The sequence below is a fragment of the Ostrea edulis genome, chromosome 6, assembly GCF_947568905.1.
Source record: "Ostrea edulis chromosome 6, xbOstEdul1.1, whole genome shotgun sequence".
Taxonomy (NCBI): Eukaryota; Metazoa; Mollusca; class Bivalvia; order Ostreida; family Ostreidae; genus Ostrea; species Ostrea edulis.
The window spans coordinates 17,848,810-17,992,988 of record NC_079169.1 but is presented as its reverse complement, the minus strand read 5'-3'; the positions used below and the strand labels follow the sequence as shown (position 1 = coordinate 17,992,988).

At 35.7% G+C, this 144,179-nt stretch overlaps 6 protein-coding genes and 2 long non-coding RNA genes across 12 annotated transcripts; 6 read left to right on the top strand and 2 right to left on the bottom strand.

Annotated features, from left to right (window-relative positions):
* Nucleotides 1–15,523: 15,523 nt before the first annotated feature.
* LOC125645816 (perlucin-like protein) lies at nucleotides 15,524–22,937 on the top strand. Its single transcript, XM_048871667.2, has 5 exons — nucleotides 15,524–15,625; nucleotides 16,592–16,695; nucleotides 17,849–17,945; nucleotides 18,234–18,444; nucleotides 22,851–22,937. Exons 1-5 carry the CDS (start codon nucleotides 15,586–15,588, stop codon nucleotides 22,879–22,881), a joined length of 483 nt encoding a protein of 160 aa, XP_048727624.2. The 5' UTR covers nucleotides 15,524–15,585; the 3' UTR covers nucleotides 22,882–22,937.
* Nucleotides 22,938–26,903: 3,966 nt separating this feature from the next.
* LOC125645827 (uncharacterized) lies at nucleotides 26,904–28,295 on the top strand. The gene is made up of 2 exons (XR_007359457.2): nucleotides 26,904–27,524; nucleotides 27,721–28,295. It is a non-coding gene; the product is annotated as an uncharacterized LOC125645827 (long non-coding RNA).
* A 320-nt stretch (nucleotides 28,296–28,615) lies between these two features.
* LOC130047172 (ladderlectin-like) lies at nucleotides 28,616–33,898 on the top strand. The gene is made up of 5 exons (XM_056141745.1): nucleotides 28,616–28,714; nucleotides 30,544–30,647; nucleotides 31,587–31,683; nucleotides 31,927–32,135; nucleotides 33,826–33,898. The coding sequence occupies exons 1-4, from the start codon at nucleotides 28,675–28,677 to the stop codon at nucleotides 32,091–32,093; spliced, it is 408 nt and encodes a 135-aa protein (XP_055997720.1). The 5' UTR covers nucleotides 28,616–28,674; the 3' UTR covers nucleotides 32,094–32,135; nucleotides 33,826–33,898.
* A 14,944-nt stretch (nucleotides 33,899–48,842) lies between these two features.
* LOC125645815 (perlucin-like protein) lies at nucleotides 48,843–53,133 on the bottom strand. The gene is made up of 5 exons (XM_048871666.2): nucleotides 53,000–53,133; nucleotides 52,673–52,776; nucleotides 50,825–50,921; nucleotides 50,350–50,566; nucleotides 48,843–49,000 (listed from the first exon to the last, which is right to left on the bottom strand). Exons 1-5 carry the CDS (start codon nucleotides 53,037–53,039, stop codon nucleotides 48,973–48,975), a joined length of 486 nt encoding a protein of 161 aa, XP_048727623.1. The 5' UTR covers nucleotides 53,040–53,133; the 3' UTR covers nucleotides 48,843–48,972.
* Nucleotides 53,134–55,788: 2,655 nt separating this feature from the next.
* LOC125645817 (perlucin-like) lies at nucleotides 55,789–68,534 on the top strand. Its single transcript, XM_048871669.2, has 5 exons — nucleotides 55,789–55,937; nucleotides 56,229–56,332; nucleotides 63,160–63,256; nucleotides 67,966–68,176; nucleotides 68,438–68,534. The coding sequence occupies exons 1-5, from the start codon at nucleotides 55,898–55,900 to the stop codon at nucleotides 68,466–68,468; spliced, it is 483 nt and encodes a 160-aa protein (XP_048727626.1). The 5' UTR covers nucleotides 55,789–55,897; the 3' UTR covers nucleotides 68,469–68,534.
* A 1,463-nt stretch (nucleotides 68,535–69,997) lies between these two features.
* LOC125645804 (kinetochore protein NDC80 homolog) lies at nucleotides 69,998–141,470 on the top strand. Of its 5 annotated transcripts, XM_056141741.1 has the most exons (17): nucleotides 70,062–70,077; nucleotides 71,839–71,929; nucleotides 75,524–75,791; nucleotides 84,604–84,715; nucleotides 84,952–85,038; nucleotides 85,253–85,438; nucleotides 85,993–86,076; nucleotides 99,898–99,991; nucleotides 103,667–103,773; nucleotides 107,138–107,282; nucleotides 114,921–115,126; nucleotides 116,380–116,520; nucleotides 121,745–121,834; nucleotides 125,615–125,707; nucleotides 125,929–126,059; nucleotides 132,554–132,656; nucleotides 135,286–141,470. In XM_056141741.1, the coding sequence occupies exons 3-17, from the start codon at nucleotides 75,526–75,528 to the stop codon at nucleotides 135,346–135,348; spliced, it is 1,908 nt and encodes a 635-aa protein (XP_055997716.1). In that variant the 5' UTR covers nucleotides 70,062–70,077; nucleotides 71,839–71,929; nucleotides 75,524–75,525; the 3' UTR covers nucleotides 135,349–141,470. The 5 variants fall into 5 exon arrangements, with proteins under 5 accessions (XP_048727599.2, XP_048727601.2, XP_048727602.2 ...); XM_048871642.2 differs by lacking the exon at nucleotides 71,839–71,929 and having other exon boundaries at nucleotides 69,998–70,077; nucleotides 75,521–75,791; XM_048871644.2 differs by lacking the exon at nucleotides 71,839–71,929 and having other exon boundaries at nucleotides 70,009–70,063; nucleotides 75,521–75,791.
* On the bottom strand, nucleotides 88,336–89,309 carry LOC130047171 (uncharacterized). Its single transcript, XR_008796222.1, has 2 exons — nucleotides 88,728–89,309; nucleotides 88,336–88,405 (listed from the first exon to the last, which is right to left on the bottom strand). It is a non-coding gene; the product is annotated as an uncharacterized LOC130047171 (long non-coding RNA).
* On the top strand, nucleotides 89,627–91,053 carry LOC130047170 (uncharacterized). The gene is made up of 2 exons (XM_056141743.1): nucleotides 89,627–90,169; nucleotides 90,404–91,053. The coding sequence occupies exons 1-2, from the start codon at nucleotides 89,731–89,733 to the stop codon at nucleotides 90,463–90,465; spliced, it is 501 nt and encodes a 166-aa protein (XP_055997718.1). The 5' UTR covers nucleotides 89,627–89,730; the 3' UTR covers nucleotides 90,466–91,053.
* Nucleotides 141,471–144,179: the final 2,709 nt, after the last annotated feature.

Genomic DNA, 144,179 nt, shown 5'->3' with positions numbered 1-144,179 from the left:
AAATCAGGTCATGTCAAAAACGTTTCTTTTTTCTTTTTCCTTTTTACAGTAAAGAGAACACAATTGTAGGAAGAAAAAAAGAGACAGAGAATATGCGAAGACAAATTTTGTGCTATTCATTATCTACACTGTTTTGTTTTTGTTTTTTGTTTGTTTGTTTGTTTGTTGTTTTTTGTTTTTTGGTTGTTTTGTTGTTGTTGTTGTTGTTGTTGTTGGTTGTTTGTTTTGGTTTTTTTGGTTTTTTTTTTGTATTAAGAAATGAAACGCGTAGCGCATCAGTGAAAAAAATTCCGTCCAATTTTTCGTGTGATACATACATCAAATCAAAAATTATAAGTTTTATTTGTTATCATTTAATTATATTTCTAACATAGAAAAACAAATAGTTTCTCTCATCAAAAAGCTTGAATGAACGTTTTTGAAATGGCGCATAGGAATACCTACACGTAACAATGAAAAGAACAGGTGCAATAATAGATATAAAGGAAGAGAACAAGTGATGACTGGGTGTATGCTGCGGATGTATTCGAGACGTTGAACGCTGGTTATATCGTAGGAGCGCGGTGGAATGCGACTCAGCTCAGCTCCATTTCAATATCAAGGGAAAAGCTCAACACCTCCTCATCTAAATTGCCCTTGTTGACTGAGCCCTGTATAACCCAGTTCAATTTCATTAATAATTTCCAAATCAAAAGTGGCTGCTTGCTCCGGCATGCTATCGAACTCGTAACGCAGAAGATACATAGCCCACCGTAATCTACTTCTACCAGTCAGTGCCCTACGTCATCAAGTTGACTACTCTGACACGTCATCACTAGGCCTATGTATGTTGTTTCTTTATATTAATTTGTATTTTATTCACATCTTTGGTTGTGTTGATTTTTGGTAGCATTAAACGAATACATTTCGTTTACAATGCATGTGTGGAAATTCCCATTCTATAATTAGCACTGAAAATAAAACGACCGTTAATGAGGAAGACGCATTCCAGATTAAAGTAGTCCCGCGTGCTAAGTGCAGATGAACTCCGAATGATTTGTTTGGACACAGAAATGAAACAAAATTTTTATCAATTCAGCATCGTTGTTAAGTCGTCACTTTAAAATTTATTAAATGATTAATTTATAATATGAATTAGAGCATCCAAAAAGTTGAATATTTATATACATATCTTCACCTTTCATCGTCAATTTGAAGATTTAAAGATTATAGATATGTATGCTGACTTTTTCCTATTGACAATACATAAATTATAGACCCGTCTTGGCACTAGCTGAAGGCCGTTAAAATGACAATATCGTCTCTTGATTCGTATAAAGAAATATTTTATCATTTGTAACATTTTAATTATTGATTCTAATATACGAAGACTGTCCCAAAGTCCGTAACTTTTATAGTATCGATTTAATTTCATAAAAACTATTATATGAAAGGTGAAGATAACGAACAGCTCAAGAGCTAACTTCCTTAATTCCAATGACGAAACATTTTATCATTGATGAGCATTACTGAAGAGACATTATTTATCGAAATGCGCATCTAGTGCATCAAAATTGGTATCGTATAAGTTTTACATTAAGACCCCTGGGTTGAGGCCTCTGTTGGTGGACTGTTAGTCCCCGAGGGTCTCTACAGCCTAGTAGCTAAGTACTTCTTTACCAGCTTGAAAATACGGATATATAAAATTGTTGTGATAAAATTTAGAAATTCATTTCAAAATTAAGGATTATCTCCTTCATGCATACACGTAGCTCTTATCCTTAGACGAGTTTGATTCTAGTTTTTGACAGTCTGTTTTCCCCTAAAATAGCTCTTACAAGTTTATTATTTCGGATTTCAAATATTTCGGTTGAGCATCACTGAGAAGACATTATTTGTCGAAATGCGCATCTGGTGCATCAGTAATGGTACCGTATAAGTTTTACATTATGACCCCTGATTCGAGGCCTTTGCTGGTAGACTGTTAGGGAACGAGAAACATCCCTGTACGATTTTGTAAATTCTAACTTTTTGTGAGTCTCCGTTGGATGCAAACCGAGTTCCGTGCAAAATTTGATGAGTTCTCGGTTTGACGCTGACGTCGCCATTTCGCTGAATACAGTATTTGCACCTCCTAACTATACATGTATCACAATATATCATAATTCATTTAAATATTCCGTCCTAATGATAAAATTTTCAATGAACATTTAAACAAAATTCCTCTAAAAATATACTATCAAAAATGAAACGAACAATGTTTTTCCAGCGATTGTAATTTTGTTTCAATTATTTCAAATCACTATTTTTACACTACGCCGCTTTTTGTTTCTCTATATAATGAAAAACCTGAATTTTTCCTATTCAATGTCAATTAATATTGAAACACTTTCCATCTTTTTATTGAAAACTGTTTGCTCATCATGTTGTAAAATTTAATTTCTCAGCGACGTTAGAGAATTGAAAAGGCCGTTTGTCCACGGAAGTTTGGGACACCCCTCGTATCATGGATTGTGAACATAGAAAAATCATTCAGTTTGTTTCTGTATTGATTGAAGGATATTCTGTGTTTTGGTAACCTCAGAAGATTTCCAATTATTGTGCAGACCATGTTAAATAACGTAAAAATATCAATCACGAGAAAGAAATATTTTAAACTACCACCAGGTATTGCAATATGTATATTATGTATAATTATACATCTGTGTATTTCAGTCATGTAATCAGCATGTGAACCCTGGTGTATATAATCAACCTTAAATATTTGGATCCGCCCTTTCGTCACGTGTCCTACCTGTATAAATTTAAATTATTAGTACATGTTACTTGGTATTGCACAATATCTGTTACGAGTTATCTTCCCGTTCATTGAGAGTTTCGCAATATATACATATAGCTATTTACGCACGACAGATATTGGGTGAGCCGTGGCTTGGTGGGTTTACACTGATTCTTCTACTGAGACTAAAGCAGCTAGATCTACTTCATGTTCATGGGCTTCTGTTCATGGATGTGTGGTAACCACCCGGCCAACTCGATACTCACCTTTTTACAGTTTGAAAACTACTGCGCATTGTCGTATTTCAAGTTTTACAAGTTTTGAACCAAACCTTGTTTCATGTTGATACACTTAGGTAATCGGGTAACATCAAAACTTTTTTTTTACAATAAAGACATCATAATTTTAGTAGGAAAAAAAAGAGATAGAATGTGCAAAGACAAATTTTGTAGTATTTATTAGATACACTGCTTTTTTGGGTGTGTGTGTGTGTTTGTTTGTTTCTTTGTTGTTGTATTTTTCTTGCATAGTTTATGAAATGAATTATAGCGTCTCAAAAGTTGAATATATATATAAATATCGAAGATTTAAAGATAATATACACATATATGCTGACTTTCTCCCATTAACAATACATAAAGCATAGATCTGTCTAAGGACTACGTGAAGGCGGTTAAAATGACGATATTGTCTCTTGATTTCAATGAAGAAACATTTTATTATTCGTAATATTTTAATTATTAATTCCAATGTATTATGGATTGTAAACATAGAAAGGTCATTAACTTTGTTTTCTTTATCGATTCAAAGATATTCTGTGTTTTGGGAATGTCGGAAGATTTCAAATTAATGTGCAGAACATGTTAAATAACGTAATGATTTCGTTATAGGTTCAACGATGTTCTGTGTTTCGAGGGCCTCGTAAGGTTTTTAATTATTGTGCAGAGGATGTAAAATAGCGTAAAAATATATATAATGATACAGAAAGATTTGAAACTACTACCAGTTATAGCAATATGTAAATTATGTATGATTATATGTCTGTGTGTTTCAGCTGTCTATGTAATCAACGGATAAACGCTGGTGAACAGAGTCAACCTTAAACGTTTGGATCCGCCCTTTTGTCGTGTGACTCACCTTCACGGTACTTGGTATTGCACATTATTTGTTACGAGTTATCTTCCCTTTCACTGAAAGTTTCGCAATATATACATGCAGGTTGCACCACTCTATTAATTTTGCCTATATGTTCTTACCAAAATTACTCACCTTTGACCTGACCCTGCTGCCTTAAAGTAAACTTTTCAGAAGTTGTACTTTCACATCATGTAGTACAGTTCTTAATGAGCATTTTCATACCAAAAAATACATACCCATCCAGCAAGGCGTGAGAGTTTGTTTACATCGAAGTCAAGCACGTGCAAAATCAGCTGGTCAAAAGCCAAATCACCCACCTCTACAACAAAAATTCAAAAAAATATTTAAATCCTTCTTTCATGGTTTTTACTCACAAAATTTCAAACACAATACTTGAATTTACATCTCATAAAAAATTGGAGAGCCTACCTCATAAGGAAAGTCCCATAAAACATGCAAAGTTCCAGGAATTATTTTCTTTCGGCCATGATTCGACGTGAACCTCCACATAAATAGAGTGATGCAACCTGCAATAAAAATAAGGTTTCTTTAAATTTCAATAAACTTCATAAAAAAGAAGTTGAATGATATGTGTGTGTGACTGTACATTCATTTTTTTGATTTCTGATCTTTATGAAGTGAAACAGGCCTTGGGTAAATGAGGTGTGTTTGGATGAAATTGAGTCCATTTTGAGCAATTCTGATAGAAAATGTGTGTGTGTGAAATTTGGATTTTTCGCCTATTTGTTTGTAATGGATGACAGTGATTTTTTTGTATATTGTTGTGGAAGGCCTTACCTTGTATATAGGAAAATTGTTGGTGATTTTGTGTGGTATACTTATATTTTATTGAGATTTGATGTGTAAAATTGCAATTGAAATGTGATGATGTTCTTGATTAAACTTATCAAATTTAATTAATGTGTTGTTCAATTCCTTTGAAATATAGTTGGTATCATGTAGAATTATCTTATCTTTAATTGTAATGGGAAGATGGAGAACATTACTCACTGCACCCAGCAAGGCATTCTGATTTTCCTGGACATGGTCAAGTCGAGCTGTCAAGGGGGGTCCTGTAGAAACAAGATAATACATATTGTCACTTTGGGAGATGTTAAGCATCCAAACATCAAACTCAATCATTAGACTTCAGATAACAGAAAGAGAAAGACAAAACTAGCATTACAGTCAAAAATTGGTAAAAATGAAGGGAAAAAGTAAGGCAAAAAGTGGATATTTCAGAGTAAAAGATGGCCGCCGCAGGGGGTCAGCCCATGGAGGATGGGAGAGAAGGGGAAAAGAGATTAAATACACCAGGAAACAGACTCTGGAGGAAGTCAGTAAAACGGGAGCATGCATATTACAAGACCATGCAGACAGTAGGCAGCCTTTAAGCACCATCATGCAACTGCGGCCAAGGGGCACCTGTGACGAGACCAAAACTCCCTGCATCCCCGACAACGAGAAGAACACATACAGACTTTTTCACATGGGAAAACTGTGTGAAATGTTCAACTTAGCTTACCACCAGCACAAACTAGAGAGCCCAAACTGCCCAACCAACCTTCAATTTGACTACCCAGCTGAACAACAAAAGGGAGTCTGCTGGGTAGAGAGCCTAAAGTGCAAGTACTGCACTTACCACAGCCAGAGTACCAAACTCTACGAGGAAGTCGACACCGGAAAACGTGGACCCAAGCCAGCAAAGCCAAACCTATCTGTGTGGGTAGCCCTCCTGGACAATCCCATCATGGGAACTGGACTGCAGGAAATTTTCCATGCCCTCAACTGTCCAGCACCCTCAGCCAATTGTTTACAACAAAATGCAAACAAGGTTGGGCCCATGATTGTGGAAATGGTTCAGGAGGACTTACGAAGAGAAAGGGCTCACCTCAAAGACCTCATCGAGAACTGTGGGTTCCCACGGGAGACACCAATACCTGTGGAAGGTGATGGGCGGTACAATAATCCTCTGTACTGGTCTCGAGACAGAAATCCTTTTCAGCCAGCAACCCAGGCAACATATACCATGTCTGAAAATTTAACGGAAGAGAAAAAAATTATTGGCTGCATCACCAAAAACAAGCTCTGCAAGAGAAGATCACAGGAAATCCCATGCCCGGAACACCCTGGAAAATGCACAGCCAACCTACAACTACAGGATCCCATAGGGAGGGAGGACAAGGCAACAGAGGAAATCTGCCGGGAATTTCTCAACGATCAAGAGCCCACACTAATCAGCCACTTCACCACAGACGGGGATAGTGCTGCTTTCCGGGGCGTCGAGAGGGCCATGGCCGAGTCTGGTCAAGCGGTAGAATCCTTGAGGGACACCCGTCATCTAGCCCAGTCCCAGAAAAAAGCAGTTGACAATGCCAAGTTCAGCGAGGAAATGTTTCCTGGACGTACAGCTGCCCAAAAACTGGCCGTCAAAAGAAAATTCTCGGTGGACTTCATGAAGAGATGCACCGCAGAGTACGACGTAGCAGTCAAGAAGTTCCGAGGTGACGCAGGAAAGCTGGTCAACACTCTGAGTTATGCCACGGATGCCATAATACACTGCTACTCGGGCAGATGTGGCAAGACCTGTGCCGAACACTCTCTCGTCTGTGGCGGCACACCCGAAAGACACTGGGCCAAAGACTACCTCCCAACCCATGCCAGAACACTGAACCCGACTGATGACGATGAGGATACCTTACGCCAGCTCATCAACTTCCGATTCAGCCGGACAACACTCATAGCCACCAGATATGGGACCAACACTCAGAAGTCTGAGGGACTACATCGCGGGTATTCAAAATCCAACCCAAAGAATGTTACCTGTTCTCGGAACTTTGAGCCTCAGATCTTCTCCTCTATACACCGGATGAATCATGGACCCGGAAAATCGACTGCCCTCAAGTGTGCTGCACTCGGTTCATCAATTCCTGAAGGCACTCGTCTTACGCGGCAACTGAAAAGAAAGCAAGAGTTGTACGAACACAGCAAACAGAGGAAAAGATCTAAGACCTATCGTACCAGGAGACAAGTCCTTGTGAGAGAAAAATTCAATCTATATTTCCAGAGAGGGACCGAGACTCAAACAGGATATCTGAAGGGCATGAGTGATCCCCCCTTACCACAGTGTAGCCCAAGGACAAGTAACGAACACTCCTACAGTAAGCAGAAGAAGAAAAAATAGTGTCGAGTGAAATTTGACTTACCTCGATTTAACTTTCAAAAAGACAATCTGGATATCCCGGGTGCTTCAGACAGACTTTAGGTACTAAATGTGTACATATTTGCCTTTCGTTATTTATGTGTGGTGCTTCTAAACTTAAATGAAGTGGATTAATGCAAAGACTGTTGTGACATATGTGTGATACATGTTTATTATGTGGAATGTGTAATGCATTTGTATGTAACATGTACATGAGCCTGTGTGCCAATAAAACTTTACGTGTACCCTCTGGAAATGTTATTTTAACTCTGCCATAGATATTCCCCCTACCCCGTCTGTTTGTAGCCAAGTTAACATCATAAAAATTACACCCCAACCCATTGACCCTATCCCTATCTACCTTCTCTAATAAAACTGCTAATTTCTCTTCTCGCCACATGCCATCCATTGTTTTTTTTAAATATGTCTATGTAATTACCCAGACTCCCCATCTCGATTTAAAAAAGTACACCAAACACGTGTATATGTAAACATTTACCTCCCGGATTGCCTCGCTGCAGGTTGCACCACTCTATTAATTTTGCCTATATGTTCTTACCAAAATTACTCACCTTTGACCTGACCCTGCTGCCTTAAAGTAAACTTTTCAGAAGTTGTACTTTCACATCATGTAGTACAGTTCTTAATGAGCATTTTCATACCAAAAAATACATACCCATCCAGCAAGGCGTGAGAGTTTGTTTACATCGAAGTCAAGCACGTGCAAAATCAGCTGGTCAAAAGCCAAATCACCCACCTCTACAACAAAAATTCAAAAAAATATTTAAATCCTTCTTTCATGGTTTTTACTCACAAAATTTCAAACACAATACTTGAATTTACATCTCATAAAAAATTGGAGAGCCTACCTCATAAGGAAAGTCCCATAAAACATGCAAAGTTCCAGGAATTATTTTCTTTCGGCCATGATTCGACGTGAACCTCCACATAAATAGAGTGATGCAACCTGCAGCTGTTTACACACGTCAGATATTGGGTGAGCCGTGGCTTGGTGGGTTTACACTGATTCTTCTACTGAGACTAAAGCAGCTAGATCTACTTCATGTTCATGGGCTTCTGTTCATGGATGTGTGGTAACCACCCGGCCAACTCGATACTCACCTTTTTACAGTTTGAAAATTACTGTGTATTGTCGTATATCAAATTTTGCAAGTTTTCAATCAAACCTTGTTTCATGTTGATACACTTAGCAAATCAGGTAATGTCAAAAACGTTTCTTTTTTTTCTTTTTCTTTTTTACAGTAAAGAGAACACAATTGTAGGAAGAAAAAAAGAGACAGAAAATATGCGAAGACAAATTTTGTGCTATTCATTATTTACACTGTTTTGTTTTTGTTTTTTTGTTTGTTTGTTTGGTGTTTTTTTTTTTTTTTTTTTTTTTTTGTTGGTTGTTTGGTTTGGTTTTTTTTTTTTTGGTATTAAGAAATGAAACGCATAGGGCATTAGTGAATAAAATTCCGTCCAATTTTTCGTGTGATACATACATCAAATTAAAAATTGTAAGTTTTGTTATCATTTAATTATACATGTGTATTTCTAACATAGAAACACAAATAGTTTCTCTCATCAAAAAGCTTGAATGAAGGTTTTTGAAATGACGCATAGGAATACCTACACGTAACAATGAACACAACAACAGATGCAATAATAGATATAAAGGAAGAGAACAAGTGATGACTAGATGTATGCTGCGGATGTATTCGAGACGTTGAACGCTGGTTATATCGTAGGAACGGTGGAATGCGACTCAGCTCAGCTCCATTTCAATATCAAGGGAAAAGTTCAACACCTCCTCATCTAAATTGCCCTTGTTGACTGAGCCCTGTATAACCCAGTTCAATTTCATTAATAGTTTCCAGATCAAAAGTGGCTGCTTGCTCCGGCATGTTATCGAACTCTTAAAGTAGAAGATACATAGCCCACCGTAATCTACTTCTACCAGTCAGTGCCCTACGTCATCAAGTTGACTACTCTGACACGTCATCACTAGGCCTATGTATGTTGTTTCTTTATATTAATTTGTATTTTATTCACATCTTTGGTTGTGTTGATGTTTGGTAGCATTAAACGAATACATTTCGTTTACAATGCATGTGTGGAAATTCCCATTCTATAATTAGCGCTGAAATTAAAACGGCCGTTAATAGGGAAGATGCATTCCAGATTAAAGTAGTCCCGAGTGCCAAGTGCAGATGAACTCCGAATGATTTGTTTGGACACAGAAATGAAACAAAATTTTCATCCATTCAGCATCGTTGTTAAGTCATCACTTTAAAATCTATTAAATGATTAATTTATAATATGAATTAGAGTGTCCAAAAAGTTGAATATTTATATACATATCTTCACCTTTCATCGTCAATTTGAAGATTTAAAGATTATAGATATGTATGCTGACTTTTTCCTATTGACAATACATAAATTATAGACCCGTCTTGGCACTAGCTGAAGGCCGTTAAAATGACAATATCGTCTCTTGATTCGTATAAAGAAATATTTTATCATTTGTAACATTTTAATTATTAATTCCAATGTACGAGGACTGTCCCAAAGTCCGTAACTTTTATAGTATCGATTTAATTTCATAAAAACTGTTATATGAAAGGTGAAGATAACGAACAGCTCAGGAGCTAACTTCTTTAATTCCAATGACGAAACATTTTATCATTGATGAGCATTACTGAAGAGACATTATTTATTGAAATGCGCACCTAGTGCATCAAAATTGGTATCGTATAAGTTTTACATTAAGACCCCTGGGTTGAGGCCTCTGTTGGTGGACTGTTAGTCCCCGAGGGTCTCTACAGCCTAGTAGCTAAGTGCAAGGTGAAGATAACGAACAGTGATCAATCTCATAATTCCTACAAGCAATACAAAATAGATAGTTGGGCAAACACGGACCCCTGGACACACCAGAGGTGGGATCAGGTGCCTAGGAGGAGTAAGCATCCCCTGTTGACCGGTCATACCCGCCGTGAGCCCCATATCCTGATCAGGTAAACGGAGTTATCCGCAGTCAAAATCAGTGTGCCAAGAACGGCTTAACAATCGGTATGAAACACGTCAGACAGCATTTGACCCAATGCGAGGTTATATTGACGAACTAGATCGTTATAACGACCATAGAATTTGCGAAATGCTGACTTCAATCGAGACTGTTGAAATCCCTGTACCATCAACTTGTTTGTCAGTAGCTTACCTCGATTTAAAAACTGAGGATTATCTCCTTCATACATACACGTAGCTCTTATCCTTAGACGAGTTTGACTCTAGGATTATCTCCTTCATGCATACACGTAGCTCTTATCCTTAGACGAGTTTGACTCTAGTTTTTGACAGTCTGTTTTCCCCTAAAATAGCTCTTACAAGTTTAATATTTCGGATTTCAAATATTTCGGTTGAGCATCACTGAGGAGACATTATTTGTCGAAATGCGCATCTGGTGCATCAGTAATGGTACCGTATAAGTTTTACATTATGACCCCTGGGTCGAGGCCTCTGTTGGTAGACTGTTAAGGAACGAGAAACATCCCTGTACGATTTTGTCAATTCTAACTTCTTGTGAGTCTCCGTTGGATACAAGATAATACACACATGTACGCTGACCTCCTCCCATTAACAATACATGCAGCATAGATCTGTCTAAGGACTGCGTGAAGGCGGTTAAAATGACAATATCGTCTCTTGATTTCAATGAAGAAACATTTTATTATTCGTAATATTTTAATTATTAATTCCAATGTATTATGGATTGTAAACATAGAAATGTCATTAACTTTGTTTTCTTTATCGATTCAAAAATATTTCGTGTTTTGGGAATGTCGGAAGATTTCAAATTAATGTGCAGAACATGTTAAATAACGTAATGATTTCGTTATAGGTTCAACAATAGTCTGTGTTTCGGGGGCCTCGTTAGGTTTTAAATTATTGTGCAGAGGATGTAAAGTAGCGTAAATATATCTATAACAAGAAAGAAATAGTTTAAACTACGGCCAGGTATTGCAATATGAATATTATGTATAATTATACATCTGTGTAGTTCAGCTCTGTAATCAGCAGGTGAACGCTGGTGTACAGAGTCTACCTTAAACGTTTGGATCCGCCCTTTTGTCATGTGGCGCACCTTCATTGTACTTAGTATTTCACAATATCTGTTACGAGTTATCTTTCATTTCATTGAGAGTTTCGCAATATACATATAGCTGTTTACACACGTCAGATATTGGGTGAGCCGTGGCTTGGTGGGTTTACACTGATTCTTCTACTGAGACTAAAGCAGCTAGATCTACTTCATGTTCATGAGCTTCTGTTCATGGATGTGTGGTAACCACCCGGCCAACTCGATACTCACCTTTTTACGGTTTGAAAACTACTGTGTATTGTTACAACGTATCAACCAATGATGGTCGTAAATACACATGTCCGTGCATTACATTAAATTTGACCACAATGTGAACTAGATTTTTTAATACTACATGTAATTGTGCTATCCTGTTTAAATAAAACACATTAGTTATCGTTAATACAGATATCAAATCTGGTAATATCTCAAGTTTTATTTACAAAATGATGGAGAGAAAAAAGGGAGAAAGATAATGTGAATAAAAATTTCATGTTTTTTTTTTTTATTATCTAGACTGTATCGTCATGCTATAGTTTATTATAACATGAATTATATCGTTTGAAAAGTAGAATATTCATATATATATCGTCGTCATTTTGAATATTTGTTTAAAAAAGGATGTATTACGACTTTTTTAACAAAACAGAAATTAGTCTCAGGAGTAGCTGGAGTCAGCTAGAATAAAAATACCGTCTCTTGATTCCAATAAGGAACCATTTTATCATTTGTAATGGTTCACTTATAAATTTCAATGTATTATAAACATAGAAAGATCGTTAAGTTAGATTTCATTATAGATTGAAATATATTCTGTGTTTCAGGAGTCTCATAGGATTTTAAATTATTTTACAGAGCATGTTAGATAACGTAAAATATGTATAATGAGAAAGAAAGATTTTAAACTGCCACCCGGTATTGCAATATGAATATTATATATAATTATACATCTGTGTATTTCAGCTGTGTAATCAGCGTATAAACACTGGTGTACAGAGTCAACCTTAAACGTATCGATCCGCCCTTTTGTCATGTGACTCACCTTCATGGTACTTGGTATTGCACAATATTTGTTACGAGTTATCTTTCCTTTCATTGAGAGTTTCGCAATATATACATATAGCTGTTTACACACGTCAGATATTGGGTGAGCCGTGGGTTGGTGGGTTTACACTGATTCTTCTACTGAGACTAAAGCAGCTAGATCTACTTCATGTTCATGGACTTCTGTTCATGGATGTGTGGTAACCACCCGGCCAACTCGATACTCACCTTTTTACAGTTTGAAAATTACTGTGCATTGTCGCATTTCAAGTTTTAGAAGTTTTGAATCAAACCTTGTTTCATGTTGATACACTTCGCAAATCGGGTAATATAAAAACTTTTTTTTACTACACAATTGTAGGGAGAAAAGAGAAAGAATGTGCGAAGACAAATTTTGTGTTATTTATTATCTACGCTGTTTTAGTTTTTTTTTTCGGGGGTAGGGTATAGTTTATAATATGAACTATAGCTTCTGAAAAGTTGAATATTTATAAACATACCATTGTCATTTTGAAGATTTAAAGATAATACCATTTTTTGGCACACTGTTTTTCCCTATAATAGCTCTAAAACTTCATAGTTATTTCGGATTTCGGTTGAGCATCACTAAAGAGACATTATTTGTCGAAATGCGCATCTGGTGCATCAAAATTGGTACTGTATAAGTTTTACATGCATGTTGAATTTCTCCTCTTATCAATACACAACTCATAGATCAGTCGAAGGACTAACTGAAGACAGTTAAAATGACAATATCGTCCCTTAAAGAGGTTTAGAGTAATGTCAATTTTTTGAGAAGTGTATTTTTTATTTCTACATTGAGAGAGAATTAGAGAAATTAAACAGAAAAGCTGGGGTTGCAAGGCTTGTTATTGAGCTATAGTGATCTAAACATGCCCTTTTTGCACTTAAAATTTATTCAATTAAACATGATATTTCTGTCGGTGTGAACACAACATAAGCAACACAATCAATCATTGCATGAAATAGATACATAATCATGTCTTCTAACACTACAGTTAAAATAAATGAATTAATGCTAGTAATGGAAATAAATGACGTGTTTGCACTTGATATACAAAAAACATCATGATATCAAAATTGATAGTTTAAAAGGACATATTAGGAATAATGTCAATTTCTAAATTCTTATACAATTTTCAAGGTCTGGTCTTACAATTTAAAATGGAGCTTTAAAAGTGGGGGTTGGAGATCAAATGTTTGAATACTTAATTTTTATACAAAATTTCGAGTAAATTAATTAAAACAGTTTGTTTTTAAGAATAGATGTTCTGTTTGGAAAAATATATCAACCAAGTTAATAAATTACATTTGAACTAGTTCAAAGTCTCAACTACCCGTATCATATAAAACTTATACGGTACCAATTTTAATGCAGTCATAAAACTGAAAATTTAATACATTGGATGAAACAGAAACTGTAATATCATGCAGAATTAGAACTTTATGATTAATGAATCCTTCCGCCACAAAATATAGTCCTTGTCAAACCTTTTCAAAATATGAAGTAACACAAAAAAACTTCCAACTGGATAGCGTTAAGCAATAAATGTGTAATATGTTTGCACCAATGGGATCAATTTAATGTGAGGTGAATATAACGAAAAGTGATCAATTTCATAGCTCCTACAAGTAATACAAAATAGATAGTTGGACAAATACGGACCCCTGGACACACCAGAAGTGGGATCAATATTGAACCAGTAAATACTTAGTTGTAGCATCCTGCGCAGTTGTACTGAAAAGCTCAGGAGTTAACTTCCTTAATTCCAATGACGAAACATTTTATCATTGTTGAGCATCACCGAAGAGACATTATTTATCGAAATGCGCATCTGGTGCATCAAAATTGGTATCGTATATAATAAGTTTTACATTATGACCTAAGGGTCGAGGCCTCTGCTGGTGGACTGTTAGTCCCTGAGGTTATCTACAGCCCAGTAGCCAAGTACTTCGTTACTAGCTTGAAAATACGGATGTATATTTAATTGCTGTGATAAAATTTAGAAATTCATTAAAAAATTAAGGATTATCTCCCTCATGCATAGTTCTTATCCTTAGAGGAATTTGACTCCACTTTTTGGCACTCCATTTCCCCCTAAAATAGCTCTAGCAAGTATATTGTTATTTCGGATTTCAAACATTTCGGTTGAGCATCACTGAAGAGACATTATTCGTCGAAATGCGCATCTGGTGCATCAAAATTGGTACCACATAAGTTTTACATTATGACCCAACGGTTAAGGCCTCTGCTGGTTGACTGTTAGTTCCCGGGGGTCTCTACAGCCCAGTAGCCAAGTACTTCGTTACTAGCTTGAAAATACGGATGTATATCTAATTGCTGTGATAAAAGTTAGAAATTCATTTCAAAATTAAGGATTATATCCCTTATGCATAGTTCTTATGCTTAGATGAATTTGACTCCACTCTTTGGCACTCCATTTCCCCCTAAAATAGCTCTAGCAAGTATGTAAGGTGAAGATAACGAACAGTGATCAATCTCATAACTCCTATAAGCAATACAAAATAAATAGTTGAGTAAACACGGACCCCTGGACACACCAGAGGTGGGATCAGGTGCCTAGGAGGAGTAAGCATCCCCTGTTGACCGGTCACACCCGTCGTGAGCCCTATATCCTGATCAGGTAAACGGAGTTATCCGCAGTCAAAATCAGTGTTCCAAGAACGGCTTAACTATCGGTATGAAATTGTTATTTCGGATTTCAAACATTTCGGTTGAGTATCACTGAAGAGACATTATTTGTTGAAATGCGCATCTGGTGCATCAAAATTGGTACCATACAAGTTTTACATTGAAATTTGAAATACGTGAACAAAAGAAACAAGATATCTACACAAGACTGGTTATATTGTCAGACTATTAAAAATAGCTTTATTCATCATAATCATTGCCAGTGGGTTTACCTGAGCCTGTCCATTCTTAGAACAAAAGTAGGATAAAAGCCTCAGACTGTCCATTCTGTGAGAGAAAGAACTACGGGCCTCGATAAGTTTTTTTTCTATCAGAACAGACAGTTTTTGGCTTATATTCTTCATAAAAATCACCACTGGGAAGTGTAGAAGTTGTCAAGACGACTACAACTGAACTTACACTTCGGATTGCAGTTGACATCTACTCAAAGTTAATCACCCTATATTTAGTTCACATTAAAAGTTCGTGTAATTTTTCTTTAAGGAAATTGCTTGACCTGTTTGCACTGACTTGATAACAAATATTCAATACGCTACTCCAGTACAGACTGTCTTATCTGTACAGTCAACATGGGATCCGTGTATAGATTTGTACTGCTGTCAGCCGTAGGTAAATTACACATTTTTATTTAAATTTACAGGTGTTAATTTCATTTCATTTATTCACCGTTGGCATTGAAAAAAATATTTTATATAATTTTCCATTTTCATGAAGTATCATTTTCAATCTAACGTTTTGTCGTCTCATAAAATGACAAGCAAATAATCATATCTGCTGACTAACCCAGGTAGTATATGGGGAAGCCAGGAGTTTATTATACTGACACGAAATCAGTAGCAATAAATGAAAGGTGAAGATATCCATAGCAATAAAAATGTAACAAAACCAGAATGTGACTTACTGTATGAAAACTAATATGGCAATGATTTTTTTTTTACTTTTAACAAAAACAAAGAGAGTACCTTTCGTTAAAGACGTGACCGGCCAGGAAAAACCAGAGATAAAACGAAAGTCTTTCGTAAGGAAAACATTCTGGAAATCTGTGTCCCATACCGAGTCAAAATCGCAAATGCGCGCCGTCTCCATGACAATGCAGGGACTTTGCTTTAAAATATTTAAAGTATGAGAAATCTTATACGAATATTTGAAAATTTACTCTGGTGTGTCCAGGGGTCCGTGTTTGCCCAACTGTCTATTTTGTATTACTTATAGGAGTTATGAGATTGATCACTGTTCGTTATCTTCACCTTGCATGCATCTGGTGCATCAAAATTGGTACCGTATAAGTTTTACATGATACAGTTCAAAATAAAAAAAATTGTGTTTCTTTGTAAAAAGGGTTAGAACTGATAGTTCGTACATGTGCAAAACGAGAACTTCTCGAAAACAACTTCATCACCAAATAACATGCGAATACAACTCACTGGACCATTTAATTCCGAATATTAAAGACAATTATTTTTCACTAATTCCCGTACCGGGGAATATATAAATTGAGGTGAAGTCAAACATGTCAATGAAGACTGATTTCTTGAAATGTTGTGCATTGTATCTAATTTGAACACGTGTTTGCAGTTGCAGTCCTTAGTGCTCAGTCTTGTCCTGGGGGCTGGTATCACCACGCTACATCTTGCTATGCATTCATTGATGCGGAACCTCTAGGCTGGGCAGAAGCCATGGTAAAAATAGAACTAAATTGTTCACATCAATAAATTGGATATTTTATTTTTCTAATTGACTTTAAAAGTTCCTTGTTTTACTTGAAACTTTATAACATATTAATATAGTACCATAGATAAGATAATTTTGGCGTGTTCAATATTTAACGGTTTTTTGTTTTTTTTAAAATAGTAGTTAAACAATAAGCGCTTTAGGTTTTGGTGCAATTTCGTTTAACAATTGTATTATGTATATTGATAGATATTTTATTTTGTCCCTTTTATGTTTTATGAATTTTCTTCATACGTCAATCTCCCCAACTCAAACATTTCAGCGCACAAAAATTATCCAATATAGGGTAATTCAAATCAACGCATCTTTAACGGCATATACTCTTAAAACTACCTAATTAAGCACGTTACTTTGTACAAGTATTAGTGATAGTCAAAAGTTTTTTTACTTGACATTTATCAACTTTGATACTGTCCAAGTATGTCAGAAAAGTTTGTTCACTTCAATACTGACAGGAATCAAGACCTTACTTTAAATCACACGGATAGATCTTGATTTCTTTTTCTTTTTTTTAATTTACTCTCAAGAATAATTTTTCAATTCTTTTTTTAATAGCTTTTCAAAACATTTCGGTTGAGCATCACTGAAGAGACATTATTTGTCGAAATGCGCATCTGGTGCATCAAAATTGGTACCGTATAAGTTTTACATTATAAACATACAAGACAACTTTCATCCTGGCATTCACACATTTGGGAAGAATAATTAAAAATAACATGAGTAGCATTTTAAGTAACAGTAAGTAAATCATTTGAAAAATGAAGTTATTTAAAAAGACATTTCCATTTTGACCGCCTTTTCAGAAAGACATTTGTGCTTTAAAAGACTTTTTTTCATGTGAATAATATAATTGTAAATATGCTAAAATATCATTAAATGTAAAAGGTAAACCTTTCCTAGAATGAAAATATACATTTCTTGACCAACATAGTAATAAGATTAATAATATTTTCATGTTCAGTCAATAGGCCAAATATCATTGTTTGTGAATCAAATTGCACACCATTCCCTGTCTTTTGCAATATCCAAAAAGACAGGCATGACCAAATTCTGGCAACTAATGGACAGTTAACAAATAAATGTATAATGGGTTTTTTTCAGTTCTATTGCAGTACCCTTCATGCAAACTTAGTTCAAATAGAGAGCTCCTCTGAAAACAACTTCCTGAAAAATCACCTGTTTGCTGCTAAAACTAACGGTATGCAACTTAGATTGTAAAATGAACTTTAATTAGTTTATAAGGCTGGCCAATGAAAGGTGAAGATACCGACCAGTGATCAATATATATAACAATATATTCCATTCTCGATTAATCTTCTCGTTTCTCAACTGGCGTCTTCTGCAACTTGTGCTAATTGGACTAGCTACATTCAAATTAAGCTACTTATTTTTAGTAAAACCAGAGAACTAGTTAATAACCGGGACAAACATCTATATGTAGTTTTGTGAAACCTGTAAAATTATCAAGGATTCGTTTTGTTTGTAGCGACATATTGGATCGGTCTTACGGACGCGTTGGTAGAAGGCAAGTACCTGTGGCAGACGACTCAGGATGATGTAAATTTCGTAGACTGGGCACCAGGTGAACCAAACGACGTTGCACACACGGAGGACTGCGCTGCTCTCTGGTTCGGTTATCATTACCAATGGAATGACGCGTTTTGCGCAAACCGTTACGACTTCATCTGTGAAAGAGAGTGAGCATGAATTTTTAAAGATGTTTTCCAACCATTTCTAAAGTATGAGACAGCCGTAGTTGTTTGGTTCTCTAGAGGATACGTATTTAAACACTGAACAGTCCACCTTAAAATACATCATAAACATGCATATCATAAAACTGGATTGGGTTATGTACCTCAAAGCTGGATTAAGTTATCAACTTAAAAACTACATTAGGTTATGTAACTCAAAACTGCATTGAGTTATAAAGAAAATATAAATTAATTTCATGATCTACACGTAAATGACATTACTAAACAAAATTCCTCTGAATATCATATTTGCATACATTTTCATTACTATAGTATTTCTTGCACAAGTTTATTGAATTTAAGAATTTATTTGTTAAATAAGAATTTGTGCTATTACAATACTACTACAGACCCCAGAGCGTGCTTCCGTTCAGCCCGCTCAGCGTTCCGTGTAAACCGTTCAGCGTTCCGTGCAGACCGTTCAGCGTTCCTGTAAACAATTCTGCGCTCCGTACAAGCTCTTCATCGTTTCGTGTTTACCGTTCATCGTTTGATGTAAACAGTTCATCGTTTCGTGTAAACCGTTCATCGTTTCATGTAAACAGTTCATCGTTTCATGTAAACAGTTCATCGTTTCATGTAAACAGTTCATCGTTTCATGTAAACAGTTCATCGTTTCGTGTAAACCGTTCATCGTTTCATGTAAACAGTTCATCGTTTCATGTAAACAGTTCATCGTTTCGTGTAAACCGTTCATCGTTTCGTGTAAACCGTTCAGCGTTTCGTGTAAACAGTTTAGCGTTTCGTGTAACAGTTCAGCGTTTCGTGTAAACAGTTCATCGCTCCGCCATTTCGTGTATGAATCGTTCCGTATCTTATCAAGTCACGCCCTCGGAAACGTGCAGATCATTCAAACCACGCCCATAGAAATTTACAGACCGTGCAAAATGTGCACGTCATTTTGGTATTGGACGTAGAACAGATGGATATTGTTGGGAATTTGAGCAATTACAATTGTAGTTTAAAATATCTCTAAAACGGCCTTTCAACGGCGAAAATATGCAAATAATCAAAAGAAAACCGTTATTATAAAACCGCCATACAGAGGACATATGATAGTATCTTAACACTCTTGGTAGTTTTCAGCAAATGATGAGACACAATATATATCTATGCCCTCTGTATTTTTTGTTTGTTTGTTTGTTGTTTTTTTTGTTTGTTTGGTATATAGAAATAATTTATCTGTCTTGTTACACTTGTATGATCAAATTTCTTGGAACTGTCTGCATAATGCAAAGGACGCCCTGTGTATAACTTGTATGCTTACTCCTCCTAGGTAACCTTGATCCCACCTCTTGTGTGTCCAGGGGTCCGTGTTTGTCCAACTCTTTATTTTTTATTGCTTATATGAGCTATGAGATTGATCGCTGTTTGTAATTTTCACCTTTTATATGCCACGCAAATTCATTTTTTTTAAAGCAATAGAGCTCAGCTGATCCGGGTATTTGTAATTGACATTCATGCAGAAGGTGTGAAAATTGAAGTATGACAAAGGGGGTCTTTATAAATTTTGGTCTCTCAAAAGTGAATGCAATTTTCTTTAAGCTTAAGATTGAGACAAGTAGAACAATCTAATGAAAATGATATGTTAGATCCACTCGCATACTTACAAATGTAGTTAGATCCACTCGCATACTTACAAATGTAGCTGAAGAATATGTTGATCATTACTGTAGTCAGCCATTATTTTTACTTATTTCATTTATATATTTAATTTATTTCTCAATTTATTTCAATCAAAGTTTGATTGTTTCTTTTTGTATTGTATTTCTCCTTCTTATCCAAGATGACAGGTTCTTATCGACTGGCTAATACGATGTTCAGAATGCACCCTCTCCCCGCCCAAAAATATGTTTCAGTCTTGCCTGATGAAAAGTTTCTTTTTACAGAATTCGTTTTATCTGTTGCCATACACGTATATAAAATGTATAGGTTTATTAAACTGTTGTCATTGAGAAGAGGCCTGGAATATACATATTGACATGTATTTTAACGCCACTCAGATTGAATGTACAAAAAGTGAATCAGACGCGACCATTTTATAATCCGTTTAATGAATTTGATAGAGCAATGAATCAATAAAAATTTTATAATCAATATTTCATGACTATGCAATTTTTGCATCTTTTTCGTTTGTTTCCGAAGCTAAAAATATATTTTATGTTTATTCCAACGTGTCCATAAGTCATTGAGCTAACAAGTAAAAATCAAATTTACCGCGTCACCTTGCATACAGGAGCAAGCATTTTGAAATGGATCATTGCCATTACTTTCTCAACACTTTTTTAATATCTAGAATATTAAAATTATATTGAAACTATTTCTTGTTTAAACTAACCCCAGGAAGAACCCAACAAAGCCAAAAATTTCAAAGCTTGCAGGTAATGCCTAACGTTTCGTTCAGACCGTTCAGACTCACACACACCCTCTCCATCAGAAAATGTTTCAGTCTTGCCCGACGAGAAGTTTTTTTAAAACACTCAGATTGAATGTACAAAAATAGCGAAACAGAAGCGACCATTTCATTTTCAGTTTGAATGCATTGAATAAAGCAATGAATCAAGAAGACTTCAATACTGTAGATTCCTTATTTTACGCGAGTACTTATTATTGCGAAATGACTCAGATCATGGACGTCAAATTGCGAGAAAATAAATTCGCGAGTGTTCTGTTGATCAAGTGTTTCTGCATGTATTAGTAATAAAAAAAAAAGAAGAAAAAAAAAAAGCAAGAACCATTTTTATTGAGTGATGTTTTTCGCAAAATTATGCAATGATGAATTCCTAGAGTATATTCAAGAATTTTCAGTAATCAATATCCCATATCGATACAATTTTTACATCTTTTTTCTTTTATATCCAAAGCTTAAAGATATCATTTGTTTTATCCCAACCTGTTCATCAGTCATTGAGCTAATATGTCAGTCACACTGGAATTTACTGTGTCGTACAGGAGTAATCAATTTAAAATGGATACTTATCAATTTTTTCTCGACCTTTAATATCCAGAATATTGACATTTTATTGAAATTATTTCATGTTAAAACTAACCCCTGGGAGAACCAAACAATGCCGAAAAAATCAAAGCGTGCAGGTCATGCCTACAGTTACGTGCAGACCGTTCACAAAACGTGCAAACCACGCCTACAAAGTGGTCAGCATTTCGTGCGAAGCGTTCCGTGCAAACCGTTCACCGTTCCGTACAGACCGTTCAGCATTCCGTGAAAACCGTTCAGCGTTCCGTGCAGGAATCGTTTCGTACTGTTCCGTGCAAGTTGTGTAGTAGTACGCTTCAGAGTCTGTACCTCGTTTTTCATGACATAAAGCTCTTGTTTTCAGGATAATTTCCGAGGTAGAGAAATGTTGTATTGAAATATAAAAGCAGCGGCATTAGCCGGGGCTTTTATAATTCAAACAACATTTCCCGACCTCGGAGATTATCCTGCATCGTCCACGAAAACAAGAACGTTATTTCTATTCCTCTACGGCTCAGAAATATACAGCCGCTCGTTTATCTATATAGCTACGAATGAGGTCACTTCGTGACGTCATGGGTATTTCCGAAACGGACTAGGCCGACATGCGTTTTGCATACGAGAAAGGTGAGATGGTGGGGTATACTAGATCTATTTTGAAAAAAAATATTTCAAGTATTTAGAAGGATGTTGACGGATTATATCAACTGCTTTGAATACGCAATGCACGAAAACTACGCATACGTGGAAGCAAGTATCTGCGCATCGCCATTTTTGTGTACATGTGTATCAATCTCGGAATGCAGACAATTGATTTATATGTATATTGAATGACAAATATTCTTGAGTCATTGATAAATTTGTTTTGATCAATATCATAATTATAGAATTGAATTATCAGTTGTAGACTATATTGTCGTACTAGCAAAACACGAAGTGCAATTGAGATGTGCATCAATTTTCTCATGATTAATTAGTACATTGTACATAAAAAGGTGTGCCTGTGGCATTCCTTTGGTCTTTGCAATAACGTGGTAGAATTTGAGAATAGATCGCTTATCTTCATTTCATGCATATTTAAGTTTGAATTTAAGTAAGGCTGTTGGTGTTGCAGTGGAAAGCTGTAGATTATGATGCTTCAGTTTGAATCTGTTTATGGAATTTCTGTGCTTTTTGCTGTCCTTACATTTAGATTCTGTAGAGCCCCGGCTGTTGGAATTTATTGCATTTTCTTTCCCTTTTTAATATATTACACAGTATATATTACACAGTAGTGACCTTGTCCATTGTAAATGTTTGTTATTTGCAAAACTATAAAATCTCCACACCGTTTGTTAACGTTATAGGTTGATAAAGCAACGTTGTTTATCTTTTCCAGGATGACAGAACGACCAAACATTATTGGCTGAGACAGGATTTGTGTAAAATGAATAAATAAATAAGCAAAATTACAAAAACAAACAAACCGCTAACAAGATTTGTAAGAATTAAAGAAACAAAACAGAATCAAATTGAAATGAGAGTAATTTTAACATTTTGTGACGATTATAATGCGTTTAAACGTCATTTTAAGATAAGACATTATCACAAATTTGATAGAAAAATGTGTTCTTTTATGATTTGGACTTTTGGTTTCTGCTTACTTGCGAGTGACTGAAGCTGATGCAAGGTGAAGATAACGAACAATGATCAAACTCATAACTCCTACAAGCAATACAAAATAAATAGTTGGGCAAACACGGACCCCTGGACACACCAGAGGTGGGATCAGGTGCCTAGGAGGAGTAAGCATCCCCTGATATAAAAGTAAGGATTTGTTCAATATTTTCCACACTATTTCTTTTGCTTAACAAATCAGCCGATGCCTGGCATCAAGCATCAAGTGTGGATTCTACACATTCTTTTAATAAATTTGAAATCGCAAAAAATTTTCTCAAATCAACATCAGAACGTATGACTTTCAACACTTTACACGACCATTCCTCACGATAAATTAAAGACTAGAATTTTTGCCAACATAGACAGTTGTTCCTTCAACAAAAATGGAAAAAATATACATGTTTAGTGATCAGTCATCCAAAAGTTGACTTTGTTAAACACTACTCTGATTCCATGCAAAAGTACTTTGAAGTTGAAATAAAAAATATGCTAGAGTTCCTTATTAACAATATATTCGTAGTATTTGGTGATCAGGTCTCCCAACAGTCGGTCACAGGACGGCGATCTTTCTAATCCAATAAACTCAAATCGGATAAACAATTTCGTGAATTAAATGTGGCAACCCTGACCACATTGTTGCTTTTATGAATAAAGCATCACTTACTGATATCGTAAATAATGGTCTTTAACAAGAAAACTCCTTGCTTAACAATTAAATCAATATTAATCTATCATGTATTTTAAATTAATAATAATAATAATAATAATAACTGGTTTTACATAGCGCCTTTTCCAGCGTATGCTGCTCAAAGTGCTTTACAATAATCAATGTATATTATTACCCCGGCAGACTTTATATCAATCTAGAACTTTCTCAGCCTCCTAGGAAGCATACAGTGCAAGCTGCCATTACAAGCGCTAGGGCACTAACATTCTAACAATATCTTTCACTGTCTATAGCCAGGTACCCCTTTTACACTTGACTGGAGTGAGGAAATTCATGTAAAGTGCCTTTCCCAAGGACACAACGGCAGCCCTGCCGCGGCCAGGACTCGAACCCACGACCTTTCGGTCGAGAGTTTGACGACCTAACCACTAGGCTACCGACACCACAAATTACCCACCGCTATGAGAGAGGCCATTGATGTTTAATTCATGACGTCATACCGTCGGTTCCGGTTTATTTCATCAGTAGCACTGAAAAAATAACAAGTCATGAACAGTTAACTTTTGAGTCGTATAGATTTGAGCTTGTTTTTCGCAAGAAGAAATTGAGAAAAGAAGACGTTCAGTCGAGTCGCAGATCAGGCAGACGCTAAATGCGTTTCTTCATACAAATGTCTCAGACCTCAACTTGTCATTACGAAAATGATGGATCCACAGTTTACGTAGTCTTTTCTTTTCAAATGACTTGGTTGGGTCGGGAATTTCGAGAGAAACTCCCAACTATTTTCACATCTCCCCTTTACATTAGTGTAATTAACTGCTTGACAGCAGGGCATCAATCTATTTATTCGTAAGATCTACCACATGCACATATTTGATGATCTTAGAATCTCGTCAAAATCGGAACACACGGTGTGACGTCAAAATTATTAATTTTTGTGGTCTTGAATACAAAAGAGATACACATCATGGCAGCCTCTATAGATCGCGGGAATTTTAATTTTTAACGTTTTTAAATGAGTACTGAAGCTTATCTAGACAATATATCAACAGAATAATATGACAAATCGTTATCATACAATTAACCCTATCATTTATCTTGTACAAATCTTTTGGGTTGCCTTTCCCTTTAAATACTATCATTAATCCTTTGCTCGAAATAATAGGCCTTGTGTTTAGGGCTATTCCTCCTAGAAACCTGATCCCACCTCTTATATGTGCAAGGGTCTGTGTTAGCCCTACTCTTAATGTTGTGCTCCTTATAGGAGTTTTGAGATTGATCACTTTGTAATCGCCATTTTTTATGTGAGGTGTTGATCGTCAGATCCTATGTGTATTGATAGTCTGGGCGAGATCCTGTGACCTCCCACAAGTCGCTCTTGGATGCCTCCCAATGTCGTGAGCTGAAAGATCTCGGAATGCACATACCAACGGTCGATTTATAATGTATGATCAATAACATCAGTACAAGCACATGTACATGGAGCAGTGTACTTAAACATTGTACGATATACACTATTGAGATTAATTTTGTCACAAACGGAACATACCAAGATTTCTACATTTCAATGGATATGATATGCTCAGAAATGTAGGAATTTCTGTCATTCAAGAAACGAATCTGGAAGATGTGTTCTCCTAGAAAAATATTCCTTTCTGTGTGGAGATTGCTTTGGCTTATGTTTTTATTAGAACTTTTTATACAATCTTCTCAATTGCAAATTCGCTTCATTTCAATCATCGTGAGTTCGATCCTTGCTGGGAGCTCCAAATGCACCTCACGATGCGTTGATGAAAAAGATAACCAGAGCGTGAATACTTTTAAAAGATCATGTTTATGTGTTTATATTCCATATATGCCTGACTGTTCATTATACAATATAATAATAATTAAAATGTCATGTAACAAACAGAAAGGCACATTTCAAATATGATTGATTGATTGATTATGGTTTCACGCCAATTTGACAATATCTCAGCCATCTTACGACGATCAACTCATTGAAACATGTTTGGTTGTGAGTGGTCGAGTTTCGTTGATGGCCCCCAGTGATCCCACTCTTTTTCCAACATCAGGGAAACGATTCCTTTCGTGCCAAGGAAGCCGTGACCCTTGACATGGGACACCCTCCAACATCTCATCCGACGGACATAAAAGTCAAAAACACACAAACAAGTAAAAAAATCACTTCGTGCATATAAAAAGCCGAACCATAAAAGTGTTCAAACCCTTCTGTAAAAATCCTATTCTTGTAAACATTGTATAATACAATGATTTTTAAATCCTGTTTTTAAAAAGTTCCAGCATTGACCGCACATTACCAAACCGTCCATTTCGCAAGCGAAAAATCACTGCATCCCAACACAATGCACAAGACGCACATTCAGACTGAAATTCTCCGTTCAGTAGCTAGGAGTGGGTCAGTTTTGAAAGTCCAATGCGTACTCTTGAAACAATTACTTCGTCCTGGCGTTCCATCACGATGTCACACGATCTGTCCACTTTGCCTCGAATAGAATAAAGTTTACATATGTCACAGAAAACCCAACAGACCTGCCAAAGAGAATTTACATATAGTTCCATGAAACATTCCAAATCAGTGTAGGGAGTCCTAAAGTGTGCAATATGATCTTAAAGTGCACCCCTTCTGGCCCCGTCTGCTTTGGTGTTGCCAGGGATACCAATATCGCCTGGGATCTAGCAGAACTCAATCATTCAACCCTGTCCAGCTAGAGGGCATTGCCGGTTTAAAATATACAAAACACGTTGTTTACTCCTCCTAGGCACCTTATCCTACCTCTGGTGTGTCCAGGGGTCCGTGTTGGCCCAACTATCTATTTTCTATTTCTTATGGTTATGAGTTATGAGATTGATCACTGTTCGTTATCTTCACCTTTCTCTCACACACACACACACACACACCTTTCTCACGCACACACCTTTCTCTCTCTCTCTCTCTCTCTCTCTCTCTCACACACACACACACACACACACATAATATATATATATATATATATATATATATATATATATATATATATATATGGACACAACAGAGGTAGGATCAGCTGCCTAGGAGAAGTAAGCATCCCCTGTCGACCGGTCACACCCGCTGTGAGTCCTGTATCTTGATCATTTAAACAGCGTTAAATGGTTAAGTAATATAGATAGTGGCAAAATAACAGGTGTTCTTTTCATTGATCTTAGTAAAGCCTTTGACACTGTAAACCACCAGGTATTGTTACACAAGCTTTTATCATTTGGTATTTGTCAAAATTCTTTTAAATGGTTTCAGTCTTATCTTAGCGGAAGATCACAATGTGCTAGATGGAAAGGTGTTTTGTCAGATGAAAAAGATGTTACAATAGGAGTGTCTCAGGGGTCCATATTAAGTCCACTGTTCTTCATTTTATTTGTTAACGATTATCCTAAATGCCTAAAGCACTCAAATGTCTCTATATATGCAGATGATACATCTCAGGATGTTTCACATCAATCTATTGATGTTATTGAGCAAAGGTTACATGATGATCTTTTAAACTCTATGAAATGGGTGAAAAGTAATAAACTTACGATGAATTTAGAGAAAACACAATGTATGTTGATTGGCACTGCACAAAAACGCTCAAAGTGTAGAAAAATGTGTATTAAAGTAGGAAATATTGTTTTAGATACTGTTAAAAGGGCCAAACTTCTTGGTGTACAAATAGATGAATGTCTAACCTGGTATGTACACATTGATTCTTTATGCAAGAAACTTTCACAGAAAATAGGCATTTTACGTCGTCTGCAAACTTTTATGTCAAATGCAGCACTATTGAAAATTTATAACACTGCTATATTTCCTCATTTTAATTATTATTGTACAGTTTGGTGCTCAGCCAAAAACAGGGTTTTTATTGACAGACTTCTTACATTACAGAAAAGGGCAGCCAGAATTATATTGAAGGTGAAAGTAACTCAGACTTCTACAGCTGATATTTTTAGTGTTCTTGAATGGATGCCTGTTCATGATTATGTTGTATATAGAAAACTAGTGCTTGATTTTAAGGTTCTTAATGACATGACACCAGAATATATGAGAGTTTTTAGTTTTGTCAGCCAAGTTAGTTTCAGAACAACAAGAAGTAGCGATAGTGGCATTTTATATTTACCAAAAGTTTGAACTGAATATTATAAATGGTCTTTTAAGGTATCCTCCACAATTTTATGGAATGAGTTGCCCGAGTCTGTCAGAAGCTGTGGTTCTATTACATCTTTTAAATCAGCATATTTGCAGCATTATTACTCAAATAAGTGATATATAGATATGATGTATATGTTTATTTTTCCCCAGTGATATGGTGTGTATATTGTATGTATATATTTCATATTATGTTATCTATTTTTCTATTCTTTCATTTATCTGTCTGTCAATATGTCTTATACAGGACCACAATGCAAACTAGTCATTTGTACTAATTGTGCTATCCTGTCTAAATAAAAGAATTTATTTATTATTATTTATTATTACAGAGTTATCCGTAGTCAAAATCAGTATGTCATGAACGGCAAATCAATCGGTAAGAAACACCAAGAGAGTAAGGTTCTATAAAAATCATCTCTGGAAAATGTGAAAATGTGCAAGACGACTAACACTGCCCTTACACTTTGGTTGTAGTTGACCCTATATTTAGTTCACATTTTAAAATTGTGTTGATGTTGATAACATTAAAATTTGAGAATGTCCAAAAATCGAGAAAGAATATGCATCCAATGCTTCTTTGAGAAAAATTGCTGGATTTGTATTGACTTGATAACACATATTCTTATCATAGCTAAACAAGCATGAAGAATCCGCTACTCCGGTCCAGACTGTCTTATCTGTACAGTCAACATGGGATCCGTGTATAGATTTGTACTGCTGTCAGCCGTAGGTAAATTACACATTTTATTTGAATTTACAGGTGTTAATTTCATTTCATTTATTACTATATTTATAAATTTCCATATTCCTCAGGTATAATTCCCAATATAACGTTTTGAATTAAGTTGTAGACGTAAAACATTATAGACATTTATTGCATGATAATGAGGGAAATAGGAAGATTAATTCACCCAAGAAAAATCATATTTCCCGAGGGTAAAGCAATTTTCAAATCTCCCGAAAATTGATGCAATAAATTGTTTATTATACCGAAACAAAGTAAGACTACAAACATGGATTTGAAGTTGTCTGCTGATGACTCGGAGATCGTCCTAAGCAACGGTAACACCGCGCCGTCAACGTATTAGAAGGTACGAAATCGAAATACAGGGATATGATAACTAGTTTTTGTAGTTCCATTCTCCTTGAATGCTGATTTACTTGCTTGTTTTTGTATCAACCAAAACTAGGCAATTTAACAGTGTATCAGAGACCCGCATATGTTTGTGCCTAACGAACTATGAAAGTAGAATGACTCGGACTTATTGTGACGTCACAATACACTCTGTCTACCTTACTGTTAAATTTATGGAAAATGCACGACTTTGCCAAATGGGTGAAATATTTATAGGTTATAGACTTTGTATGGGAAAATATGACGACCGAGTTTTTTGGCGCGACAAAAAACGAGGTCGTCATATTTCCCTTACAAAGTCTATAACCTTTTTATTATATACTTTCAATTTCATTTAGAAACTAACAAAATTTTTATTTTTAACAATAACTTTATCGGTTTAACTGAGTAAAAGATGAAAAACACGAAAAATTTGAAAATTAACGACGTAGAAATTTGATTGTGACGTAATGTTTGCGGGCCGGAATGTTTCCGGGCATATATCGTGTGATATATGCCCGCAAACTTATAAAGGAAAAGAAGAGATGAAATTGAAAGTATATAATAAGATGGGGAAATATGTTTGAGAGGGGAATTTGAAGTTTAATCAACCCTGGCACGTGACTGTCGAGGCCAGTCAGATTACGCGTTGCATAGAATTCTCATACTGAGGTATAATAATACTCTTTGTCATGTCACTGGAAACCGAGACCAATGATTGATTCCTTGAAATGTTCAATCTAATTAAAATCAGATCGTAAGATACGTTCACAATCGCTACAATAGGATCTGACATAACCCAACATGGGTCATGTCCGCATGACCTTTCCTTTAGAATATTCATAAGAACTATCAGCCAGTTAGATTGCGCCATACAAACAATAATTTTTTATTTAGGCGGTTCCCGGCAATTCGTAGATATGTTGCAGTAATCTCTACCCAATGAAGTTTATTCCACATTATAAAGTTGTTTATTCTCACATAAGGAATTTCAAACTTTTGCAATAATGCTTAATCTATTTCGTTCATTCAAACAACAAATCGTACGACATAAAATACACCCTAATTAAATTAATTGTGAAATGCGATTTATGTATGAATAGCGATGGGTACGATTTGAATAATTTTCAAAATAGTTTACTTAATTAACGCGAGGAATATACCACCAGTCGACGTAAACGGTTTATTGTGACGTCACATCTACATGCGATGTGCTTTCTTTTAATTAAACCAAACAATCGAATCCATTTTCCTTAATTGTAAACACCGATGATTTCATTGGGGACGCGCTGATTGGCTAACATAAAGTTCAAATGAACATGACCCCTAGTCGGGTTATATCAGATCTTCTTACGCAGAGTATGTGACGCGGATCTAAGAAGTCTGATTATAATTATAGTGTTCAAATGTTGTGCATTGTATTCATTTGGAACATGTGTTTGCAGTTGCAGTCCTTGGTCCTCAGTCTTGTCCTGGGGGCTGGTATCACCACGCTACATCTTGCTATGCATTCATTGACGCGGAACGTCTAGGCTGGACAGAAGCCATGGTAATAATAAAACTAAATGTTTCTTATCAGTAAATTGATTGGTTGGTTGTAAATTGTTTCATGCTCGAGAATTTTTCATTCATATGGAAATGTCACCATTACCGGTGAAAACCTAAATTGGAGATTGTATTTTTGGTAATTCTAGTCTATGCGTGACTTTAATATAGTGTATACATAAAAGTTCTTTGTTTTACATGAACCTTTACAGCATTTCGCAAATCATATAGTGGTTACAATGTTCTAGTTTGCCAATACAACCTATCATTAAGTGAAGTGTTGTCCGACATATTTCATACTCATTGTTAGGCCGTTCTTGGCACTGATTTTGACTACGGATAACTCTGTTTCCACATAGGGATATAGGGCTCACGGCGGGTGTGACCGGTCGAAAGGGGGTGCTCACTTCTCCTAGGCACCTGATCCCACCTCTGGTGTGTTCAGGGCTCCGTGTTTACCCAACTCTTTATTTTGTATTCCTTGTACGAGTTATGAGATTGAACATTGTTCATTATCTTCACCATTCATTAATATAGTACCATATATTGTGCAATTTTGACGTATTAGATATCTACCAGATTTTTCTTCTTTTGGTTGACCACATACCGCTTTACTTTTAGTGCAATTTCATTGAACAATAGTATTATGTATATGGATAGAGTTTATTTTTGGTGACTTTCCTTCATCCGCCGCCCCTTACATTCCCAGAATTCCAGGTGCACAACAATTACCCAATATATTTTAATTCAAATCAACGATTCTTTAACGACATTAATTTGTTCAAGTATTATTGATAGTCAATAGTTTTCTTACTTGACATTTATCAACTTTAATACTGGCCAAGTCAGAAACGTTATTTTCAATTCAATGCTGACAAGCTTTAAGTCATACAAATTTGATCTTGATTTAGCCTTTTAATTTATTTCAAAAATAAATTTTCAGTTCTATTGCAGTACCCTTCATGCAAACTTAGTTCAAATAGAGAGCTCATCTGAAAACAACTTCCTGAAAAATCACCTGTTTGCTGCTAAAACTAACGGTATGCAATTTACGTTGTCGACTGACTGCAAATTAATGAAATTCATAGGGGATATTTTCACAGACAGGTCAATTAATGGAAATGTCAATGAATCTCACTCTTGATATATCCCCTCATTTATTATATGTCGCCTCCAGTTTTTTGTGCTATTTGAGCAGAATCACAGTACTAGTTGATAACCGGAACATGTATATGTAGTTTTGTGAAACCTGTAAAAATATAAAGCATTTTTTGGTTTGGAAGCGACATATTGGATTGGTCTTACGGACGCGTTGGTAGAAGGCAAGTACCTGTGGCAGACGACTCAGGATGATGTAGATTTCGTAGACTGGGCGCCAAATGAACCAAATGACTCACCACAGCGAGGACTGTGTTGTTCTCTGGTTCGGTCACAATTACCAGTGGAATGACGCGCCTTGTTCAAACCATAATGACTTCATCTGTGAAAGAGAGTGAGCGTGAATTTTTTCAAACATTTCTAAAGTATGAGTCAGAAGGGGTTGTTTGGCTGTCTTTAAAGTACCGAAAGGTGAAGATAACAAACAGTGATCAATCTCATAATTCAAATGATTTCATACGCAAGAGCTTGTTCTGTGTATGGTCAGTTTTAAATCGAAGCAGGCTACTGACGAACAAGTTGATGGTGCAGGGGTTCCAACAGTCTCGTTTAAAATCAGCTTTTCGCAAATTTTATGGTCGTTATAACGATTTAGTCTGCCAATACAACCTATCATTGGGTCAAATGCAATCTGAAGTGTGTCATGCCTATTGCTAGGCAGTTCTTGGCAACTGGTTTTGATTATGGATAATTCCGTTTACCTGATCAAGATATAGGTCTCACGGCGGATGTGACCGGTCGACAGGGTATGATTACTCCTCCTAGGCACCTGATCGCACCTCTGGTGTGTCTAGGGGTCTGTGTTTGCCCAACTATCTAATTTGTATTACTTGTCGGAGTTATGAGATTGATCACTGTTCGTTATCTTCGTCTTTCATACTCCGATATACTCCTATTTAGACACTGAACAATCTGCTTTTAAATACATCATACATACCTCAAGACTGGATATAGTTATATTCCTCAAAACTGGATTAAGTTAATATATACCCCAAAACTGGATTATGTTTTTGTTTAATAAAAAATTGTGTATTTTATGTTATAATACTACTACCTCATTTACTCAAGAAATAAAGTTCGTGTCTCATGGATGTTGCGGGGAATCATCCGAGGTCGAGAGATGTTGTTTTGAAATCTAAAAATGGAGGCGTTAACCGAGACTTTTATATTTCCGACAAGACTTCGAGACCTCGGAGATTATCCTGCATCACCCACGAAAACAAGAACTTTATTTCTATTCTAATATCCCGTCTACGATAATGCGGTTCAGAAATATACAGTCGATCATTTACCTATAAAGCTACGAATGAGGTCACTTCGTGACGTCATGCAATTTCTGAAACGGACTAGACCTACAAGTGTTTTGCTGACGATAAAGGTGAGATGGTAGGATATACTAAATCTAATTTGAAAAATATTCCAATTATTTAGCTTGATGTTCACGTATTAAATAATTTCTGTGAATATACAGTTCCGTAAAACTAGACATACGTAGCAGTAGATAGCTGGATATCGTCATGATTGTTTACATGTGTATCGAGCTCTGAATACAGACAATTGATTTATATTGAATGACAAATATTCTTCAGTCATATTTGTTTTCCAACATATATTGATTAATTGCTATGATTATAAAATGGAATTAACAGTTACAGACTTTATTGTTGTATTACCAAAACACAAAATCCAATTGAGATGCGTATCAATTTCATCAATCAGTTAGTACATGTATGTATGAAGGCATATCGCAGAATAATGACAGCGGCATTCCTTTGATCTTTGCAATAACTGTGGTAGTATTTGAGAATAGATCGCATATATTCATTCCATGCATACTTAAGTTTGAATTTAAGTAATGCTATTGGTGTTGCAGTGGAAATCTGTAAATTATGATGCGTCAGTTTGAATCCTGACATTTGTAGAGCCCCAGCTAATGGAACCCTCCCCCTCTTTCCCTTCCAAATGTATTACACAACAATTTCAATGTTATAAGTTTATTAATCAACGTAGTTTATCTTTTTCAGAATGACAGAACACCAAAACATTATTGGCTGAGTCATGAGTTTTATGTAATAAATAAACGAAACAAAAACAAAACCCAACTACGAACAACATGTGCAATACTGAAAGAAACAAAACAAAATCAATCTGAAATAAAAGTAGTTTTAACATTTTGTGACGATTAGAAAACGTTTTAACGTTATCTTAAGATGAAAGGCGAAGATAACGAAGAGTGATCAATCTCATAACTCCTATAAGCAATACAAAATAGATAGTCGGGCAAACACGGACCCCTGGACACATCAGAGGTGGGATCAGGTGCCTAGGAGAAGTAAGCATCCCCTGTCGACAGGTCACACCCACCGTGAGCCTTATATCCTGATCAGATAAACGGAGTTATCCGTAGTCAAAATCAGTGTGCCAGGAACGGCCCAACAATCAAAATTATCTAAAGATATCAGATTATCACAAATATGATATACACAAATGTGTTCCTAATGATTCGGACTTTTGATTTCGGCCTTCTCGTGAATAACTGAAGCTGATAAAAAAAAATAAGGAATTGTTTAATATTTTCTACACTATTTCTTTTATTGAACATATTATCCGATGGCTGGCGTGAAGCATTATACCTTATCATATGGTTAATATAGTCACGAGCAAACAAACATCTTAGGTTAACAAATGCTCTATTAAAAAATTAGGACTTATACGTTTTTTGATTCTGCTTGGTAAATTCGACAAATATAGATTCGACAAATCATTGAGCAACTGTCGAATGATTAATTGATTGATTGTATATTGTTTAACGTCCTGCTCGAGAATACACCACTCATATGGAGGCGTCACCAATGGTTGTGAAGACCTGCAAAAATTTAGGCCTTTCCTCGGCGCTTATGGCCTTTGAGCAGGGAGTGATCTTTATCGTGTCACACCTGATGTGACACAGGATCTAGGTTTTTGTGGTCTCATCCAAATGACCGCCTCATTTAGACGCTACCTACGACATGCAAGGGGTACTGTTGACCTATTCTAACACTGATCCACACGAGAAGAACAGCTTTCGAACAGAAGCATATGATATAATACATGTAACAACATACACCACACCATTCAATGTAACAATATACACCACACCATTCAACATAGCAACATAGACCACACCATTCAATGTAAAAACATACACCACACCATTTAACATACATCACATCATTCAATGTAACAACATACAACACACACACTTCAACATAGCAACATACACCACACCATTCAACATAACAACATACACCACACCATTCAATGTTACAACATACACCACACCATTCAACGTAACAACATACACCACATTATTCAATATAACAACATACACCACAACATTCAACATAACAACATACACCACACCATTCAACATAACAACATACACCACACCAATCAACGCAACAACATACACCACACCATTCAACGCAACAACATACACCACACCATTCAACATAACACCATATCATTCAACATAACAACATAAACCACACCATCTAATGTAACACCATACACCACACCATTCAACATACACCACACCATTCAACGTAACAACATCCACCACATTATTCAATACAACAACATACACCACACCATTCAACATAGCAACATACACCACACCAATCAACATAACAACATACAACACACCATTCAACATAACAACATACACCACACGATTCAACGTAACAACATACACCATATCATTCAATGTAAAAACATACACCACACCATTCAACATAACAACATACACCACACCATTCAATGTAACAACATACACCACATCATTCAATATAACAACATACACCACACCATTCAATATAATAACATATACCACACCTTTCAACATGCACCACATCACTCAACGTAATAACTTACACCACACCATTCAACGTAACAACATACACCACATCATTCAACATACACCACACCATTCAATGTAACAACATACACCACACCATTCAACGTAACAACATACACCACATCATTCAATGTTACAACATACACCACACCATTCAATATAACAACATACACCACACCATTCAATATAACAACATACACCAACCCATTCAATATAACAACATATACCACACCTTTCAACATGCACCACATCACTCAACGTAATAACTTACACCACACCATTCAACGTAACAACATACACCACATCATTCAACATACACCACACCATTCAATGCAACAACATACACCACACCATTCAACAAAACAACATACACCACACCATTCAATGTAAAAACATACACCAGATCATTCAACGTAACAACATACACCACACCATTCAACATAACAACTTACACCACACCATTCAACGTAACAACATACACCACACCATTCAACGTAACAACATACACCACACCATTCAACGAAACAACATACACCACACCATTCAACATAACAACATACACCAGATCATTCAACGTAACAACATACACCACACCATTCAACGAAACAACATACACCACACCATTCAACATAACAACATACACCAACCCATTCAATATAACAACATATACCACACCTTTCAACATGCACCACATCACTCAACGTAATAACTTACACCACACCATTCAACGTAACAACATATACCACACCATTCAACGCAACAACATACACCACACCATTCAATGTAACAACATACACCACACCATTCAACATAACAATATACACCACACCATTCAATGTAACAACATACACCACACCATTCAATGTAACAACATACACCACATCATTCAATATAACAACATATACCACACCATTCAAAGCAACAACATACACCACACCATTCAATGTAACAACATATACCACACTATTCAACGCAACAACATACACCACACCATTCAATGTAACAACATACACCACACCATTCAATGTAACAACATACACCACATCATTCAATATAACAACATATACCACACCATTCAACGCAACAACATACACCACATCATTCAATGTAACAACATACACCACACCATTCAACATAACAATATACACCACACCATTCAATGTAACAACATACACCACACCATTCAACGTAACAACATACACCACATCATTCAATGTTACAACATACACCACACCATTCAATATAACAATATACACCACACCATTCAATATAACAACATACACCAACCCATTCAATATAACAACATATACCACACCTTTCAACATGCACCACATCACTCAACGTAATAACTTACACCACACCATTCAACGTAACAACATACACCACATCATTCAACATACACCACACCATTCAATGCAACAACATACACCACACCATTCAACAAAACAACATACACCACACCATTCAATGTAAAAACATACACCAGATCATTCAACGTAACAACATACACCACACCATTCAACATAACAACTTACACCACACCATTCAACGTAACAACATACACCAAACCATTCAATGTAACAACATACACCACACCATTCGATGTAACAACATACACCACACCATTCAACATAACAACATACACCACACCATTAAATATAACAACATACAACACACCATTCAACGTAACAACATAAAACACACCATTCAATATAACAACATACACCACACCATTCAACATAACAATTTACTCCAAACCATTCAATGTAAGAACATACCCCACACCATTCAATGAAACAACATACACCATATCATTAAATGTAACAACATACACCACACAATTCAACATAACAACATACACCACACCATTCAACATAACAACATACAACACACCATTCAACATAACAACATACACCACACCATTCACTGTAACAATATACACCACACCATTCAACATAACAACATACACCACACCATTCAACATAACAACATACACCACACCATTCAATGTAACAATATACACCACACCATTCAATATAACAACATACAACACACACACTTCAACATAACAACATACAACACACCAATCAACATAACAACATACAACACACCATTCAACATAGCAACATACAACACACCAATCAACATAACAACATACACCACACCATTCAATATAACAGCATACATCACACCATTCAACATAACAACATACACCACACCATTCAATGTAAAAACATACACCACATCATTCAACATAACAACATACACCACACCATTCAACATAACAACATACACCACACCATTCAATGTAAAAACATACACCACACCATTCAACATAACAACAAACACCACACCATTTAACATAACAACATACACCACACCATTCAATATAACAACATACATCACACCATTCAACATAACAACATACACCACACCATTCAATGTAAAAACATACACCACACCATTCAACATAACAACATACACCACACCATTCAATGTAAAAACATACACCACACCATTCAACATAACAACATACACCACACCATTCAACATAACAACATACACCGCACCATTCAATGTTACAACATACACCACATCATTCAATGTAACAACATACACCACACCATTCAACGTAACAACATACACAACACCATTCAATATAACAACATACACCACACCATTCAATATAACAACACAAACCACACCATTTAACATACATCACACCATTCAATGTAACAACATACACCACATTATTCAACATAACAACATACACCACACCATTCAATATAACAACATAAACCACACCATTTAACATACATCACACCATTCAATATAACAATATACACCACATCATTCAACATAACAACATACACCACACCATTCAATATAAGAACATAAACCACACCATTCAGCATAACAACATACACCACACCATTCAATATAACAACATAAACCACACCATTCAACATAACAACATACACCACACCATTCAATGTTACAACATACACCACACCATTCAACGTAACAACATACACCACATTATTCAATATAACAACATACACCATTCAACATAACAACATACACCACACCATTCAATGTAGCAACATACACCACACCATTCAACATAACAACATACACCACACCAATCAACGCAACAACATACACCACACCATTCAACGCAACAACATACACCACACCATTCAACATAACACCATATCATTCAACATAACAACATAAACCACACCATCTAATGTAACACCATACACCACACCATTCAACATACACCACACCATTCAACGTAACAACATACACCACATTATTCAATACAACAACATACACCACACCATTCAACATAGCAACATACACCAAACCAATCAACATAACAACATACAACACACCATTCAACATAACAACATACACCACACGATTCAACGTAACAACATACACCATATCATTCAATGTAAAAACATACACCACACCATTCAACATAACAACATACACCACACCATTCAATGTAACAACATACACCACATCATTCAATGTAACAACATATACCACACCATTCAACGCAACAACATACACCACACCATTAAATATAACAACATACAACATACCATTCAACATAACATACACCAAACCATTCAATGTAACAACATACACCACACCATTCGATGTAACAACATACACCAAACCATTCAATGTAACAACATACACCACACCATTCAATGTAACAACATACACCACACCATTCAATGTAACAACATACACCACACCATTCAACATAACAACATACACCACACCATTAAATATAACAACATACAACACACCATTCAACGTAACAACATAAAACACACCATTCAATATAACAACATACACCACACCATTCAACATAACAATTTACTCCAAACCATTCAATGTAAGAACATACCCCACACCATTCAATGAAACAACATACACCATATCATTAAATGTAACAACATACACCACACCATTCAACATAACAACATACACCACACAATTCAACATAACAACATACACCACACCATTCAATATAACAACATACAACACACACACTTCAACATAACAACATACAACACACCAATCAACATAACAACATACAACACACCATTCAACATAGCAACATACAACACACCAATCAACATAACAACATACACCACACCATTCAATATAACAGCATACATCACACCATTCAACATAACAACATACACCACACCATTCAATATAACAACATACATCACACCATTCAACATAACAACATACACCACACCATTCAATGTAAAAACATACACCACACCATTCAACATAACAACATACACCACACCATTCAATATAACAACATACACCACACCATTCAATATAACAACAAACACCACACCAATCAACATAACAACTTACACCACACCATTCAACGCAACAACATACACCACATCATTCAATGTAAAAACATACACCACACCATTCAACATAACAACATACACCGCACCATTCAATGTTACAACATACACCACACCATTCAACGTAACAACATACACAACACCATTCAATATAACAACATACACCACACCATTCAATATAACAACACAAACCACACCATTTAACATACATCACACCATTCAATGTAACAACATACACCACATTATTCAACATAACAACATACACCACACCATTCAATATAACAACATAAACCACACCATTTAACATACATCACACCATTCAATATAACAACATACACCACATCATTCAACATAACAACATACACCACACCATTCAATATAAGAACATAAACCACACCATTCAGCATAACAACATACACCACACCATTCAATATAACAACATAAACCACACCATTCAACATAACAACATACACCACACCATTCAACATAACAACATACCCCACACCATTTAACATACACCACACCATTCAATGTCACAACATACACCACACCATTTAACATACATCACACCATTCAATGTAACAACATACCCCACACCATTTAACATACATCACATCATTCAATGTAACAACATACCCCACACCATTCAACATAACAACATACACCACACCATTCAATGTAACAACATACACCACACCATTCAATACAACAACATACATCACAACATTCAATGTAACAACATACACCACACCATACAGCATAGCAACATAAACCACACCATTCAACATAGCAACTTACACCGAACCATTCAATGTTGTAACATCATAAACAATACAAAATAGTAACCAAAACCATATGACAAAACATACAAAATTACAAAACAACATACAATACCACATAATAAATCACAATATGACCAACACTAATAGTGACATACCCATACAATACAAAAAGACATGACAAAATAAATCACAATATCACCAACACTAATAGTGACATACCCATACAATACAAAAACACATCACAAAATAAATCACAATATCAGCAACACTAATAGTGACATACCAATACAATACAAAAACACATAACAAAATAAATCACAATATCACCAACACTAATAGTGACATACCCATACAATACAAAAAGACATCACTAAATAAATCACAATATCACCAACACTAATAGTGACATACCCATACAATACAAAAACATATCACTAAATAAATCACAATATCACCAACACTAATAGTGACATACCCATACAATACAAAAACACATCACAAAATAAATCACAATATCACCAACACTAATAGTGACATACCCATACAATACAAAAACACATCACAAAATAAATCACAATATCACCAACACTAATAGTGACATACCCATACAATACAAAAAGACATCACTAAATAAATCATAATATCACCAACACTAATAGTGACCTACCGATAACACATAACAAAATAAATCACAATATGACCAACACTAATAGTGACCTACCGATAACACATAACAAAATAAATCACAATATCACCAACACTAATAGTGACATACCCATACAATACAAAAACACATCACTAAATAAATCACAATATCACCAACACTAATAGTGACATACCGATACAATACAAAAACACATAACTAAATAAATCACAATATCACCAACACTGATAGTGACATACCAATACAATACAAAAACATATCACTAAATAAATCACAATATCACCAACACTAATAGTGACATACTGATACAATACAAAAACACATAACTAAATAAATCACAATATCACCAACACTGATAGTGACATACCAATACAATACAAAAACATATCACTAAATAAATCACAATATCACCAACACTAATAGTGACATACCCATACAATACAAAAACACATCACTAAATAAATCACAATATCAGCAACACTAATAGTGACATACCGATACAATACAAAAACACATAACAAAATAAATCATAATATCACCAACACTAATAGTGACATACCAATACAATACAAAAAGACATAACTAAATAAATCACAATATCACCAACACTAATAGTGACATACCAATACAATACAAAAACATATCACTAAATAAATCACAATATACCAACACTAATAGTGACATACCCATACAATACAAAAAGACATCACTAAAGAAATCACAATATCACCAACACTAATAGTGACATACCCATACAATACAAAAACATATAACTAAATAAATCACAATATCACCAACACTAATAGTGACATACCAATACAATACAAAAACACATAACTAAATAAATCACAATATCACCATCACTGATAGTGACATACCCATACAATACAAAAACACATAACAAAATAAATCACAATATGACCAACACTAATAGTGTCATACCCATACAATACAAAAACACAACAAAATAAATCACAATATCACCAACACTAATAGTGATATACCGATAACACATCACAAAATAAATCACAATATACCAACACTAATAGTGACATACCAATACAATACAAAAACACAACAAAATAAATCATAATATCACCAACACTAATAGTGACATACCCATACAATACAAAAACACATAACTAAATAAATCATAATATCACCAACACTAATAGTGACATACCGATACAATACAAAAACACATAACTAAATAAATCATAATATCACCAACACTAATAGTGACATACCGATAACAGATAACTAAATAAATCACAATATCACCAACACTAATAGTGACATACCAATACAATACAAAAACACATCACTAAATAAATCACAATATCAGCAACACTAATAGTGACATACCCATACAATACAAAAACACATAACTAAATAAATCACAATATCACCAACACTAATAGTGACATACTGATACAATACAAAAACACAACAAAATAAATCACAATATCACCAACACTAATAGTGATATACCGATAACACATCACAAAATAAATCACAATATACAAACACTAATAGTGACATACCAATACAATACAAAAACATATCACAAAATAAATCACAATATACCAACACTAATAGTGACATACCAATACAATACAAAAAGACATAACTAAATAAATCACAATATCACCAACACTGATAGTGACATACCAATACAATACAAAAACATATCACTAAATAAATCACAATATCACCAACACTGATAGTGACATACCAATACAAAACAAAAACATATCACTAAATAAATCACAATATCACCAACACTAATAGTGACATACCCATACAATACAAAAACACATCACAAAATAAATCACAATATCACCAACACTAATAGTGACATACCAATACAATACAAAAACATATCACTAAATAAATCACAATATCACCAACACTAATAGTGATATACCGATAACACATCACAAAATAAATCACAATATACCAACACTAATAGTGACATACCGATATAATACAAAAACACATAACTAAATAAATCATAATATCACCAACACTAATAGTGACATACCGATAACAGATAACAAAATAAATCACAATATCACCAACACTAATAGTGACATACCCATACAATACAAAAACACATAACAAAATAAATCACATTATAACCAACACTAATAGTGACATACTGATACAATACAAAAAGACATAACTAAATAAATCACAATATCACCAACACTAATAGTGACATACCCATACAATACAAAAACACATAACTAAATAAATCACAATATCACCAACACTGATAGTGACATACCCATACAATACAAAAACACATAACTAAAGAAATCACAATATCACCATCACTGATAGTGACATACCCATACAATACAAAAACACATCACAAAATAAATCACAATATCACCATCACTAATAGTGACATACCGATACAATACAAAAACACATCACTAAATAAATCACAATATCACCATCACTAATAGTGACATACCGATACAATACAAAAACACATCACTAAATAAATCACAATATCACCAACACTAATAGTGACATACCAATACAATACAAAAACACAACAAAATAAATCACAATATCACCAACACTAATAGTGACATACCGATACAATACAAAAACATATCACTAAATAAATCACAATATACCAACACTAATAGTGACATACTGATAACATATAACTAAATAAATCACAATATCACCAACACTAATAGTGACATACCCATACAATACAAAAACATATCACTAAATAAATCACAATATCACCAACACTAATAGTGACATACCAATACAATACAAAAACATATCACTAAATAAATCACAACATACCAACACTAATAGTGACATACTGATAACATATAACTAAATAAATCACAATATCACCAACACTAATAGTGACATACCGATACAATACAAAAACATATCACTAAATAAATCACAATATACCAACACTAATAGTGACATACTGATAACATATAACTAAATAAATCACAATATCACCAACACTAATAGTGACATACCCATACAATACAAAAACACATAACTAAATAAATCACAATATGACCAACACTAATAGTGGCATACCCATACAATACAAAAACACAACAAAATAAATCACAATATGACCAACACTAATAGTGACATACCAATACAATACAAAAACATATCACTAAATATATCACAATATCATCAACACTAATAGTGACATACCAATACAATACAAAAACACATAACAAAATATATCACAATATCATCAACACTAATAGTGATATACCGATAACAGATAACAAAATAAATCACAATATCACCAACACTAATAGTGACATACCCATACAATACAAAAACACATCACAAAATAAATCACAATATCAGCAACACTAATAGTGACATACCCATACAATACAAAAACACATAACAAAATAAATCACAATATGACCAACACTAATAGTGACATACCAATACAATACAAAAACACATAACTAAATAAATCACAATATGACCAACACTAATAGTGGCATACCAATACAATACAACAAAATAAATCACAATATGACCAACACTAATAGTGACATACCAATACAATACAAAAACACAACAAAATAAATCACAATATCACCAACACTAATAGTGACATACCGATACAATACAAAAACATATCACTAAATAAATCACAATATACCAACACTAATAGTGACATACTGATAACATATAACTAAATAAATCACAATATCACCAACACTAATAGTGACATACCCATACAATACAAAAACATATCACTAAATAAATCACAATATCACCAACACTAATAGTGACATACCAATACAATACAAAAACATATCACTAAATAAATCACAACATACCAACACTAATAGTGACATACTGATAACATATAACTAAATAAATCACAATATCACCAACACTAATAGTGACATACCGATACAATACAAAAACATATCACTAAATAAATCACAATATACCAACACTAATAGTGACATACTGATAACATATAACTAAATAAATCACAATATCACCAACACTAATAGTGACATACCCATACAATACAAAAACACATAACTAAATAAATCACAATATGACCAACACTAATAGTGGCATACCCATACAATACAAAAACACAACAAAATAAATCACAATATGACCAACACTAATAGTGACATACCGATACAATACAAAAACACATCACTAAATAAATCACAATATCACCAACACTAATAGTGACATACCAATACAATACAAAAACACAACAAAATAAATCACAATATCACCAACACTAATAGTGACATACCGATACAATACAAAAACATATCACTAAATAAATCACAATATACCAACACTAATAGTGACATACTGATAACATATAACTAAATAAATCACAATATCACCAACACTAATAGTGACATACCCATACAATACAAAAACATATCACTAAATAAATCACAATATCACCAACACTAATAGTGACATACCAATACAATACAAAAACATATCACTAAATAAATCACAACATACCAACACTAATAGTGACATACTGATAACATATAACTAAATAAATCACAATATCACCAACACTAATAGTGACATACCGATACAATACAAAAACATATCACTAAATAAATCACAATATACCAACACTAATAGTGACATACTGATAACATATAACTAAATAAATCACAATATCACCAACACTAATAGTGACATACCCATACAATACAAAAACACATAACTAAATAAATCACAATATGACCAACACTAATAGTGGCATACCCATACAATACAAAAACACAACAAAATAAATCACAATATGACCAACACTAATAGTGACATACCAATACAATACAAAAACATATCACTAAATATATCACAATATCATCAACACTAATAGTGACATACCAATACAATACAAAAACACATAACAAAATATATCACAATATCATCAACACTAATAGTGATATACCGATAACAGATAACAAAATAAATCACAATATCACCAACACTAATAGTGACATACCCATACAATACAAAAACACATCACAAAATAAATCACAATATCAGCAACACTAATAGTGACATACCCATACAATACAAAAACACATAACAAAATAAATCACAATATGACCAACACTAATAGTGACATACCAATACAATACAAAAACACATAACTAAATAAATCACAATATGACCAACACTAATAGTGGCATACCAATACAATACAACAAAATAAATCACAATATGACCAACACTAATAGTGACATACCAATACAATACAAAAACATATCACTAAATAAATCACAATATCACCAACACTAATAGTGACATACCCATACAATACAAAAACACATAACAAAATAAATCACAATATGACCAACACTAATAGTGACATACCAATACAATACAAAAACACAACAAAATAAATCACAATATGACCTACACTAATAGTGACATACCGATAACAGATAACAAAATAAATCACAATATCACCAACACATAACTGCAAGATATGTTTAAAAAAGTACCTCTTTATTGTTTTTATTGCATGAAAACTATTTAAATCTATACATCGTTTGTATATGACATACTTCGGAATAAACGTACCATGGCTACATAACAAAGTACACAGTAGCTGTAATACTTATCGCTATCCCCACGTTATTCGACCTGAAGGATGGTTGTCGTGTGTGGGTTATCTAATCCATTTTCATGGTATTCTAAGCATTCCTGTTCATCTCTACTCTTTGGATAACTAATAGGATTTCTTTAGTAACGTATTTTTTACAGAAAGTATACATGTATATGAATCATCAGCAATAAAACGTCATTGCGTTAAAACAGAAATGAATGATTCAATGTGGTTTATTGTTACTTATACTGAAATATGACAACTTTGTCGCTAAGTACTGTACATCTTATACAAATTCTTGCAACCATAATTTTTTTCATCATGCTTTGTTTTTAGACGTTTACAATAACATCTACATCGATGATCTCACACACAAAATCTGATACTAAAAGTAATAATATCAAATATAACCTATAAAGCTTTGATTTTTCATCATTTGTTATAAACAATATCATATATTGACCATTTCCTAAATATTTTGGATTTTCTTTGAAACAAATTTTCACAGGATTTTTTCATTTTTCTGTAGTACTTAAATAAATTCACTGCCTCAGAAAATTGTGGCCTGATTTCTTGTGATCTGGAATAATATATAAACTTTTTTGATACTAATAAAAGAACATTTTCTAAACAGCTTCCTTCTGTAATACCAAGTAAGACTATTCTTCTTGAATTTTATAACTATTTTCAATTGCATCGAACCATTGCTCAAAATGATTCCAAAATAAGTTGACATATGCACAATCATATAATATGTGAATTAATGTTTCTGCTTCACAATTACAAAATGTAGACAAATTATTGTCTGAAGTTCTAATTTTGTAAAGAAATGAGTTGGTAGCAATGTAATTCATTAGTATTCGGTATTGAAAGTAAATTATTTTTGTCTCTTTTGTTCATAAAGATGCATTTACAAAATAAAATTTCCAGTCTTTTCCTGAAATGGCTTCATCTAGTAAAATTTCCCACTTATCCTTCTTAGAGATTGGGGCTATAAACTCCTTTCCTTTCAAGATTTGATATAAAAATTTAACATTGTATGTTGACAACAAATTTGTACAATACATATTTCAATATGTTTATTTTTTCATGAATTCTGCCTTCTTTCAATGCAATGATATCTCTTTTGACTTTTGATGGTATTTTTGATATTACGTGAAAATAGTCTAGAAATTTAGTACCAAGCACTCATTTCATTTCATCAAAACATCTAATGTTTCCTTGTTCAGACGCCAGGTCCTCTAAGTTTTCAATACCATTATCAAACCATTTTGTATAGAATGCCCACTTTTGTACACAGCAAAGGTTTCTAATATCTAAGCACAAATAGGTTGATACATGTTCAGGACTTTTCTTAACCTTTACTAATGCTTCAATAACATCTCTCCAAAAATCATTATCAATAAAACAACACAAACTCTTGAAGTTTTCCTTTTAATAAATAAAAAATAAAATCTATATTCTTAAGGTTGAACATGCAACGTAACAAATGCTGCCAAGCACCTTCATATTTGGTCAGGCTCCTTTTAACCCATTTTAATTTGATATATGAAATGATAGAGGGTAGGTGAACCATGTTTAACCCTCCATCATCATAACTACCAATGAGTGTATTTCTTTTTACCTTTTCTGTCTTATATCCCCAAATAAATTTGAAAAATATTTTATTTATTTCATCCACAATTTAATATAAATCAACATGGGGCATAGCGAAAACGCATTACTCCTGTTCATTCATTTATTTCCTGAGTTGATATGATAAATCACATAGCAGGGTTCAGCCAACGAGAACCCCAGATTCAGATCTACAATTAAAAAAATCATTCTAATCAGTGAATCAAAGAAACAAATATGCAATAATTAACATGATATGTATAACAACATTAACCAATGGCATTTATTGAATCTGGTCTACTGAAATGATGTTATCCACTGATTTTGCCTCCGTTTACGTGATCAAGATATAGGGCTCACGGCGGGTGTGACCGATCGACAGGGGATGCTTACTCCTCCTAGGCACCCGATCCCACCTCTGGTGTGTCCAGGGGTCTGTATCTATTTTGTATTGTTTGTAGGAGTTATGAGATTGATCACTGTCCGTTATCTTCACCTTTCATCCAATGATATTTATAGCAACATTAACCAATGGCATTCATTGAATCTAATAAATGTTATCCAATGATATCTATAGCAACATTAACCATTCCCTGAATCAGATCTACGATGGAAAAGATCATTAATGCAAAAGAGCTGTGTATTTTCTCATTGGCGTACAATGTAAATACCGAGCCTTTCACTACGTTTACGTCTTAGGTTTGACGCAGCCTTGGTATGAGTGGGGCTCGAACCACAACCGGTCTCTTGAGCTTCTAGGGTATATGCAATGCAAAAGTGTTTACTCGTACCGTCCTTATTTTATGCAGATATGCTATTGATGGTTTGTAGATTTACCGTAGAAGAAAACAGTAATACATTTGCATCGCACATTACCTTGAAAGGTGAAGACAACGAACAGTGATCAATCTGGGTTTTGTCCTTGATATTCATATATGACGATGGAAAAGCTGAAGTCATCCCTCATATTTCGATATTTCAATAAACATAGATTTATATGGCAAATTGATAACTCAACTTTATAATGGGATACCTTTTAGGGTACATAACCTAATTAGATTTAGAGGTAGTTTTGAGGTATATACCTTGATAATGCCGTTTTGAGGTACACAACTGAATCCAGTTTTGAGGTATATAACTGAATCCAGTTTTGATGTATTTGAAAGCGGATTGTTCAGTGTCTAAATCGGTACCTTCCAGACAGCCAAACATCCCCGTCTGACTCTTTAGAAATGTTTGATTGATTGTATATTGTTTAACTTCCCTCTCGAGAATATTTCACTCATATGGAGACGTCACCATTGCCAGTGGAGGACTGCAAAATTTAGACCTATGCTCGGCGCCCACAGCCTTTGAGGAGGGAGGGATCTTTATCGTGCCACACCTGCTGTGATACAGGACCTCGGTTCTTGAGGTCTTATCCGAAGGACCGCCACATTTAGTCGTCTCTTACGACAAGCAAGGGATACCGAGGACCTATTCTAACCCGGATCCCCACGGGATTAGAAATGTTTGAAAAAGATCTTAAATTCCCACTCACGTTAACGTTCTTTCACAGATGAAATCAATACGGTGGGAACAAGACAGGTCATTCCACCGGTAATGGAAACCAAAGCCGAGAACAGCGCAGTCCTCGTTGTGGTGAGCGTCGTTTGGTTCATTTGGCGCCCAGTCTGCGAAATTTATTTCATCCTGAGTCGTCTGCCAAAAGTACTTGCCTTCTACGAACGCGTCCGTAAGACCGATCCAATATGATGCTTCAAACAAAAAATGCTTCTTTTTTTTACGGATTTCACAAAACTACATATAGATGCTTATTCCGGTTATCAATTAGTACTGTGATTCTGCTCAAAGGTAGCTTTGAAAATAGCTCGTCAAATGAGCACAAAATACTGCAGACGTCAATTAAGAAATGAGGGGATCCATCAAAATGATATTCATTGACCTGTCTGTTAAGATATCCCGTATGAATTTCATTAATATTTGGTCGACATACCGTTACATAAGTTGCATACCGTTCGTTTTAGCAGCAAACAGGTGATTTTTCAGGAAGGTGTTTTCAGATGAGCTCTCTATTTGAACTAAATTTGCATGAAGGGTACTGCAATAGAACTGAAAATTTCATTCTTGGGATTAAATTTTAAAAAGATAAAACCAATATCATATTTGTATGACTTAAAGCTTGTCAGCATTGAAGTGAAAATGAATTTTCTGACTTACATGGACAATAAGTTGATAAATGTCAGAAAACTATTCACCATCACTCACATGTGTACACGCACGTACGATAGCTTTAAGCATATATTCCGTTCAAGATTCGTTGATTTGAAATATCATATATTGGGTAATTGTTGTGCGTTGGAAATGTTGGGGTGGTGGATGAAGATTCATCGATTGATTTTATATTATTTAACGTCCCTCTCGAGATTTTTCACGCATATAGAGACGTCACCATTGTCGGTGAACGGCTGCAAAATCTAGGCCTATGCTCAGCAGTTTCAGACTTTGAGCAGGGAGGGATCTTTATCGTGCCACACCTGCTGTGACACGGGACCTTGGTTTTTACGGTCTCGTCCGAAGGACCGTCCCATTTATTCGACTCTTACGACAGGCAAGGGGTACTGAAGACCTATTCTAACCCGGATCCCCACGGGACGAAGTAAATACACCAAAAATAAAGCGACAAAATAAACAAATATATATTCATATATATGATACACTTGTTAAATGAAACTGAACCAAAACTAGAGCGCTATGTGTTCAACTACTGTTTTTAAAATAGAAGAATCCACACGATATTCAACACGCCAAAATTATGGTACTATATTAATATGATGTGGAGTTTCAAGTAAAAAAGAAACTTTTGTCGATATTAAAGTCGCGGATAGAGAACAATTAGAAAAATATAATCTCCATTTTAGGCATATAATTTTGCAGCCCTTCGCCGGAAATCGTGATGTCTCCATATAGGTGAAAAATTCTCGAGCATGACGTGAGACAATATACAACCAACCAATCAATTTACTGATGAGAAACATTATACAGTTATTGACTGGGTTCGAGGACAACAGCTGTTTTGTTTGACCCGAGAACGGGTCTGTTACCCGAAGCCGTAGGCTTCGGGCAACCGATCCGTTCGAGGGTCAAACAAAACAGCTGTTGTCCGAGGACCCAGTTAATAACTGTTTTGTTATACACCTTAATTTTTTAGGTTGTTTTTACTAGGTGCACATGGTTTGTTGACTTTAAACAGGACAGTGTGATTACATACATTTATCACTGATTCCACTAGTTTAAAAGAAAACATACTCAATATCCTAATTGGTAATTATATTTTTCGTGTATCTGCTCTGCTTTTCATCTAATAAATTCCGTATTTCATCACCAGTCAAATCAGTGAACCTCACCATTACGTAAACAAATAAGCAGACCAAGAATCATATGACTTGCGTATAACAGCTTTAACACGAATAAAATAAAAATAAGTAAACTTCATCTTAATATACAATTGATTCTAGAAAATGATGAACAAATATTTTTTTTATGTTCTTGCTGTCCGTACTTTGAAGAATTAATTGAATTTCATCTTCCGTTGCTGTCGCAAATTATGAATCCGCTACTTCGTTCTTTGAACATCGGAAGGCCTCGGGTACCAGGCTACCATTTCTCTTTATCCAAACGGCACGAAAAGATAACTCGAGTTAGCGCCATATGACGTCATCGGTCAACAGTCTTTTTTAACAGTCGATTTTAACAGTTCCCGGTCCAACAGTCGCCAGAACAGTCGAAATGTTGGACTTTTTTTTGTAAGGAGTTATATAGGAACTGTTTTATAGGGGTATAACAATTAGTTTTATTGTTACCATGGCTTCTCCCCAGCTTAGATGTTCCGCATCAATGAATGCATAGCAAGATGTAGCGTGGTGATACCAGCCCCCAGGACAAAATTGAGCACTAAGGACTGCAACTGCAAACACGTGTTCAAATTAGATACAATGCACAACATTTCAAAGAATCGATCAATGGTCTCGGTTTCCAGTGACAAGACTCAATTCACAACCTTAAATTGACAATTAAATTGACAATTATACCTGATGAATATGGAACTTTAAAAATATAGCTTCAATGCCAACGGTGAATAAATGAAATAAAATTAACACCATTAAATTCAAATAAAATGTGTAATTTACCTAAGGCTGACAGCAGTACAAATCTATACACGGATCCCATGTTGACTGTACAGATAAGACAGTCTGGACCGGAGTAGCGGATTGTTCATGCTTGTTTAGCTATGATAAGAATATGTGTTATCAAGTCAATACAAATCCAGCAATTTTCTCCAAAAACTTGCATGTATTTCCTTTCTCGATTTCTGGATCTTCAGATATTTTACAGCTATCGACATCGAAACACTTAAGGTGTACTAAATATAGGGTCGTCAACTACAACCAAAGTGTAAGGCCAATTGTAATCGTCTTGCACACTTGTACACTTTTCAGAGTTCAGTTTTATAGAATTTTACACTCTTGGCACTTAAATACTAGATATTCAGACGTGACATCACAATGCAGAAATAACAATAATTATTTTGGCATCACAATGAAATTTATAATTAAAATTCCAAAACGTGTAACCAATCATAGCCAGTCTTAGAAAACCGCTATCACCGTGTTCACTGACAGGCATGGAAAGTTTTAAAGAAAGAAAAAAGAAATTACACCAAAATTAAAAATCACACTGAGAGAGAGAGAGGGGGGGGGGGGGGAATAGCATATGCTGACTGATGCAAAGACTATAGCACTTTTATTCAGTTTAAACACAATTTATTTCTCATGCATGCGTTGATGTTATGTAGAACAAATACATGACAAAAGTTAAATATAACGAACAGTGATCATTGTTATACCCCCAAAAAACAGTTCCTATATAACTCTTTACGGAAAAAGTCCAACATTTCAACTGTTTCGGCTACTGCTGGACCGGGAACTGTTAAAATCGACTGTTAAAAAGACTGTTGACCGATGACGTCACATGGCGCTAACTCGAGTTATCTTTTCCTGTCGCTTGGATAAATTAAAATGGCGAATGCACATTTTGCGGTAGCAACGGAAGATTAAATTAAATTAATTCTTCAAAGTAGGGACAGCAAGAACATAAAATCATTTGCTCATGTTTTTCTAGAATCAATGGTATAATATTAAGTTTACTTATTTTTATTTCATTCCTGTTAAAGCCATTACTCGAAAGTCATGTGATTCTTGGTCTGCTGGTTTGTTTGCGTAATGGTGATGATGAAATGCAGAAATCATTAGAGAAATCATTAGATGAAAAGTAGAGCAGAAACACGAAAATATGATTATTAATTAGGTTATTGGGTATGTTTTCTTTTAAACTAGTGGATACAGTGATAAATGAAGGCAATCACACTGTTCCGTTCAAAGTCAACAAAGTAAAAACAACCTAACTGTGAAGGTGTATACCAAAACTACGAATGTGTATACCTATATGGGTATAACAAAACAGTTGATCTGTGTGTTGGACCAGTGTTTGCACTTTCAGCCCTGGGCAACAGTTTGCACATCTGTCCGACAGATCACTCGTTGCCCTCAACCCCAGTCAACAACCGTATAATGTCATTAAGACAACTAATGGAATTCACACAAGATCGTAATTTCTACAAATACGGATGTGTGTAGCGATCAGCCGGGTTCGATCGCTGGTGGCTAGTTGATTTCTTCAAGTGTGAAGACATTTAAAGAGGACCGGGAGGAATGCAGCGGTCAGCCGGGTTCAATCACCGATGGTAGAACTCAGTTGGTAAAGCACCTAACTAGAGATCCAGGGGTCCCGTGCTCAATTCCCGGTCTAGTCCTTTGCATTTTCTCCTTTCCTGTTACATATATTTACGAACTGGAACCATTATTCTATCAGCGCTATCAGGGCATTATGTAAAACTTATACGGTACCAATTTTGATGCACCAGATGCACATTTCGACAAATAATGTTTCGTCAGTGATGCTCAACCGAAATATTTGAAATCCGAAATAACAATGAAGTTCTAGAGCTATTATAGGGAAAAACAGTGTGCCAAAAGAGGAGTCAAATTCGTCTAAGGATAAGAGCTATGCGTGAGGGAGATAATCCTTAATTTTTGAAATGAATTGCTAAATTATATAACAGCAATTAAATATGCATACGTTTTTTCAAGCTAGTAAGGAATACTTACCTGCTGGGCTGTAGAGAACCTCGGGGACTAACAGTCCACCAGCAGAGGCCTATATACATGTAGAACTAGCGATGGTAATCTCCATATGTTAACAATGGAAGAGAAAGTTTATGTTTAAATGTCACATCTGAAAAATAAATCGCCGGAAAGTCATTTCAAAATTATGGGAGTAAAGTTTAAAGAATTCTGCAAACGTCAATGAAATATGAAAAAAAAAATGGTACAATACTTTTGTCAACTGGGTGTAATTGCTTTGCAAAGAGCTTTAGTCTAGCTATCCATACTTTGTAGCAGTATCCTTTAAATACTTTATATTCATAAATCATTGCAAGACTCACATTCGTTAGTGTTTGTAAAGATAAAGAAAGATTTTTATTAAGAATTATCGCTTATAAATAACACATTGTTTGTATACACAATCTCCAACACGATAATTAGGTAATGGGAAATGAATATCACTGTTTCTTCTGTATTTACATTTCCAATGTTTTTGCCTTCGATATCTTGACCAATTGTAATGATCGCCATTTTCTCATGAAAGTAGTGCAGGTGTGAATAATGTGGGTATGAATCTAGATAAATATAGTACGGTCTATTTCAACCCTTGGAAATTCCGACAAAAATGAAAGTTGAAAGTATGATATTAAAAAATTCATTTTTGAAAACGTATGACTGACGAGGACATGAACTGCAACACGCCAGCATAGTTTTCATGAATCGCGTTTCTGGAGTATTTTCTTTTTAGAATAACCATGACATCATGACACACTCACGTTTAATTTGGAAGATCACCACTTGAGATCTTATCAGTTATCAGTGTGTTAACGTCTGCTTCTAAATTTGCCTACGTTTTCGTGCATAATGAGATATTATTTAGTCGGATTGGTTTCCTTCTCCATCGGTAAACACATTTATCATGATCTATTTGCAGTCAATTGTCTCATAGTTTAAGTACATCATTTCAAAAAGAAACTTTAACTTTAGTTATAGAACAAAAATCGTTCACCTTCATCTATATATAAATATATACTACAAATGTCACAGCTCAGGGTAATTGTGTCTGTCATATGCGTGGGTTATTTATGATTTCAGTTGTGTGGGTTATTTATGATTTCAGTTGCGTGGGTTATTTATGATTTCAGTTGTGTGGGTTATTTATGATTTCAGTTGCGTGGGTTATTTATGATTTCAGTTGTGGTAGTCAGCGCTGGCGTCTGTCCTGACGGATGGCTTCACAATGGTGGATCATGCTATGCTTTTATTGACTCCGAACCTGAGGGTTGGATAGAAGCTATGGTAAATTGTGTATTGATGTGAATAAGCTATATGTAAAACTTATACGGTACCAATTTTGATGCACCAGATGCGCATTTCGACAAATAATGTCTCTTCAGTGATGCTCAACCGAAATGTTTGAAATCCGAAATAACTATGAAGCTTTAGAGCTAAATATGGCCAAAAACAGCGTGCCAAAAAAGTGGAGCCAAATTCGTCCAAGGATAAGAGCTATGCATGAGGGAGATAATCCTTAATTTTGAAATGAATTTTAAAATTTTATAACAGCAATTAAATATACATCTGTATTTTCAAGCTAGTAACGAAGTACTTAGCTACTGGGCTGTAGAGACCCTCGGGGACTAACAGTCCACCAGCAGAAACCTCGACCTAGGGGTCATAATGTAAAACTTATACGGTACCAATTTTGATGCACCAAATGCGCATTTCGACAAATAATGTCTCTTCAGTGATGCTCAACCGAAATGTTTGAAATCCGAAATAACTATGAAGCTTTAGAGCTAAATATAACCAAAAACAGCATGCCAAAAAAGTGGAGCCAAATTCGTCCAAGGATAAGTGCTATGCATGAGGGAGATAATCCTTAATTTTGAAATGAATTTCTAAATTTTATAACAGCAATTAAATATACATCCGTATTTTCAAGCTAGTAACGAAGTACTTAGCTACTGGGCTATATGTTAATTTCATAGATTTATCATAAAAGCTTTGTTCAAATGCGAATTGAGATATATCATAATTTGTGTTGCTGGAATTTAACGTCCAATTTAGAGGAGTATTAGGGGTGGGATGGGAAGGGGTGAACACAATGTAATGAGTAAACAGTTTTAGGTAACCTGTAACCTATATTAGGCACTATTTTGATGCTTTATGGTGTCAATAAACTTCCACCTTAACAAGATGGCTTGTTTATCCGAAACACGCGTTCACATTTACTGACAACGCGTTGAGGACGAACAGTCAGGTCCTGCTCATTTCAACGTCATTCCTACACAGATTGAACGCTTTCCTGACTGTGTCACACTTTCTATCAGTACCAGCGATATACCTCGCCTTAATCTTCTTTTCTTTTGGGGGATTGGCCTGTGCGATGGACTTTTTGGGGGGTTGGGGTCGGCCTGTGCGATGGACTTTTGGGGGGTTGGGGTCGGCCTGTGCGATGGACTTTTGGGGGGTTGGGGTCGGCCTGTGCGATGGACTTTTGTGGGGTTGGGGTTGGCCTGTACGATGGTCTTTTGGGAGTTGGCCTGTGAAGACTTTACATTTTCCAAATGGGAACAGGTGTCATGGTTGTTTCTAGCGACCTTGAATATGTATACGGACCGGAACCACCATTTGAACAATGTATGTTGTCTAACGTTCCAATAATAGTATTTCTCTCATTTAGAGATATAACCTGCTGTAAGTGGAGTGATACACGTTTAGATAAAACTCGGGGTCGTAGCATTAAAAGGTATTCATTGTGTCAGCGCTCGCTACCCATGGATTTTAAGGTTTCATCCGAAAGACCCCCGACACGAGTAAGTGAAGAAAATGAACAAAGTCTCATAAATCCTACAAAGGATACAAATTTGAGAACAGGGCAAAAAAGACCCCTGGGCATACTAGAGGTGGAATAAGGTGCCAAGGAAGCAGAAGCATCTCCTATTGACCGACAACACCGGCCATGAGCCCTATATCTTCATAAGATAAACGGAGTTTTCCGCAGTCAAAATTAGTATGTAAAGAACATGCTAACCCGTCATACAGCGTTCCACTTTATGGCAGATTGCATTTACAAATCAGAACATTTTAACGACCACAGAGTTTACCGAATGCTGACTTTAAACGAGACTGTTGAAACCCATGTAACATCAACTCACTGCCTCGATTAAAAAATACATGCTCTCGCACATCGAATCAACTGAGAGACAGAAACACCGTCTACAGGTGATGGGGAATATTGCTCCATGAATATGGAAAGTTGACGACGAAGAAGCTGAAATCATCCCGTTTATCGTTGAGGTATTAGTTTGCTGCTAACATCTGTTCTCATTAAAATATTAAGCAGATATGGAAGACTCTGTGGTGCCTTTTGTTTGCAGTTCACTGAGATATATCGAATCAATATTTATGAATGAAAGTGAGTATTGTTAAAAGATAATACGTTGTCGATGTTTTAAGTGTCGAGTTGAAGGCACAATAGCAGATTTTTTCTTCTCATGTAGAAATTTATGAATAACTTCTTCCTCGTAACATTCCAACAGACTGTTGGAAGACCTGATCACCAGAGACATTGGATGTATTGTCAATGAAGAACTCCAGTATCTTTTTGATATCAACTTAAGAGTACTTGTGCTTAGAATTATAGTGTTGTTTAACGAAGTAATTTGTTGAATGAGGGCCTCCGTGGCCGAGTGGTTAGAGCATCGCGCTTAAAATCACACGGCCTCTCACCTTTGTTCAGCGCGGGTTCGAATCCCGCTCGCGCCGGTGAGAAATTTTTCCAGTTTACTTTCGGAAGGTCGGTGGTGTCTTCCCAGGTACATTGTATCTGAGTTCTCTCTTCCACCCATAAAAACTGGGAGCCGCCAGATAACTGAAAAAATTCTTCGAGTTTGGCGGAAAACAGCAAAACAATCAATTTGTTGAATGACTGATCACAAGATAAATATAAGTTCCATTTTTGTTGGGGAAGGTGAATATAATGAACAGTGATCAATCTCATAACTCCTACAAGCAATACAAAATAGATAGTTGGGCAAACACGGACCATTGTGTTTGTGATGTCAAAAAGCCATTTTTCACATATATCGTAAAAAGTGCAAAGTGAAAGTTGAAGATAACGAACAGTGATCAATCTCATAACTCCTATAAGGAATACGAAATACATATTTGGGCAAACACGGACCATTGGACACACCAGAGGTGGGATCAGGTGCTTAGGAGGAGTAAGCATCCCCTGTCGATCGGTCACACCCGCCATGAGTCCTATATCTTGATCAGATAAACGGAGTTATCCGTAGTCAAAACCAACGTATCAAGAACGGTCTAAGTGTTGCGAACATTTTTATGTGCATTGTATGTACTTTTTTGATGCAGAGTGTTTAACGAAGGAGAAGTCACTACCAACTTTGCGATCGAAGTTTAAGCAGGGATCCAATCCACAACCTCACGTAGCTAACGCTCTAACAATATCATTAAATCTGATGGTGGCCACGTCGGACCCGAAGACGACTAATAGATCTCAATAATAATAGCGTCAACAAAGTAAATTATTATTTCCTAACTTTGAGGCTAGCCCAATTCAAATCAAGTCAGCTTGACTGTGATGCAAAACAATTGAACAGTTGGATGTCTTCATCTACTTGGACAATGTCGTCAGGTCTGTAGTACAGAAGCGTATGCCTATAATACTACCAGACTTGTAACAGAGATTCACCAAGATGTCGTGATCCTAAAGAAACAAATTATTTGTTGGAACTTCCAATATTTTCTGACAAATAGAAGTGATTTACTTAGCACTTAATTCCCTCCACGCCAGAAGACGCATCAGTAAGGCCGCGACACTCTGTCTCCTGCCACCATCTTGGCCCCATTTCAGCTTCTCCATCCTGGACTCCTTAAATTCTTTTTGCTTGTACTGTAATTTGCCAGGTTGTTTTCTATCTGTCTTGCCCTCTTCCCATCTGGTGTCCACCTTAACACCGTCTCACTGTCGTTGTCACCTTCCCTTCGTAGCACGTGTCCTGTCCAGTTTCATCACCGTGCCTTAGAAAGAAACCTGCAAAGAACTTGGAGACGGGATAAGTTTGATGTCAGGATTGTGAGGAAGTCTGAAAGCCAGTTTAGAAGTATCGTTCATAAAATAGACATATGGGGACCCATGCTGGGCAAGGTGAAGATCTGTTGAGCAAATAAAAGGCACATCTGGATCAAATTGAAGGCATAAGTGATTGTTTGTCTTTTCGAGGTTCACAAAAATTTAAAGATTGTGTCTGACTTGTATTGACACTAGTACTACATTGTACTTTAGTTTACAAGCTTCTGTTACCTTACATGACTTTTAGATCCTGATGACATCAATGATAACACTGTATGGAGCCTATCATCAGTAGTTTTCATCAGATAACATGTATTATTCGTAATTACTAATCCGAGTACCCTTGTTCGTAACTACTGATCCGGATAACCTTGTTCGTAACTACTGATCCGGATAACCTTGTTCGTAACTACTGATCCGGGTAACCTTGTTCGTAACTGCTGATCCGGATAACCTTGTTCGTAACTACAGATCCGGATAACCTTGTTCGTAACTACTGATCCGGAAAACCTTGTTCGTAACTACTGATCCGGGTAACCTTGTTAGTAACTACAGATCCGGATAACCTTGTTCGTAACTTCTGATCCGGATAACCTTGTTAGTAACTACAGATCCGGATAACCTTGTTCGTAACTACTGATCCGGATAACCTTGTTTGTAACTACAGATCCGGGTATCCTTGTTAGTAACTACAGATCCGGGTATCCTTGTTCGTAACTACTGATCCGGGTATCCTTGTTCGTAACTACAGATCCGGATAACCTTGTTCGTAACTACTGATCCGGGTAACCTTGTTCGTAACTACTGATCCGGATAACCTTGTTCGTAACTACAGATCCGGGTATCCTTGTTAGTAACTACAGATCCGGGTATCCTTGTTAGTAACTACTGATCCGGGTATCCTTGTTAGTAACTACAGATCCGGGTAACCTTGTTCGTAACTACTGATCCGGATAACCTTGTTCGTAACTACAGATCCGGGTAACCTTGCATGGCGTTCTTACGCTCATTGTTTTATAACAGCTTTACTAATTTTTATTGTGTCCTTGTTTTTACGAATCATGACAACTTTGTGTATATTCAGATAATTTACAAGCGTCATGTATTGAACAATATCTATCTGATAGCCACTTCCTCATGAATGTGCTGTAGTTGAGATCAATGCGCGCATGAATCTTAAAGAATATAGTACTCTAATTCACCGACCGAAGGACAGAAAGTAAAGTAGAATGTAAATGTAAAAAAGAAATCTTAATTATGAAAATACATGAGGATATGAACTACAACCCTGCACGCTGATATCCTTTTCATGAGGTGCTGCTGACGTGAAGCACCGCAGTACATAACCTCATGTATTTTCAAACTGAAATTCTTATATAACGTTCTCACACCATGGCAACTCTCCCTATCACGACACTTTGATTCAGACCAAATTCAGTTTTATTTCAGTATTAGGGGCCTACATACATATCAAAAGTAGTTTCCTCCATTAAAAAATAGCAACATTTCTGAAACTTGCACATTTCCTTATCTTTTTAACATATGTTTGTCTGATTTATCTTATTTCCAACTTATTTTGTTTTTGAAGATTTAAAGATTGATTTCAGCTTCTTCATCGTCAACTTCCCGTGGGGATCCAGGTTAGAATAGGTCCTCAGTACTCCTTGCTTGTCGTAAGAGGTGACTAAATGGGGCGGTCCTTCGGATGAGACCGCAAAAACCGTGGTCCCGTGTCACAGCAGGTGTGGCACGATAAAGATCCCTCCCTGCTCAAAGGCCATAAGCGCCGAGCATAGGCCTAAATTTTGCAGCCCTTCACCGGCAGTGGTGACGTCTCCATATGAGTGAAATATTCTCGAGAGAGTCATAAAGCAATATTCAATCAATCATCGTCAACTTTCCATATTCATGTAGCAATATTCCATATGGTGTTTACATCTCTCAACTGATTCGATACGCAAGATCTTATTTTGCATTTGGTCAGTTTTTAAATCGAGGCAAGCTACATGTACTGAAAAAAAGTTGATGGTACAGGGGTTTCAACAGTCTCGATTGAAGTCAGCATTTCGCAAATTCTATGGTCGTTAATACGATGTAGTTTGCCAATACAACCTATCATTGGGGCAAATGCTGTCTGACTAATCCGAGATTCCTCTGACTCTTACCCCCGCTTTTATATTTGACATGTGCGGGGGAGAGTCAGAGCGGACTCCATATTGAAAAGTGGGAATTTAGCAACACCAGCTGGTGTCGCTGCTTTACCTACCTCTTACAACTTTATTTCGCGGATCTATCTTCCAAGACGTGAGAATTCAGTTAACGGAAGATAAATTTATAAATAAATCATGATTAATACGATGCTATCGCCGTTTAAACGGCCCTAACACCGACAAATGGAGCATCACTTGAATTAGGTCGCCGCCTCGCCATTTGATTTCTTTGTGCATGACGTCAGCACATATAAACACAAAATTCCATCGTTTAAACGGCGATAGCATCGTATTAATCATGATGTATTTGTAGAATAATCTTCCGATAACTGAATCCTCGCGTCTTGGAAGATGGGTCCGCGAAATAAAGTTGTAAGAGGTAGGTAAAGCAGCGACACCAGCTGGTGTCGCTGAATTCCCACTTTTCAATATGGAGTCCGCTCTGACTCTCCCCCGCACATGTCAAATATAAAAGCGGGGGTAAGAGTCAGAGGAATCTCGGATTACTGTCTGACATGTTTCATGCCGATTGTTAGACCATTCTTCCACACTGATTTTGACTACGAATAACTCCGTTTACCTGATCAAGATATAGGGTTCACGGCGGGTGTGACCGGTCGACAGAGGATGCTTACTCCTCCTAGGCACCTGATCCCACCTCTGGTGTGTCCAGGCGTCCTGTTTGTCCAACTATCTATTTTGTATTGCTTATAGGAGTTATGAGATTGATCACTGTTCGTTATATTCACCTTTCATGCATGTATTTATATTCAATTCAATGGCAAGTTACTACTAAAATCCCTCCTTTTCTTTAGTTTTATTGCAGCACAGTGAAAGCAAAACTGGTTGAAGTAGAATCTGTCTCGGAAAATAATTTCCTTAAAAAACATCTGCAGGAAATTGGAACGACGGGTAATATTATGCTTGATTATTTCTGTTTCATGGTTTTAATGCATGTATACATAATGTATCTTACGCTGTATCTTGGTCACAGGGGCTAAGCCCGTTTTGGGCCCAAACTTTGTGATACCACAAATATAGAAAAGAGTCGAACTCTGACTCAGATAAAAAAAATTACCCACTTGCTTCAAATGCCTAAAAAATCATAAGGTAGGTGAGATATGTGTAATTTGGCGGCCTCCTTGCATAGATCCATGTTTTAACTACTTGCATGCCAAATTCCAAGCCACAGGTTCTTAACATGACAGAAATGTACGTCATTGTTCTCTCGATTCCACATGTTTATTTTTGCTCGGACATTTACCGGTCCAGGTCACCGGGTGGTTTCTCGCCCATCACATCACAGCAGCGATATACAGACTAGTGTGGAAGATTTCGGGCCTATCAATTAAAATTCCACATCAAATATGCGCTACTTACTTCCTCATAATTCAATAATAGATGTTTACAGCAAATCAATTATTTATCTCATCAATTGAATTGCATCAATTTAATTATTGTGCGCAATAATTGCATTGATGATGTCTTCAAATAATCAAAGATATCGTCAATATTTTTAGTTTATGATAATTTGGCTCGCCATAGTTTTGAGGTTTTTTTTATGTTACTTTTATCGATTATTCTAATACATAATAAAATCAATAGATAAAAACAAATAATTGATTTGGTCACAAAAAGGGAGGCCACGCTCTAAATTTGCCACTGCGGGATATCGTAGTATTTGTTTTTTGTGTCAAAGTTATAGTTCAATTTTTCATGCCAAAGGACCAGAAATTCCGATAGAGCAGACCTAAATGTAATTTATTCACCAGTGATTCGTTGATTTGATTGATTTGAACATTTTTTTATTGTGCACATAATACAAACGGTTTGAACACAAGTTCTTTCAGCTCACGGGGTGCTCACCTTATTGATCGTCACAAACTGTATTCTTATTTGCACTATGAATATTATATATGAAAACTTTCTGTTTCTTTAACATTTTACAAACCCAAACCAACAAGCATTGGCAAATACGATATTTACAATTGCAATTGCGGTCACCATTTCGCAGGTTCTGTGGTCGTTATCAGGGGCGGATCCAGGAATTGGGGTTACGGGGGGCGCCACTTTATGAGGCAGTGGGTCCAGGGCGAAGTCCTGGTGGGGGTCCGGGGGCCCAATAAAGTAATTCAAGAAATCAAAGGATTTTGTCATTTTTTCTCCGAAGGTGGAAGAAATTATTGCTTTTTTTTTTATCGTTTAGTACATTTTTTAAAACAAGATACCGCGATTTACCTTAAATTTGAAAATTTTAGGGGGAAAAAATTCTCTATCCGCAAACGTAACCAAATCCGCGTGTTTTTCACATGTGTGTAAACAGCTTGAGTGCACTCCAAGAAGTAGCATCAGGTACCAACATCAAATAGTTCCTTAGTAAACTACAATTACCCAGAATTTCCTAATTGGGATGCAAAAATTGAGAGAAAAGAATAAAAGGAAATCAATCCAATTAAAATTAGATCTTCCATCCGCTCCCCGGTTTTCGATACGTCGCGTCCATCTAAAACCGGGGAGCGGATGGAAGATCTAATTCTAATTAGATTGAAAAGCAAATGAGAAAATCGCGCATGTAAGAAAAATTCTTTTAAATATGTGAAACTAAAATAAATTAAGTTCATCTTGATTTTGATTGGACAATTACATGTACCAGTGTGATTCCTTAATATCAGCGGTATGACAAAGGAGAATTACACATTCTTTCAATTTTCTATTAAAAGAATTCAACTTGTTAAATATACAAACGACATTTAAGGGAAACAAACAAAATTTGTAAATATCGATCAAATATGGAAGACCCGTGCAAAGTACACCAAGCGCAAAATATATTTTAAAAAGAATTCATGAATTATTTTTTTTAAAAACTGTTGACTATATATGCATAGGTAATAGCTCACATTGATTCTCTTTCTGCCAAAATTCGCACATTTTCGGCAATAATTGGTAATGATAAGTTACAAAAACATGGTCTAGCCTAGTTCTTAATTCCACGGTTAAAACTAAACACACTTATCTTTTATTTTGTAGATTTCTTTCTATTCCGTTTAGGGTCGGGTAGTCGGGTAGTTTTTGCCTTCAAAAAAGTTGTTCATAAACGTCGACGTCATGATGGCGTTATATGCGTTTTTTGTTTTTTTGTTTTTTGTTTTGGTTAGAAACAACGCTATATTTAACTAATGCTTACAAGAAAACGACAAGAGACATAGGGAAAAAATAATGTGTTCTGACAATGGCATATTGTGGACATCTTATGTGTTTAATTTTATCAAATTTGTAGACGGCCGATTTTGCTTCCTAACGTACCTAGCTCTTTACACTGCTGTGAAAAGGTACAATTAGCATAGATAAAGCAGAGGTGTTGAATCATTTAAATAAGAGAAAATCATTTTGTCTAAAGTGGATAACCAGTTCATCTTTCAAGTTTTCTTTTCTTCCATTGATTATGATTATGATTATCATTTGAAGACTTATTTGGACCATGTATTTGAAAATACTTAATTGCGACTTTGTACATGTACAGCTGAAGTTAAAAGTAATTTACTTTTTTTTTTTTTTTTTTGAAAAAAAACCCCATTTAAGTCAGGGAGTTTTAAAGTAATATTTTACTACGCCGATAATTTCACCATAAATATGGTCCCCTAAAATTCAAGTTCCCAAAGACCAAAGCTCAATCTAGCGCTGAGTGGTTATAATGGTAGTGTGGCTCCACAATCTAGCACTGAGTGGTTATAATGGTAGTGTGGCTCCACAATCTAGCGCTGAGTGGTTATAATGGTAGTGTGGTTCCACAATCTAGCAATGAGTGGTTATAATGGGAATGTGGCTCCACAATGTAACGCTGAGTGGTTATAATGGTAGTGTGGCTCCACAATCTAACACTGAGTGGTTATAATGGTACTGTGGCTCCACAATCTAACTCTGAGTGGTTATAATGGTAGTGTGGTTCCACAATCTAACTCTGAGTGGTTATAATGGTAGTGTGGTTCCACAATCTAACACTGAGTAGTTATAATGGTAGTGTGGTTCCACAATCTAACTCTGAGTGGTTATAATGGTAGTGTGGTTCCACAATCTAACTCTGAGTGGTTATAATGGTAGTGTGGTTCCACAATCTAACTCTGAGTGGTTATAATGGTAGTGTGGCTCCACAATCTAACTCTGAGTGGTTATAATGGTAGTGTGGTTCCACAATCTAACACTGAGTGGTTATAATGGTAATGTGGCTCCACAATCTAACGCTGTGTGGTTATAGTGGTAGTGTGGTTCCACAATTTAGCGCTGAGTGGTTATAATGGGAGTATGGCGCCACAATCTAACGCTGAGTGGTTATAATGGTAGTGTGGTTCCACAATCTAGCGCTGAGTGGTTATAATGGTAGTGTGGTTCCACAATCTAACTCTGAGTGGTTATAATGGTAGTGTGGCTCCACAATCTAACTCTGAGTGGTTATAATGGTAGTGTGGTTCCACAATCTAACACTGAGTGGTTATAATGGTAATGTGGCTCCACAATCTAACGCTGTGTGGTTATAGTGGTAGTGTGGTTCCACAATTTAGCGCTGAGTGGTTATAATGGGAGTATGGCGCCACAATCTAACTCTGAGTGGTTATAATGGTAGTGTGGTTCCACAATCTAGCGCTGAGTGGTTATAATGGTAGTGTGGTTCCACAATCTAACTCTGAGTGGTTATAATGGTAGTGTGGTTCCACAATCTAACACTGAGTGGTTATAATGGTAATGTGGCTCCACAATCTAACGCTGTGTGGTTATAGTGGTAGTGTGGTTCCACAATTTAGCGCTGAGTGGTTATAATGGGAGTATGGCGCCACAATCTAACGCTGAGTGGTTATAATGGTAGTGTGGTTCCACAATCTAACGCTGAGTGGTTATAATGGGAGTGTGGCTCCACAATCTAACGCTGAGTGGTTATAATGGTAATGTGGCTCCACAATCTAACGCTGAGTGGTTATAATGGTAGTGTTGCTCCACAATCTAACTCTGAGTGGTCATAGTGGTAGTGTGGTTCCACAATCTAACGCTGAGTGGTTATAATGGGAGTGTGGCTCCACAATCTAACACTGAGTGGTTATAATGGTAATGTGGCTCCACAATCTAACGCTGAATGGTTATAATGGTATTGTGGTTCCACAATCTAACGCTGAGTGGTTATAATGGTAGTGTGGTTCCACAATCTAGCGCTGAGTGGTTATTATGGGAGTGTGGCTCCACAAACTAACGCTGAGTGGTTATAATGGTAGTATGGTTCCACAATCTAGCGCTGAGTGGTTATAATGGGAGTGTGGCTCCACAATCTAACGCTGAGTGGTTATAGTGGTAGTGTGGTTCCACAATCTAACTCTGAGTGGTTATAATTGTAGTGTGGTTCCACAATCTAGCGCTGAGTGGTTATAATGGTAGTGTGGTTCCACAATCTAACGCTGAGTGGTTATAGTGGTAGTGTGGTTCCATGAATCACAAACACACGTACACACATGAAACATATTTTTTTCTTTGTCTGAATTAAGACAAGAATGCATCCCTAAATAAACATCCTTATATGTTGTCTTGTCATGCACACGCTATATACAAGTAATCTTTATGCTGTTCCTCCCCTTTGAAAGCAAACTATTGGATTGGACTGTCTGACATCATAAATGAGGGACACTACATCTGGCAGACGACACAGGATAATGTAGATTTTTCTGATTGGGCTACTGGGGAACCAAACGACCTGGGTCATACAGAAGACTGTGCGGAATTCTACCACCCTGTAAGCTTTCAGTGGAACGATGCCCCGTGCAGCACTAAAAGCAACTTTATATGTGAGAAATCGTGAGTAGACACATTCCAGCTTAGAGTAGGCCAATTTTGCTGTGTGTATATATATATATATATATATATATATATATATATATAAACATCGGGTGTGCGTACAGGATATATTTAGATTGGTTTGGGGTAGCATTAGATTTCGACAAACATAACAAATAGATGTCAATTTTCTAAGTAGTGGCGCAGTGGAACAACGTTCGGAATACTTTGTTATTTATCATTATATTTCATTTAACTAAATGTCATTTCTGTTTCTTTCAGAAGTACCTCGGTCCCTGATGTCATTGGATAGCCTTTCGTCATTTCAATCTTTTGTAGAGGACTTAAACATTTAAGCAAATAAACCCTAATTGGTTTAGTTTCTTTGTTTCTATCGTTTAATTATGCATACGCACGCACGCACGCTCGCACGCACGCACGCACACACACCCACCCACCCGCCCGCACGCACGCACGCACGCATCCCTCTCTCTCTCTCTCTCTCTCTCTCTCTCTCTCTCTCTCTCTCTCTCTCTCTCTCTCTCTCTCTCAGATGTATCTGTTATTCCTCGTCACTGATACTTCATTAAATAATTCTTAGCATAGTATAAAATGTGTACTCGCCAGCTTTTTTTTTCCCGGGCTTCGGTCACATAGCGACACATTCAGCATTATAACTTGTCATTTGGGTACAAGGGCAGTGTTCATATCACTCCATCAGCATGTGTGAATAGATCTGTTCAATATATATCTGTTGGTCGGCCAGGTCATCCACATATTTCCTGTTTTCAAGATGTTTTTTGTTTTTTTGAAATGATATCTAGAAAACGCATGAAAGTATTTTCAATCATGCTCAAAAATGTTTTATCATAACTAACAGAGCCGGACACAGGAATTGTGGTTACGGGGGGGGGGGGGGGGGGCATGCAATTTATGAGGCAGGGGGTCTGAGGGCCGCCATGGTGGGGGCTCAGGGGGTGAAACCCCTGGAAACTCCTGGATTTTATAGATTTTATAGGGCTTGAAATATGTCACCTATTTTTAAAAGTCGTTTGTACTATTTTCTATCATTTTTAATAAGGTGGAATTAGTAAAATGACAAATTTTAAGGATTTTTAGAAAAAATTAAGTTCTCCCAATAAAGAAATCAAAGGAAGAAATTATTGCTTCTGTTATCGCTTGGTACATTTTTTAAAAACAAGATACCATGATTTATCTTAAATTTGCTGCGCCCCCCTTAAATCCGCCACTGACTAATATCAAGCTATCTACTGGTTTCCTTTCTGGTTGAAATATAATTGGAGGTTTTGGTACATTCCTTCTTATAAATGTGTGTTTATTGTAGTGTGTTTATAAAGTATCTCTATTGCATCCTGTACGTGTTCCCAGATTGAACTGTTACAGTGTATATTATATGTCTGTTCTCTCTGTGTACCGCAGTATAATGACTTTGAACTGTTACAGTGTATATTATATGTCTGTTCTCTCTGTGTACCGCAGTATAATGACTTCAGACGTCAGAATTATCATGAATGATACGATATGACCTATTCATCATGAGATTAATCACTGTTCGTTATCTTCACTTTTTCAGGCTCATGGAAATGGAGATACTCCACATTCTTGTCTAAACCCCAGATAAAATGTTTTTAACTATTTTGATGTCTCTCGCCCTTGTCTAACAATACACCTGTAGCCACCTTACAGAGCCTTAATAATGTAGACTGTAGATGATTATGATCGCACACATATAGTTGTACAGGGGTCTACCAAACGATGGGGCGAAACAACTTGGAGCGAGCATATAATGGGACGAAACAACACACTTCCTACAGTTATATTATTTATGCGCATGCGTATTCAGTACAGGCGCGAAAGCTGAAAGGATTGTTTATGTAGTCTAGTTCGGTAAGCTAAGTTTGGTAAGTGTCAACATGTCATGTGTATAGGACTTACGTGAAAAACATTGTTTTATATAGACTTTAATATGACCCAGGTATCAGAGTGAGATCTTAGCTGCAATAATGAAGCCCTATCCGATTTTTTTTTTATTCTGACGTTTTCGGAATAGGATCTCCGTATATCGATAATAGCCTATATAAATAGGCACTGTGATTTAGTCCCAAATGTTGTTTACACCAAAAGGAGTACCAGCTTTGTGTTCGGGCATGTCTAATAAAGATGTTTTTCATTAAATATAATGTACAGCATGCGAAATTCTTCGTCTGCTTCGCGAGATCTCGTAGGTGGATCTACTGAAAAAGTAAACATTGACAATCTGCGCAAAAATGTAGTTACTCGAGCCATTTCGACAAAGAAAGGAAAATCATATGCTTGCAGAAAGAACTTACACTCTGCTATTCAGTTTTTAAATTGATGTTAAATTCAAACTTTTTCAATACCGACGAAATACAGTTGTCGAAATTTTAAGATCACTGTCAGACCGGACAAAGCTTTGTCAGACCAGATACATGTATCTTGTATTGCACAGAAAGAACGAACAAAGAAAAAAAGAACTGCACCAAATATCTTGTATTGTTCTAACAGCAATGCTTCTCCAACTCGTTTCCAAATACGGTCAGTCTTCACGAAAACATTTGAAACTTGCTGGCCAGTCGGACCAGTGAACTGTCAGAATTTACGGGCCCACAGTGAAATTTACTGGTCTCCTAAATTTTTGTATGTTTATCACATACATTATGGAATGCATTGTAAAATTGTACAAATAATTTACTAAAACTATGGCTAAGACATCCTTTCTGTCGATACCAGAAAAACAACACCGTACACGGTATTTTCTCACTCTTCACCTGCAAACAAGAATACAAATTTTTCACAAACATGAAAACAGCCCAAGCGCTTCTTAGGAAGTAGCCTTCTCTACTAACATCAAATTCAAACAATTGATTAATTCTATAAACTATAAACATGATAAAAATTGCATAAAATCAGAGATAACTGCAATTGTTGAAGTTCATTTTAATTGGACAATGCAATAAAGCAACAATTACCGGTGTGCAGTGTGATACTGAACACTGCCATTTTGTTGTTTCAACAAGTTGTTCGTTTAATATTCACGTGATCAACGTACAAGTTATCTCGACAATTACAAGTATAGTTATCGTTCTTTATGAAATAAACCAACCACGATGTCCAAACACTTACTTTATGTGCTATTGTTTGGTTTATTTTTATTTTGATGGTAAATTTAAGTAAATAAGATGTTTAGAATATCAGAGCTGTTTACTTGTACGGATTGTCCGTATTTTCCACGGATTTTAAAGTCAAAATACGCTCTACGGATGCACGTTAAGAATCTACGATTTTCCACGAATTTGGGAAAAAAATCATTTTCCAATCGGTATGATAAAAAAAACCTTGTCAATTGAATTAACTGGTTCCCCGCTGATTAGTCCGAGGAGAGAAGCGAGGTCAATAGGGAACCAGTTTAGTCAATTAAAGTTGTCATTGTGTAAAGCGCACCATTGATACTGATTTATTTCAAACTTTTAAAAAAGCATGGATGGCGAATGTCAGATTGACGAGAATGCAAACGAAACATCCGAACCCATTCAGAGGTTCAAAACAAGAAGAAAAAAAATATGCCCTAATTTTAAGGACTCATACAGAGTGCTTTGGCCATGCCTCCAACAATCAAAGAAAGATCACATGGTGTTTTGTAGTGTGTGCAACATGGACTTCAGCTGCGGACACAGATGCATAAATGACTGCTACAGACACGTTCAGAGTAAACAACTTAAAGACCTATCGAAGGTGAAAGTGTCTGATAAGTCAAAGACAAGATTCATGGATATTTCTAACATTAATTCAATATGGAGTATTTGTTTTCGTTCCATATTTTATCAAGTTCAAATTGTTTTGAAATTAAGGGATAAATGGTATGGATGTAGGGAATATAATCTAAACGAAATTTATTGAACAAAGAGCAAGGTCAAAATTATTACAACCAGCAACCTTCTACAAGGAGATAACGTCGTGGACTCTATAAAAAATTATTTTATCAAAATGCTGTGGTATTTTATAAAATATGACAGATTTAAAGAATGATGGAAAACCATGATAATTATACACATTGCAAAATACAAAAGCAACAGTAAACAGCAACATCCTATTTATATGACAACAAGGAGTTGTTCCTATAAAAAGGGTTTAACAACCCGCGTAGCATTTTTTGCTATATTCAACTTTTATACTGACAAAGTGCTCAAAATACTGACAACTTGGTTCTGGAATACTGACATCGGTTGGACAGGGTAAACAGGTCTGGAATATATATAAATCCAACATTATATTTAATGTGACTTACAAAAAGTCTACAAGCTCATCAGACTTCCTAATTTTTAAATTTCACTGACCCGACTGTAAAAATCACTCGCCTCGGTCTTCGGACCACTGAGTTTTCGTGAAGACTGCAGTCAGTTTTCCTACCATCTTGGAACTCGTGAACACCATGAAAGCCTTCATACTTTTTTAAGTGGTCCAAGTTCATTTTTTTTTTCATTTGTTTCCTTACCAAGTTGTTTGTTTAACGTCCATGGTGAAATACCATGGATTTTTTTAGGGTCTGTAGGGGGCCAAAATAAGACCCCATTCCCAATGCTTAAAAGCAAGTATTTTTCCCTATTTTTGCTTTGAAATTCTCAAATAATAAAAGCAAATCAAGCAGGGTAGCCAAATCGTTCATAAATCTTCTTCACAGGCCCACAGATTACAATTTTTACTTCAAAATTCTTAAGGTAAACCTAATTTTTTGGCCTCTGCTTATTTGAATGTGGTAAGGTTTGACCAAATTGAAAGGAGCCCAATTATACTTTAAAGCACTCTGAATTGGGGTTTTACCTTGTTTCTCTGCATGAAGCATTTTTCCCAATTTCAAGCAAATGTCACTATTTTTCCCAATTGGAAAGGTCCTGGCCCTTGAAATCAAGACCTTTAAAAAAAACCTGAATACCACAACTTTAGACCTATGCTGTGTACTCTGAATCAAGGCCATAGTAGTTGGGGTTCTTTAACGAGTTGAAACCTGCTGCAATCTATGTCGGATGACAGAAACTTGCCGAAGGTTTTACACCCCTACCCCCTCTCCCTAACTATTTGAATATAGATTTTTACATTTTGCCCCTAAATCTGTGGAAAAAGAATTATTGGCTTTATGGTATGTTCAGGGTGGGGTCAATTTCTCCTAAGCGAGATTATCTTGCTACTGTGTGAACATCCCTCTATATGGTAATATTTATTGCTATGATAATGTATGAAAATAAATTATAAACAAATCTCATGTTTTTTGTGTAAATTGGAAGAGGCAATGCATTATCACAAACTGTCTTTAATTTTCATATCTTTCACATGAGGAAGCATGATTTTAAAATCATCTTCTGATATTAAGCAAATATATTGTAATCTATAAAGTGAGAAGCTTTTTTTTTTTCTCGCATTTATATTGTGTGCAATGAATAAAGATGCAACTTTCCTCGGATGCACAATCTTTGATGTATATGCAAGTTTCAAGATGTACCTAAGGTCTCTCATGCACATTAAGGCAGGAAACAATTTGTGGGACAAATTCTCATCACTGCATAAATGTGAATGCCTGAATGTACACAGTAAGTTGCTCAAATACAGTCTCTTTGCCAGAATTTGATAGATACATGAACCAATTATCATACAGTGATGAGCATTCAGGGAGTACAAAGATACACAAAATTCTTACTGTATCATGCTCATGCATACCATATCTAGGATATCACTTGCGAAACAATTTGTTTACATATGGGGTGTCCGCCATTGTGCAAGTGAATGCTCATGGTAAGTTTATCATGCGCCGTTTCAGCACCCTAATTTGATTGATACATTCAAATAAGTATTCAGGGAGTACACTTGGATAAACGCATGAAAATGTTAAATTATTACATTATTTCATTGGTCAAAGATACTATATCTAGAATGACACTTTCAAATGTGTGGAATTTTGTTAACATTGTATTATCGATATAGTATTTTGTATTTCCTATATATTCATATTTGACATCTTAAAACAAAATGCACACTTTCTTTTTCTCTTTTTGGTTCAACACATTTATTCAATTCATTTAGTCGGGATTTTTACAACTGCCCCTACATCCCAACCTGACCAGCGGGAATGGGACTCAGTGCTATTTACACAAACACTCACCTTCATGCTTATGATAGACTTTCATACCAAAGATAGTTCTAAGTAAAGAGTAAGAAGATAGAGGGAAAAATTACTCTGGTTACTGAACAAAATTCAACAAATACATAAAAATGGGGTGGGGGGGGGGGGGGGGGGGGGAATTGTCAACATAGGTTATGTTGTTTGCACAATCCAAAAGTCTTAAAATTTTGGTATCAAAATCAGTAGAAATATATAGTCATGCACAAATTATGCTGATGTAATGTAGCATATATGCCTATAATAATTCTTATACACAATGTATATAAAATCATTCAGTTTTTTAAACAATTTCCATTTTTCCTCAGATTGTTCTATGCAATTCTTCCTAAGAGCTATGTGTCTTTCAATATGATATACATTTATCCAGATATTCTTCAATTTTAAATAAAATGCACACTTTGTACAAGCAGGACTTGGGTTTTACGGGACATTGTAAACAGAATTTTTTGACAGTAATTTTTTTTTGAAACTCATTTTAATCCTTAAAAAGTAAGAAAATCAATAGGGAACTTTAACCTTGTCCGTATTTTTTTTTTAATGTGATAGAGCTTTCATATTTCACATGTGTATTACTTGTTTTAAGATCTTTGGTATTATAATATTTGACCTTGGCATTTGACATACTTTTTGAAAAAGACTTAACCCTAGGTCATGACCATGTTATCATTTAATGTATAATGATAGGGGTTTCATATATCACATGTGTATTCCATGTGATCAGACCTTTCTTAAGGTAAAACATTCTTTTACTTTAGTATCCTGACCTTGGAGTTTGACCTACATGTGAAAACTTTATAATGTTGGTCATGATTTAAGAATGGATAGTGATAGGTTGATTGTATATTAATGCCCATATCGAGAATTTTTCACTCGTATGGAGACGTTACCATTGCCGGTGAAGGGCTGCAAAATTTAGGCCTATGTTTGGCACTTACGGCCTTTGAGCAAGGAGGGATCTTTATTGTGCTACATGTGCTTTGACACACCGACAGGGCCTTGGGTTTTTGTGGCCTCATCCAAATGACCACCCCATTTATTCACGTTTTACGACAAGCTATATATATTTTTGTGTAATTGATAATCTAACTGATGATAATACTTTGACGACAAAGACTAAGTGATTATCAGTTTATTTTCATTGTATTTTTCAGCAGTGATGAGACGGTCCTCTTCACTGGGGCGGTCATCTACCTCCCACTTCAGTAGTGCAAGTAAACGATCATCTTCAATACCGCGACCATCAATAGGAGGGTCAGGTCCCCTTCGAGTGAGAAACGATGATAACATCAAGAATCCAACATCTTCCAAGAAAACGAGTATGGGTTATGGATTCAGTGGAAGGCCTTCAGTGGATTACAGAAGATCGAATGGAGGCAACGGTGACAGACTGTCATTTGGACAGTCTAAAACTCCTAGCAAAGGGTAGAGTTTTCATGTTTTTAAAATTCTTGATACACTGCCTGTGTTACATAGTATTGTGTCAATCATTGATTATAAATGAAAATCGATTGATTGTTTCATTTCCAGTGACATTTAATTATTTTTGTCAATATTACAGTACCCGCAATGTTATTCTTGACATGATAAACGATAGAACACGATACATGCACGATAGGATAGGATAGGATACACGCACAATATGATAGGATACACGGTAAACCTGATAAACGCGAAACCTGATAAACGATCTTTACGATAGACCTGATAAACGCAAAACATGATAAACGGAAAACCTGATAGAAATGTTGTAAATTTAGAAACAATTTAGACAGAACGAAAGTTTGATACGTACAAAATAATGACAGTATGTTGATAATAATATTGAAGGAGTTCAATATTCAATATATACCTAAAGCGTATAATTTATTTATCCATGGTTGAACGTTTATTTTTGTTGTTTTTTTTTAAATTCTATTTGTTTTTGTTTTTTTTACGTCATTACAGCTAAAATCCGAAAACTAAGATATATATACGGTATTGAATTCATTATTTGATATCTATATGAATTTTCTCAGCCAATGATTCTAAAACGTACATTGTCACTTAACAGTCTTCACGAAATACTTTTTGAAGCACAGGCCCCTCGGGCTTCCCAGTATAATAATTTTGCAAGCCCGAACAATATTTTAATGGCCCAAAATATTTTATCTAATTTGACCACTTGTCATTTGCAAGGTGTTGCATGCTGATTCTACACTATAGATAAATGTATGTTCTACTGTAGGAAAATATACAACTGACATTAAAAGGATTACATATCTTATTTTTCAAAATATTAATCTCACAGATGACATCAGCAGGTCCTGTTCAGAATCTGCTTTGTTTTGTAATCGCCACGTACAAAATATTTTGTTTTCTCAAGAATTAAATCTTAGCAAAGGCCCACCCTTGGTCCAATGGGGCATGGATTTTCGTTCTCTTTTCTCCTTGGCTTGTGCGACCGTTTTTTTTAATTTGGATCTGATGGTTGTGATTGCTAAATACGCTTGTGAGGTTTTGAATTTCACGGACGAGCCCCCTCCCTACATGGACACTGGAAGTTAATGTAAATATATAGTATGTGCATGTATTTTTCATACATGCACATACTATATATTTACATTAAAGGACACATGACACAAAAAATTATTTGTCTGTAATCATTGTCTTTATAATCCTTAAGTCAGATTCTCACACTGAATCTGTTAAACAAGCATCTGATAACAAGGCACAGCTGGAAATAGTAATCTGTAAACACCAGCCAAAGCAGTTCTCCAAGCAATGCCGACAGTTAATGAGATAAGAGTCACGTGTGTGTTATATACGTCAGAGGTGAGCTTCTTGCAAATTCTCACCGTAACGTATTCAATACAATGGCTGAAGACTTATCAGAACTCTGATTTATTTAACAGTCAGGGGCATGCTGGAATCACGTTATGTTGTAAAATAACGTAAACACGTTATTTTACAGAAATATGATTTAAAAAATGTATAACGCATTTTCGTTATTTCGTAACATCCGGAGGACCGATTTTTTCCCCTTCAAACATCGATATTTTGAATTTTCCGCTAAATTTATTGCATTGTGGGATATGCTGATGTCAGTGTAAGTGAGGCGCGCATGCTCCAGTTGACAGAAGTGGAAGTCGCATGGCAGGTAAGACACATTTCTCCGAAAACATTGTCTTATTTTCATGAAGATTTTTTGTAACTTCAACCACCAATTGCACAATTTTCCTAGAGTTCCACCCAATTTTCCCAAATTCTGTGAACATATCACTATCATTTACTGTTGTTACATTTTTTGTGCAAAGCCATGCATTTTTACGCAAATGTTTTGAAGTGAGGTAGGTCTAGCGTGAAATTAACTGAAATCCGTTACTTATTTTTAACTTCCGACATTCGTGATTTTCAGGATGGATAACTCTTTCTACCTTAGGTATATTTTTCTCACAAGCATGTATACACTAGGAATATTTAAATGTTTTTAAAAACCTTGACATACGCAGGAAATCTGAAGTGAATTTGCTGTGCAAGTAATTTTAAAAAAAACATATTTATTGCGAAAGATGAAAAATAGTATTTTAAAAACCCACACATTTATTTCATTCGTAATTTATTGTGTTTAATTGCATGTTAATTTGTTTAGTGTAGTAGAAATTTTTATTGAATTTAAAATTCATAATATAGGATTTTTTTCCCCCCAACAATCTCAGTATCCGTAAGCTTAACAAAAAAATCATGATATTCAGGAAAAAAAGAGAAGGGAAGTAGAACATGTGAAAGATTAAAACTTGCTATCATCATGGTTATATTATGATTATGACATTGCAAATAATTACGTACAAAAATATGTATGTATATGTGTGTTTAAATCATACGTATTGGGATATGAAATCTATTTTGTTACATGTTTTAAGTCTTAAACTATGATTTTAAGTCTTAAACTAGGAAGAATTTGCACTGGCAGTTGGTATTCATAGTATCTTTATAAGGTTGTGAACATGGTGAATAATTTTCTTCAATGTTAATATCATAATGCAAATAAGTTATCAAATTTGAATATAATGTTAATAGGTTATTTTTTCTAAGTTCATATACTGTGTACTTTCCACCTGTCCCATTATACATACATACATATACATTTGTAATTTGTTTGAGTTATTTATGATAAGATAAGGAACAATTTTCTGTAAATATGGAAATTTAAACTAGGAGGCTTCTGATTGGTAGAAAGTGTTTACTGCATTTTGAGTTCAAAATCACGGTCTTTAAAATGATGAAGATTAATTTTTAACTTATGATGAAGATTGATGAAATGATGAAGAATAATTTTAGTTTCTTATAACTATTAAATTTGAAAAGTTGTTCAAATTAGATATATTATGAATAACTCTAGGACAATAGATTTTCTGAGGTACTTATATCAAGGAAAATTTATGGGTTATGTATATCATGCTATATGAATTTTAAATAAAATAAGTAATTCAGTTGAAATAATGTCAGAGGATATATAACCTGTTTCAATATATATTCATTCCATTTGCAAGGTCAAGATTAAATTACAGGTAAATCATGTAAACATGATAAATAGGGTATGAAAATGCAATCAACATCCTGAACAGAAAAAAATTAGTTTTTTCCCCCATAATTTCATTCAAAAATAGTATCATTAGATTGAAAATTAATATGAAGATTATCGACTTCAGCACTGTAAAAGTTGACAATTTCACCATCATAATTTATCTTGAATATTCCATTTTCTGTGCTTGAATTATTTTTTTTTTTTTCATCACATCCTCAAGGTCTCTCATTACTCTAAACTAGTTTGCAAATAAGGTAAAATCTCCCTAAACATGCTAAAAGCAATCTTGTAAATGGCAGGAAATTTCAAATAGTATTTATTCCCTGCACACTGGTAATTGTCATGAGGGAGTAGCATGATCCTGGGCTATCAGTAGTATTAAAAGGTAATGTTGATAATGCATATAAGTTATTTACAACAGTGGCAGATCCAGGATTCTTGAAAAGGAGGGACCCAACCTGAGTTTGGGACTGTAGATGTTGGCCTAGGGGGAGGAAGCTCTTGGGTTTTAAGAGTTTTATAGAAGTTTTTTGATTAATTTTAGCTTTATGACAGTGTACAGATTTGACAGATTCAAAGATTTTGTAGAATTTCAATGTTCAAATGTAAATCTTATAAACTAAAAATTGCCTCTCTCATACAACATACAACATATGAGAATTTAGGTGTTACTTTCTCACATTGTTCCTCTCTAAAGGTTGAATATGACACTGTTATTATGTATTGAGCTTTCGGAAAACATTTTATACCAGTTAGTATCTTCCTTTTGTTTTTTTAAATTTGACAATTTTTTTCATTTTACTCATTCAATTATCATAATGTTGAAATAAAAATAATTTTACACTTTCATATCAAATAATTGTTGTATTTTCTCTTGTTAAAAGGTTCGTAGTATATTAAGAAATACAGGTACTTTAAAAAAATGTTTAGAATAACTAATAAAGTAAAGTAAGGAACAATATTTCTCTATCAAAAAATTGACACAATGTTTAAGAACTTGAACAATGTCCTGATGAAATTCACTGGATAACTTGTTTCAGTTACTAAGTAAGTAAAAAGGGAAGTAACTTGATTTTACTTAACACAAAAAGCAACAGAGAAAAAGGTAACTTGATCAGGTTATTGAAGACACCAAGCTCAAAGAGAGATAATCCAAAGTCTTGAAATCATTAACTTAAATGAGTTATTTTTAAAATAACTTGAATCCATCATGCCCCTGACTGTTTAAGAAATAACAAAATTCAATTGCAGTAAAATATTATTGGAAATCATGTAATAAACTTAAACTTTGATATTCACATTTGCAGCAGATTTAGGTTGTTGATCCTCCTTCCCCCAAGCTCTAAATTGCTAAACATATATAAATATGTACCAGTATGTATATCATGTATATATTGGAAAAAAATCAACAACAATTCCGTATATGTCTAATGAATTGACATCATGGCATTCTGAACCCCTTATCTATAAAAATGTATGTCACATATAAATTATGTAAGAAACCTACCATAAAACGAATGTAGGAAAAAAAGTCACGGATGAAAAATCACAGGAAAATAAGTCACAGGAAAAAAAGTCACAATATATATTTTGTATAAAAATCACATAGATGTATGAAAAAAAGTCACAATATATATTATATTATATGTATAGGGGAAAATTCATAGTATATATTTTGATAGAAAAGGGTCACATATAGAAAGGGGGAGAAAGTCACAGTATATATATTTTGAAAGAAAACTACATATATAGAGAGAGAGAGAGAGAGAAAAAAGTCAATTATTATATAAGGAGAAAAGTTTGACTTAAATTTGATTCAAAGTTAGAAGATTCCATGTTTTTTTTTAATCATTTGCAACAAACAAATAACCCCAATAAAAATTAACTTTTAAGTATTTACAACAGTTGTTGACAGGGACTGTTGAGATTAATTAGTGGCTTCACAAGGCACGTTTCCCCTTTTCTAGACAGTGTATTCCCTGTATAAGTAGACAAAATGGCATCAGTTTACAATCTTTGAAGCCATACATAGGATGAAGGAAAAAATATGTTTGTTTTTATTTTTTTTAGCAAATGTTAACTATTCATCGGTGCTTTATTTTTCCTACATATGGTCAAAGTCACTCTTTATAAATATTGTGACTTTTTTTCCTTGGTATAGGCAAAAACAATCAAAAATTTTGAACAAAAGAAATTGTGACTTTTTTTGCTAGGTGTGGTCATAGACACTCTTTCTACATATTGTGACTTTTTTTCCTGTGACTTACTTTCCTGTGACTTTTTTTCCTACCCAGATTGTGACTTTTTTTTCCTGTGACTTTTTTCCCGTTTACCCATAAGACAGGGATTATAAAAAATGATCTTTGTTTTCTTTTGGTAACAATTTTCTCTAGCAAATTGCATCCCCTCCCCAAGTTTAAATTTGAATCCTGATACAAAATACGAATAGTAAAAAGCAGTTAACTTGCAGCACATATGTAATCATATTGTAAAAAAAAAATTAGTTTTTTTTACCTGAAGTACTTGTCGCTTTCTATATGCACCATACCCAGATGGGTTTTTTCTCTCAGTATTTGATGAAGTTGAACATTCACCTTGGGTAGGCCACTCAGCATCGGGTACAGCATCATCTTTTAACTAAGCACGAGCATTATGATAACCTAATTCAGCTAACCGGGGTGGATAACGAGAATACTGATCTGGCGTAAAGTGTTTCTCACATATTTTACTGTATTTGGTTAATGTAAGGTCTCTTCTATGACAGTAATGTACCCATGCTTTTTGAAGACCTGCATCTTTGGGGAAGCGAAAAAATGACACATTTTTGTCCACTTTTGAAGAGGTTGAACAATTATAAACAGCACAATACGGCATCCTTACAAACTATATGAATAACTCTTTAGATACAAAGAAATATGAGTGTGCATGTTCTTTGTTTATGACAGCATTTAACCCATTACTGGTAATTAGGGAAACTGTTTGTCTTTGATCAGTGATAAGAAAGATTTATAGTATTTCTTCTGTAGAAGCATATAGCATCTCTGTGCTGTAGCTCATCTCTGACATCACCCCGACTGTTTCCGATCTCTGGGGTTTAGAATATGCATATTGAGGTCAGGCTGCTTATTAGTACAGTGTTACAGCTTTAGCTGTGAAACGGATGCATGTTTAACAGATTCAGTGTGAGAATCTGACTTAAGGATTATAAAGACAATGATTGCAGATAAATAATTTTTTGTGTCATGTGTCCTTTAACTTCCAGTGCCCGTGCGGTCTCGGGAACTTGACTAGGTTGAAAAATGATCGATGCGAAAGTCTGAGTTAATCTCACGCTTTATTTGTAATATATACAACCCATACAATAAAACATTTACAGGCCCGTCGGACTCCTGGGTTAAATATTTTTAGAAGCCCGATCCCGATTTTACTGGCCTCGGGCATTGGGCCACCAGTTAACGTCGAAGACTGACCTAATGTTTACTATAAGAATCATACAGGGAGTGATTGATTTTTATCTTGCTTAACGTCTCGCTCGAGAATATTTCACTTGTATGGAGACGTCACCATGACCGGTAAAGAGCTTTTAAATTTAGGCATATGCTCGGCAATTACGGCCATTGAGCAGTGAGGGTTTTTTAGCGTGCCACACCTACTGTGACACGGGGCGTCTGTTTTTAAGGTCATCTCCGAGGACCCGTGACATTCACACTTGGTGCTGAGCGTTTAGCAATTATACAGGGAATTAACAAAATGTAATATAATGTATTGATAACATGCTTCAATAGCTCTCTTATTCTAATGTCAATTATTTTGGATATCAAATAAAACCAAGTAATATTTTGTGTGTAGTGAAGGAGGGGGTGTTATTTTGCATCAAGCTCTGAGTTCACCGCTCATTCAACAACTACAATTATTTTTATAAAGATTGACCGCTTTAAAAACAAACCACTGCACTACACCATATGCTCATATGTTAGATATGTCTACACTATGAGTGATAATTGATAGTCATAAGTAATTGGAACATATTCATATGAATTGATATTTAATTGTTAACAAAAAATAAATATACTATTAAAAAACATATACGAAACCCGGCTTGATTTAAATTTGCAATTTAGAAACGCTTTAAAATGTTTGTTTAGCATACATGTAAAAAAAAATTCAAATAATCATCAAAACCAGCATAAATTTCCAGTATCTACACGTGCGACTATTGGTACATGTGTGCATGTACAAATAAAAAAAAAAACAACAATGACAGCTGAATCGTGCCCAATTGAGCAGAATTTTGAGAGATGCAATACCCTTGCACTCTTTTAAAATTTAATCTTCTAAATGTGTGAAATACAATGTCCCTGAGAATGTTTACTGTCAAAACACGGGTGATACACAAAATCAGATAGATAAGAACGCGCACAAGTTCAGTAGTTGGTATATAAGTTGAATATAGGTGGGAAAAAATCCGAAGAAAAAGAAACATTATTAAAATATATGTAATAAACAATGTAATTTACTGACTTTTCCTTTCAGATCGGAACTTCCTATTTCTCTGTTAGTGTTAATTAGAAATAATTGTTTTTAGACAAGGAAATGTTTATGAACTCCAGATGAAGGAATTTTCAGTTTTACTGTCCTCGGTTTGTTCGGCAAACCACTGCCTACTTTCCAGACTACTTAGAATGAAATTGTGATAAATTTTCACCTTCTCTGGACAGACATATAGCTCTTTTTCTGCCTTAAAATCGACAGCTTTATGTTCTCCTTCAAACATACTGTCTTTCCTCGATTCCTAAAAATAGCTTCTTTAACAAAACGAATAAAGCTTTCGGAAAGTATCGTACTTTTTCATTAGATTTAATATACAATCCTGATATTTTCGTTACACGAAAACCGATTTTTCTGATACACGCAAAACACGATACACGATAGACCTGATAAAAGCAAAACACGATAGAAAACGGAAAACCTGATACACGATAGGATAGGATGCACGCACGATACGATAGGATACATGCACGATAGGAATGTCAAGAATAATGTTGCGGGTACTGTATATATAAATCATAGGAAAATCAATTATGTCCTGAAATTTTGAAAAATCTAGTATCCATTGTTAGACTTGCACAGATTCCATTTAGTATGGTTTAGTAGGTCATCATGATTCAGTGGCTTTCTAATGAATCATTTAAAAACCTAAACCTGCCAAAATATGGATGTGACTCTTTAATTTTTTCAGTCCCAATTCTAAAAAAAAGGCAGAGGGGTTTAGATTACTCACTTTGAAGTTATACCATCTTCACACTGTCATTTGTAGGCATGTCTGAATCAGATGCATTTAGTACTAATGTTATACATGACTGAATTAATCTATTTCTGTAGGATGAGGAAAACTAGTCACATGACTGAATTAATCTATTTCTGTAGGACAAGGAAAACTAGTCACATGACTGAATTAATCTATTTCTGTAGGATGAGGAGATCTAGTCACATGACTGAATTGATCTATTTTTGTAGTAGTAACATGACTAAATTAATCTGTCTCTGTAGGATGAGATCTAGTCACATGACTGAATTAATCTATTTCTGTAGGATAAGGAGATCTAGTCACATAACTGAATTAATCTATTTTTGTAGTAGTCACATGACTGAATTTATCTATTTCTCTAGGATGAGGAGATCTAGTCACATGGGAGTTCCATTGGTTAATGGAATACCAAAGGATCCAAGGAAGGTTTCTGACAAAAATTTTCAAGCGAAGTGTGTTGCAAAATTGGTAGAGGTAAATAAACATGCTATCATTTAATCGAGAAATCAGTAGATATAGTCTGAAAAATGCAGCAAGTATGAATACTGTGTGTCACTTCAGGGAGCAGGTTAAAATAGACTGTCTGCTGCCCAATCCCATTCACCATGAATAATGTATTGTTTAAATTAATGCTGTGTGTCCATTGTGCTATCATTGTGTAACTGTGAACATTTGTAGCTAAGTTTAATGTATGTATATTTCTGAATCAGTTTCTATCAGAAAAAGGTTACCCACAGCAGTTGTCACCGGGAATTCTCAAGGCCCCTCCTAGGAAAGATTTCTTCCAGATATTTGAGGTATATTTATATATGAGTCTTTATTTCTTCAAAACTTGATTTTTACATCAAATCTATGTGGATCTGTTTAACCTATTGTCAAATAGTTAACCTATTTTGGTATTAATGTAGATCTATTTAACTTATTTTGGTAATGTACTGTAACTTGATAACATTTACCTAACACAAAAATCAAATTGATAAGTTATACATGTGTGTCGTTATCTTCATGTAGTTCCTGTACAGCATGTTGACACCCAGATACAAGATAGGAAAAAAGCCGGAAGAGGAAATTCCAAAAATCTTCAAGGAATTGGGCTATCCATTCATGATTTCCAAAACAGCCATGTATGCGCTGGGTTCACCTCACACCTGGCCAACAATTCTGTCAGCTCTTGTCTGGATGGTGGACTTGATTAAGGTACTGTTAATGTTCTTATTTCAGCAGTAATGATATTTTCTGTGCTGCTTCTGGTCTGCTTGTTCAAGTTTACACTGATATATGATTGAAACTCATACTGTACATATTGTTATATTAAATCAAAAATTTAATTTTGTCGCCATTGATATGCCAGTTTCGTTTAGCATAGAGTAATTCATACTAGAATTGCTCGATATATAGATACATGTACATGTATATAAAGTAGTTCAACTTCATGCCATATATCAAGAAAATGGTTCGTATATACTTAATGAAAAGGAAACGTGATACAAATACAATCATGGAAAAGTTTTTTATATTAAGCTTTCACAACAATATGGGCCTTCTAATCAGTTGGGATAGCTAAGTGGTTAGAGTGTTCGCTTTGTAGCTGGCAAGTTGTGTGAGTTCACTAGTACTCAGGTGACTGATAAGGCCTGTGGGCCTCTTGTTGAACTGATTGCCCATGACAAGTAAGTATAGGTGTATATGTAATTAGAATAGTATGCTAAAACCACTAGGATTTCAAGTTACGATGTTTATTTTGATTTCAGTTTGGTATGCGAGTCGGGATGTCCATAGACAGTTTCATCTATCCACCGGATGAAGACGAATTTGATTCCATGTCAGAAGCACAGGTACTTCATTTATAGGGGGGGGGGGGGGGGGGATAATTCGCTTTTAGAGCGGACAAGACATACAGTTTTCTTGGTAATCCAAGTTGGATTCCTAATATCAGAGCTGCCAACCCTCACGATTTTGGTGTAAGGCTTACGATTTTAGGCCGAAAATACGCCTTACGATTTCACTCTATATCTTCCGATTTTCGCTTAGTTGACATTTCAAAAGTTTTAGAGTTGTCCGTCATTGGTTTTTACTTTTATAATAAATAAGCCATAGTTGTTACTACGTTTGTTTGCGTAGTGTGTGTGTTTGTGTGTATATATATACACACACACACAGTCTTCAACATTAACCGACGGCCCGATGCCCGAGGCCAGTAAAATCGGGATCAGGCTTCTAAAAATATTTAACCCAGGAGTCGGGAGGGCCTGTAAATGTTATATTGTATGTTTTGTATATATTACAAATATAGCGTGAGATTCACTCAGACTTTGTCATGACTTACATGTAGCAATGAAATTTTGCATTGAAAAATGATCAACCATCCTGCCTTTTATGAAGCATAGGGAGGCATAGCAATGGAAGTTAATGTAAATATATAGTATGCTTGTCGTAAGAGGCGACTAATAGGGGCGGTCCTTCGGATGAGACGGCAAAAACCAAGGTCCCGTGTCACAACAGGTGTGGCACGATAAAGATCCCTCCCTGCTCGATGGCCATAAGCGCCGAGCACAGGCCTAAATTATGTAGCCCTTCACCGGCAGTGGCAATGTCTCCATATGAGTGAAATATTTTCAACAGGGATGTAAAATAATATTTAACCCGTGTAGGGAGGGGGCTCATTAGTGAAATTCCAAACCTCACAAGCATATTTCACAATCACAACCATCAGATCCAAATAAATTGAAAAAAGGAAAAAAAACCAGTAGTACAAGGAGAAAAAGAGATCGAAAAGTTAAGCCCCATTGGACCGAGGGTGGGCCTTTGCTGAGATTTAATTCAGGAGAAAACAATGTTTTGTACATGGCGTATACAAAACACAGTAGAACATGAGCTTCTGATGTCATCTGTTGTAAAATAAAATAAAATATAATAATGTCAGTTGTTCTTTAACTATGGTCATCTGGATATGTATTTTACTACAGTAGAACATGCTTGTACCTTGCAACTGACAAGTGGTCGAATTAGAAAAAAACATTTTGGGCCATTAAAATATTGTTCGGGCTTGCAAAATTATTATACTGGGAGGCCCAAAGGGCCTGTGCTTCACAAAGTTTTTCGTGAAGACTGTGTGTGTGTGTGTGTATATATATATATATATTTGATCAACCATCCTGCCTTTTATGAAGTATAGGGAGGCATAGCACTGGAAGTTAATGTAAATATATAGTATATATGGGTCCATTTCAGATAAATGGAAAAAATAACGTCCGTCACAATGCAAAAAATCAGAATGAGAATTTTGCATGAATTTTCATGTGTTTAGGTAAAATAATTATTCAACTTTCAATATATAACTGAGAAAAGATAGTTTGTCCATTGTTTTTGATAATTTTAGCAATAATATAAGACCCTGTAATTGTGACGGGCGTTATATTGACATAATTTCCTTTATGCATTTTGACATTTCTACTGATCTTTTTTGAAGCAATTATTGAATTTATGAAAGAATCCAGGTCAATTTACTTGTAAACATATTTGTATTAAATGTAGCACTTTCAATTTACCTCATATCATCTTTTTTCTACAGAGTGACGGATGTTACTATTTTTTAATGAATTTTATGTTTCTGGCATGTTATCACTCATTAAATTGACACAAGCAACAATCCTATTCCACAAGTGTATGCACAACTTCAATTGAAATTGTGCTAGTGTACAGATAAAGTACATAATTAAAGCATCATTTGATTAACTCTACACGGATGTTACCTTTGACAGTTTGACTTGTACAAGTTTGAGCGGACGTTACATTTGACATTCTGTTTATCAATGCACTGCATGTACTCTATGTAGTCACTTTATATCAATGGAAAAAAAAATTGAATGGTACTATATATATATTAAAGCAAAATGTACATAGTTTATCTTAAGCTTTCTATATATGCACCCTTTGGTTATTAATCCTCCTCCTCCAAGTACTAGTTGGCTTTGTAACACATTATTAAGGCGAGCGGTGTGATGCATACATGCTCATATTAACCAGGCTCTACTAGCATTATGTAACCTGGGGGTTCCAACTAGTGTAGTTTAAAAAAAGAGAACTAAAAGTAATTCGACACAAGAATCAATTTATTTTACTTTCATCAAATGACATTCTTCCATGGATATTTTCATTGGAATTCTGAAATGTACAAAGAAACAAGCAATGAAAATCTCTGAACCATTCAAAATTTTACTATTAAGACAAGTTAATATTATTTGGGTTTAGTTCCTTCAGCACAATGACTGCTATAAAAACAAGAGAGAATATAGAGAGTATGGCAGAAAAGCAAAGAAATGAAAAAGGAGAAAAATCAACTACGGAGACAAAACGGGGCCAAAAAAGTAGAATAGGACCCTTCAGATTTATTAAGGTCCAAAAAGAAATGGCAGAGGCAGTGAAACTTTAAATGTTGTGTGTGTGGATCTATATTTTTTGAAAACCCTATTATTATAAGTCTTACCAAATTTGTAGTAGATCCTTGAACCATATGCTACGACATCTGGTGGGTCTTGTAGGTCTAATACATCCGTGGAGAGCACAGTATGTAAGAGGCTCCCGGAAGTCCAAAGCACCCTTCCTTTTTTCCCAGTTTTGGTAAAAAACCTTACCCAGGGCCAATCTTCAACCTGATTTGATTAAAAAGATTAATTAATAGAAATTTGAATAAGAATTCTGGCTATTTAAGTTATATACACAATTACAAGTTATCAGCATTATATGACATTATCAACTGAATATTAAACATTGACTTCCTGTCTTTCTTATTTCCCTATCCCAAAGATAAAGCCTTCCAGTGAAAAAAAAAACATTCAGTGGAAAAATTCAATATAAAACATGAATGACAAATTAAAGTTCTTTTCAAACCTTTGAATTTTTAACCATAATTAAAATGTAATGATTAAATGCTTTCATGATATATACTAAGATAGTTAGTTCACATGCATATATCTGAAATTCAAAATGAACATAAAGTTGCATTCACCAAATATTTCTAAAACTGTTAAACTCAAGGTAACAAAGTAACATATCCCTTTAGCAGAGATTGAATCAAAAAACTCATCAGTAAGAAAAATTAAAAACATTGAACAATCAACTTGTAACATTGAACAGCTTCACCTACAACAGCAGGTAAAATCGTGTTTCCATTTTTTATTTTAAGATAGGTTCTGAGGTAAATCTGCAAGTTATAATTCATAAAAGGGCATGAAATTTAATATGTTAACAAATACAGCGAATCTTGATTGATTCTTTAGTGTTATTGAGGCCAAAAATAAAAATATGTTTGTTTCCCCTCGCCCCGACCGGGTCAAAAAAAAGGGCCCGGGTCAAAAGTTTTTTTGCCAAAAAATTGCGATGTTTTTTTTTTAAAATTTCCGTAAAAAAATCGTGTCCGCTCCGTGTCGGTTCTAGACGTTACTTCTGCTTTTTTCGGAAGTTACCGGGATTTATCGATACTTGAAAAAATGGGTGACAGAATAGCGTTGTCGTCTACTGTAAAGATAAAATACAAACACACATCTAAAGTTGTGCCCATAATAGTCAACAGACTCTACAGTTTCTCCAAACACTGTACATGGAATGAGGTTTTGAATGATTTGACAGCGGACGGCGACCATAACATAGACAAGTTGGACGAAGTAACTGTCACCGTGTCGGACAAACTTGCCAACGGTGTAACTTTTGAGCCAGATTTTGAAGAACAGATACAAGTGGTTCACAACTTTGATAAAAAATTGAAATATGTACAATTTGACGTGATAAGAGACTTAGAACCAAATAACAATGTACCAAAAGGTCAAAATCCTCCTACATGTCCTACAGCTTTCGATGTTTTGATGAGAAAGTCCAGCACACTGACAAAGCTCCCTCAAAAGATTGATGAAGCCTCTCCCAGATTTACAGGTAATTTATATGCATTATTATATTTCTATCAAGTAGGTTTGAGATGGTATATGGCTCATGTCTTAAAGTTATAAATGAGTCTGTCCCACACCATTTCATTTCTTTCTTCAATGTTCCCAAACTTTTGGTCTGGGGAAATTTATGGTAGGGGGTGTAAAAACGGTAAATTCCTAGGGGAAGTGCTGTCCAAATTTTTTTCAACATTGGACTTTGTCATTTTTTCACATTTTAAAGGGTCGCAGCTATACATTTGTGAGGGGGTGGACAGGGGTGTCTCCAATTCCCTCGAGATTTAAGAGCCTTGAAGCACACAACAGATAAATATGACTACACTTGCGGGGCAATTTTAGCACCAGAAGGTTTGTATATTTATTGACAATATTGTGATTAAATGACACTAAATAAGACTGGCATTTCTGACAGAACCAAAGCACAAGTATGTTCATTTGTTTATCATCATGATGATCAATATCATAAACAATGGATACATGAACTAAGATGAATATTCACTGTTCAAATCTTTTTAATCAAATGACAAAATGTCAGAAGAACAGAAATTGGATTTGTGTGTTTGTCCACATTCAATCTGTATCCTTGCATTGTTCAAAAATTTAAATGCTTTTTGTAGGCCTTATATACATGTGCAGGATAAAACATGTATGCATCTACCATGCATATTCCCCTTTTTCACTCTCCAAAAGGACATTCAGTATTAAATGCACAATCTGTGGAAATTATGTTTTTGGCAGCCTTTATATTTACAGTCATTGAATGATAACATCTTTATAATATTTGTATCATTGAAGTAATGGAAGTAGGGATGAATCTTTGAATTTAACCTTGGGTAATCTGAAAAAGAAAATAAAGAGCACAAAAACATTAAAATCAATTTTTTTTCTCTGACAAGTGTTTTTTTTGTCACTTTCAGGGGATGTTCTACATGGAAAAGTTTTCACAAGACTTCAGCTTGCATGTACCAGTCACATTGAATTTGCATACTACAGCTCGGATGTTGGCCGCAAAGACATATGTGCATATTGTGTTGCAACAGAGATCCAAAAGGACAAGGACTTGTGCAAAAACTTTAAAGTTGTGCTGCCAGTTTGTGACTTGTGTCGTTCAAAAAAATTGGAAGTCCCAAAGAGAAATCCAATTAAGAAATAGTTAATTCTAGTCTGACAATCAGTTAATTCTAGTCTGATATTCATCCTCTCTAAGTCATTCTTTTTAACATGTTGTTTATGATTTTTGTTTCTACTTGTTTCTAGTCAAGAATAAATGTTTTTTGTTTATTTTCATTTATTTCTTTAAATAATGTTTTTTAAAGAAATGTCGGAGTAAAGAAAACAGAAATTACACATCCAGAGCATTCATATTAGCATACAGATTCAACGCCAGCAAGCCATTCCAGGATTTTAATACATAAAACATTGAAGCTCAGCCAATCCTCAACATAGTAGTATAAATGTTCTCTTCTCCAGATGTTAAGCATTGAAGACAATCAGTGCCCTGTTTGACAGATCTGCTTTTTTTCCGACAATACATATAAAATTATATGAATTTAAAAAAAAAAAAAATATCACCTGCCTGCCTGGTCAGTTTCAAAAACTAGACCCGGGGGAGGGGAAACAAACATTCTTTTAATTGTGGCCTGAGCTCCAGGTTTTATGGCCATTAAGATCATTCATTAAGACAGCATGCCTAGGGTATCTTAATTCAATATAATATTATAGAAACTTACCTAGACTGTCTCTCTGGAGCCTCATGAGAGGGGTCGTTGAATGGCTTTGGTGGTTGTGCAATGTTGTTGCTGGGTAGCTGCTCTGTGTTGACCTTGGGAGGCTCCTGCTCTGTGCTGACCTTGGGAGGCTCATCAATGTTGGTGCTGAGTAACTGCTCTGTGCTGACCTTGGGAGGCTCGTCAATGTTGGTGCTGGGTAGCTGCTCTGTGTTGACATTGGGAGGCTCCTGTTCTGTGCTGACCTTGGGAGGCTCCTGCTCTGTGCTGACCTTGGGAGGCTCATCAATGTTGGTGCTGAGTAACTGCTCTGTGCTGACCTTGGGAGGCTCGTCAATGTTGGTGCTGGGTAGCTGCTCTGTGTTGACATTGGGAGGCTCCTGCTCTGTGTTGACATTGGGAGGCTCCTGCTCTGTGCTGACCTTGGGAGGCTCCTCAATGTTCGTGCTGAGCAACTGCTCTGTGCTGACCTTGGGAGGCTCGTCAATGTTGGTGCTGGGTAGCTGCTCTGTGTTGACATTGGGAGGCTCGTCAATGTTGGTGCTGGGTAGCTGCTCTGTGTTGACATTGGGAGGCTTCTGCTCTGTGTTGACCTTGGAAGGCTCCTCAATGTTGGTGCTGGGTAGCTGATCTGTGTTGACATTGGGAGGCTCCTGCTCTGTGTTGACCTTGGGAGGCTCCTCAATGTTGGTGCTGGGTAGTTGTTCATAACTGCTAGTGGGTAACTGCTCAGACTCGATACTAAAATAAAAAGTTTAATTTCAAAAAGTGTAACTTTTAGACATACTTGTTTATGGCACCCTAATGTGTACATTAAGGGGAAGAATGCAGCCAATGAAGTTGTTACATTTTACAAAAGTACTTGTTATTGAATTTCCTCAAATATAATTGGTACCAGCATAAGGTATTCTTGGAGTCTGCTTTATCGCTTAATTCAGGTAAACCTTTACTCACATGCTTCCATTAATAAGTTCCAGGAGAGCTGCTATATCAATGGTATGCAATGTTGGGGATCCATCGTCAATAGGATGATCTGTCATGTCTTCTTCATTCAAGTCATTTTCATGATCAGATGATGGATGTTCAGCAAAGAATGACTGGCTAGTACTAGCAATACATGGTACTAAGGTCTCTGCCATATTTCCTTCAGTATCAGAACTGGAATCTGAAACTTCAGTATCTGACACTGAAGAAGTGTCATCAGTGTCCATGTCTACCTCTTTTTGTTTCTTCACAACTTTTGGTTTTGCTTTTCCTCGTCGCCCTGCATCTCCTCTTCGATTACTAATTTCTTGGGCAGCTGGTCTCCTTCCTTGGGCAGCTGGTCTCCTTCCTTGGGCAGCTGTTCCCTTTCCTTGGGCAGCTGGTCTCTTTCCTTGGGCAGCTGTTCCCCTTCCTTGGGCAGCTTGTCTCTTTCCTTGGGCAGCTGTTCTCCTTCCTTGGGCAGCTGGTCTTATATTTCTATTCCTTCTTGTACTTCTTTCAACCCTCTCTATGTCATGCAGCTGCCAATCATGTACATGGTCTCTGTTGACACATGCTGGTGCATCCCCAATATATCCCTCACAGAAACAACTAAGATTTCTTGTCTTTATTTCCATCTTGTCTACTGCGTGTACTTGACGAGTTCCTTTTAATGTTTTAGCCTGGTTGCATCTCTCCAGTCTGTTATGATCAATATTTGTCACATGAAAAATTGTCCTTTTAAAATGCTCTTTGTGACTTTCATCCTCTTTTGTCATCTTTTGCATTGCAAATTCAAATAAATCTTTAGCATCGTTCACCACCACGTTCCCGCCCATCACTGCCCTTCTCACAGCACTCTTTATTACAGCTCCAGCCCCATCTGAGGGACCTTTCCCATGGCGTGAACCATAAAAATGTCTTTCCACAGAAAATCCCAGATCTGTTTTGCTGAAGGAGATGTCTGTAAATGGTACCTTAGATTTGTACTGAGCTGCACATCCATCTGTCAGTTGAATTTCTTTTTCAATTGTCAGCCCCCTAACCTGGACAAGATGCTCAGTGGCTAACTTAACAAACTTGTGCACAGCTGCTGCATCGTGGGTGTTGTCTTCCGATACAAATATAAGGTGTTCTGTGACTATACTTTCAAAACTTCCTACTGGGCATCTGTAGTAAGCCACAGTAGGATGTATGGTTACTTGGTTGTGTGACCAATGTGCACTTTGAACTTCTTCTTGTGCTACACATGTATAATTTTCAGCGAAATCCATGTTGAGTACAACCCATGACTTTGGGACATTCTTCTGAAGCCAAGTAAACTGATTTTGCTGCCAAGCAGCTACAAACAAATGCTGGGCAAAATTTTGGAGCTCCCCTGAAAGCTTCACAATAACCTCGGTCACACTGTCTGTATGCGACACCGGCATAATCTGGGAAACTTCTTTACCTTTGTACATTTTTTTCACACGCTCCCACTTTGAATACACTACTGTGGCCATGCTATTTTCTTCTGCTAAAGGCTGGTAGAATCTTACAATGTTATCACAACCACAACTCCCACACTGCCGCTGAACGCATTTCAATTTGTTAAATGCTGCTCCTTCTTCTTTATCATAAAGGGTAAGTGCGACTGCTTCATATTTGTTTTTTACTTTAATACAGGACCCACATCGTGCAGCTACTTGTGATAAAGCCTTCAGCTTCAAATCGATATTAGCACAGCTCTCGCACAAGCAGCCAATCCATGGTCGTTTTCTGGTTGATTCTACATTCTTTGGTCTACATCGATTGAATGTTGAAAATGACGCTGTCACTTCCGGGTGATATTGTTGAAAGTCTTGGTACACATCCAGAAGTGGCTTATCTAATACACGCCTTTCTTCCATATTCTTCTTCACCCTTTTGGCCATAGGTAGATTTGTTGATACATCCCCTCTTTGGAAGAATTCCTGAATTGTTTTCTTGTCCTGGCCAGTAGTAGAATCTTTTCTGGGTTGTTTTTGCTTTTCATGAACTCTTGATGAATATTTACTTACACAGGAATCATTTACGCCCAAGAAGGTTGCCAGTGTTCTGCTTAGTCTGTACTTCTTCAGAAATGATAGGTTTCCAATGAAATCTTTTTTTTACCATGCTATTTCTTTTGATAACTTTCTTCAACACCTGACTGGACTTCTCAAAGAACATCAACTTTTTCCTTGACTTTGGTGTATTCAAGAGTTGTTTATCTTTCACGAGTGCTTTTCTCCTTGGTGTAGCCTTATCAATAATATCTTCCAAAGCATCAACAAACTTCTCGGGGTCTGCTGGCAGACATCCTTTCTGTCTTGACCTTTTCACTACTTTCGACTGACTTGTTCTTTTGACTTGATGATAATTCCTATCTTTCTCTTTTATCCGTCTATGTTTTTGACTACTGCGGCGTGCCCGACTCTCCGCCTGTTTCTCCCGCCAGTATTCACGTTTTTTCTCCCTCTCTGATCTTGTCAGGACTTTCTTTTTTTCATTAGACCCAACGATTTTGATTCCCATCATCTTTTTCTTGTCACGGAATCTGAAATAAAAGTATTATAATCACAATACATTCATAACTATGCAGGTAATCCACTAAACAGTTTTGTTTAGGGATACAACACATAGAATTTATTCATTCTTTGCATCTAGGAAACTTCATCAAAGATGGAAGTGATTTATTCTAGGGTCAGGTAGATCTTGTATTGGAATAACTCTAATGAGTAACATTTTTCTTTACAACACTTGTATGAGGGTGTGATAGACTGACAGACAACATAAAGATGTCCAAGACTAAAGGCAGTTAAACGAAAATACAAAATTAAAAGCTGCGTCCATTTATAACTCTTTTGACATACTGATCAAAGTTATACCTTTGTTGCCTTTCTCTTGCTTTTCTTCTGTCATCAATGATTTGTTCCTCTGTTCTGTTCTTCCACCTTAATTGTTTTCTTTCTCTCTCTTTCTGAAGATATTCTCTCAATTTCTTAGGGTTTTTCTTAAAACTCTCTCTGTATCTAAAATGAAACTTGTTTGATACAATTCTGAAGACAGGAAAAATGAAGAAAAAACCTGTAAAAATTGAAAGTCTAAGCAATACTTTGAAGATTGGTCGGTTTGGGTTCCTTGTTTAACATCTTCGATGATTTATGTCCCATTAAAACCCCTGTGTTGTTTTTGTCTCACATTCTGCCTGTCCAGCTTGGGTGAGCCAACCAGGAACTTTAGTTCTATGTGGAAAATAGCCCTCATGATCATTGGAATATATATGCAACCCCAACCCCCCAATCATGGAAATGGGATAGCACTAAGCAGGGAAAGTCAAAATTAAATGGATTTGACCTTCAATCAAGGTCCAAACCCAGTTTCAAAATGAGACGTGTATCGTAAATGTTATGAACATGATCTTCAAACAACTACACTGACAGATCTGTTGATGAAAGCAACACTTTATGATAAAGTGCAATAGTGTGGCAGATAGATTGACAACACTCTACCCTTATTCCTACATCCACTTAATGTAGCCATGCGTATGACAAAAAGGGGGCAGTCAGGGCATCATGGAATTCCTTGAAAAGTTGAAAAAATACCTCTTTGCTCTTTCAGCTGGTGTCAGTGGAGGTGCACTGCTAGTATGACTAGACGAACTACATGTCTGCACGACTCTTCGAGCACTGCGGCGGCACTCACGAGACTGCAATAAATATAATTTATTTATAGTCTACATTCAAAAATAGTTTTGTCCTGTTTTTCATTTAAAACAAAAGTCCTGCACAAAAAACTAGACAACCACTTTTTTGGAGGGCAACCAACTTTTAATATAAAATACATTTATAAACAAAGTAGCTAAAATTAGTGTGGTCCTTCAAACAATCATACATATTCAAAATAGATTTCTTAGACAATTGCTCACTAAAACAATGCAAGGAGCAATATTTATCAATTTATGGGAGGTCCCATCGAACATCAAACCCAGGCTGCTTGGGCAGTAAACTGACATGCAAGTCACAAGCCTAAGTGATCTGGACCAATTGGTCTGGTCAGTAAGTGGCTTATATATCTCGACCTCTACATAAGATGCACAATGTGTCAAATGTAGTTTATTGACTTAAGAGTCTTCAATTGACCATGTCAAAGGATAACTGACACAGTACCATAAATGTATTTCATTCACTGGCATTCTCTTTCATAATTTGTTATTTTATCTGGTATAAACTCCAAAGGGTTTGGCCGAGATATGTAAAAAATAATAATTAGGTCATCTATGTGCAGAAATAGAGAGTTGATCAATATTAGTGTTGTATATAATTTGTCAAAAGTAACATCATGGAAAAAACATGTGTCAAACCATAACTGCTAAACTATAATAAGACACAGTCTTGATAAATTTCAAAGACAAAAAAAAATAACACTTACAGTTTTTCCTGATGGTACTATCAATTAGTAAATTCTTAATAAATATGTGCAGTTCAACTAATACTTTTTTAAAAAATGTTTGATTGGACATTATTCTTGACTAAATTTTATCGTCAGTTGTCACTTCCAATTCTATATAAATTGTCAAAATGTAACAGGCAATTCACAAATCAAATGTATAAAAGAACGGTTACACTTAAGATTTTTTTTAAAAATTTTAAATCACAAATTAAAACTAAACAATCATTCACACACACACAAAAAAACCTTCTTATGATTGTAAAACCTTAGATATATATCTAAGCATTCGGCAGTCACGCCTGACATCATTTTAACGTCAACTCTCACTTCCGATCGCAGATAAAATGTCAAAACGTAACGGGCAATTTACGAATCTGGTGTGTGAGGAATGGTCACACTGACAATTAATTATTTACATCGAAATCGTCAATAAAACTTGTAATCATTCGCTTTAAAAAAAATAGCAAGAATATATAACATTGTTTTCGTGTAAAATATATATGAAAAGTGTTAGGCAGTTACGTTTGACTTTCCAATACGCTTCGATCGTGTCAAAAGTAACGTCGCCCAATATGACATGCTGTCAAATTGTAACTGGCGTACACCATCATTCAAGATCCAAGTTTATCGACGGAATAAAACATTTCTTTTGACAATAATCAAAATCAAAATGTATCGGCACATTATTGCGCCTTTGATAATAAAACATCAACCATGGTTTGCTACTTGTTTTAGCGTTACGACCGTTACAAATCAGAAAGTGTTGACCGACAATCATTTACCTCGTGTTCCGCCATGCTGCAGCCAGCTTTCTCAGAAATCGATGACGTATTACACAAACAGTGCCTCAGCAAATACTCTCCATACCAAAATCGCTGGAGACGGTTTTAATCGGACGTTACGAAATTGACCGACATATACCATGATCGTCAATATGGTTATTTTTATCCCCCAAACTAAAGTCTAGAAATTAAACTGGTATTGTAACAAGCAATAACCGATCTCTGCTTTAATTTGTAATGTACTTAAAATGTGAAATTAGCTTTGATAAATTTACTGCTGTGTTTATGAAATATGCGTTATTTTGACCGACATCGTAACGTCCACTCTAATTGTGTTTGCATACGATTATTTGTTTCATAATTAAGGATAAATGTATTTTAAGTAAATAATAACATGGATAAATGTTTTTACTTTAAATAATTATCATTTGCATGGAATAATTTTGCAGAAATATTATTCTGTTTGCTGTTTTGACATGCCACCCTTTTCACCTTGTTATAAGGAAGCGTAAAAGCGATGACATTCGTGACAAAAAGTATCATTAAATCATAACTATTCAAACAAAAGCATAGATTTTATTTCAGATATGTCTTAATGCTGTAAATAATGATTAAATATGGTTAAATTATCCAATTTATAAAATCAGTTTGTAAATTGGATTAAAAAAGTGACGGAAGTTATTTTTTCCATTTATCTGAAATGGACCCATATAGTATATAGTAATTCAATAAAAAAGCAGGAAAAGATACAGTTCCAAAATATATTTAAATCACTAGCGCTTTCTGGATTTTAACATCCATCCTCAGGTGAATACAAATTAATAATGAATACAAAGTTGTTTATCTTAGAGACGTCTATTGTGACGTCATGGTAGTCTTTGCGAGGAGGGAATAGATACATGACGTCATAATACAAAAGTTCGGGAAAGGTGACTTGGACAAAATAAGCATGTCCAAGTCACACACACACACACACATATATATATATATATATATACACACACACATGTATATATACACACACACACAAAATCTCGATCATTGTAATGCTTTGAAATAAACAATATGGCAGCTGCTACTAAACGTAAGACATGCATTGATGGAAATAGCAACCATAATCCCCCAAAGAAGAAAACCTAATGAAGCCAGAAATTCAAAGAACACTATGCAAGTAAACATTTATTCGTTTCAAAGTCAGAAAGGGGGAGTTTGTACTCTTAAGTGTACCATCTGTTTGACAAACTTCAACATTTCTCACGGCGGCGAAAATGACATTAAATTCATTTAAAAAACTTGCCACAATAACTGACACTGTAACTGTAAAATTATGATATACTAATGTAGCAAGATTTTGTACACAATTTTTAGAAGATAAAATCAATAAAAGATGTATAAAATTTGACTTTCTGCAGTTGTAAAATCATTTATTGCCTGACAATGAGTATGCCTAAATTCATTAAATTTGGATTTGAAATATGCCTAAAATTGCTCAGGTTACATTTTTATTCATAAAAGTTCTTCTGACCTCCGCCTTACTATTTTCCATTTCATAATGTTGGCAGCACTGTAATACATGTATGTGCATCAGATAAAGAATGAATACTGACTGTGCACATGTAAATACAAAAAGAATATACTGTTTAGAGTAATATATTGTATGAATTAAAGCATTGTATTACCAAGTGTCACTGATAGATTCCTCTACTTTCAGATTTTGTTCGATTATGTAGAGAAAACATATGCAGCACACATGAAGGGTGATATGTGTCACTGATAGATTCCTCTACTTTCAGATTTTGTTCGATTATGTAGTGAAAACATATGCAGCATACATGAAGGGCGATGACACCTTTGAAGATTTCGATGCACGACTTTCACATCATCTGAGTAAGAATTTTGATTCAAACACACCTGCAAAGATCTGCATGTATTTATGGTATTTAGTGAACAGTCCTACTGGCCTCATTTTTGAATTGCAGTTGGCAGCATCACAGCTTGTGACTTCTAGCATGCAAACAGATATAAATGTATCATGTGCATGTACCTAGCAGTGCACTCTATTAGGTTAAAGGTCAATGGTAACTTGGCATACAACAATTGTTGTCCAACCAATAAATTCAACCCTTCGGACACCATTAAAAAATTTTGTTGGATGTACTCTGACCCACATTTTTCAAGGTAGGTAGATCGGTATTTTTATGCCCCCCTTTGAAAAAGAGGGGGCATATTGTTTTGCAACTGTTGGTCGGTCGGTCTGTAGACCACATGTTGTCCACTCAATATCTTGAGAACCATTCACTTGATGATAATGATATTTCATATGTGGGTTGGTTATGAGTGGAAGATGACCCCTATTGTTTTTCAGGTCAAAGGTCAAGGGTCAATCTTCTCTGGACATAGGAATATAATGTCCGCTCATTATCTCGAGAACCCTGTTCTTGAAAGACATCAAACTTGGCACATTAGTACATCCTAAGGAGTAGATGACCCCTATTGATTTTGAGGTCATATGGTCAAGGGTCAAACTGGGCATAAGAATATACTGACCATTCAATGTCTAGAAAACCCTTTGCTTGACAGACATCAAACTTGGTACACCAGTACATCTTCAGAAGAAGATGACCCCTATTGATTTTGAGGTCACATGGTCAAAGGTCAAGGGTCAAACTGGACATACGAATATACTGTCCGTTCAATATCTTGAGAACCCTTTGCTTGACAGACATCAAACTTGGTACACTAGTACGACTTCAGGAGAAGATGACCCCTATTGATTTTGAGGTCACATGGTCAAAGGTCAAGGGTCAAACTGGACATAGGAATATGCTGTCCGTTCAATATATTGAGAACCCATTTCTTGACAGACATCAAACTTGGTACACTGATACATCTTCAGGAGAAGATGACCCCTATTGATTTTGAGGTCAAAGGTCAAGGGTCACACTGGACATAGGAATATACTGTCCGTTCAATATATTGAGAACCCTTTTCTTGACAGACATCAAACTTGTTACACTGGTACGTCTTCAGAAGTTGACCCCTATTGATTTTGAGGTCACATGGTCAAAGGTCAAGGGTCAAACTGGACATAGGAATATGCTGTCCGTTCAATATATTGAGAACCCTTTTCTTGACAGACATCAAACTTGGTACACTGATACATCTTCAGGAGAAGATGACCCCTGTTGATTTTGAGGTCAAGGGTCAAGGGTCACACTGGACATAGGAATATACTGTCCGTTTAATATATTGAGAACCCTTTTCTTGACAGACATCAAACTTGGTACACTAGTACGACTTCAGGAGAAGATGACCCCTATTGATTTTGAGGTCACATGGTCAAAGGTCAAGGGTCAAACTGGACATAGGAATATAATGTCTGCTCAATATCTTGAGAACCCTTTTCTTGACAGACATCAAACTTAGTACACTGGTAGATCTGCAGGAGAAGATGACTCTTATTGATTTTGATGTCACATGGTCAAAGGTCAAGGGTCAAACTAGACGTTGGAATATACTGTCTGCTCAGTATCTTGAGAACCCTCTTCTTGACAGACATCAAACTTGGTACACTGATACGTCTTCAGGAGAAGATGACACCTAATGATTTTGAGGTCACATGAGCAAAGGTCAAGGGTCAAACTGGACATAGGAATATACTGTCCGTTCAATATCTTGAGAACCCTCTTCTTGACAGATATCAAACTTGGTACAGTGGTACATCTTCAGGAGAAGATGATCCCTATTGATTTTGAGGTCACATGTTTAAAGGTCAAGGGTCAATCTGGACATAGGAATATACTGTCTGCTCAATATCTTCAGAACCCTTTTGCTTGACAGACGTCAAACTTTAAATAGTACACTGGTGTATATTCAGGAGAAGATGACTCCTATTGATTTTGAGGTAACATGGTCAAAGGTCAAGGGTCAAACTGGACATAGTAATATACTGTCCACTCAATATCTTGATAACCCTTTTACTTGACAGACATCAAACTTAGTACATTGGTACATCTTCAGGAGAGGATGACCCATGTTGATTTTGAGGTCAAAAGTCAATAGTTGAACTGGACATAGTAATATATTGTCTCCTATATTTTAAGAATTATTTGCTTGATTGACACGTACCAAACTTGGTACACTGGTACAGCATAAGGAGTAGATGACCCCTATTGAATTTTAAGTCGCATGGTCAATTCACTCTTGACATAGGAAGATATTGTCTGCTCAATATTTTGAATTGATGATAATACTATCAATTAAATGAGGTGTGTGTATAACCCTTTTCAATTTTGCACCATGGGGGGCATATGTGTTTTACAAACATCTCTTGTTTTTTTTATGATGTCATGAAAATCAGATTTACAAATTTTCTAATGTTTTCATTAAACATGTAACACTGCCAGACAAAATAGAGTTTAGAGCATTCATTTTGTACAGTTGTATATAATACACGTAAATCTTGCAATGTCTCCTGAAATTTTCTCAGGATGTTTTGTATTCGTCACGGATGTAGACCATTACAGGTGTTGATAAATTAACACCCCACCGCGATCAATTTTCCTAATTAAAAAAAAATCAAGAAATGCTTTGTGGTTTCACATATTTATTTAATCATAATCACTTACACACTTTAATGTGATCCATTACTATCCAAGTGAATCACACGATGACGGCAATTTAATCTCAGATAAACTTTGATATTCATTGTTACCCAATATATATTTTAATGCCGACTTCTCTTTTAATTTAATTTTTGACGATTGTGTGTCTCAGTTTAAGAGCAAAGTAAAAGTGCATAACATAACATTTAAATAATCCCATATCAAATTAATACGCGTCCTTTTTCAGAAATACGTGTATAGACCATGAATTTGAACGCAGACTCGTGGTTCGTCATATTTTGTGCAAGAAGGTAAATCATGTGATATTTAATTTTAGTAACATGGCTTTCAGACGCTAGTACACAAATACGATCAGGCCTCCATTTTCCATTTGGGGGGGGGGGGGGGGTGTAGCTTCTTACTAGTACTTTATCTTGTTGGTAGATAATGTCGTAATATTTGGAGCAATGATGTGGTATATTTGATCACATATAGAAAATGTGTGAAAAGTCTCCAAATTAACGAATGGTCAGTATAAAAATGAAAGTAGAACAGAAAATAATGTTTTACACTTTTATTTTGAGCCGCCCAAAGGACATTTTGAATTTAAAGAAATATGTAAAACAGCTAGGCCTAATATAAAAGTGGTTTAAGGTTCAAAACTAATACGGAGAATTTTTATTTCTAGGGAACAAAAAAAAAATGAAAAAAATTTTAAATTTCAAAGTGCTAAAAAATGATTGGGTCGGGGCAAATTTGACAAATGTTCAGAGTACATCAAACAAATCAATTTTTATTTTAAGCCATAACTATATTGTTATCAGACTTCATAGACAAATTCATTATCATTAGTATAGGATTCCTAGGTTTTCAGGTCAAAAGGTCAACTCGTTTGTGAACATGGTCTTTTATTTGGAGGAAGAAGGAATGTACATGATATAAACACTTTTGTTTTAAGGTCAGAAAGTTTATGGCGTAAGTGGAGGGATAGAGAACTTGGATGAAGAAAACAAGCGTTTGGAAAATGAGTTGGGATCTTTAGAAAAAGAAAATCAGGAATCTCGGGTAACGTGTATTATGATATTAATGAAAAAGAATTTGATTAATGAAAAAATAAAAGAAAATTTGCTGTATAAGGTCTAAAAAAAAAATTATTTATCGCAAACAAAATGCCCAGAGCAGGAAGGTCTCTGCCAAAATTGTAAATTTCATGATCCTGGGATGGAGGTTTTGACTCCAGGGCAGGGCCAAACTTGATATAATTAGTATATAGATGTAAAACATTTAAATAATATCTTCTTTAATGCTACTTATTCTAAGTTGAAACTTTATAAATATTTATTAGTGCTGTACCAAAATTGGAAATGTCATGATCCCAGGAGTAAGGATTTTAGTTTCAGGGTTAATTATTTCAGTCACAGATTATACCCCAGGCAACGAATTTGCGAGTGGTTACTGGTATTATGTTTATGACCCGTTCGTCAGTCTCTGTTTTTGTTAAAGCAACTCCTCTGAGACTTCTCAACAGAATTTCGTGAAACTTTGTAGTTAAATAAGGACACACTGTGTAGATGTGCATATTCCCAGGAAATTCTGATTCAATAATTTTTCTGGCAGTTGTACCCCTTTTGAACGTAGAATTTTAAGCCCATCTGTCCTGTTCTTGTCAGTGCAACTCCTCTGCGACCGCTCAACAGAATTTTGTGAAACTTTGTATTTAATAAGGACACACTGTGTAGATGTGCATATTCCCAGGAAATTCTTATTCAATAATTTTTCTGGGAGTTATGCCTCTATTGAACTTAGAATTTTGAGCCTGTCTGTCCTGTTCTTGCAGTAATGCATAGCATTACCATTCATTATGTAAGGCATTGTCAAACAATGTTGTAGTGTGGGGTACATGTATGTGAGCTTGCTCACCTCTGCTTTCTTTAATTACATTTATATGTGTCCCTTGTGTGATTTTCTCACTAGTAATGTATTGTCGTGATGTAACAAAGCATATAAATATTAACTAGTCCTCGATTTCTTTAGATCAGAATCAGGATGTCTAGTTTATCAGCAGTTTTTCATTATCAATTTTTATCAATATTTTCGGCACCCAAAACACAATTACATATGCCTGTGCAACTGCAATTACTCTAATGATCCTTAAAATTATTATTAGGCATGTAGCAACAAAGGATCTGCCCTCTTTTATCATTGCATGCCAGTGATTTTTTTCTACCCACTGGTATTGGTACCGGTACCCATTCAATTGGGGAAAATAGCATCAAAATCGAACAAATTGGGAATTCTCTACCAATGTATCGGCAAATGATTTCAACTAAAAGGAAAGAAAAAAAAGAACAAAACCAGAATTAGTCATCTCTTTACAAACTTTTTTATGCTAATATTTGCTGTTGTGAGACATAAGGAATCATCTTAGGCTCGTTTTAGAATCGTCATAGTTCTACAAAATATGCACACTGCCATGATCTGTACTTTCGATTTAATGCCGGAAGTGGACATTTTAGTTAACTTGTACAACGTTTCAGACTAAGTAAATTACGCTGTCAGCAGTCTACTTTTCGGAAAGTAAATTGGGATTTTTTCGTCTCAAAATTGGGAAAAATCAATGGTTTTTGGCATTGGGAATGGTACCGTTTATCGGTACTAGTTATATAAGGGAAAAAATCGCTGCATGCAAAGTTGGTTATTTTTATATGCAGAGATAGATCGACTGGTTGCCCCCCTCTTTGTTATGTCCCCGAGATTGAAGATCAGGGGTCATATTGCTTTTGTCCTGTCTGTCATTTTGTCTGAAACTTTAACTTTGTTAATAACTTTTGAACAGTAAGTGCTAGAGCTTTGATATTTCACATGAGTATTCATTTTGACAAGACCTTTCCGTGAGACTTAAATCTTTTGACCTTGGCATTTGACCTACTTTAAAAAAAAATTGACATTGTTCATAACTTCTAAATGGTAAATATTGGAGCTTTCATCTTGCACATGAGCATTTCTTGTGACAAGATTTTTCTACTGGTACCAAGATACTTGTCCTTGTGACCTTGGCCATCTTTGGAATTGACCATTATCAGGGGCATTTGTGTTTCACAAGCACATCTTGTTAATCAGTCTATGCGAAAGACATTGGACCATCGGACCTGACCAATGTGCAGTGCCTCGGGTCCGATGTGTCATTTTTTACACCGAACCAGAATGTCCTATGTCTCAGTGTCCGGTTTTTAACTTCACTATTTTGACGCGGAGTCATTTAAATGTTTGTTATAAGTAAAAAATATCGCATGAATCCAAATATGTAAATGAATGTGATTAAAACCACATGTACCATCTAAAGTATTATGATGGAGTGATCCCCAGTAAAAGGAAAGCTATTAGGCATACTAAAGATAAAATATCAATAGTATTACTATATTATAATAAGATTTCCTTGGTTCAGCAATTTCACGTGTTTCACATTTTCACATTAGGTTTTTCGGTCTAACAAAATTTGGTTATGTCCTGTGTGTTCATTGATTACACAGGACCAAATGTCCTGTGTGGTCCAAAAAGCTTTCGCATAGACTGCATTGTTTCTTGAAAATATAGGTATCATTGATTATAAAACAAGCAATTATAATGCTATAAAGCAAAGTTTATTTTTCACACTGTATGTCCCATCTTCTGAGACGTAAAGCAAATAATCAGTCACAAGCATTTTGAAGAAACCTTCTAGAATCATTTTTATACGCCCGTCTTAAGATGGGACGTATTATGGTATGGCGTTCATGTCCGTCTGTCCGTCCGTCTGTTAGCTTTTTCGTGTCCGACCCATAACTTAAATACTACAAGGCCTAGAATCATCAAACTTTGTCTGTAGATACATCTTGGGTAGAAAGTGTGTCGCACAATAAAACCAGGTCACTGTGACTTTTCATTAAGAAGATATCCGTCTGTCCGTCCGTCTGTTAGCTTTTTTGTGTCCGACCCGTAACTTAAATACTACAAGGCCTAGAATCATCAAACTTTGTCTGTAGATACATCTTGGGTAGAAGGTGTGTCGCACATTAAAACCAGGTCACTGTGACTTTTCATTAAGAAGATATGGCCATATATGGCAAAAACTTGTCCGGCTCATAACTTGAAAACTATTAGACCTAGAATCACCAAAATTGGTCAACTAATGCATCTTACGTAGAAGGTGTGTCGCATCCTACTTTAAGGTCACTGTGACATTTAATTAAGTTGATATAAAAAAAAATGTTTTAATGGGTACAATCTATACTGTTAACAATATGTGACGGGCGTATCATGTGCCGTGGCAGTGCACTTTATTTATACTAGTGGGAAGAGAAGGATTGTGAAGCTATTCCATGTTTTCATGTTAATTTCTTTTGAATCATTCAGAAAAATATTAGTTACTGAGAGTTTGTGTACTATATAGGAAAAACTAAAAAGAATGCAGGAAGAGGCAGTCAACTTAGAAGGCAATATAGAGGAAATGGAAAAATTCCTGAGTGAAATGGACAATTATTTGGAGAGTCAGGAGAAATACATACATAATCTGGAAGAAGAGATAGAAAGTCTGGGTAATAGTTTATGCTTATAGTCAGCAGAAATACATACACGTAATAGTTTATACTTATAGTCAGCAGAAATACATACACGTAATGGTTTATACTTATAGTCAGCAGAAATACATACGCGTAATAGTTTATACTTATAGTCAGCAGAAATACACGTAATACTGTAGTTTATACTTATAGTCAGCAGAAATACATACACGTAATAGTTTATACTTATAGTCAGCAGAAATACATACACGTAATACTGTAGTTTATACTTATAGTCAGCAGAAATACATACACGTAATACTGTAGTTTATACTTATAGTCAACAGAAATACATACACGTAATAGTTTATACTTATAGTCAGCAGAAATACATACACGTAATGGTTTATACTTATAGTCAGCAGAAATACATACACGTAATAGTTTATACTTATAGTCAGCAGAAATACATACACGTAATAGTTTATACTTATAGTCAGCAGAAATACATACACGTAATACTGTAGTTTATACTTATAGTCAGCAGAAATACATACACGTAATACTGTAGTTTATACTTATAGTCAACAGAAATACATACACGTAATAGTTTATACTTATAGTCAGCAGAAATACATACACGTAATAGTTTATACTTATAGTCAACAGAAATACATACACGTAATAGTTTATACTTATAGTCAACAGAAATACATACACGTACTACTGTAGTTTATACTTATAGTCAGCAGAAATACATACACGTAATACTGTAGTTTATACTTATAGTCAGCAGAAATACATACACGTAATAGTTTATACTTATAGTCAGCAGAAATACATACACGTAATAGTTTATACTTATAGTCAGCAGAAATACATACGCGTAATAGTTTATACTTATAGTCAGCAGAAATACATACGCGTAATAGTTTATACTTATAGTCAGCAGAAATACATACACGTAATGGTTTATACTTATAGTCAGCAGAAATACATACACGTAATACTGTAGTTTATACTTATAGTCAGCAGAAATACATACACGTAATAGTTTATACTTATAGTCAGCAGAAATACATACACAATGTGGAGGAGGAGATAGTAAGTCTGGGTAATAGTTTATACGTAGTGATGGAAAATCGTATAAATCGACAATTGGAAATGATACAAAGTAGGGCTGAAACGATTCACTAAAATATCGATACTATTCAATGTAAATGCTCTATTCAATGTTCGATTCATTGCCTCGATTTTCGGTTCGATCCGTTTATTGCAAACTGGTTCAGTAAAATACATCAGGCTCGGTCTGTACTTATTTTTACCTTCAAGAGGGACAAAATAATGCAGGACAACGTTCAGACTGTTGTTTGCCTTGAGTCTGATGATTAATTGATTGATTTTATATTGTTTAACGTCCCTCTCAAGAATTTTTCATTCATATAGAGACATTACCATTGCCGGTGAAGGGTTGCAAAATTTAGGCATATACTCGGTGCTTAAGGCCATTGAGCAGGGAGGGATCTTTATCGTGCCACAACTGCTGTGCCACAGAACCTCGATTCTTGCGGTGTCATCCGAAAGACTGCCACAGTTAGTCGCCTCTTATGACAAGCAAGGGGTACTGAGGACCTATTCTAACCCGGATCCCCACGGGATTTAAGTCTGGCGAAAATAACGATGAGCTTTATGAGTCTAAACTCCAGAGTCAACAGGCATGTTGCTATTTGGCAGTTTGGAAACATTTTGCTTTTAAAATTATGAGTGTGAATCTTTGTAATTAAACTTTCATCAATGTTGTTATTAATGTATCGTAATTAAACTTTTCATCAGTGTTGTTATTGATGTATCGTAAGGAAAGTATTGTATTGTGGCATAAGTAATGCAATATGTATCGTATCATGAAAGGGTCATATCGTTTCAGCTCTAATAGGAAGGTCCTAATCAATTAAATAATTGGAAAATTCTAAAACTTTTTCTTTTATATCAAACTCTTCATTCTCTATACAAAGTCAATTTGGTTTCAGAAGATTTATCAATACTAATACCCTCCACATGTAACCAGTAACCACACATGTTTACTTTTAGTAAATCTATCTGCAAACTTCTAGTCAATCTATTTGCAAAATTTCAAACTGAAAAAATTGAACTATATGCATGTACTGTATGCTGAGTGGCTGGCAATGACTAGCATGTTGAATTGAACATTAAAACATTAAAAGGATTAGGGCCAAGTTCAGAAACTTAGCTAGCCTTCTGCCACTCTTTTTAGTATATCATCATTTATTGGCAATTCCCTCAGTCATATTGATTCCATGTAAGTGAAAAACATCAAATCATTCATTGTTATTTTATGTCGTGTCATTTTTCTTTTTATTTATTTGAATATGTTATCGATAATTTGGAGGCTTCAGTGTTCGACTTTCGATTGTTGTCGATGATCAACTATCCCTATTTATGCTACATCTGTATTTGAGGAAAAAGAAATGCCGACACTGAAGGGTTTCATTCTGTTCACCGTACCGTGCAAACCATTCACCGTTCCGTGCATACCGTTCACTGTTCTGTGCAAACCGTTCACTATTCCGTGCAGACCTTTCTGTGCAGACCATTCACCGTTATGTGTGAATCGTTTCATGCAAGAATCGTTCTGTGCATGATCAAGCCATGCCCTTAGAAACGTGCAGATTGTTCAAACCACGCCCTTGGAAACGTACAGACTGAGCAAGTCAATTCGGCTTGGGATGTAGTAAGGGAAACTGTTGGGAATTTGAGCAATTGTTTCAAAATGTCTCAGGCTTTCATTTCAACAGTAAAAATATGCAAATAATCCAAAGAAAACAGTATATTGTAAAACCACCAGGCAGAGCAAAATACATGTATAAATGTATCTCTGCCCTCGGTAGGTTTTTTTGTTGTTGTTTTTTTTATATACCCCCCCGCAACAAGTTGGGGGGGGGGGTGTTATACTGGAATCGGGTTGTCCGTCTGTCTGTAGACGCAATGGTTTCCGGGCTCTAAAGCATTATCCTTTCCACCTACCGTCACCATATCATATATATGGACTACCCATGGGATGAAGATGTTCCCTATCAATTTTGGGGTCCAAAGGTCAAGCGCACTGGGCATCGAAGTAGCAGTATGGTTTCCGGGCTCTAAAGCGTTATCCTTTCCACCTACAGTCACCATATCATACATATGGACTACCCATGGGATGAAGATGTTCCCTATCGATTTTGAGGTCAAAGGTCACACGCACTGGACATTGAAGTAGCAATATGGTTTCCGGGCTCTAAAGCGTTATCCTTTCCACCTACAGTCACCATATCATACATATGGATTACCCATGGGATGAAGATGTTCCCTATTGATTTTGGGGTCAAAGGTCAAGCACACTGGACATTGAAGTAGCAATATGGTTTCCGGGCTCTAAAGCGTTATCCTTTCCACCTACAGTCACCATATCATACATATGGATTACCCATGGGATGAAGATGTTCCCTATTGATTTTGGGGTCAAAAGGTCAAAGGTCCTGCGCACTGGACATCGAAGTAGCAATATGGTTTCCATTTAAATTCTTTAATGGCTTTTTTCATCGCATGGAGATGCTGTGTTCCTAGATACCTTTTGGATCATAATACTGAAGTTTTACCTATTACCAACACCCTTTGGGAGATTGGGGTAAGCGGGGGATATTCTTAGTGAGCCTTGCTCACAGTACCTCTTGTTTGTTTTTCTATATTAGAATAATTTATTTGTCTTGTTACACTTGTAAGATCAAGTTTCTCTTTTTAATTCAAAAGAAAAATTTCATCTAAATTGTTTATCTGAACTGTCTGCATAATGCAAAGACCGATCTGTGTATAACTTGTATATTCTACGCAAATTCCAAAGGATTTTTTTTTTTATCACAATAAAGGCCAGCTAAAATGGGTATTTAAAATTAACATTTGTACAGAGTGTGTGAAAGTCGGCGGGAGCAATTGAAATATGACAAAAGAGGTGTTTATATCTTTTTTCTCTCAAAAAATGAATGCAGTTTTCTATAGGTTTAAAATTGAGGCAAATTCAACAATGTAGATGTTAGGTCCGCTTGCAGATCTGGTGATCATTACTGTAGTTAGTCATTATTTGTTTTATCTATTCATTTATATGTTTGATTTATTTCTCAATCTATTTCAATCATATTTTGATTGTTTCTTTCCATTCTAATCCAAGATGACAGGTTCTTATCAACTGGCTAATATGATGTATAGATGCAACCCACCCCTCCTCGCCCAAGAATATGTTCCCATCTTACCTGACGAGAAGTTTTTAAAATCATTTTATCTGTTGTCATATATGTATGTAAAAATGTATAGGTTTATTCAATGTCAGTCTTTGAGAAGAGGTCGGGAATATACAAATTGCACCCATGTTTTAACGGCACTCGCATTGAACAAACGCAACTTTTTCAATGAATTTGATAGAGCAATGAATAAATAAAGTTGAATGATCAATATTCCATGACGATACAATTTATACATCTTTTTCCTTTGTTTCTGAAGTTAAAATATATTTATTTCCTTTCTTCCAATGTGTTATAAGTCATTAAACTATTCCTTGTTTAAACTAATCCCAGGATGAAACAAATAATGCCGAAAAAATCAGAGTGTGTAGGACATGCGTATCGTTTTGTGCAGACCGTTCACAAAGCGTGCAAGCCACAATTACAAAGTAATCAGCATTTTGTATGTAGCTTTTTGTGCAAACCGTTCCGTGCAGATCATTCAGCGTTTCGTGCAACCCGTTCCGTGCAGATCGTTCAGTGTTGCATGCAAACCGTTCACTGTTCCGTGCGAGATTCATTTTGTACTGTTCCGTGCAAGTGGTGTAGTAGTATGCTTCAGGGTCTGTACATATGATGTGGATCTACATTCTGCATCACAACTGAAGGAAGATTTTATTAGGGCTGTTCCATTAAAACATATGAGGTACCCGGGGACGGCAATTTAAAAAAAAATCTATGGGTGCTTGTCATTGGTAGAAAATTGCATCTATGGTGGGTACCTACTGCCAGAAAACTGCATCTGTGGGTGGTTGTTTTGATAAAATCTTTATTTTTTTTAACGAAACTGAGAGGAATGCAACAAGAGAAGGGAAGGGTTGAAAGTAGAATGTGAAACAAACGCTGTTTTCTGTCTTCATTTTATCTCGGTCGATGAGGTTCCGCGATCCGGTTATCGTTTCCGGTTTGACTCTAAAATTATAGCGACCGGAAATTAAGATTATCTCCCTTGTCCAAAATGGAAAACGAAACGTGCAAGTGGTCCATTGAAACGGTTTTTTTTTTTTTTATTCTGCCGATTCTACCCAACATGTCAAATCGAAAATAAAAATAAAATGCATTTTGAATTTTACAAATAGAAAATCGTGAAACGCAAACGTATTGATTTGTATTTGGTAATCACTATTCGTTTTGTGAAATATCTTTATTCCGTGTTTTTAAAAACCATGTAAACAGATATGGCCACGCACGATGACAGTAACGATACTTATATCATTCTTGGCGACGAAACAGATGCTGAGATGACATTTCATCACGAAAAAAAAGGAATTGATAGAAATAAATATTTCTCATACAATTGGCGGTATTCTTGCTGCTAACATAACACAAAATGCAGTGCTATTTGGGTGTTTAAAGATGAGAGGAATGTACAGTTGTTAGCGACTAGATTGGATGTTCTATCGTTAAAGTGATAATGTCCTACGGACCCGGTTTGAGTGTGGTGAGGACCTGTACCGAGACACATTTAGATTATTCTAACTAGTGACTGTCATAATAAATGTATTTGAATACATGTACGTGCATCTCTGCTGTCGAAAATCCTAACAGGGAATAGTTCTAACAGTGTGAGAAATTGTTAGATGCTTTTGATATTATGATGAACACCTGTAAAAAATATGACCAGATAAAACTCAGAAAGGTATGCATATTTATCGTAAATTATACCTTGTGTAGTGGTGGAAAGAATTTGAGTATCAAATAAAAATGAAAAACAATAATTCCATGGGCATGTCTATGTGGGGAAAATGGGGTTAAAAATTATTTCATGGGGGTAATATGATTACGGTGTGACCGTTGGGGCGAGCGCAGCATATCTGAATACATTTTCAAAAAATTTATATTGAAAACAAGGAAAACTGATTAGGATTACTGTCTTGCTCTTCTCGCCAATGTAGTTTAGCGGGAAATGCAACGAGTGTGTTGTGACGTAGCCTGGTAGTTGTGACGCGACTGTTTACATTTCTTTAGACAATATTTTAAAAAGAAAAAGAAAGGGGGAAGAATATGATTGTCATCCTTTCCTTTCAAATAAGAAAGGTTTGTAATGCTTCAAAGATTTTTTTAATTATTATTTTACGAATCGGACCATCCGCCATTTTGTACGAGGGACTTCTGGGATTGGCATAAAAAAAAAAATTCTTGTTAGAGGTTGAGATTTAGCTCGGATTATTTCCCGCGCTCTAGTCATTAGAGCTCGCAGTACGAACCAGTGCTCTGCGCTGGCTCGCTGCGCTCACTATAAACATTCTGAAACTAAAAGTGGAATTACTACATACAATTGTAATTTAGTGCTTATATTAATTTTTTTTCCCTTTATATTTACAATTTGTTAATGTAAAATCTTTATTGAGCATAATACAGCAAAATTACTGAACAACATTATATAAATACTGGATACATCAAAGAGATATGACCTTACACATTCTCGGCTTATGTTCTACCAAAGTGTAACATAGATACATGTATATAGTTATACACTGAATTTGAAATTGCATTTCCCCCCCCAAAATTCATACTAATGTACTAGTCACTCTAAAGAATTTTTTATCTAATATTTTTAAAATACATGTTTTGTTTATTTGTACTCACGAAATAATGTTTATTATTTATTGAAAATGAAACAATAGATATTATTTTTTTTTTTTTTTTTTTTTTTTTTTCTCCCGACCGACCCTAAATTTTATTTTTAAAATCCGTAAACCAATAAATTAAATAACTGTGGCCTAATAGTTGTTTTTGAACATTTACAATACTAGGCTTTTTATGAACAGGTAGACTTAAAAAATTGATTTAGTTCATCGTGTTTAAGAAAGACAGTCTTGATAAAATAGATTCATGGTTCTATGATCAAGCTTCATTGATGGCCAGTTATTTGAATGGTGATGAGACCCAAGATACTCTTCTCTTTACTATCATGCCTGGGAACATCTGAAAATAGACCTCTATTCAGGGGTTATAAATAGTCATTCATTCATATTGAATTTAAAGAAAAAGTATATTTCACATTTATTTCGCTTCTATGGGTGGTGCCGCACTATCTAAAATTGCTTCTGTGAGTGGTCCCTCATTACATTTTTATGCTTCTATGGGTGGTTACCCAAATTTTAAAGTGCCTTCCCCGGGTACCTCATATGTTTTAATGGAACAGCCCTTAGTTTACGATCTGTACTTGAATTGTCTTTAAAATAATTTGATAATAGATATTGCCAAGGTTTAAAAAAGGGTGTTTGATTTTAAGAAATAGAATATGCTATGCAAGAAAGTTTGAATGTATTAGTAAAAGTGTATCATTTCTGTCAAAGATATAGAACTGTTTTGATTAAGAGTACATACCTGTCTATTGTAGTTGCGGATTTAAATAGCATTAAGGCTAAAAATCAAGAAAAGCAGCTGATTTTCGAGTCGCAGGAATTCACCCCAGAGGACATCGAACGTATCAAAATCAATAGGAAGGACCTGATGCGTCAAATTAATGATGCAGAGGCCAGAGTGACCAGTATTGACCAGGAGATCTGGTCAGAAGAGATCAGAGCCTCTAAAATGCTTGAAAAGGTCAGTTTATACTTTAAATTTACAGTGATTATAGGGTCCTGCCATGTGGCGGGTACCCTATCACTTTGTCCTGTCAGCACTGAAAAATAGTTTTTCATTAATAATAAACAGGGTTTGAAACTAACTTGAAACCTTTGGTAGCCATGTGGGCTACTGAACTTTACTGAACCTTGCAATTCTAGGGGTTTTCTTGCACGAAAGCTTCCTGACATAGTGCTGATTCAAGTTTGTAAATATCATGGTCCCATGGGGAAGATGGGGCCAAAGTAGGGGTTCAAAATTTTACATACAAATATATAGGGATATGACATAGTGCAGATTCAAGTGTATAAAAATCATAGTCCTCGAGAGTAGGTTGGGGCCACAATAGGGATCAAAGTTTTACATGCGAATATATAGGAAAAATCTTTAGATATCAGCTAAGGTGACTCAATTCTAGTGTTAGGGGCGATAATTCCCAGAATAGTCATGCTCAACCGAAATCGAAAGTAGGGATTGTGTTGTAATTGAAAAATGTACAGTCGTTAAATAAAGGTAAAATTTCATGAAAATACACGAAAAGGTTGTAAAAATCATGATCGTTGGTCACGTCAGACAGGTGGTTGTTTAATACAGGTACAATATGAAGGGGGGGGGGGGGGGGGGGGGGGGGGGGCTTTTTATGGTCACACACGACAGTCAGTCGCTTAATACAGTGGGTCACTATGGCAGTTTTGACTCTTTGTGTGTGTGTGTGTGTATGTATATATAACCCCAGCAGTCGCCCTTGGAGTACAGTACTGGCTGCTTCACACACATTGTCCTTCGTGATTCGGAAGTGGTCCGGGCCAATATGATTTGGGCCACACCAGTGAGTTATGACCACACCCATATTTTGTTTGTTTTCATGTATGTCATAAGGCGGCTCCATGCTCGCCATCATCCCAATAACTTTCGTTAATTTTCCCTGAAAAGTCTACGAAACTGTAGGTTAGGGTATGATGATTGGCTGCCGCTGAGATGGGTTCTACACAAACTTTCTATAGGTTTTCAACTTCTTATATTGAATCAACCTTCGCTCCTGTGGCGAATATTTGGATCCGGATTTATAGATTCTCCCCCCTCCCCATTTGAATTCTTCGTAAGAGGAGTTAACAGATGGAATGTGGTACATGTACCAGTTGTATTCTAGGAGAATAGTTTTAGATTACTAGTGAAAAAAAAATACATTTGACCTGTAAATTGATGATGTTAACTTCTGTGTTGTGTTGTAGGTGGAGTCGTCATGCAATGAATACAATGACTTGGCCCAGCGGTTAAAGCTGATCCCACAAACAGCACAGTATGCCTGTGGTGTAGACTATGAGTTATCCTCATGTTACAGTGCCCGAGATAAATTTACTGAGGTGGTTAAGGTACAAATTCAAATGCTGGATAAGTTGTGTGTGTTTATAAAGACTGTTAAATAGTAGGGGAAAGATACTGTGTACATTTACATTAAGTATTATGATAATTACTTGTACTGAAAGTTTTTGCTCGTATAAATGTACAAAGTTACAGCCACATACAAAGTTAGTCACATACAAAGTTACACTCACATACAAAGTTACAGCCACATACAAAGTTAAAGTCACATACAAAGTTACAGACACATACAAAGTTAAAGTCACATACAAAGTTACAGACACATACAAAGTTACACTCCCTTACAAAGTTACAGTCACATACAAAGTTACACTCACTTACAAAGTTACACTCACATACAAAGTTACACTCACATACAAAGTTAGTCACTTACAAAGTTACACTCACCTACAAAGTTACACTCACATACAAAGTTACAGTCACATACAATGTTACACTCACATACAAAGTTACAGACACATACAAAGTTACAGACACATACAAAGTTACAGTCACATACAAAGTTACAGTCACATACAAAGTTACACTCACTTACAAAGTTACAGACACATACAAAGTTACACTCACCTACAAAGTTACAGTCACTTACAAAGTTACACTCACAAAGTTACAGTCACATACAAAGTTACAGACACATACAAAGTTACACTCACATACAAAGTTACACTTACTTACAAAGTTAGTCACATACAAAGTTACAGCCACTTACTAATTTACAAACACATACAAAGTTACACTCACTTACAAAGTTACAGACATACAAAGTTACAGCCACATACAAAGTTACACTCACATACAAAGTTACAGTCACTTACAAAGTTACACTCACCTACAAAGTTACAGTCACCTACAAAGTTACACTCACATACAAGGTTACACTCACTTACAAAGTTACACTCACCTACAAAGTTACAGCCACCTACAAAGTTACACTCACAAAGTTACACTCACATACAAGGTTATACTCACTTACAAAGTTACAGTCACATACAAAGTTACACTCACATGCAAGGTTACACTCACAAAGTTACAGTCACATACAAAGTTACACTCACATACAAAGTTACAGTCACATACAAAGTTACACTCACAAAGTTACTGTCACATACAAAGTTACTGTCACATACAAAGTTACAGTCACATACAAAGTTACACTCACTTACAAAGTTACACTCACAAAGTTACTGTCACATACAAAGTTACAGTCACATACAAAGTTACACTCACTTACAAAGTTACAGACACATACAAAGTTAAAGTCACATACAAAGTTACACTCACATACAAAGTTACAGACACATACAAAGTTAAAGTCACATACAAAGTTACACTCACCTACAAAGTTACAGCCACCTACAAAGTTACACTCCCTTACAAAGTTACAGTCACATACAAAGTTACACTCACATACAAAGTTACACTCACTTACAAAGTTACAGTCACATACAAAGTTACACTCACTTACAAAATTACACTCACATAGAAAGTTACACTCACATACAAAGTTACACTCACATACAAAGTTACAGTTACTTACAAAGTTGCACTCACATACAAAATTACAGCCACATACAAAGTTTCAGTCACTTACAAAGTTACAGCCACTTACAAAGTTACAGTCACAGTTACACTCACATACAAAGTTATAGTCACATACAAAGTTACACTCACATACAAAGTTACAGTCACATACAAAGTTACAGTCACTTACAAAGCCTTCATTGCTATGACTGAGGGAACAGTATTAACTGGTTTTGATATTTTTACAGCCTTCACTGCTATGTCTGAGGGAACAGTATTAACTGGTTTTGATATTTTTACAGCCTTCACTGCTATGTCTGAGGGAGCAGTATTTAACAGGTTTTGATATTTTTACAGCCTTCACTGCTATGTCTGAGGGAACAGTATTAACTGGTTTTGATATTTTCACAGCCTTCACTGCTATGTCTGAGGGAACAGTATTACAGTACACGACACGAGTTTTATACACCCCACCGTGGAAAGACCACGGAGGAAAATCCACGGAGATACACCGTGTCCTCCGTGTTCCACGGTGTGTGTTATTTGCGAATACACACAGCTGCTAAGAGCTTTGTTCTGGCCACGGGCACCTTGCGGGAGATGTGAAAATGTGCCGCAGGCCAAATAATCAAGATAAGGGTGGAATTTTAAGAAAAGAAAAAATGTCAATATCCTCCCCCCCCCCCCCCCCCCCCCCCCCCCACCCCCCCCCCCTGATACTTAAATTGTTTTTCAGCATATTGAGCCGATTCCAACGATACCAAACACTATATATTATGTTTTTAAGAAAACCTGGTTTTGACTTTTTTTCTTTTAGTCTTCTTTCTTCATTAAAATATTCTTAAATTCTATGTTTAAATAATGCGTACTTGCAGGCAATTCCTGTTTTGAATGCGAATTAGTATATTCAGTAAATGAAAAACATACATGTACAACATGTGATAGGGATATTTAATAATTACCGATGTGCTCTCTCTCTCTCTCTCTCTCTCTCTCTCTCTCTCTCTCTCTCTCTCTCTCTCTCTGTGTGACAAATGCGCTGTTTAACATAATTACCTCCATCATATTGTGTTGATATGCATCTTGACAAATATAACTTTATCCAATATAGAAATTAGAGCATTGTCGATGATTAACAAATTGGAATTAATTTAGTACGTAATTAATAGAAGCAAAAATAGAAACCATCGAATGATTTATTTTTAAAATCCCGAGTTAATTACATTTGACCGAGACTTATGTTCGATGTACTTTAATAGAGGTTTTCATAAAAAAAAAATGTTCATCGGGAGTGTCTGGATAATGCAATGATTTTTGTATAATAAGTATATACCATGCAAATTCCTAGGGTCTTTCTCACAGTATAACTAAATTATGGTTAGCTAGTTTGGGTTTTGACTTCTCATGAAAAGTGTGAAATATATTGGGTCGGCGCGATATCAGATCTCGTCTAAGATCACAGGTATCTTACGCCGACCCAATATATTTCACACTTTCCGCAAGAAGCTAAGCACTTCTGTTGATTTCAAATACACCGATTAGCTGACTCCCATTGTTCTACTGAGGCGAAAACCACTTCGAATTTGCATGGAATGTACAAGTTATACACAGGTCATTGTTATAGTCATACATCATAGTACCGCTAACCCGACAAATATTTTTTTTATTTTGAATAAGTTATTGAATGACGAAGTATGACCAAGCAGCAGATTGAACTTTATAGAGCCCCGTGCTAACATTACTTATATTTTTCAATGTATCAGAAGGGGTATGTTGCCGGTTAAAATGTGTAAATTTCTTGACAAGCAATAAAATAATAACAAAAATGGTGCTTAAATTGTCCGATTACGAAAACCTTTCAAGTTTTCAAAGTACACCCTCTCCGATTCTACGTGCTTGTAATCAATATTTAAGGATGTAAATCCTCGGTGTCAAATGCAACTAGTTCATGAAAAAAAACTAATATAAATATAAACAGAAATGACTTAACGATGATTTGCTTTTATTCATATACGCTATCGATTATTAAAATCTTTAATTTAATCTTTAGATGTATTAGAGAGAGAGAGAGCATTGGTAATCATAAAAAATAGGGTTTTTTTTTTCATCTTCGTTAGCCGAGATTATTCGTGCACGAAGGCACAGTTGACTCAAAACCCATTGCTAGCGGAGATTAGATGTATTTTACCCTCGTATTATGTTATAACTGACCAAAACCTAGTACGTTTGTTTTACAACTTTCATTCAGAAGACGCGCAAGTTATTGAGTTACTGAATAAACGAGAAAACGTCTGCATTTTTATTTCAATCGTTGTCAACTCTTTACTTTGTGATATTTCAAGACTACATGTACTCAATTCAATTTATTGGATCTCATCACCATTATGCAATGGTATATAAAAATATAAAGACAAAAAGCTGTTATATATACATTTAGTAAATAATACATGCGTGTAATAAAGTATTTATCAAGTTAGAAAAAAAACTATAAAAAAAACGTGTTATTATTAATGTGAAGTATGGGCATTCTAATGAAATTTTCCTAATGAAAGTACGGAGTTTTCTAAAGGTTTGTTTAAAAGTAAAGATATTTTTAATATTTATTTGTTTAAGTGATAAAAATTTGATTCTTTGCTCACATTGCTTCACAGTTGAGTACATAATGAAATTCATATCCAATGTAAACATGTACATGTATATAGCTGACCTTAACCACATATTCCTAATTACAATGAAAACCTTACGTAAAAATAAACTATTGTTTATGGTACACATTTCTTTGAACTGCTGTTTATCAAATTGAAATTACTGGCATGTGATTGTCGTTGTTCATGACCATTCTTTTATTTGGTGAAATTGTGCTGCACGTGCCGTGAAACAATGTACCAACGAGTGGTAGGAATAACACAGGTGTTTATATACAGGATGTCGAGAATTTGGGCGTTTCATAAAAAGGTGTGAACGTCTGCAGGGAAGTCTACATACGGATATGAACCGAAAACACCAACGTATCATTAAACAACAATTACAAGAATTGAATGATTTATAGCTAATTTCTAAATAAGTAATGGGGTGAAGGCATGTATGCTGGCCAAGCGAAAAGGTTTTTTGGGTGAATCATTTCGGAAATTATTTCTTTGTTTTATCACACGGAGGTACACGGTGGCATCGACGGAGGTACAGGTGACATCCACGGAGATGCGCGGTGGCATCCACGGAGATCCTCCGTGGACTTCAATGTCTAGCTCGCGCGGAAAAATAGGACTTCAAAGGTGCCGACAATTTTAAAGGTCCACCGTGTTTGGGGCAAATTTGGAACACGCATAAAACTCGTGTCGTGTACTGTAACTGGTTTTGATATTTTTACAGCCTTCACTGCTATGTCTGAGGGAGCAGTATTAACTGGTTTTGATATTTTTACAGCCTTCACTGCTATGTCTGAGGGAGCAGTATTAACTGGTTTTGATATTTTTACAGCCTTCACTGCTATGTCTGAGGGAACAGTATTAACTGGTTTTAATATTTTTACAGCCTTCACTGCTATGTCTGAGGGAACAGTATTAACTGGTTTTGATATTTTTACAGCCTTCACTGCTATGTCTGAGGGAACAGTGCTAACTGGTTTTAATATTTTTACAGCCTTCACTGCTATGTCTGAGGGAACAGTATTAACTGGTTTTGATATTTTTATAGCCTTCACTGCTATGTCTGAAGGAGCAGTTGGCGGAAGTAGTGTATGAGAAATCCAAAGAGTTGATATTGGAGAAGGACGTCTTTGAACAGGTAAGATATTTATCTCAGTAAATAGAACACGTACACAGAGCTCCACACTAACTTTGAAAAGAAGAAGACCAATTGGACCAGCAACTTGAAATTGTTCTAGACCCGACCTTAACATCACTAGACCCGACCCTATCATCACTAGACCTGACCCTAACATCACTAGACCCGACCCTATCATCACTAGACCCGACCCTATCATCACTAGACCCGACCCTAACATCACTAGACCCGATTCTATCGTCACTAGACCCGACCCTAACATCACTAGATCTGACCCTAACATGGGGGGGCATGGCATATTGTTTTCGTCCTGTCTATCATTCTGTCTGAAACTTTAACCTTGCTAATAACTTTTGAACAGTAAGTGCTAGAGCTTTGATATTTCACAGGAGTATTCCTTGTGACAAGACCTTTCCGCGAGTACCAACATTTTTTACCCTTGACCTTGGAGTTTGACAAACTTTTTGAAAACATTAACCCTGCTAATAACTTTTGAACAGTAAGCTTTGATATTTCACATGAGTATTCCTTGCGACAAGACCTTTCTGTGGGTACTAAAATGTTTGACCCTATGACCTTGACCATGGAGTTTGACCTACTTTTTAAAAATCCGACAATCGTCATAACTTCTAAATTGTAAATTTATATTAGAGCACATGAGCATTTCTTGTGACAAGATCTTTCTACTGGTACCAAAATATTTGTCCTTGTGACATTGGCCATCTTTAGAATTGGCCATTATTGGGGGCATTTGTGTTTCACAAACACATCTTATTTGGGTAGTTGTTTGTTTGCAATTCTTTAAGTTAAAAATTAATCAACACTTGACAGGTTTCAATTTTGTACAGAACAAACATTACTGTTACTCGTGTTGTCATTCAACATGTTAACAGGTGCGTGTACAGAGTGATGCCTGAGGTGGTGAGTTTCTACTCGAGGAGTTCTTGTTATCTGGGAAGATATGGTGTAAATTTTATGTGGATTTAATTGTTTGTGATTCAAAAATACTCGCAAAGAAAGCGGAAATTGGATTGTCGATGGAAAAACCCGTTATGCAGTAAATCTCTGTTACATAAAAATCCACATGTTCTGCACATCACTCGTACGCCATATTTGTTGTTATGGTGTATGTAAAATCTGAAACGAACCGAAATCCAGAATTTGTAATCAGTGCATCGAATGGAATGGTATGAATCGCGGTGCACCGAAAATTGTGGGAGTAGTGATACTTTTAACTAGTACTCAGGTGACTGATAAGGCCTGTGGCAGTAGTGATACTTTTTCACTAGTACTCAGGTGACCAATAAGGCCTGTGGGAGTAGTGATACTTTTTCACTAGTACTCAGGTGACCAATAAGGCCTGTGGGAGTAGTGATACTTTTAACTAATACTTAAGTGACCGGTAAGGCCAGTGGGACTAATGATACTTATAACTAGTACTAGGGTGACCAATAAGGCCTGTGGGAGCAGTGATTTTTTGAAGGCCCATTTTGGGTCCGAATTTCGGCCCTTTCCCCTCCTAAAAATTGCCAATTTTTTTTTCCAATTTAGCTTGCATTTTTCCCAATAATAAAATTATGAAAGGAAAACGTATTTGAATAAAGTAAACATCGATGTGAATTATATACATAAGATTTAACAAAAAGTTATGGCAATGATGATTTGGATATACAAGTTGAAAATTTTAGAAGGTTAAAGAAAATTAGATGTGTAAAATAAAGATATATTTGATATGATTTTAAAACTTATTTACGATAAAATTTACTTTTCCCAATTTGACTGAAATGTCGACAATTTTTCCCAATTCGAAAGCCACAGGACCCTTGTAAAAAATGTACAACAATCACTGGGGAGTAGAGATACTTTTGACTAGTACTCAGGTGACCAATAAGGTCTGTGGGAGTAGTGATACTTGTAACTAGTACTCAGGTGACCATTAATGCCTGTGGGCCTCTTGTTTTCTGGAGCAACAGTGCCATGATTATTCATATTACTATGCAAGCATCCACAGGTAGTGCAGATTCATGTTCATGGAGGTAGGAGGGGACCTCATTAGGGAGTCTCAGTCTGGCATGGAGGTAGGAGGGGGCCTCATTAGGGAGTCTCAGTCTGGCATGGAGGTAGGAGGGGGCCTCATTAGGGAATCTCAGTCTGACATGGAGGTAGGAGAGGGCCTCAACAGGGAATCTCGGTCTGACATGGTGGTAGGAGAGGGAATCATTAGGGAGTCTGACATGGAGGTATTAGGGGGCCTCATTAGGGAATCTCTGTCTGACATGGAGGTAGGAGGAGGCCTCATTAGGGAGTCTGTCTGACATGGAGGTAGGAGGGGGCCTCATTAGTTAATCTCAGTCTGACATGGTGGTAGGAGGGGGCCTCATTAAGGAATCTCTGTCTGACATGGAGGTAGGAGGAGGCCTCATTAGGGAGTCTGTCTGACATGGAGGTAGGAGGGGGCCTCATTAGTTAATCTTAGTCTGACATGGTGGTAGGAGGGGGCCTCATTAGGGAGTCTCAGTCTGGCATGGAGGTATTAGGGGGCCTCATTAGGAAATCTCAGTCTGACATGGAGGTAGGAGGGGGCCTCATTAGGGAGTGTCTGACATGGAGGTATTAGGGGGCCTCATTAGGGAATCTCAGTCTGACATGGAGGTAGGAGGGGGCCTCATTAGGGAATCTCAGTCTGACATGGAGGTAGGAGGGGGCCTCATTAGGGAGTGTCTGACATGGAGGTAGGAGGGGGCCTCATTAGGGAATCTCAGTCTGACATGGAGGTAGGAGGGGGCCTCATTAGGGAGTCTCAGTCTGACGTGGTGATAAATGGGGAAAAATCTTAAAAGGTATTCTTTGCAAGACCATCAAAGCCTTGATTGGTCATATTGATGCGCAAACATCCTTGGGATGTGCATATTCCAGTTTATTCAAATCATGGTCCTTGGGATAGGGTGGGGTCATAAGGGGGTTCAAAATTTTATATGACAATGTACGAGGTAATTTTCAAGAATTATCTTCTCATGACCAGCAAGCACTCCACAATGTTGTGCTAATTCTTATTTGACAAGGATTGGGATTAAATAAGGATTCAACATTTTACATGAGAATATATAGGCAATATTGATAAAGAAGAAGCGGGTTAGGTTATTGCTTGATTTACCAATCTCTGTATGTCGCTCTGAATGATATTCACTGTTACGTACATTGTCAGAAACCACAGATTTTCTCTCCATTAAACTGCATTCTATAAATGATCTGAAGCAGCCCTCTGGAATTCTTTTTACTCTGTCAGGTTGAACATGTTCTCTACAGCAACCATCTTTAACAACGATGCAAATGGTGTATATAACGAGGTATCTGATTGGCTAGTCATTCCCAGAGGACTTTATCAGAACCAATAAGTATTCTCATTTTTCTCATGAATAATTCACAAGTACGAACGTTATGTGATGAATAATCCCGCGGGTTGAATGCAGTTTGACGGAGAGAAAACCTGTGGGTTCTGACGAGATGTAACATAAAGTGAACATTATGTGTGGCTTAGGGTTAGGCTAGGCTGATTTAGACTGATCGTCTTTTGTGCAACTTTTAAAGGCTACTGCCAGCCCTAATGAACATGAAAAGTTTTGACAAGATATTATAAAATGGAACTGCACAATTTTTATACATCAATAATAACAATCTGGCATAAATTTCATGCTAGACGTGCATTTACACATAACATACACATGAATGGGAGGAGGAAAATTTTCTAGCAAGTATTGACAGAAAACTTTAATATTTCAGTGTGTGGCAGATTGTATGGATTCAGAAAATGAATTGAAATTGGAGGAAAGTCAGTTAAAAAGATTAGAAGAGGACCTGGAATACAAAAAGCAGGTAAACATGGGCTGAATGTTAGGGCCCTTGGGTGTATAATGGGGTATAATTTTATGTTAGGGCTCTTAGGTGTATAATGGGGTATAATTTTTTATGTATGGGCTCTCGGGTGTATAATGGGGTGAACTTTTTTTAGGGCTCTTGGGTGTATAATGGGGTATAATTTTTTTTTTAAGTGTTTTTTTACGTTATATGTGTAATACACATGTATATACCTGTAGGTACACCAAAAGGAATTTCAAAAACTGCAAGAAGAAAAGGAGAGCTTAGAGAAAGAATTGTCGGTAATGAAATTATCATCAAACAAGACCATAGCTGAGGGTCAGAAAGAACTGAGAGATACCCAGAAAAGGTTTGCATAAGTCTGTTGCTGTTTGTTGTCATGGTTATATTATGATTCCTACTCCTAGACTAGGTCGTGGACTATAACATTACTAGTTACTCCTAGACTAGGTCGTGGACTATAACATTACTAACTACTCCTAGACTTGGTCGTGGACTATAACATTACTAACTACTCCTAGACTAGGTCATGGACTATAACATTACTAGCTTACTCCTAGACTAGGTCATGGACTATAACATTACTAACTACTCCTAGACTAGGTCATGGACTATAACATTACTAACTACTCCTAGACTAGGTCGTGGACTATAACATTACTAACTACTCCTAGACTAGGTCATGGACTATAACATTACTAGCTTACTCCTAGACTAGGTCATGGACTATAACATTACTAGCTTACTCCTAGACTAGGTCGTGGACTATAACATTACGAACTACTCCTAGACTAGGTCATAGACTATAACATTACTAGCTTACTCCTAGACTAGGTCGTGGACTATAACATTACTAACTACTCCTAGACTAGGTCGTGGACTATAACATTACTAACTACTCCTAGACTAGGTCGTGGACTATAACATTACTAGCTTACTCCTAGACTAGGTCGTGGACTATAACATTACTAACTACTCCTAGACTAGGTCATGGACTATAACATTACTAGCTTACTCCTAGACTAGGTCGTGGACTATAACATTACGAACTACTCCTAGACTAGGTCATGGACTATAACATTAGTTACTCCTAGACTAGGTCGTGGACTATAATATTACTAACTACTCCTAGACTAGGTCATGGACTATAACATTACTAACTACTCCTAGACTAGGTCGTGGACTATAACATTACTAACTACTCCTAGACTAGGTCATGGACTATAACATTACTAACTACTCCTAGACTAGGTCATGGACTATAACATTACTAGCTTACTCCTAGACTAGGTCGTGGACTATAACATTACGAACTACTCCTAGACTAGGTCATGGACTATAACATTAGTTACTCCTAGACTAGGTCGTGGACTATAACATTACTAACTACTCCTAGACTAGGTCATGGACTATAACATTACTAACTACTCCTAGACTAGGTCGTGGACTATAACATTACTAACTACTCCTAGACTAGGTCATGGACTATAACATTAGTTACTCCTAGACTAGGTCGTGGACTATAACATTACTAACTACTCCTAGACTAGGTCATGGACTATAACATTACTAACTACTCCTAGACTAGGTCGTTGACTATAACATTACTAACTACTCCTAGACTAGGTCGTGGACTATAACATTACTAGCTTACTCCTAGACTAGGTCGTGGACTATAAGATTACTAACTACTCCTAGACTAGGTCATGGACTATAACATTACTAACTACTCCTAGACTAGGTCATGGACTATAACATTACTAGCTTACTCCTAGACTAGGTCGTGGACTATAACATTACGAACTACTCCTAGACTAGGTCATGGACTATAACATTAGTTACTCCTAGACTAGGTCGTGGACTATAACATTACTAACTACTCCTAGACTAGGTCATGGACTATAACATTACTAACTACTCCTAGACTAGGTCGTGGACTATAAGATTACTAACTACTCCTAGACTAGGTCATGGACTATAACATTAGTTACTCCTAGACTAGGTCGTGGACTGTAACATTACTAACTACTCCTAGACTAGGTCATGGACTATAACATTACTAACTACTCCTAGACTAGGTCGTGGACTATAACATTACTAGCTTACTCCTAGACTAGGTCGTGGACTATAAGATTACTAACTACTCCTAGACTAGGTCATGGACTATAACATTACTAACTACTCCTAGACTAGGTCATGGACTATAACATTACTAGCTTACTCCTAGACTAGGTCGTGGACTATAACATTACGAACTACTCCTAGACTAGGTCATGGACTATAACATTAGTTACTCCTAGACTAGGTCGTGGACTATAACATTACTAACTACTCCTAGACTAGGTCATGGACTATAACATTACTAACTACTCCTAGACTAGGTCGTGGACTATAAGATTACTAACTACTCCTAGACTAGGTCATGGACTATAACATTAGTTACTCCTAGACTAGGTCGTGGACTGTAACATTACTAACTACTCCTAGACTAGGTCATGGACTATAACATTACTAACTACTCCTAGACTAGGTCGTGGACTATAACATTACTAGCTTACTCCTAGACTAGGTCGTGGACTATAAGATTACTAACTACTCCTAGACTAGGTCATGGACTATAACATTAGTTACTCCTAGACTAGGTCGTGGACTATAACATTACTAACTACTCCTAGACTAGGTCATGGACTATAACATTACTAACTACTCCTAGACTAGGTCGTGGACTATAACATTACTAACTACTCCTAGACTAGGTCATGGACTATAACATTAGTTACTCCTAGACTAGGTCGTGGACTATAACATTACTAACTACTCCTAGACTAGGTCATGGACTATAACATTACTAACTACTCCTAGACTAGGTCGTTGACTATAACATTACTAACTACTCCTAGACTAGGTCGTGGACTATAACATTACTAGCTTACTCCTAGACTAGGTCGTGGACTATAAGATTACTAACTACTCCTAGACTAGGTCATGGACTATAACATTACTAACTACTCCTAGACTAGGTCATGGACTATAACATTACTAGCTTACTCCTAGACTAGGTCGTGGACTATAACATTACGAACTACTCCTAGACTAGGTCATGGACTATAACATTAGTTACTCCTAGACTAGGTCGTGGACTATAACATTACTAACTACTCCTAGACTAGGTCATGGACTATAACATTACTAACAACTCCTAGACTAGGTCGTGGACTATAAGATTACTAACTACTCCTAGACTAGGTCATGGACTATAACATTAGTTACTCCTAGACTAGGTCGTGGACTGTAACATTACTAACTACTCCTAGACTAGGTCATGGACTATAACATTACTAACTACTCCTAGACTAGGTCGTGGACTATAACATTACTAGCTTACTCCTAGACTAGGTCGTGGACTATAAGATTACTAACTACTCCTAGACTAGGTCATGGACTATAACATTACTAACTACTCCTAGACTAGGTCATGGACTATAACATTACTAGCTTACTCCTAGACTAGGTCGTGGACTATAACATTACGAACTACTCCTAGACTAGGTCATGGACTATAACATTAGTTACTCCTAGACTAGGTCGTGGACTATAACATTACTAACTACTCCTAGACTAGGTCATGGACTATAACATTACTAACTACTCCTAGACTAGGTCGTGGACTATAAGATTACTAACTACTCCTAGACTAGGTCATGGACTATAACATTAGTTACTCCTAGACTAGGTCGTGGACTGTAACATTACTAACTACTCCTAGACTAGGTCATGGACTATAACATTACTAACTACTCCTAGACTAGGTCGTGGACTATAACATTACTAGCTTACTCCTAGACTAGGTCGTGGACTATAAGATTACTAACTACTCCTAGACTAGGTCATGGACTATAACATTACTAACTACTCCTAGACTAGGTCATGGACTATAACATTACTAACTTACTGTTACAGGATTCTAGTTACTCCTAGACTTGGTCATGGACTATAACATTACTAGTTACTCCTAGACTAGGTCGTGGACTATAACATTACTAACTAATCCTAGACTAGGTCGTGGACTATAACATTACTAACTACTCCTAGATTAGGTCATAGACTATAACATTACTAGCTTACTCCTAGACATGGTCGTGGACTATAACATTACTAACTACTCTTAGACTAGGTCGTGGACTATAACATTACTAGTTACTCCTAGACTAGGTCATGGACTATAACATTACGAACTACTCCTAGACTAGGTCATAGACTATAACATTACTAGCTTACTCCTAGACTAGGTCGTGGACTATAACATTACTAACTACTCCTAGACTTGGTCGTGGACTAAGACTTGGTCGTGGACTATAACATTACGAACTACTCCTAGACTAGGTCATGGACTATAACATTACTAGCTTACTCCTAGACTAGGTCATGGACTATAACATTACTAACTACTCCTAGACTAGGTCATGGACTATAACATTACTAACTACTCCTAGACTAGGTCGTGGACTATAACATTACTAACTACTCCTAGACTAGGTCATGGACTACAACATTACTAGCTTACTCCTAGACTAGGTCATGGACTACAACATTACTAGTTACTCCTAGACTAGGTCGTGGACTATAACATTACTAACTACTCCTAGACTAGGTTGTGGACTATAACATTACTAGCTTACTCCTAGACTAGGTCGTGGACTATAACATTACGAACTACTCCTAGACTAGGTCATGGACTATAACATTAGTTACTCCTAGACTAGGTCGTGGACTATAACATTACTAACTACTCCTAGACTAGGTCATGGACTATAACATTACTAACTACTCCTAGACTAGGTCGTGGACTATAACATTACTAACTACTCCTAGACTAGGTTGTGGACTATAACATTACTAACTACTCCTAGACTAGGTCATGGACTATAACATTACTAGTTACTCCTAGACTAGGTCATGGACTATAACATTACTAACTACTCCTAGACTAGGTCGTGGACTAAAACATTACTAACTACTCCTAGACTAGGTCATGGACTATAACATTACTAGTTACTCCTAGACTAGGTCGTGGACTATAACATTACTAGCTTACTCCTAGACTAGGTCATGGACTATAACATTACTAGTTACTCCTAGACTAGGTCATGGACTATAACATTACTAACTACTCCTAGACTAGGTCATGGACTATAACATTACTAACTACTCCTAGACTAGGTCATGGACTATAACATTACTAACTACTCCTAGACTAGGTCGTGGACTATAACATTACTAGCTTACTGTTACAGGATTCTAGTTACTCCTAGACTAGGTCGTGGACTATAACATTACTTACTACTCCTAGACTAGGTCATGGACTATAACATTACTAACTACTCCTAGACTAGGTCATAGACTATAACATTACTAACTACTCCTAGACTAGGTCGTGGACTATAACATTACTAGCTTACTCCTAGACTAGGTCATGGACTATAACATTACTAGTTACTCCTAGACTAGGTCATGGACTATAACATTACTAACTACTCCTAGACTAGGTCATGGACTATAACATTACTAACTACTCCTAGACTAGGTCATGGACTATAACATTACTAACTACTCCTAGACTAGGTCGTGGACTATAACATTACTAGCTTACTGTTACAGGATTCTAGTTACTCCTAGACTAGGTCGTGGACTATAACATTACTTACTACTCCTAGACTAGGTCATGGACTATAACATTACTAACTACTCCTAGACTAGGTCATGGACTATAACATTACTAGCTTACTCCTAGACTAGGTCATGGACTATAACATTACTAGTTACTCCTAGACTAGGTCATGTACTATAACATTACTAACTACTCCTAGACTAGGTCATGGACTATAACATTACTAGCTTACTGTTACAGGATTCTAGTTACTCCTAGACTAGGTCGTGGACTATAACATTACTAACTACTCCTAGACTAGGTCATGGACTATAACATTACTAACTACTCCTAGACTAGGTCATGGACTATAACATTACTAACTACTCCTAGACTAGGTCGTGGACTATAACATTACTAGCTTACTGTTACAGGACTGGGATATAACAGTCTCTGCAGGATAAGACCAAAGAGTAAATGTTTTTCATTTTTAAAGGGACTGATTCACGATTTTCCCCAAAATTTTATTTTTCACTTTTAATGATCCAAATCTACTATCTAACATGTTTAAAAGGTTTCACATAAAAATTAAGGTTATACATTATCACAGAAACTCATTTTAGGGAGTTCATTATTTGTTTGTAAACAAAGATTGCGGTATGTTATTGTTTGCGAAATTTTCAAAAGAAATGGGTATCGATCAAAGTTTATTATATCTTTCACATTTCAAGCATTCTTTGTGTAAAATGTGTCATCTAAAAGTTAAATTTTGTGACATGGCAGAATTAAGATGCTATATATTACAAATTCAATATTTCACCAGTTTGTATACATAAAAAGACTCGAGTCTTAACTCTTTGTTTACATCACACAGATTTAAGTCTAGAATATAGCTTTTATTCTTGCATTCAGAAGGTCAACATTTCGGTTGTCAATATTAAATGAGTTATACTTTTAATGTTTAACATAAAAAATATTTTGTTCAAAAATCGTGAACCAGTCCCTTTCAAAAATGTTTTGCTACTTTATATATACACAGATCGCTGGAAAAAAAGCTTAAGAAAAAACCATCAAATCTGAAAGAATTTTAGAACACAATAAACATAGCTTTTGATGACAAAGAAAACTTTGTGTGCTGTTGTAAACTAACTATTGATTTAAGTGTGAGGATTATGATGGCAATTGTGTAATTTTAGTGTGGAGAGCAAGATAAGGTCAATGGAGCATGACGGAGAACTGTACGAGACTTTCCTGAAGAAAGCATCTTCCAAGATGATAACCCACAAAGAACGGGTTGAGGTAACGGACTCTTACAGTTTTGATTAGTGTACATGCATAGCATTAAAGGCAGAAAAACATCACCGTGTAAATTAATGTATTCACAGAAAAACATCACTGTGTAAATTAATGTATTCACAGAAAAACATCACCGTGTAAATTAATGTATTCACAGAAAAACATCACCATGTAAATTAATGTATTCACAGAAAAACATCACCGTGTAAATTAATGTATTCACAGAAAAACATCACTGTGTAAATTAATATCCAGTGACTGTATTTACAGAAAAACATCACCGTGTAAATTACTATCCAGTGACTATTCACAGAAAAACATCACCATGTAAATTACTATCAAGTGACTATTCACAGAAAAACACCACTGAACAAAATTATAAACTTTTTACTGATATAAAAAATTTATAAATAATTTTGTCGATAAAATTTTTCCAGGGGAATAATCCATTATAGGCAGGCGGCAATTTCAAACAAAGTATAATTTTATTTTGGCCTGATGAAAAATATTTATAGAGTGTGCACAGCAAACTGACTGACAGACTGGTCCAAATTTTGTGCACCTTCATTGTAACACAAGATCATGAAAAGCTTATACATATATAGGTTTCATATTCTGCAGATAGGTACAGTGTAGTTGTTTATTAAGGTATTCAATATGTAATGACAGGAGATTTAGCAATTTTGAATGATTTGTTGTTCAATAGTGATGAAAGTGAAATTCATCATATTTTCATGACTGGTGAATGATTAGAAGCTGATCCACTGGCACTTGAATGTTTTTGGAGGAGTTATCACCCTTGTTAAAAATAAGAAAATTATAATTTTCTAAGAATATCTGCAGTAAATGATTAAGTCTATTTCATATTTTTATAAAGAGAAAGTTAAGTAATTTTTGGCTTAGAGATTAAGTATAAAAATATGATTTCTTTTAAAATGCTGAAATAAACCACGCAGTAATCACAAGGTGAAATAAACCACGCAGTAATCACAATTTCGTAAATTCCTCTGGTGAATTATCAGAGCTGCCAACCCTCACGATTTTGGCGTAAGGCTTATGATTATAGGGCCTGAAATGCTCCTTACGATTTCACTATATATCTTCCGATTTTCGCTTATTTGACATTTCAAAAGTTTTAGAGCTGTCTGTCATTGGTTTTACTTTTATAAGAAACAAGCCATAGTCGTTACTACGTTTGTTTGCATAGTCTATATATATATATATATATATATATATATATATATATATATAATCTTGATCATTTTAATGCTTTGAAATAAACAATATGGCAGCTGCTACTAAGCATAAGGCATGTGCTGATGGAAATAACAACAATACTCCCCCAAAGAAGAAAACCTAATAGAGCCAGTAATTCAAAGAACAACATGCAAGTACACTAAACATCTATTCATTTCAAAGTCAGAAAGGGGGAGTTTGTATGATAAGTGTACAATCTGTTTGGTAAACTTCAACATTTTTCACAGCAGGGAAAATGACATTAAAAAAACTTGCCGTTATAAGTGACACAGTAACTGTAAAATTATATAATATGTGTCTAATGTAACAAGGTTTTATACACAAGTTTTAGAAAATAAAATCAATAAAAGATGTATTTGACCTTCAGCAGTTGTAAAATGCAAAACAATTAGTATGTCTAAATTCATTAAATTTGGAATTGAAATATGTCTAAAATTGCTCAGGTTATATCTTTATTCATAAAATATCTCCAACGGCAGGGGGCCGCCTAGGCCCCCTGACCCCCGCCTTACTATTTTCCATTTCAAAATGTTGGCAGCTCTGAATTATTATTGTTTGGTGAACCCTGCAAAATAATACCAGGATAACAAATTCACACTATCTATTTATCAATAATGAAATGTGATTGTTATACATTGAATACCTTGAAGAAAGGCATCTAAAGATTATGGCCATTTGTCCATCATCAGTTTTGTTTTGATTTGATGTCCTGAATAGTTTCAACAAAAAGCTATCATACAGTGTACATGTATTTTGTACAAAGCTAGTTGACCATTAAAAGAAAACATAAAAACAAAAAAGAAGTTTTGGTCATGATATGTATCAATTTATTTGGTTGTGACATTAAAGGACCAGAATGACTTGGGTTAGTGATATGTATCAATTTATTTGGTTGTGACATTAAAGGACCAGAATGACTTGGGTTAGTGATATGTATCAATTTATTTGGTTGTGACATTAAAGGACCAGAATGACTCGGGTTAGTGATATGTATCAATTTATTTGGTTGTGACATTAAAGGACCAGAATGACTCGGGTTAGTGATATGTATCAATTTATTTGGTTGTGACATTAAAGGACCAGAATGACTCGGGTTAGTGATATGTATCAATTTATTTGGTTGTGACATTAAAGGACCAGAATGACTCGGGTTAGTGATATGTATCAATTTATTTGGTTGTGACATTAAAGGACCAGAATGACTCGGGTTAGTGATATGGCCCATGGACCTCTTCTGTGTGTTGTTTTACATCCCATTCTATAATATGTACTGGATGATAATTACATCATGATATATTCTAACAATGGAGATGAGGGAATTGTATCCTTCACAGCAAGGTGCATATATTCTAAAAAGCTTTCTTTCTCATTTTAGGGAGTTCTGGAAAATGGTGTACAGAAATTGGAGATGATAAAGAAAGACTGTTTAAAGAAATGATATTTCATCGCATTTGAGTGATTTTTACAAGATTTAAGGGAGTCTGTGCCATCGGAGTTTAGTTTTCCGAACTTTTTATGCCCCCGAGATTGAAGATTGTGACAAGACCTTTCCGTGGGTACCAACAGTTTTGGCCCTGTGACTTTGACCTACTTTTTGAAAACTTTAACCTTGCTAATAATTTTTGAACAGAAAGTGCTAGAACTTTGATATTTCACATGAGTCTTCCTTGTGACAAGACCTTTCCGTGGGTACTAAACCTTTTGACAATGACATTTGACCGACTTTTTAAAAATTTGACATTGGTCATAACTTCTAAATGGTAAATGTTAGAGCTTTCATATTACACATGAGCATTTCTTGTGACAAGATCTTTCTACTAGTACCAAGATATTTGTCCTTGTGACCTTGGTCATCTTTGGAATTGGTCATTATCGGGGGCATTTGTGTTCCACAAACACATCCGTATTTCCACTATGCTTTTACTTAGGGATCTGAAATTTGATATGTAGTTACCTATTGAGTAGGTACAGATTACCTACATGTATTTTAACAGTAATTGTACATGTAAGAGTTTTATGGTTGAGTGATGTTCAATTTTTGTTTTGCAAACTTTTGCACCTAAAAATTGTTATGTTGTTTACTACTGTATGTTTATAAATCAAGTTTTTTCCCAGTTGAGTGATTTTTGTGAGACTTTGCACCAAGAATGTACTTTTCAGTACTTTTCTCTACAATACTTTAACTTGGGAATCTGAAATTTGGTATGTGGTTATCGAATTTGAGTAAATACTCATTAGGTTTCACTTTTGTTGTGATTGAATTATTCTAACAAAAAATGGTCAAGCTGGGTCTCGTGGTTGACTGAATTCATTCTTTTGCTCTGTCTAGTCCTATGTATGTTGTATGAGAACTACAGTGTATATAAATCTAAGGTATACAATTTGTTGTCTAATCTATTTCATCTAATTCAGAGCATCTGTATTATAATAGATTAAAATTATTGTATTTTCTGGAATTAAAAAGTGACATTTTTCTCAAATTTTAGGTCGCAAGAGTAAACTCAGGTGACCTATTGCAATTGGCTGTTGTTGTGCGGCATCCGTCGTGCGTTAACAATTGAACATTTTTAACTTCTTGATAACTACCAGTCCAATTCTTTTCAAATTTGGTATGGAGCATCTTTTGGACAAGGGGGACCTAAATTGTAAATTTTAGGACTCCAGCACCCCATGGACCTTGGGGGCAAGGCAAAAACTGCCCAAATTGTCCAATTTTTAAAAATCTTCTCAGGAACTGCACTTGTGTAACAAAAAAAACTAAATGCATAGTGATGTTGAGCAGGAAGGCCTCTACCAAAATTGTAAATTTCATGATCCCCGGGATAGAGGTTCTGACCCCAGGGCTGGGCCAAACTTACTACATAAGGTTTATGTGTAAAACACTTAAAGGTCAAGTATGGTGATTTTCCTAAAACTTTAGTTTTATACAGAAAAATGTCTGTCGTACACTTATGGATTAATTTCCATGGCAATTTTGATAAAAATCACTTGGTGTGAATTACACGACGCTATCAAACTTTTACCTGAGCGATCGATAGATGTGTTGTGACGTGAGTTATCGCTCGTAGCTTATGACGTCATCTGAGACAACTTTCGACTGCATTGATAGGGTTTTATAGTGTTTACATAGAAAAGTCCTGTATTTATGGTACAATGCGCTGCTTTGAACTGCAATGTGAAATCGAGACAGGGATAAAGTATATTTCTTTTCCCAAAAGATACTAAATTTCGAAGAATTTGGATACTGAAACTGAAAAGAGACACAGATTTGTGACAAGCCACGAGGATCAGTGAGTGACACTTTAATTAACGAGGATCAGGTTTCCATCAACCCTAACGCATCATCCTGTTTGACTCCAAACAAAGTGCAAAGTGATGATTAACTGGACATCCTACAAAACAAGTGGAGGGATGTATTTTAATTATATAAAAAGTTCAACCCAAAAAGGGGGGATGCACGCAATCCACCCCTCTCCACATCCACCACTGAATGCTTTAATGCGACATTGTATTCAATGGGTTTGCGATTGCACATAAAAATTAATGTCACCCATTACCTAGTTCGAATTGATTTTATTTCTTTTATTAAATGAAATATCTTTCGAATATTGTCGTACTCATATTTATAAGGGACTCATCGTCATCATTTCATTTCTTCACTATATATATATATATATATATATATATATATATTGAAAAAATAAAATATAGTAAAAATGGAAATGACTTTAATTTTAAAAACCCATTTTGATAAAACCTTATTTATTGCGAGGTCGGTCCAATTTCCAAAGCTTATTTTTTTCAAGTTCATTATGAAAACAAGTACAAGTTTTTCCTTTTCCTAATATGCTACATTCCTAATGTGCTACATATATATCATGAATCATTAAGGCAAAATTTCACACCTCAAAATACTACATTTCGTTAACTTTGTGGCGTAATATATCAATTTCGCATTTGACGTGTGTTGTGAAGAAATTACATGTACTAACAGGCCTAATTTACATTTTATGATTTGTATCTACATGTAGATGTTTTTTTTAAAAAAAAAAAAGGGGGGAGAGGGTACAAATAACGTTGTGCACAATAAGGTTTTTTTTCTTTTGTCTTTTGTTCTTCTTTTTTCAAAAAGGCATTTTTCAGTTAAATACATATCTAGCTAAACACATTATAATTTGAATCTGATCAATCTCGTACAAATAAATCCAATAATAAAAAAAAATACAAACGTGAGAGTCAATCTAGTTAAATATGCTCACAATCGCTACAATAGAGTATACGGCGAGTATCTATGAAGTCTGATTTTGATTAGCCTCGGTTGTGTAAAATACAAAGGTTATCTTTTGATAGAACATTTTTTTCCAATATTCCCAATTTTCTATGGACTGACCCGGTAAATAATTTCTTAATGAGATATTTGTCGAACATATAAATGTATATATCATATAAATATTACTATCTGATGGTTTCGAAACGGGTGTAGGTACAAACATTATAAAGGTTGAATCCCTAAACTCAAGTGTATCTACGGTATTTCATCGTCACTATCCACGGTGTTGCTAAAACTGGCAATTTCTCACAGAAATTAAAACGATGATATACAGGCGTAAACAACTACAATTGTATCAGATGACGTCATAAGAAAGGGTGACAATCCCTTCATTCGTTTCCATAAACAACGATTTTGGAATAGGTATTTTGCGCATTTACCTGGATTTAAAAAAAAAAAAATAAACACATCAATAAACTTCAAAACGGGTTTTAATGAATTATAAACTTTATTTTCAAATCTACTTTTATTACACTTGACCTTTAAATAACATCTGCTTTAGTGCTATTGATAATAAATTGAAACTAGATGGAAATTTAGAAAGAGCAGGTAGTCCTTTACCAAAATTTTTTAATTTGATGATCCCAGGGGATGGGGTTTTGGTATTAGCAGGGGTGTGATTTTTCCCTCTTTTCAGAGGAAATCCTCTGATTTGCTCAATTTTCGAAAAAATTTAAAAGTCTGGATTTGATCTAAAGTAGCAGAAAATAATATTTTTCCAGGTAGGGTGAGGTGTTTTCCTCCCTTTTTGACCAGTTTTCCTCTGATTTCTGAGAAATTCAGTCACATCCCTGATTAGGGTGGGGCCAAAATGGTCAGTTATGAAATGTGAACAATAGACATTTTCAACTTCTTCTTGAAAACTACTTTACCAATTCTTTATAAATTTGGTATGAAGCATCTTTGGGACAAGGGGGGCACATTGTAAATTTCAGGATTCCTGGGACCTTGGAGGCAGGGCAAAAAACTGTCCAAAAATAACCAATTTTCAAAAATCTTGTCAAGAACTGCACACATTAAGAAGAACTACATGTAAATGCATTAAAATGTAAAACAGGAAGGCTTCTACCAAAATTGTAAATTTCTTGATCCCCAGAGTAGGGCCAAACTTGGTATATATAGTGTTTATGTGTAAGATTGCTGATGCTGTATAAAATCTTAATGCATACTAAGGAATAGCAGAAAAAGATGTACAAAAAATGATGAATTTCACAACCCAGGGTTTTGACTCTAGGGTGGGTCCATTGATTGATTGATTTGCTGTTTTCCACCATGCTCAATAATTTGGTGGCGCCCAGTTTTTATTGGTGGAAGAGAGAACCCAAATACAATGTACCTGGGAAGAGACCACCGACCTTCCGAAAGTAAAAGGATTGGTCTAAATCAGTCATACTTTTTAATGTTGCTACACCTATGATATTATGTGAAGCCTTTCATCAGTGTATGGACTTGTTAGGGCATTGAAGTGGTAAGAATACATCTCGTTTTATACTTTTGCTGAATGTTAAAATTTAGCTTATATATTTAGAACAGGAAATGTTTTTTAGATTTCATAGCTCTTGGGAGTAGTGATAATTTTTCACTAGTACAGTAAAAAAAAATCTAATCCAAAATCTCGTGAAAAAAAAAACCCATTCATTTTTAGCTCACCTGAGCTTTTCTGATCACATTTTGTCCGTCTGTAAACTTTTCACATTTTCATCTTCTTCTCATGAACCACCATGCCAATTTCAACCAAACTCGCCAAAAAGCATCCTTAGGTGTAGGGCTTTCAAGTTTGTTCAAATGAAGGGCCATGTCCTTTTCAAAGGGGAGATAATCGCAAAAATAGGGTGGGGTCATTTAAAAATCTTCTCAAGAACCACTGGGCCAGAAGAGCTGAAAGCTTCCTGACATATTGCAGATTCAAGTTTGTTCAAATCATGGCCCCCGGTGGTAGGATGGGGCCACAAGGGGGGGGGATCAAGGTTTTACATACAAATATATAGGGAAAAACTTTAAAAATCTTCTTCTCAAGAACCACTAAGCCAGAAAAGCTGAGATTTACATGAAAGCTTCCTGACATAATGCAGATTCAAGTTTGTTCAAATCATGGGCCCCTGGGATTGGATGGGGCCACAATAGGGGATCAAAGTTTTGCATACAAATATATAGGGAAAATCTTCTTCTCAAGAACCACTGAGCCAGAAAAGCTGATTTTTACATGAAAACTTTCTGACATAGTGCAGATTCAAGTTTGTTTAAATCATGGCCCCCGGGTGGTAGGATGGGCCCACAGGTGGGGGGGGGATCAAAGATTTACATACAAATATATTAAAGAGCTTTAAAAATCTTCTTCTCAAGAATCATTGGGCCAAAGAAGTTGACATTTACATGAAAGCTTTCTGACTTCGTGTAGATTCAAGTTTGCAAAGGGTGGTTTGGGCCATAATAGGGACTAAGGTTTTACATGCAAATATATATGGAAAGTCTTCAGATATGGGCCAAGGTGACTCAGGTGAGCGATGTGGCCCATTGGCCTCTTGTTAATTTCTCTGTTCAGTTACACATCTTGAACATCGTGTCTCTTCAAAGTGGTAAATAAAAAAAGAAGGTAGCCGATACAATTACAAAATTAACATGGCAATTGTTCATATTCTATTGAGTATTGAGAGCGTTAATACGCGTATTGCAAAGAATCTATTTATTGATTGGTCTCATCCTCAAGTTCACTCTCATTTTGTTCAGCTTGAATTTGGGTGGCCATATGAAGTTTCTTTTTCTCTGCCCTCCTCTTTCGTCCTCCATCTCTATCATTACCAATCTTTTGCCATGTTGAAAATTTCTACACCTGTTTCATTAGCACAGAAGCGATTCTTCCTCGCAGTTTCTGATTAAAATAGATAAAAGAATGTACATCAAAAAGTGTTTATTTCTTAAAGCTTGTTCATGAAATTCTCTCTCTCTCTCTCTCTCTCTCTCTCTCTCTCTCTCTCTCTCTCTCTCATACACACACTTTACACATCTTTCAGTATTTCCTGAAGAGAAGGCAATTTTCCCATCCAGTTGATGTTTACTGCTAGTTTTGTGGTGATCATGTGGGAAAGGAGTCCCCTTACTGAGATTTTCACCAGGTAGTTGGTAATAATCTCACCTGCACATTGTAAATATTAAGAGAGAGTCACATGTATACCATTTCATAACAAAAAAAGTACATGTATATGTTTCAATAAAACAAACCTACCACAGTTTTACATGTGTCTTTACTCTGCAAGAGGTCCCCCAGCTTCCGTAGATCTTATTTTCCCAGAGGAAAACATCTACATGTAACTGCAGTGTAGTGTCAAGCTCTTGTGCACCAGGAGCAGGACGGCTTTCAGGTCCATCGACCTTTGTTATTATACCCCCCGCAATAAGTTTGGGGGGGGGGGGTATACTGGAATCGGGTTGTCCGTCCGTCTGTAGACGCAATGGTTTCCGGGCTCTAAAGCGTTATCCTTTCCACCTACAGTCACCATATCATACATATGGACTACCCATGGGATGAAGATGTTCCCTATCGATTTTGGGGTTCAAAGGTCAAGCGCACTGGACATCAAAGTAGCAATATGGTTTCTGGGCTCTAAAGCGTTATCCTTTCCACCTACAGTCACCATATCATACATATGGACTACCCATGGAATGAAGATGTTCCCTATAGATTTTGGGGTCAAAAGGTCACGTGCACTGGACATTGAAGTAGCAATTAACAACACCCTTTTGGGAGATTGGGGTAAGCGGGGGGTATTCTTAGTGAGCATTGCTCACAGTACCTCTTGTTGTGGCCTGCAGAAGCTGCATGTTTAGGTGGGTCTGTAGTTTTTAGGTCACCTGAGTAAACTGGTTTTAATTAGTTTTTGTCCGTCATTGGCGTTAACATTTTTAACTTCTTCATAACTACTTGTACAATTCTTTTCAAATTTGGTATGAAGTATCAGTGGTACAAGGGGGACATAAATTGTAATTTTCAGGACTCCAGCACCCCTGGAGCCCTAGGGTGGGACCAAAATTGACCAATTTTCAAAAATATTCTTCTCGGGAACCACACACATGTAAGAACAACTAAATGCATAGTGATGTAGAGCAGGAATTAGGCCTTTACCAAAATTGTAAATTTCATGATTCCGTGATGGAGGTTCTAACCCCAGGGTGTATGGAGCGCCAAATTAACATTATTTGAAGATATCATCAATTCAATTATTGCTCTCTTTAATTGAATTAATGCGCGCATTAAATCAATTATTGCTCACATCAAATGAATTAATGCGCGCTTCAATTCAATTATTGCTCTCTTCAATTCAATTGATGTGCGCATTAATTCAAATAATGAGAGCAATAATAGATTTGATGTGCGCATTAATTCAATTATTGCTCTCTTCAATTCATTTGATGAGAGCATCAATTTAGTAGAATTATTGCGAGCAATAATTAATTTAGAGCTCGGTATAAATAATTTGATGATCTCTTTAATTCAATTGAAGATATCTTTAAATCATTTACAATGCTTTTGTATAATGAATTAATGCGCGCATCAATTCTTTTAAAGAGAGCAACAATTCAATTAAAGATATCATTAATTCAATTGTGGATATGTTGAATTGAAGAGATCTTTAATTATATAGTTAATTGCTCTCTCTAAAAGAATTATTGCTCTCTTCAAATGAATTAAAGATATCATTAATTCAATTGAAGAGAGCAATAATTGAATTAATGCGCGCATTAAATCAATTATTGCTCTCATCAATTGATTTAATGCGCGCATTATATCAGTTATTGCTCTCTTCAATTGAATTGTAGCGCGCATCAATTCAATTGTTGATATCATTAATTCATTTGAAGAGATCATTAATTCAATTAAAGCGCGCATCAATTCAGCTGAAGAATTAATGCTCTCATCAATTCAATTAATGCGCGCAATAATGCAGAATTGAAGATATCATTAATTATTTAAAGAGATCTTTAATTCAGTTGTTACGCGCATCAAATGAATTGATGATATCTTCAAATAATTGAAGATATCTTCAATTATTTGAGTTTATGTTAATTTGGCGCTCCATAAGGGTGGAGCCAAATTTGTTAAATAGTGTTTATGTGTAAAACACTTGGGGCCAAAATGGTCAGTTATTAAATGTGTGAACAATAGACATTTTAACATCTTGATTACTATCATTCCAATTCTTTTCATATTTGGAACAAAGGGAACATTACAAATTGTAAATTTCAGGATCTTGCACCTATGGGGCAGGGCAAAAAATGAGCAATTTTCAAAAATCTTCTCAAGAACCACACACATGTAAGAAAAACTAAATGCATAGTGATGTAGAGCAGGAAGGCCTCTACCAAAATTGTAAAGAAGCAGGTACAGTTTCTACAGTCATCTGACCCAGAAAATAGATGATTTCAATAGGAATCCGGAAATCTGCCATTCCAATAAAGAATATATAAGCAAACCCACACTATATTTGATTTGAATTACTTCTTACTGTAATGACAAGAGCGTGAAGTTGGCATAAAAATGCCAAAGTCAATGCAAAAATTCTGGGGGGTTTCCATTCAGAAAACATACAGTCCATGTGTCGAGCAAATTCATATTCAATTACATTTTTTATCGTCTATTAATAAACAATATATATTAATTTCAGTTTAGCCTCGACAGATGGGCACACCTTTTCCTAGGCAATAATCTGGATGAAATTCAACAGTTAGTAAGTTCTTTTTGAAAAAAAAGTGGGGGAAAGTCTTATTGATTAATGACGTAATAATCACTTGGCATATATTTAACTTTAATACTTAAAACACAGATCAAGCTTGATTCAAGACGCATTTAAAACAGAGAAATCTTTTGGGCCTTTTTATATACACAATCGTACCTTGTTCTTTCATGATCCCCAGGGTAGGGTTCTGACCCCAGGGTGGGGCCA

Excerpts from the sequence above, each read along its gene's own strand:
- LOC125645816 (XM_048871667.2), top strand. The coding sequence starts at position 15,586 with ATGGGATCCGTGTATAGATTTGTACTGCTGTCAGCCGTAG. Across the intron at positions 15,626-16,591 it reads TGTACTGCTGTCAGCCGTAG|TTGCAGTCCTTAGTGCTCAG; the intron begins GTAAATTACACA and ends ACGTGTTTGCAG. Across the intron at positions 17,946-18,233 it reads GTTTGCTGCTAAAACTAACG|CGACATATTGGATCGGTCTT; the intron begins GTATGCAACTTA and ends TTTTGTTTGTAG.
- LOC130047172 (XM_056141745.1), top strand. The coding sequence starts at position 28,675 with ATGGGATCCGTGTATAGATTTGTACTGCTGTCAGCCGTAG. Across the intron at positions 28,715-30,543 it reads TGTACTGCTGTCAGCCGTAG|TTGCAGTCCTTGGTCCTCAG; the intron begins GTAAATTACACA and ends ATGTGTTTGCAG. Across the intron at positions 31,684-31,926 it reads GTTTGCTGCTAAAACTAACG|CGACATATTGGATTGGTCTT; the intron begins GTATGCAATTTA and ends TTGGTTTGGAAG.
- LOC125645815 (XM_048871666.2), bottom strand. The coding sequence starts at position 53,039 with ATGGGATCCGTGTATAGATTTGTACTGCTGTCAGCCTTAG. Across the intron at positions 50,922-52,672 it reads TAAGCTGGGGAGAAGCCATG|TTCTATTGCAGTACCCTTCA; the intron begins GTAACAATAAAA and ends TGAAATTTTCAG. Across the intron at positions 50,567-50,824 it reads GTTTGCTGCTAAAACGAACG|CATCATATTGGATCGGTCTT; the intron begins GTATGCAACTTA and ends TTTTGTTTGAAG.
- LOC125645817 (XM_048871669.2), top strand. The coding sequence starts at position 55,898 with ATGAGATATTATTTAGTCGGATTGGTTTCCTTCTCCATCG. Across the intron at positions 55,938-56,228 it reads ATTGGTTTCCTTCTCCATCG|TTGTGGTAGTCAGCGCTGGC; the intron begins GTAAACACATTT and ends TTATGATTTCAG. Across the intron at positions 68,177-68,437 it reads AACTTTATATGTGAGAAATC|AAGTACCTCGGTCCCTGATG; the intron begins GTGAGTAGACAC and ends TGTTTCTTTCAG.
- LOC125645804 (XM_048871642.2), top strand. The coding sequence starts at position 75,526 with ATGAGACGGTCCTCTTCACTGGGGCGGTCATCTACCTCCCACTTCAGT. Across the intron at positions 75,792-84,603 it reads TCTAAAACTCCTAGCAAAGG|GATGAGGAGATCTAGTCACA; the intron begins GTAGAGTTTTCA and ends CTATTTCTCTAG. Across the intron at positions 115,127-116,379 it reads CCTCTAAAATGCTTGAAAAG|GTGGAGTCGTCATGCAATGA; the intron begins GTCAGTTTATAC and ends GTTGTGTTGTAG.
- LOC130047170 (XM_056141743.1), top strand. The coding sequence starts at position 89,731 with ATGGGTGACAGAATAGCGTTGTCGTCTACTGTAAAGATAAAATACAAA. Across the intron at positions 90,170-90,403 it reads AGCCTCTCCCAGATTTACAG|GGTCGCAGCTATACATTTGT; the intron begins GTAATTTATATG and ends CACATTTTAAAG.